The 144,179-nt window shown below is 39.3% G+C and overlaps 1 protein-coding gene across 1 annotated transcript; it reads left to right on the forward strand.

Moving 5' to 3' along the window:
• Positions 1–4,850: 4,850 nt before the first annotated feature.
• Positions 4,851–50,568, forward strand: CAND1 (cullin associated and neddylation dissociated 1). Its single transcript, XM_049883807.1, has 15 exons — positions 4,851–5,326; positions 13,389–13,532; positions 19,260–19,414; positions 25,782–25,905; positions 27,633–27,889; positions 27,977–28,082; positions 29,280–29,425; positions 33,321–33,613; positions 36,442–36,583; positions 36,930–38,423; positions 39,177–39,272; positions 41,695–41,864; positions 42,882–43,046; positions 44,960–45,067; positions 46,042–50,568. Exons 1-15 carry the CDS (start codon positions 5,259–5,261, stop codon positions 46,264–46,266), a joined length of 3,693 nt encoding a protein of 1,230 aa, XP_049739764.1. The 5' UTR covers positions 4,851–5,258; the 3' UTR covers positions 46,267–50,568.
• The last annotated feature ends 93,611 nt before the right edge of the window (positions 50,569–144,179 follow it).

Genomic DNA, 144,179 nt, shown 5'->3' on the forward strand with positions numbered 1-144,179 from the left:
CCCGGACACCCTTTTAGCTCAGTAATGACATCACTCCTGAGGTTCACCCATCAGCCAAGGATCAGATAGGCCCGTAAAACAAAATGAGACTAAAGGGGTACACCAGCCCAGGGGCAAGGACTAGAAGGCAGGAGAGGACAGGAAAGCTGGTAATAGGGAACCCAGTGTCAAGAAGGGAGAATATGGACATGTTGTGGGGTTGGTAACCAATGTCAGAAAACAATACATATACTGACCTTTGGATGAGAAGCTTGTTTGTTCTGTAAACCTTCATCTAAATTACAACAGTAAAAAAAAATAATAATAATTAGAAAGAAAAGAAATTAAATGATGTATTGCATTGGGCAAATTTGCTGCAATAGACCTCTTCAGTGTTAAAAAGCAAAGATGTCACTTTAAGGGCTAAGGTGTGCCTTTCCCGAGCCATGGAGTTTTCCATTGCTTCGTATGCATGTCAAAGGTGGAAATGAATAAGCAAGATGGAAGAAGAATTGATGCCTTGAATTACGGTGTTGGGGAAGAATATTGAATATACCAAAGAATGCCAGGAATGCCAGAAGAACAAACAAATCTGCCTTGGGAGAAATACAGCCAGAATGCTCCTGAGAAATAACAATGGTGAGACTTCGCCTCACATACTTTGGACATGTTATCAGGAGGGACCAATACCTGGAGAAGGACATCATGCGTGGTAAAGTAGAAGGTCAGTGAAAAAGAGGAAGACTCTCAAGGAGATGGATTGACACAGTGGCTTAGACATAACAACAATTGTGAGGATGGTGCGGGACTAGGCAGTGTTAAGTTCTATTGTACATAGGACCACTCTGAATTGGAAGTGAGTCGATGGCAGCTAACGAATGATGATGACAAGGTTGAGGAACATGTTTTGTTCATCTTTGTATCCCCAGTATAGTTCTTGGCACAGTGTAGGCACTCCATAAATGTTCGTGAACATTTGTTGTGTTACTGGTTGTACTACTGTGTGTACAGTTGTACTACTGGTTAATATTGGAAAGGCCTCTCAACAGCTTCGAGAACTCCATTTTTCTGATCCTCTGAAACTTCTAACCTCAACTCTCTATTGTGGCCATTGAATGGGAGGAGAACTCTTTGAGGTTATCCTTATCTGGACTAATTTCCCTTTGCAGCTAAAATTAATTCAGCATTAAAACATACTTAAACAAAAGCTTTTTTCCTCTGTGTTTGGTAATATGCTAAAATACACAAACTAAATCTCCAAGTAGTTGAGAATACAAAATGAAATTAAGTTCTATTGAGTGCTTATCATGAATTTGTTGTTGTTGATGTGTGCTAGCGAGTCAATTCTGACTCATATTGACCCTAAAGGGCAGAGTGGAACTGCCTCGTAGGGTTTCCAAGACTGTAACCCTTATGGGAGCAGACCGCCGCATCTTTCTCACAAGGAACAGCTGGCGGGTTACAACTGCCGAGTTTTCAGTTAGCAGCCAAGTGCTTAACAGTTGTGCCCCCAGGCTCCTTATTGTGAATTTGGCCCTGGTTAAGTACTTAAAACACCACCTATCCATCACTTTGTTGTACTGTGGTGGCTTGCATGTTGCTATTTCAAATACCAGCATAGTCACCCATGGTGAACAGATGTCAGCGGAGCTCCCACAGTAAGAAAGACTAAGGAGAAAGACTTGGTGATCTACCTCTGAAAATTAGCCAATGAAAACCTTATGGATCACAACTGAACATTGTCTGACTCCCTTACTTTGGACACAACATCAAGAGGGATTGATTGTTAGAGGAAGTCATCATGTTTGGTAAAGTAGAGGGCCAATAAGGGCATGAGAGTCCCTCACTGAGATGAATTGGCACAATAGCCACAATGATTGATTCAAATATGCTGATGATTGTGAGGATGATGTAGGACCTGGCAACATTTAGCTGTGATTCATATAAGGTCACCATGAGTCAGAGTTGGTAGCTAACAACAAAGTACTTGAATGAAGCAGCAGTGTTTTAAAGATGGTACATGCTCTTACTGAACTTATACTCTAGTTGGAGGCTAACATACAAACACTATCATTAGTTCAAGACCCTAGAAAGGGGGATTCTAGACTCAAGACTCCAGACCAGGAGAAACATTCTAGTCTAGTGGTTTGGAGTATGGGCTCTGAAGCAAACTGCCTGGGTTTGAATCCTGACTGCACCTTGTTGGTGACTTTTAGCAAGTTACTGAATATCTTTGTATCTCTCGTACTTAAAGCGTGGGTAATACCAATCTCATGGGCTTTTATGAGGATTAAATGAGTTAATACACTGCTGGTCCATAAACAATTATTATTATTATGTACAAAGACTTGGAGTTGGGTCTTTGAGGGATTCAAAAATACATTAGTGGGAGCAATTCCTGTATTAGAACAGTGGAAGAAATGTCAAAAGGTTAGGGTCAGATGAAGGAAATCACTGATTGCCAAAACATTTTGCCTTTATTCTGTAGTAGAGAGTCGATGACCGTTTTAAGCAGGTACTATAAAAACAATGTTTTAGACAACTCTATATTGTCTTCGAGTCGAATTGATGGGTTTGGTTTTTGGTTTTGGTTTATACTCGCTGCGTAGAATGGTTTGGAAATAAAAAAACCAAACCCAGGGCTGTCGAGTTGATTCCGACTCATAGTGACCCTATAGGACAGAGTAGAACTGCCCCACAGAGTTTCCAAGGAGCACCTGGTGGATTTGAACTGCTGACCCTTTGGTTAGCAGCCACAGCACTTAACCACTATGCCACCCGGGTTTCCTGGTTTGGAAATAAGGACAAATAAAAGGCTGAGAGAATATAATAGCTAACTTTCATTAGACACTTTCCTGGACCTTTGTAAGTGTGCAAGAAATATTAGTTATAAGTTTCATTTTTATGTTCCAGGCAATTCGCTAAGCTCTTTATATGAAGTATTTTATTGAAGTCTCAAAACGACCTCTGATGGTCATTGTTTTACCCATGAAGAAACTGAGGCTCAGTGATTAAAGTGGATTGCCTAAGATGGCTAGTAAGGTGCAAAAACACGATTTATATTCAAGCTATCTACCTCCAAATATTATAGTTCAGCTGGAAACTGATAAATGAAAGGATTTATACACACACACAAAAGACAAACATGTCTTGGTGTCTGATTGGATACAGGCTATAGGAAAGGGTTACCACCAGATAACTGGCATTGCAAGCGATGGGGTCCACAAGAAGAAAAAAATGACCTGCTAGGTTGTGTATGTGATGTGTGTGTGTAGTTTGTGTGTGCAGTTTATATTATAAATTGTGGAAAGGCTGTTCAGAGCTGAAGGGAAATGTGGCTGCAGCGATTACGTAAATTTGACGAAATAGGCCCTCATGATGGCCGAATTGGGTGAAATAAGGAAAGAGACATGGCATGAATGGGGAGGAAAATAATATTAAAGTATAACGGTACACGGGAGTAGATAACAGTAATGAGGGAAAATTTAGGTATTGTACTATGATGCCAGATCATGCTTCATCTGTTTTAACATTGTTAAAAAAAAAAAAAAAATTTTTTTTTTTTTTTTAATAACAAACCCAGTGCCCTCGAGTCGATTCAGTGCTTGGCTTTTTAGAAGACATTCAGTATCTGGTGAAAGCATCAAAGAACAGTAAAGAAACGTCAGGTTGGTTTTATCTGGTTTGACGTACATGGAAGTACAAGCCTATTGAAAGGATTTTTTGTTTTGTTTTTAACAGGAGTAGCTGAATGAGATTTTTTTTTCCTCTTCACTGGGCTATTTTCTTTTAGAAAGGTCTGTCAGCTTGCTCTAATCCCACCTACCTCAGACCCACATCAAATTTTTAGGTGTTGACGCCCAGTTGACAAAATTCATGTAAAAATCCCAAATGTTGAGCAGATAAAAACTTGGATAGTAAAACAGAAGATTTCATATCTAACCTTGATGACTGTGTTTGTCCGAATGAACAAGAAAATACACAACTGCAGGATTATGAAGTCAACAAAAATTGACTACAGAAGATGGTCTTTTAGCTGTTCTGAATAGGCTCCGAATACAATTATTTGTAGTTAGCCCATCAGTCTTCTAAGGTCCTGCTTGCCTCAGAAAGGTGGCTCTACGGAGAGAAGGAATGAGGCTACGGTCACACTCGGATTAGTACTAGATGTCGCTACTAGGCCTCTGCCAAGAACTCCGAAGTCCATGGATCCGTAATGCGCCTGCCCAAACCGGAGCAGTTTCGCTCTGCAAACATCCCTTAACAACAAATACGTCCACTACAGGAAATCCCAATCCGCAGCAGAAACACACCCCACGCTAATCCTAAGGTTTTATCCAGCGGTACTGCCTCCCTAGCCTGCAAATCCCAACATTCAGTTCTCCCATGGGAGCCAATAAGGAAGCTACAAGTTCCTGCAGCCAATCACATCCTGAGCCAGTGTGCCTCTCCTACTGAATTCTGGGATTTGTGGTTTTCACGTGGCAACACTACACCACGGTGGTTAAGACAATGTAGGCCGGGCGTCCGATTCGAAAGGAAAGCTTCCTCTAATAATTCTTCTGTTGGTCCTAGGCTAGCCCCTTAATTAGCATTAGTCCCAGGCGTTACAGTCATTAAAAATCGTAAACTTATTCTCTTAATGCTATATAGAAAAAATTCTCAAGTATTTTCAGATTACGGCCCTCTTGTCCCATTCGCCTGCCGTCCTTTAACCGTCGCCTTATAGTCTCGCGAGAACAGCTCCTTTTAGTCGCTGTCATGCCTCCTGAAAGGCCGTTCACGCGAAGACTGACATCGGTATCAGCCAACAGGATTGCTCTTTAACTAGCAGCTCTAAAGCGTGCGTGGGGAGATCTTAGTGAACCTTGACCCCGGCTCTCGGTAGCGTCCCGCGCCTGCCACCCCCGCCCTCGTAGTGAAGGAGGCGGGTTTTGGCCACTTGCCCTAAGGAGCGAGTGCGGAGGGAGTGGGAGCGAGACCGGCCAGAGTGAAAGTGCTTGGCTCATCGGTGAGGCCCTGCTGTACTGCTCTGCAGCCCATGAGCTCGTTCTCCCGCGAGCAGAGCCGTCGTTAGGCCGGCACCGTAGCCTTTGCTTCCCCCGGGACGGGCCCTCGCCTCGCCGGGGAGGGGGCTGCCGGTCGAGGCGCCTCCCTAGTCAGCGTCGGCGTCGCGCTGCGATCCTGGAAGCGGGAGCCGCCGCAAGCGAGAAGAGGAGCCCCAGCAGCGGCGGCGGGCAGCAGCTGCAGCGCCAGCGGGCGGGATCGTGGCCGTCAACATGGCGAGCGCCTCGTACCATATTTCCAATTTGCTGGAGAAAATGACATCCAGCGACAAGGACTTCAGGTGAGGCTGAGATCCTTCCCTAAACCTGCATCTGGACCCCCCCCCCCCCCCGTCTGCGGCCCTGGCCCTCATCGTTGGCCTTGCCCCACCTCTTCGGCCGTAACTGGTTTCCTTGCTTCCCCAAGGTCTCCAGCCCACCTCACAGCTCCCTGATCCCCTCAGGCCCCTTTTCCTCCCCACCTTCCGATCCTCCCATTCTTTTCTTTAGGCCGTTGCCCGCCACCGGCCTTGGGCCCTTCCTTCTGCGTCCCCAAACGCCCCCACCACATTCCCGGCGTCCGGGACGTGATCCTCGCGACCCAGGTAGCGCGAAGGGCGAAAACACCTACGACTGTGGGGAAGGGGGTTGCTCTAGGCCTGGAGACCGGACAGCGGGGCCTACCCGCCGGCCCGCCCGAGGCGCTAGGCCTCTTTTGCTAGCTGGGGCCGAACCTGCTGCCCACTCGGGGATCCACCAGGCGCCTTCTGCGGGGGCGTGAGAGGGCCTGGCTGGCTTCTGCTTAAACTGTTAACTTTTTTGGAGCTTTTCGCGGGTTGGGTTATAGACTTTTTCTTTGTATTATTCTCCTGGTGAAGGTGGGAAGAAGGGGGAGGGGGAGCCAGGATGGAGGAAACTTGGCTGCTACGGTTTTCCCGCCAGCATCTCTGTCAGTTTCGCTTGGCAGGTTAAAGCCAAGCAGGAACTCGGGTTTTCAGTCTCAAGTCCTTGTATCCAAAATCACTGCCAGAGGAGTGAATCGCTGAACGTGAAACGGAAAAGTCAACCGAGCAAATATTCTTGTTGAAAGAAGGGGTTTTCTAACCTGGGACTGGTGGTTAATGAAGCTGTTTCGTAGAGGTTAAGTTCCGGGGGATTTGAACTGTCGGTTCCAAATTCTTGATAACATGAGTATTGAAGAATTATGTTTTCACGAATTGCCTTGGTTTCTTTCTTGCACTACAGTTATTGTTAAGTGTCTGCCTTCCATCTCCTCACAGATAAGCTCTCAATCTAAAAAAGCTTTTCATTTCATTGTACTTAGGTTTTCTTCTCCGAAGTTTTGTAGTGGTCATAATTCGTGTGCATTTTAAAAGCACGAACAAAGTCTCCAATTAAAATTGTGGCCGAAGAGCATACTTTTTTCTGGCAACTGTACACCTGAAACGTGTGAAACCATATTGACCAGGAAGAAACTGCTCAGTTTGTTAATAGAGAGCCATTAGTAAAGTTAATGGTTGTTTTCCTAATTAAATTAACATATTGTTGTCGTTGTTAGGTACCAGCCAGTCGGTTCGGACTCATAGCGACCTTATGCACGACAGAACAAAACACTGCCGGGTTCTGTGCCATATAGTGGTGTATTAAAACTGCCAGTAGAGTTTGGTTCTGTGACTTCAAAACCAAATAAGATTTTTTAAAAAAAAGTTTTGCTATCTAAGGAGTTTTTAAGTATTGTATTTGAAACTTTTAAAACCCAGTTTGGAAATACTAAAGATTTCAGTGTTGGGACTTTGGAAGTGACATGTTTATTTTGCATATTTTAGAATTTCAGATTTGTGTAGTTCTAGGGCCAAGATTAATTGGGAGAAATGAAAGAAAAAAAAGTATTAAAATGCTGTTTGATTCTCTTTGGAGCTTTGCTTGCTTACATTGAGATTTGATATAAATATTTGAATATACATAACTTTAACCTGCATAAGGTGTGTGGTGTGATTTTTCTTTCTGTCTGTTTGGTTCGTCCTGTATCTATGAGTCAGAATTGACTCGATAGCAATTAGCTTTTGATATAAGTGCTAAATTCCATTCTGATTGTGTTCAATTTCAGCGTAAAGGTAGCCCTTTCCCTATAGTGACCCAACCCAAAAACCCACTGTAGTGGTACAATTTTATTCAAATATTCAGAATAGTGTATAGGTAATATGTTTAGGAAGACTAAAGGAAACACTGGATGTGACGATATTGCATATGTGATGATTGACTGTGAAGTTTCCTTAAATAAACTTTATTTTTAAACTTATTGTAGTAAAGGAAAAACACACATTTGTTTTTTTCTATAAACCGGATGTAAGAAATACTATTGCTCTGAAGCTATCTGTAGTCAGTGCTGAACTTTATAAGGATTATCTACCAACTTGGGTTTTAATGAATCAAAACGTTGCTTAGATGATTGGTTATTCCCACAGAGTTATAATATTGATACAGATATTTCTGAGAATGGTGAATATTATAGAAAATATATATAGAAACAGTAAAAGGCCTCTAGTAATTTCGCATCATTAAGGTATTTTTACAAACGTTACTGTAAAGACATATTTGTAGTACACTCTAGCCATCCACTTAACAGCCAGGTCTTCGGACTAAAGTGCAGTGTTTTTTAAATTATAGACATTTAAGGATTAAAAAAAAAAAAAAAGGATTAGTCGAAATGGTGTGCATTTGAAGTCAAGTATATTGAAGATTTTTCCATATATTTTCAGCACAGATATTTATTAAATACATCTTTTTAAGTTTTAATTATTTAGGTGCCAGTAACATGATTTTGTCCCCTGTGAGTGTTAAAATACTTTATGTCTGAAATCTTGATGATGAGGGGTGATTAACATTATGGAGTACCTGACAGGTGCATTGTGCTTGTGCATTGTGCTAACCAAAAGGTTGGAGACTTGAATCCACCCAGAAATGCCTGGCAAGAAAGTCCTGGTGATCTGCTTCTGAAAAATCAGCTACTGAAAGCTCTATAGAGTACAGCTCAACTCGGCCAACTTGGGGTCACCAGAAATCAGAAGTGACTCCACAGCAGCTGGTTAACATGTGCAAAGCACTCTACCTGTACTACGGGGAAGGGAAAAAATGCTGCCCAAAGGAAAACATTTGTGTTCTCCCTGTGGTAGAATCCAAAGAGAATTAGACCTACTAATCACGAGATCTGGGTTTTAGTCATGCATGATTCTTTGTTGTGAATTATCTGAAATCGTGGGCAAGTTACTTGTTTCAGGATTATGTTTTTACTTCTTAGAGACTTGTACAAAAGATCTTATTTCCCTAAAATTTCAAGATAATTACATAGTCCATTAATGCAGAGAAGGTAAAGAAATAGGTGAAAGGTTCAAAATTTTTTAAATTTTAGCTTTTTTTTTTTAAAGGGATCCTTTTGTGGGACTTAAATCATAGAGTCAGTTTATTTAAAAAGGTTACCTAATATCTCGTTTGGAAACCCTGGTGGCGTAGTGGTTAAGCGCTATGGCTACTAACCAAAGGGTCGGCAGTTTGAATCCGCCAGGCAGTCCGTGGAAACTCTCTGGGGCAGTTCTGCTCTGTCCTACAGGGTTGCTATGAGTCGGAATCAACTCAACGGCACTGGGTTTGGGTTTGGGTAATGTCTCGTTTATTTTGTGTTTTAATCTTCTGTATTCTCCCAAAGTGGCATATTAGAGTTTAGGAGAAATGAAGATACATTAGGATGAAAAATGTCAAGACTAGCAACTTTTTGAAAGAGGGAGGGATCATTTGTGTATCTGAGTGTCTAGGATAGTGCCTAAAAATAAAGTGATATTTTCAGTAGGAGATGATTCTGTAGATACTAGAGTGAAATCTTTAATGTGGATAAACCATGTTAAATGGTCCATTTATAAGTATTGAACACTTAGTGTGTTGAGGCAACTAATAACATTCTACTGTTATTTTCACGTGCTTTACCACCAACTGAATTTAAAAATATTTCAAGAAGTCAAGAGTTAAAGAAAATATTTATTATTCTTCTATTTTTCTACATAATGTTGTTGTTAGGTGCCATCGAGTTGGTTTCGACTCATAGCCACCCTGTGTACAATAGAGCGAGACACTGCCCAGTCCTGTGCCATCCTCACAGTTGTTGTTATGCTTGAGCCCATTGGTGCAGCCACTGTGTCAGTCCATCTCGTTGAAGGTTTTCATCCTTTTCACTAACACTCTACATAATAGTCAGTATAAATGCCTGCCGTGGGCTTTATGGGAGCCCTGGTGGCAGCGGTTAAGTGCTCAGTTGCTAACTGAAACGTTGATGGTTCGAACCCTCCATGGGAGAAAGATGGGGCAGTTTGTTTTATAAAGATTACAGCCACGGAAACCCTATGGGGCAGCTCTGCTGTGTCCTATAGGGTCACTATTAGTTGGAATTGACTTGACAGCAATGAGTTTGGTTTCAACAGGTTTATGGGCTTTATACACTTGATTTTATTTATCCTTACAAGTCTAGTGAGTATCAGAAATCCTTATTACATTTTAGGAAACTGAGATTCAGAGAGATTAAGTACTTGACCAAGATCAGTTTAGATTTAAATAACCCAAAAACCCAGTGCTGTGAGTCGATTCCGACTCATAGCGACCCTATAGGACAGAGTAGAACTGCCCCATAGTAGATCTGGGTTTTCCACGTCTTTATTCCAGAGCATGAACTTTTAACTACTATGCTGTGTTGCTTCTCCAAGGTATTGACTAGGGGACATTAAGAGTCAGGCCTTAAATTTCAGTTCCCTCTAAAGTTAGGGTTAGCAAATATTTTGTGCTAAAGGATACTTTCACTAATTGCCTGAGGGGGACTGCAAAAAAAGTTCAAGATCTAATACTTGCCCTCAGTTAATCTGCATATTTCTTGGGTGGTGAAGGCACTGTTGTCAAATGGAAAATGACTCAGGGCAACATGTAGTTGCCGGGCAGTTAAGGAGATAATCTTGATCAGAGCTGGGGGGATTGTGCAGGGAACTCCTTGACTGGAGGGTCTTTCTTACTGAACTTAATTCATTGTATTTAGTGCCTTGGCCATGTGGATTCTCAATAGATGTTGGCATTAATTGAATTGGACTTCAGTTCCAGAGTTAAGGAAAAAATATACAGTAAAACTTGCAAAATTTGGGACACGTGTTAGGTGGAAACCTGTCAGAGAAAGAAAATTCAAATATTTTCCACTAAAATGAGTGATGGAAAAGTGCTGACTGAAGATCCTGTAGATGACAGTGGTCTGATCTACAGCCGGTCATGGGGATGGCACAGGACAAGGCAGCTTTTCGTACATGAGGTCACCATGACTTGGGCCACCTTGATGGCAGCTAACAACGGGGCTAATGTCAGCTCCGAGAGAGAGGGACGCATTTCTGCTTTTATACACAATGTGCAGCATAGTACCTGATAGGTGCATAGTGAATGACTATAGAAGGTCCTTCCCATCCTGACCTTAGCCTTCCTTTCCAACTTCTCGTGAGGTTTGTTTTCTACCTCCCTGTACTCCAGCCACACTGAACTGCTCCTAAGTCCTTTATTCTGAGGTGCTGCCGCCCACTCCCAGCCACTGCCATCGTCAAAAAAAAACAAAAACATGTGAAATCCCAAACCACCTTTCCCAATGCAAATCCCTGTTCATTCTTCAAGGTCCAACCTAACAATCAGTTCTTTGGTGTGATCTTTTCCAGATGCTCTTGAGTGTTGTTTTAAAAATATTTAAGACTGAAATTTGTCCATTAACCTGTCTGCCTGCCCATTAAACAACAAATTTAAGGGACTGCATCTACGTTTATAATCTTACTCCTATCACCATACCTAAAACAAATGCTGAAAGGATGTTCACAAGGTGACTTTTTGAATCTGCTTTCAAAGTGGTTGAAAAACTTTCTATAAGGAGGTTTATAGTATAACTTTTTATATCAGATGAATAGAAGGAAGGAATTATTTCCAGAACTTTCTGGATTCAGGGTCACCATTGAAAAGTACCACTTGGTATAACCTCATAATACCTCGAACTAGTTTTTGTGGTCTTAAATATTGCTAACTTTGCTGGTGCTTATTTCAACTTTTTTATTTTTTAATGCTTAGCCATTAATCGTTGACTTTTTTATTGGAATATAAGCTCTTTGAGGCCTATACAGTTTTTATCGCTCCTTAGTTCTTTGGCTAGGGTCTGTAGTGTCATAGGCAGTAAATAAATAAATCGTGAGTAAAGAAGTGAATCTATACCAACAGAACTCATTCAAAACCATAAAACAGCAACTTTTTACATTGGGATTATGTATCTACTTTTTAACCTAAATTGATGGTCAGTATTTTTTCTTTTCTGTGGAAGCAGATGGCTAGCATTGCAGGGATTTACAGAGGTCATATAGTTCCAGTATTATGTTTAGTCAGTGGATTTTATCTAAGTGAAATGGTTACGATATTTTCAGTGCTATGTGTGTAGATGTGCCCACAGTAATGCGGTGCTGTGCAGTTTACTTCACTTTCCAGAATACATTCCTGAAAATTAATGTGTGATTTAAATTATGTAATGTAGGGTCATCATATTACAAATGGGGGAGGAACTTTCAATTGGGAGAACTATGTCCATTTTAAGGAGCCCTGGTTGTGCAGTGGCTTAAGCACTTGGCTGCTAACCAAAAGATTGGCGGTTTGAGCCCATCAGGGGCTCTATGGGAGAAAGACCTGGCGGTATGTTTCCGTAAAGATTACACCCAGGAAAACCCTGTGGGCCGCTCTGAGTCGGAATCAACTTGATGGCACCCAACAACAACATGATGTCCATTTTTAAAAGTACATGCTTATTTATCTTGCATTATTACCTCAGTTCAAGTATAAGCTTTTCTCTATAAGCAGTTTTACGGAATTGAGTGTGTGTGTAGTTTAAAGCTTTTTCAGATCAGCACTGTATGAACAGACTACTTACTGGAATTGTCCTTAAAATTACTTTATATGTGATGAACTGCTAAATTATTAAGTTGTTCTACCATTCCTTACCACAGTTTATTGCCCGCATCACAAGACTGCGTAACTGTTTAGCATTTTATATCCAATAGTTGTTTTTTAATTGATTTAAACATGAATTTTGACATTTTTGTATACAACATAAAATTTAAAAAACCCGAAATAGTAGATTTTTACTCAATTTTGATTTGATTCATAGTTCAAATAAAAGAAAAAGGCAAAAGTAATTGTCCTTCATGCAGTTGGATTATTTCCATAGGTGAAGGGAGCCCAGAATTATGGGAAAAACTCATTTAGCCTTTAAACATGTTTTAGAACTTTATTTGAACATGATTGTCTCATATTCTGAGAAATTTCTTTTAAAATTAGGAATCGGTGAGATTTGGGGGAAAAAAATCTGTGACTCTGTTTACCTTAATTTCATCCTGTTTAATCTTTTAAAATTGAAATTAGTTGATCACTCTGGTTTTTTGTCAGTGTTAAAAAGGAACCTGGGTGGCGCAAGCTGTTTATGATTCGTTGCTAACCTAAAGGTTGGAGGTTTCGAAAGGCCTGGCTATCTGTTTGCATAAAGATTACAGCCAAGAAAGCTCTGTATGGAAAACCCGGTGCTGTTAAGTCCTATGGGACAGTTAATCCTGTAACACATGGGATCACTATGAGTCAGGGGCAATTCAGCAGCAGCTAACAACAATAAAAAAAAACAACAATACTTAGTATTAAACCTTCTTTGGCTGTGATTCTTAAGGGAATGGGGGGTAGATGTCACATAGAACTACTTTCTGTTCTCTTGACCATTTTGAGAATATACCTAATAGCTTGGGGTGGGGATGAGAATTCACATTTTCAAAATTTTCCAGCAGTTAGTAATATAGAACTCTCCCACCTCCACCCCACAACCCAAAGCATACACTATTACGAAGGGATGGTGTATAATGTTTGTGGTTAAGAGCTTCCTAATTATAGTTCAAATTGCATGCAGAGAAAAAGTAAAGAAGAGCTCATCCCCACCCAGAGCAGTGATAGAATTAATTAGAATAAAAGAACACTGACTCTTGGTCTTGTCAGTAAATCTGAAATCAAGATGAGATTGGAGAATTTTGGATAATAGTACCTTACTTAAAAGTACGTATCAGGACTTCAAAAAAATATGAATATTATGGATATGAATTTTAAGCACAGTTTACCATTGTCTGTAATACTTTTTAGTTTAAATTTCTGAGCACTTAAAAAAAAATGGATGCCAATTTTGTGATATACTCTGTTCCTATTGGATAAATGATAGCATTGAATTTAAAAATGATTTTTTTTATTGATGCTTTTTAAATTACCAACTAATTTCAATTTTTTGGATAGGTTTATGGCTACAAATGATTTGATGACAGAATTGCAGAAAGATTCCATCAAGTTGGATGACGATAGTGAAAGGAAAGTGGTGAAAATGATTTTGAAGTTACTGGAAGATAAAAATGGAGAGGTACAGAATTTAGCTGTCAAATGGTAAGTTGTTTTTTACTTGCTTGTCCCCATTGGTTCAATAACTCAGTGTACCCAGTCGTAGCATTATACCGTGTCATCCTACAGTTTTCTTTAAGAATTTTTAGGTAACTGGTAAATGTTTAGAGCCCTGGCGGCACAGTGGTTAAGAGCTGAGGTTCTAACCAAAGGTCAGCAGTTCAAATCCCCTAGCCATTCCTTGGAAACCATATGAGGCAGTTCTGCTTTTTCCTGTAGCATTGCTGTGAGTTAGAAGTGACTTGATGGCAATGGAAATTCTTTTTTTTTTAAACAGGGGAGAATGTTTAGTGTTCGAATACGTTACATATAATACTTTTCTTTATAGTTTATATATAGACTAAATGTGGCTTTCATTGAATTAATTTCTCTTAATTCTTAAGAAATGTACGTAGGAAACTCCGGAAACAGTAGTTCTTTCACTTAGAGATCACAGCCTGATTTTCTTTTTTTAAAACTAGGTTAAAAGGCCTACCTGCCTCTGTCTGTCTCTGTATTCCAGTGGGAAGAACATTAAGAACCTAATGATTAAAAAAAAAAAAAAAAAGATTAAAGAAAATAAAAACTGATAGTATTTATAAAACTCTTAATAAAGGATAATTGCAGTTAAAACCCAATGATAATAAAGTATCTTTCCTAAAAATCGTGAGAACTCTGTGTGTAAAATGCAGTAGGAGCTTTTTGTTAGGTATGTTGTTGGCATTTGGACTTCTTATTCTTAGTAGGGTCCAACATTTGAGTTCTCAGTAAATTCTGTTAATATACCTGTTTTAATTTGTGAATACCAAATTTTAGAAACCCTTAATAATTTACATACTAAGTTAGTAGTAAATATAACCTTCAATTTCATATAAAAATTGAATTATGTAATTATGTCATTTTGTGTGTCATATCATATTTGGTATCAATTTAAATAAAGGATTGTCTCATTATTACTCCTTTATGGGGTTTCCTGTTATTGTGGTATGTGTGTATATATATATGTTTATGTATGTATTTATATATAGTATGTATAGATTTGCATGTATATGTAAAAATGTATAAAAAACATTTTCCGATTCAACCATTTTTATGTGTACAATTCAGTGATATTATTCTCACCATGTTGTGAAGCTGTCAGCACGGTTTCCAATTTTTTTTCATTACCTTTAACAGAAACTCAGCGCCCCTTAGCAGTTAGTGATTCTCCTTTTCCCTCTCCCACCTTCTGGTAACCACGAATAAACTGTGGGCTCTATGCTTTTGCCTAATCTAGATACTTTATGTAAGTGGATCAGACAATATTGCTAGTCCTTCTGTGTCTGACTTACTTCACTCAGCACAATGTTTGCAAGGTTCATCCACATCGTAGCATGTATCAAAATTTCATTTCTATTTATGGCAGGAAAATAGTCCATTGTGTGTGTATCTGTATATATATCACATTTTGTTTATTCATCTGTCGATGCACTTTTAGGTTGTTTCTACCTTTTGGTTACTGTGAATAGTGCTGCAGTGAACATAGGTGTACAAGTATCAGTTTGTGTTCTTTAAATTCTTGTGGGTGTATACCTAGGAGTGGAATTGCTGATGTCCCTATGGTCATTCTCATCTTCTGCTCTGTGCTAAGGAGCCCTGGTAGTGCAGTGGTTAAATGCTCAGCTGCTAACCAAAAGGTTGGTTGGTGGTTTGAACCTACCAGATACTCTGCAGGAGGGAGATGTGGCAGTCTGCTTCCATGAAGATTGAAGAAAACAGAAAAGTTCAATAAAAAGCAAATGTGGAAACCCTTTGGGGCAGTTCTACTCTGTCCTATAAGGTCACTATGAGTCGGAATCGACTTGATGGCAACGGGTTTAATGACTAAGCATCTTTTTGCATGCTTCTTGGCCATTTATCTTCTTTGGTGAAATGTCTGTTCAAGCCCTTTGCCCATTTTTGAGTGGGTTTGTGGTCTTTTTGTTGGATTTTCTTACAAAATATTTTGATTTGTTAAGGGCTAATGTTGGACGTAACTGCTGTAAGAGCAGGCAAAAAGTTGAGAAACCATCGATAGCGTAGAATTTGTAGATACAGGTACAGCACACCTTTCTTTAATTTGAGACATTCGCAAATTTAAAATAAAATGGGTCTTTAAAAAGTGATAGGTTGTAGAATAATGCAAGTAAGCATATAATCTTTAATTGTTATATTTCACCTTTTAATGCCTAGTAAACAAAATTAAACTTCAAAATATGCTGAACATTTATTAGCCTTTAAAAATGATACTGAAATGTAGTCCTTGCCCCTCTACCCTCCGTTCTCAAACAGAGTTTGGAGGTGTGCATAGCTGTTACTCACTTGAGTATGAATCTTAACTGATTAGGAACCTGAGCCTTTTAATCTTTTGATGACTTCATTTTACACTTAAATTTATAATTTAAGGTGTCTGAGGAGGAAACAACATGTATTCAAGAAAATAAAGGAATTATGATATAGACAGCAAATAATATGTAAATAAAATAAAATCATGATGGATAAACCATTTAAGAGCAGTTTCTGGGAGGAGGGGAAAGCCCCAACTGATAGATAAATTACCAAGTAGCCGTATCAAGAAATTGGTAAAATTGTTAAAGAGCTTGCTAGTAGGAAGAAAGCCAGGTCCAGAAGTCTTTTACAGAAGTCTTTCAAACTTGAAAGAACAGATAATTCTAGTACAGACAATTCTGGTACTGTTCCAGAACACAGAGTAAATATAAAAACTTCCCAGTCTTTTATTTTATTTACGCATATGATAACTTGTCCGGGCTAAAGATAACACCAAGAAAAGAAAACTATGGACCATTTTTATTTGAATGTTCAAAATAAAATCTAGCAATGTTTTAAGTCATAAATGTCGTTACCACGTGGGGTTCATCCCAGGAATATAAGAGCAGATTAGTATTATGTGCTTGGTTAATGTAGTTATTTCAAGCTAAAATCGATTTAAAATCAAAATTAAAAGCTTAACCTCATCAAATTGGAAGAAAATATTTATAAAACATATCTGCCAAAGGAGCTAAGCCGGAATATATAAAGAACTCCTACAACTTGATAATAAAAAAGATAAACAACCTGATTTTAAAAGTTAGAAAAAGTCAATGGGGTCAAAACTATCGTGAATAATACTAAGGTGTCATCTGCCCTGTTGACTCTTAACTTTCTCCTGAGGGCACAGTGTAATTTTCCAGAGGCTGCCTGATGTGTGCTATCACAACAGGTTGAATGGAAAAGCAAATATGAGAAGGCAGCTGTGTTTTAAGTGCAGACATTAAAGAAATTTGCAAAAATGTGAAACAATGCTATTCTGTTTTTTTTTTTTTGGAGAATATATAGTTTTTTAAAAATGTTATTTATGTTAAAATGTAATGGGTTTATTGTTATTTTTAATTTCTGTTGATAAACATTGACAGGTAGAAATTGCACTTTAAATTTATCACAGTGTATTTAGTTAATATTGAACACTTGATGTAAATTATTTAAACCTTGTGTTTACATGATTCCGTTTACCTTCCTAGTGTTGGTGGTGCTGCCGTTGTTTTTATATATTTGTAAGTATGTATGTGTGTTTCAGCAATGTAGTATTATCGATAGTTAGAAGGAAAAAAAAAAAGTCTTTTAAATACACATACACATACTTTTTACGCATCAGCACATGTATCATTTCTGTTGACTTTTAACCCTTTCTGTAGGTCTGAATGACCATCTGGTGAAATTTTCCTTTAGCCTAAAGAATTTCTTGTCGGTGTAGTGACGATGCATTCTGTTTACCTGAAAATTTGTCTTCATTTTGAAGGGTGATTTTGCAGGACATAGAATTCTGGATAGACTTTGTTCTGTTGTGTTCTGGCATTCAATCTTTTTTTTTAGGTATTGTTTTTGAGATTTTACAGTTGTTTTCTGTAGGAGGGGTAGCCCACCAAAGCTACTGTGCCATTACTGGAAGCTGGGACTCTTTACATTTACTTCTGGAACCTCTTTTATCTTCCAGTCTTCAGTGTATCCCATCTGTCCGTATATCTGCCATGTCTGTATTGTCACTGCCATCATTTTGGATTAGGCGGCTCTTGGATTACTCCAGACAATCTTTGTGTATTTTTTTCCCTTTTTCCTCTAATCCCCCAAAGTTCACTGCCCACTACTTCTTCAGTCAGGCAGTTGGTCAGCAGTAGTCAGTGAACAGTTTTTTATTGAGCACCTGTATAGAAGACATTGATCTGAACAGTTATCAAATTAGACTTTCTTCTTTGTATTGCTTATGCTTGAAAAAGCACAGTGACTTCCAGTTTTACCACATTACATTTAAATTCAATGCCCTACCTTTCCTATTGTGTTTTTCATCTCCCTTTTGTGTCAAGCAATTCCTTTTACTCCTTTCTTTCAATATGCATTATACTCATTCTAGTCTCTACATCTTTGCAAGAATTTGTCTTCCATTTAAATACTCTTCTGTCAGACTGTCAAAGCTTGGTACCTAAAAATCTGTTATGTGCAATTTCTTGTCATTTAAATGCTAGCGTTGAATTTTAAAGTTTTTTTTTTTTTTAACCAGAGTAGTGCATACCTTTAGTTTATTTCGTAAGTAGTCTGTGTGATTGTACCTTTATTGGAGATAGGGGCCATATTTCCTTTGTACCTCTTTTTTTTTTCTCTCTCTCTTTTATTGTGGTGAAAATAAAACATACGCCATCTCAACAATTTCTATATGTATAATTCAGAGATTTCGTTCTTCAGGTTGTGTAACCATTCATTGCTATCCTTTTGCAAATCATTCTATCACCATTAACAAAACTCAATGCCCCCTAAGCAAAAAACCTCCCTTTCCCCCTCCCCTCTACCACTGGTAAAAAAACTAATAATCTTTGGTTTCTGTATGTATGTGGGTATTTCATATAGGTCATAGAGTATTTGTCTTTTTTCACCTGACTTATTTCGGTCAGCATGATGTTTTTAAAAGTCTATGCATGTAGTGGCGTGTGTCGGAACTGCATTTCTCTTTATGGCTCAGTAGTATTCCACTGTGTGTATATACCAGATTTTTTTGTCCGTTCATCTGCTGATGGACTTTTGGGTTGTTTCTACGTTTTGGCTATTGGGAAAAAAGTATTGCAGTGAACAGTGGTATACAGGTTTCTGTTTGCATTTCTGCCTTAATTTCTTCTGGGCGTATACCTAGAATTGGGATTGCTGGGTCATATGGTAGTTCAATGCTCAGCTTTTTGAGGAACTGCCAAACTGATTTCCACTGTGGGTTGTACATTCCTACGAGCAGTGGATGAGGGTGTAGCTCTTTGTTCCGTACAGCCTTGAATATCATGATCCTTCAATGAATATTGTGTAGCAAACATTATTCCTGCTGTGTGCTAAATTATATGGGAAGAACTTCCCTCTGCCCTTGCTTAAGACGTCATTCAACTTAGTGGCCATATATCAGACCTTAGTATCAGTATAAAATACTACTAAGAAGACAAGGTGCTTTGGGATCATAGAATAGAACTAATTCTACTCGAAATCAATGGGAAAAAATTGGAAGCCAAATGCAAGGAGCTTATCAATCATAGATTTCTTTTATACCTTTATTTGTATACTATTTATGATACAGGCTTGTTGTGCACTGTCTGTTGACAGTTGCTAGGCAGAAAAGTTAATGTTTCCACTTGTCTATTTTTCTTTGTTTATCTAGATTTAAACATTTTCTTTGTCTTTATATTACAGTCTTGGCCCTCTAGTGAGTAAAGTGAAAGAATACCAAGTAGAGACAATTGTAGATACCCTCTGCACTAACATGCTTTCTGATAAAGAACAACTTCGAGATATTTCAAGTATTGGCCTTAAAACAGTAATTGGAGAACTTCCTCCAGCTTCCAGTGGTAAGCAAGAGTGCTTTTTTTCATCCTCTTTCCTTTTTACCTGGAGATATTTCTCACCTACCTCTTTTTTTCCCTGGCTGGGGGAGGGGGGAAGAGTGTCCTAAAAGATCTTTGTATGCATCCATTTGAACAATTAAGAAAAATTAAAGTCTGAAGTCTTAGTTTTGCTTCAAAATAGATTTAGTTTTCAGTATTAAATGCGTATTATTTTTATTGAATTTAAGTATATCATGTTCTGAAGGAATTTTCTGCATTGGAGATTTTATATTGATATATTTGTGACGACTGTAAAGTTAACACTAATCTATTCAACTAACAAAACATTAGTTCAGAACCATGAGTTGTTTCCGATTATCTCTGTTTTCTGTATTGATTTTGTTTTACATAAGAGTTTACTATGTAAGACTTACACAGTTAAGCCATGATCGTGATTGTGAATAGTTGGGCTTACTAGTAGCTTTAATTAAGGCCAAGTCTTTTAACGCTAAATTTCATATTTAAAAAATTTAAAACTATAATTAATGAATTTGCCAGTTAACTTTTGGCCTCTGACAGAAATGTCTAGGTAATGTGGTAAGTTTTAGAACTGGTCTTGCCTGCTAAGCTATTTGCTTAGTATTAAAAAATATATATATATTATTATTTTTTTAATTTAGCTATTTAAAAAAAAAAATTTTTTTTTTTTTTTAGCTATTAGCAGGATAAAAATTATTGTCTCATCTGCAAATGAGGTGAAATTATCTTTTTTATTGAGTGTGAGGATTTAGATTGGTAGTAGTGTAGTGTGGGCATATTGATTTCATTAATTTACTTAACAAATATTTATCATTCACTATGCATAATTTCCGGTATGCTAATTATTGAGGATCCCTGGTGGTGTGGTGGTTAAGAGCTCAGCTACTAACTGAAGGATTGGCTGTTTGAGCCCACCAGCTGCTGCACGGGAAAAAGATGTGTCATTCTGCTTCCATAAAGATGACAGCTTTGGACCCCTATGGTGCAGTTCTACTCTGATAGGGCTGCCAATAGTCAGAATTGACTTGATGGCAGCAGGGTTTTTTTTTTAATGCTGATTATCGATACTAGTTGCTTCATGTATATTATTTTAGTTGAAGCGTCACCCATATGAGAGATCTTGACATCCCTGGTTTATAGATGAGGAATCTGAAATTTGAGAGGTTAGATTATCTAATTTACCTTAAATTTCAAGTACTTGGTTGGGTGAAGATTCAGATCTATTCTTTTAATCCAGAGCTGATGCCTCTTCCACTCTATTCATACCAATGCTGTTTTACCTTTATTAATTGTTTTAATAAAGTATTATATCATTTATAATTGTAATAGCTGTTTTGGTATTTTCTGATGTATGTTATTTATAATTGTAATACCTATGTTGATATTTTCCTCATTGGAACGTATTTACATTTAGCCAGGTTTTGGATCTAACGAATTCTCTTAACCATTCAGGTTTTTATGTTCACTGTTTCTTGTTCTTGTGTTTCTCCTACTTTCAGTAACAATATGACTTATTTTAAAGTACAGATAGTCCCTGACTTACAATGGGGTTGCTTTCCAACATCTCCATTATAAATTGGTTCTGACGTTATATCGAATACCTCCTGTTTCTTAAGTTTTCATTATTACTGCTTTTTATTATCAGCATCTTTATAAATCTGATCTTTGTCTTTCGCGGCTGGAAACATTACATATAAGCTTGCAGATATGATGATATCAGCAAATTTTGCACTGCAACATTTTATGTAGTACATATTACTAACAATAAGATGTAAAAAAAAAAGGGGGGGGACCGTAATAAGTGCGGTTTGTCGTAACTCGAATTCTTTGTAAGTTGGAGACTACTTGTAGTAATGACCTTGATTTATGAGTCCTTTGGAACAGCAGTTCTACTTTATAATAAATTTAAGGAATTTTTGGATTGGAGAGGACCATATTAGAGTTTATTCTGACTAAATACTCAGCTGGTGCATAATGCTTTGCATAAACTTAGGATAAGAGGTTGCTTGTTTTCAAGCCCAAACTAGACATAAACAAAAGCAAAAGCAGAATGTTTATAAATAAAGTCAGGCAGTGTGATGAATTGTAGTCAGCTATCAGGTTTTTTTTTTTTTTAATTAAGCACTAGAGCTTGAAATACATGTGTGCATGTGTTTATGTATGTGTTGTTGTTGTTGTTGTTTTAATTCATTGATATTTAAAAGAAGTCCCTGAGTGGCACAGAAGGTTAAGTGCTTGGCTACTAACAGAAAGACTGGTGGATTGAACCTACGTAGAAGCGCCTGGAAGAAAGGCCTGGTAGTCTAATTCTCAAAGGTCACAGCCACTGAAAACCCTGTGGAACACAGCTCTACTCTGGAACACACGGGGTCGCCATGAGCCAGAATCGACTGGACAGTAACTGATAAAATAGAGGACTCTAGTAGAAAAAAATTTGTTACTGCTTTCCAACCTAGAGTTGCAAGCACTTAAGCTACTACTGGCTCCTTAGCCTGTGTTCATGGCAGTACATACAAATAGTTGTCCAGTGTAGTCGTCATTAGTTGTTGCTGAGTCCTTTCCTACTCAGAGCAACCCTGTGTACAAAAGAGTCAAACACTGCCCAGTCCTGTGCCGGCCTTGCCGTCGTTGCTGCATTTGAGTCTGTTGTTGCAGCCATTGTGTCAGTCTGTCACGGAGAGCCTTCCTCCTTTTCACTGATCTTTACAAGCATGACATCCTTCTCCAGGAACTGGTCCCTCCTGATAACATATCCAGAGTACTTGAGGCAAAGTCTAGCCATTCTCGCTTCTAAGGAACATTCTGGCTGTACTTCTTCCAAGATAGATTTGTTTGTTCTTTTGGCAGCCTCCATGGTATATTCAATATTCTTTCCAATACCGTGATTCAGAGGCATCAGTTCTTCTTCAGTCTTCCTTATTCATTGTCCAGCTTTCACAAGCATATGAGGCAGTAGAAAATATCCTGGCTTGGGGCAGCAGCAATTTAGTCCTCAAAGTGATGACATCTTTGCTTTTTAGCACTTTAAAGAGCTCTTTTACGACAGATTTGCCCAATGCAATACATCATTTGATATCTTGACTGCTGCTTCCATGGATGTTAATTGTGGATCCAGGTAAAATGAAATCCTTGACAACTTCAGTATTTCCTCTGTTTATCACGATGTTGCTTATTGGTCCGGTTGTGAGGATTTTTGTTTTATGTTGAGGTGTAATCCGTACTGAGGGCTGTGGTCTTTGATCTTCTCCAGTAAGTACTTCAAGTCCCCTTCACTTCCAGCAAGCAAGGTTGTGTCAGATGCCTATCGCAGGTTGTTAATGAGTCTTCCTCCAGTCCTGATGCCCTGTTCTTCTTCATATAGTCCAGCTTCTGGGTGTATTTGTTCAGTATACAGATTGAATAGGTATGGTGAAAGAATACAACCCTACCACACACCTTTCCTGACTTTAAACCATGCAGTATTCTCTTGTTCTGTTAGAACGACTGCCTCTTGATGCATATACAGGTTCCGCATGAGCACAATTAAGTGTTCTGGAATTTCCATTCTTTGCAATGTTGTCCATAATTTGTTATGATCCACACAGTTAAATGCCTTTGCATAGTCAGTAAAACACAGTTAAACATCTTTCTGATATTCTCTGCTTTCAGCCAAGACCCATCTCTGACATCAGCAGTAATATCCCTCGTTCTACGTCCTTTTTTGAATCTGGCTTGAATTTCTGGCAGTTCCCTGTTGATGTACTACTGAAACAGTTTTTGAATTATGTTTAGCTTAATTTTACCTGAGTGTGATATTCATGATATTGTTTGATAATTTATCATTCCCTCGGGTAACCTTTGTTTGGGATGGGCACAAAAAATGGCTTCCTTCTGGTCGGTTGGCCAGGTAACTGTCTTCCAAATTTCTTGGCATAGAGGAATGAGCGCTTCCAACGTTGCATCTGTTTGTTGAAATATCTCAATGGGTATTTCATCAGTTCTTGAGTCTCTTTTTTCACCAATATCTTCAGTGCAGCTTGAACTTCTTCCTTCCATACCATTGGTTTTTGATTATAATGCTGCTTCCTTAAATGGTTGAACATTGCCAAGTTCTTTTTGACACAGAGATTCTGTATATTCCTTCCATCTTCTTTGATGCTTCCTGCATATTCAGTATTTTGCCCATAGAGTCTTTCAGTATTGCAGCTCAAGGCTTAGATTTATTTATTTTTTTTTTCCAATTCTTTCAGCTTGAGAAATGGCGAGCATGTTCTTCCATTTTAGTTTTTCTAACTCCAGATCTTTGTACTTATCGTTATAACACCTTGTCTGCACAAGCCACCTTTTGAAATCTGTTGAGCTCTTGTATTTGATCATTTTTTCCATTTTCTTTAGCTGCTCTGTGTTCAGGAGCAACTTTCAGAGTGTTGTCTGATATCTACTTTGGTCTTTTTTTTCTTTTCTGTCTTTTTAATGACGTTTTATCTTCCTCGTGTACGATGTTCTTAATGTCATCCCACAACTCATCTGGTCTTCAGTCGTTAGTGTTCAATGCGTCAGATGTATTCTTGAGATGGTTTCTAAATTACAGGTGGTATGTACTCAAGTTGTACTTTGGGTCTCTTGAACTTATTTTAGCTTTCTTCAGCTTTGTCTTCAACTTACATATGAACAGTTCATGAGGGGTTCTGCAGTCAGCCCCTGGCCTTGTTCTGACTGATGATACTGAGCTTCTCCGTTGTCTCGTTCCACAGATGTAGTTGATTTGATTCCTGTGTATTTCATTTGGTGATGTCCAATTAAATAGTCGCTGTTTATATTGTTGAAAAAAAGGTATTTGCAATGAATAAGTCATTGGTCTTGGAAAATTCTGTCATGCAGTCTCTGGTGTCATATCTATCACGAAGGTCGTATTTTCCAACTACTGATCTTTTTTCTTTATATCCAACTTTGGCATTCCAATCGCCAGTACTCATCAATGCATCTTGATTGCATGTTTCATCAGTTTCAGACTGTAAAAGTTGGTAAAAATCTTCATTTTCTTCATTGTTGGCCTTAGTGGTTGGTGTGTAAATTTGAATAATAGTCATATTAAATGGTCCTCCTTATAGGCCTGTGGATATTATCCTATCATTGACAGTATAGATCTTGAAATGTTTTTTGACAATAAATATGATGCCATTCCTCTTCAATTTGTCATTCCCAGCACAGTAGACCACATGATTCAAAATGGCCAACCCTAGTCCATTTCAGCTCACTGATGCCTAGGATATCGATCTTTATGCATTCCTTTTCACTTTTGACAACTTCTGTTTTTCCTGGATTCATACTTTATATATTCCATGTTCTGATTATTAATGGATATTTGCAGCTGTTTCTTCTCATTTTGAGTTGTGCCACATCAGCAAATAAAAGTCCTGAAAGCTTGACTCCATCTGCGTCATTAAGGTCGGCTCTACTTTGAGGAGCAGCTCTTCCCCGGTCGAATTTTGAGTGCCTTCCAACCTGAGGAACTCATCTTCTGACATTATATCAGGCAGTGTTCTGCTGCTGTTCATAAGGTTTTTTCTGTCCAGTTTTTTAGGAAGTATATCGTCAGGTCCTTCTTCCTAGTCTTTCTTTGTCTGGAAGCTCTACTGAAACCTGTCCACCATGGTGATCCTGCTGGTATTTGAAAATACCGGTGGTATAGTTTCCAGCATCACAGGAACATGCAAGCATCACAGTCTGACAAACTGACAGACAAGTGGTAGAGTTTTCCAGTAGAGCCTACTAAATCTTTGTCCTCTTACGTATGTCTTTTACCTCTTTTGCAGTTGTATTATCTCTTATTCTTGCTTATGTCTAATTATCTTAGTAAAAAGTGGTCTTTTTGATAGACAGTCTGTGCCGCCTAATGGCCGGTGGGGAACATCTGACTACATATATGTCCGTGGTCCCATAAGGTTATAATAGAAATTCCGATTGGAGAACAGGACTTAGGGGACATAACACTTACGAAATACCGTCAAACCGTGCAGTGTTTTTATGAGGGTCACAAGGTAGTTACTACGAACCATGCACGTATTTAGTTTAAATTTTTAATATCATAGGCTTTATGGCAGTCCATTCTTATGTACGAGTTGTCTGTAAGTTGGACGTTTGTAACCCAGAGACTGCCTGTAGGTAATGTGGAGTTCATACAACTTCCACATCATGTAATGTCCTATTTAACAGAACGTATTGTGGACCTTAAATACTGCATGACTGTACATAGTTTTCTGGCACAGATCTCTTGAGTCTCAGCAGGTTTAGTTGTTGAATATTTGGTAACTCCATGAATATAAAATAGAATTATGTTTATTTTGAAACTGTTACTGATTGATTTATTCAGGCTCTGCATTAGCTGCTAACGTATGTAAAAAGATTACTGGACGTCTTACCAGCGCTATAGCAAAGCAGGAAGATGTCTCTGTTCAGCTAGAAGCCTTGGATATTATGGCTGATATGTTGAGCAGGTACGTGTGGCTTTTATTTGCATTTCTAATAATACAAATATTATGTGCATTTATTAAAAGCCTTCCTCTAAATATAATAAAATTGGTCCAAACTTATTCATGTTTCAAATTGTGGCTGTTTCGTAAATGTGTGTGGTCGAGATTGAGGGGAGAAGTAAGTTCATTATGATTATCGTGTAATACGGCATAGCAAACATGTTTTCACAGTTCTAAAAAGTAATCAAATTTAGGATTTAAATGTTTGAGCACAGTTTTCGTGTTTTATTTTACTCTCATATTTTTGAGTAGAACTATCTGTTTAGATAAGGAGGTGCGCTTGTGGGAGCACAGATCTTCCAGTTAAAGCAGTGCTGTTGAACTTCAGTGACTGTGTTCATACTACATGTTTTGGGGGAGGAAGGAGCTTGTTTTTATACATTTGTTCCTTTTTTACTTTCCTCTGGAAGTCAAACTTTGGAAGATAAACTTAACCAACTCCTAGTGAAAAATACCACAGAGGACCTGTCAATTTCAGTTTATTCCTGATTTTCATGATCATTACAGGTCATAATTATTTGTATATATGTTACTTGTGGCTAATTCAGTTCAACTTGAAAATAATTAAGTACCTTCATGTGGTACCTGTAAACATGTTGTCTAGTCAATTCCGATTCATAGCAACCCTATAGGACAAAGTAAAACTGTCCCATAGCGTTTCTAAGGAGTGGCTTGTAGATTCGAACTGCCGACCTTTTGGTTAGTGGCCAAGCACTTAATAACCACTGCATCACCAGGGCTCTTCATGTGATACATGTGTAGTAAAAGAGAAGCTAGCATCCTGGCATACAAAGAGTTTAGTATAGGACATAAGAACATAGATAGCTGTATTATAAGGTAGAGTGGGACTAAATACTAAGTAGGAGTATAGTGTGTTTTGGGATTTAAAACAGAGGCTCCTACTTGATGATATGGATCAACGAAGTTTTTATGGGAAGAGTGGCATTTGAATTGAGTATTGAAGAATGGGTAGGACTTAACATAGGTGGCTACACCCAGGTATAGGTAGGATACGTCAGTATAAGTAATCTTGGAGTTGGGAAACCTTTTATTCTTTTTCCCAGAATATTGGGATTATGTGGGGGTGGGTTAGGAATTTATACTTAATTTGATAATTAGTGAGAATCCAGCCAGACTTTTGTGCTCTGTGATTTTATCACTAGTACTGTCTTGGCACGTCATATGTATTTGACGACTGTTGACTCAATGAATTGCACATCTGGGTTGGACCAACAGAATGAGTGAAATGTAGCGTATAGATGTATAGAGGAAAGGTAGGGAGAGGAAAGAGTGTAGATGCTAATAATGTTTTGAGCAATGTGACCCTTCCCCCCCAAAATATATATAGTCAATAGAAAAAGTAATTTAGAGATCTGGGAATGGGAAAACTGACAAGATTGCTTTTTTTCTTTTTAAAGCCAGTGGTTTCAAAATATCGTAAAATTGGCAGTATTGGTCTAGAATCCAGTAGGTAGTTGGAATATACAAATTTCAAAGTTGCTTCATTTAGCTTACATTTTTAGTAGCATTTGTAGAGACAGTGAAAATTCAGTGTTCCTTTCATTCTAAATTTGGTGTCATCTAAATTTGTGCTCTTTAAATATTTACATTGAGATCAGAGGCCAGACATTTCAGCACTGTGCAGGCATCTTGAATTCATTTGTTTTCTTTCTTTTTTATTTTATTTTAAGGCAAGGAGGACTTCTTGTTAATTTCCATCCTTCAATTCTGACCTGTCTACTCCCCCAGTTGACCAGCCCTAGACTTGCAGTGAGGAAAAGAACCATTATCGCTCTTGGCCACCTGGTTATGAGCTGTGGAAATATAGTTTTTGTAGATCTCATTGAACATCTGTTGTCAGAGCTGTCCAAAAATGATTCCATGTCAACAACAAGAACTTATATACAATGTATTGCTGCTATTAGTAGGCAAGCTGGTCATAGAATAGGTAAGAAATGTTTAAAACGTTTTGAAGTTTTCTTTAATTTAAAACAAAATACCTGTGTATTTTTAAGAATTTCTATGCTTTTCTTAGGTGAATACCTTGAGAAGATAATTCCTTTGGTGGTAAAATTTTGTAATGTAGATGATGATGAGTTAAGAGAATACTGCATTCAAGCCTTTGAATCATTTGTAAGAAGGTAAGTTTTTAAACTTTCTATAATTAAATTCTTTCCTTAATAATAGAATAGTAACTAAGATCTAGATTAGGTTTGTGAGGAGAAACGGGTTATTCTACTGGCATTTTGGACTTCACACGTATTTTAATTAGTTTCTCATTAAACAGCACAATAACTGATAACCAATACAATAGTCCAAGTGAGTGTCATCTTAACTATTTTAAAGTGCAGTCCTCGCATTTATTCTGAAAGTGTTTCCTTCTCATCATTTTGATTTATTTAAGAATCTTTGGTTTGATTTAGCTTCTTTAGAAGAGAAGAGATGCCAGTACAATAATGTAGTCTCTATCCTAAGAGATGAGGAGGGTAAATTAATTGTCTGGGCAGAAACGTATAGTGAATTTAATGTCTTTTTTCAACCGTTTTTTAAAAGGCCTATATTGCTAAGTCATCCATTTTGCTATGGCACTGGTTCTCAATTTGGAAACCTTGGTTCTAATACTTTTTAAAAAGCTTAATAAAAATTATGCATTTATGTACTAGAAGTCCAGATATTTTACCTTTGGTCAGAACTGATGGTGTAGTATCATAGTGTCCTTGAGACCTCTCTGGCTGTTATCTGCAGTAATCCTTTGCCACTCTTAGCTTTGAGAAATGGCCTTTTATCAAATCATTAAAATCAGAAATTCTTGGATTCATTTCCATCTCTTTAATTAAAAAACACAAATCATTTCTCTATTTGTTGGCTGTGTGGGCATTTGTATATTCTGTGGTCTCAACACTTAAGTAGAAGACCAAACCCAGGTGAATGTGCACTGCCATTTTCACAGATAATACTAGTTGCTGAAAAAACATCTTCATCTGTGCTTGATCTTCTAGCCACACGATGGGAAGATAGAACATAGTTTTCTCTCTATAATATACCTCGTTAACCACGAGATACCATTTGTTGTAAAAATTATCCTGATCTTAATGATGTTAACATGTGAAAAAATAGTTCATCTTATAATTGATTAAGTAAGTATGATTTGAAATGTAAATTTTTAAGATATGAAGTCCATGGGATAGAAAGATCAAGGGTCATTGGTGTTGAAGAGGTTAACAACTACTTTCTTATGTTAAAGGGCAGAAATTCTGGCATTAAAGGAAGATGTGGCAGATACTGAAATTAAGGAGAAAAGCACAGTGATTCAAACGTAGCTTTTGTTTTTTCTTCAGATGTCCTAAGGAAGTGTATCCTCATGTTTCTACCATTATAAATATTTGTCTTAAATATCTTACCTATGACCCGAATTATAATTATGATGATGAAGATGAAGATGAAAATGCTATGGACGCTGATGGTGGTGATGATGATGACCAAGGTATTTCAAATTAAATACAAGGAATTTGTTAAATTTTCATGAGAGATCCAGTGACGTAGATGCAGATGATGATTTTTACCTCAGATATTACCATTTGTTTGTTTATAGTAATGAAAATGGAAATGACTTCAATATTTATCAATAACAAATTAATTAAATAAATTATACTGCATCAGTGTAGTGAACTGTGCTTTGTAACACCTTCAAAATCATGTTTTAAGAGAATATTTAAGGAAGTAAAAAATGCTCTTAAGTTCAGTGAAGAAGTGGGTAATAAAAATTGTGTTCCAATTTTATTTTCTTTTTAATTATGCAGGGAAAAATAATGTTGCTACTATCTCTTGGTTAGCAATTATTTGTGTTTTGTTTTTTTTTTCCTTCAAATTTTCTCAAAGTGTTTTTGTGAGGGAGAAATCAATATTATAAAAAGCAATTGAACCTGTAAAATATACTTATTCAGAGCAGTTTGGTTTTGAAAAACATTAGTTTGCTTATACATGTATGTTACTTTCATATGAGGCACTTAAGATTGATGGTCATAGTGCTGTGACTTGTGATATTTTCCTCTGGAAAGGAACAGTTCCTCAAGAGATGGTGGTTGCATGTGTTTAGTTGTTTCTGCTTATATTGGGAGTATCATAATAAATAAAAAAAAAAAAAATTTTTTTTTTTTTATAATAGAGATGTTTAAATGGGTGTGTGTTAGTAGGTATATGGATATGTGGATTTCCTGTTATTTTTAGTAGTAGTCTTTAGTTTGATTCTTTCGTTGTTGTTGTTGACTATATACACAGCTAAACAAAAAACCAATTCAGTCGTTTCTACGAGTACAATTCGGTAATAATGAGTACATTCTTGGAGTTGTGCAACCATTCTTATCCTTCTTTTCTGAATTTTTCCTCCCCCATTAACATAAACTCACTGACCCCTAAGTTTCCTATTTAGTATTTTGAGTTGCTGTTGACAATTTGATCCCATATAGACAGTTCTTAAAAAAGTACAATGCTTGAGGCAGACATTCGTTACTAGTTAAACTAAACTATTATTTGGTTTTAACAAGGTGCCAAGGGATATTTTTGATTTAAGGGTTAAATATTATCTCAGGGCAGTAGTTTCAGGGGTTCATCCAGCCTCTTTGGCTCCAGAAAGTCTGAGTTCCATGAGAATTTGAAGTTCTTTTCTGCATTTCCTTCCTTTTGATCAGTAATGGTAGCAGTTCTTCTGTCTCACGGCAAAGGAGGCAGTTGTTCATGGAAGCAATTAGTTTGATCCTTTAAGTGAATTTACTTAGTGACTTTTCTGTGAAGTCTGTACCCTTCTTCAAAAAACAAAACAAAAGCAAATACAAAATAACTTCCCCTGACTCCATAGTAGCTACTGTCCAATTTCTTTACAGCAGAACCCCTGAAAAGAGTGATCTCCAGTTTCTTTCTTTCCATCCTCTCTAGAACCCATTCCTCCAGTGATAGACAAGATCACCAGTGACCTCAGATATTTGCTCTACCTATTATTCAGTCTCAGCATTTCTTTGTTTGGCTTCCAGGGTACCGTAGTCTTCTGGGTTTAGCCCTGTCTTTGAGATTACTCCTCAGTCTTTCATGCCCGGCTTTTCTTTTCCTTGACCACTGAACCTTGGAGTATCCCAGGGCTCAGTGCTTGGACTTACCTGTTGTACTCTTATCCCCTAGTTGAGCTCACTAATCTTCTGGCTTTAATATCAGTATGCTGACAACCCAGATTTATCTTCATAGGTCTCTCCTGTGAATTCAGAGTTCATATATCCAACTGATTAATTTATATATTCCTGCTTAAATGTCTAAAATACCTTCTGTGTAGTTCCATCCCTGTGCCCAACTTATTTCTTCCTTAGCTTTTTCCGTTTCTGAATGGCAGCTCCATTCTTAGTTGCTTTGACCAAAAACCTTGACATTTTACCTGATTTACTTTTTCTCACATATACTGCCTCAACCATTCTCCTACCTTAAGGCTTTCCTCTCACATTCCCTTCTTAGCATTTTTTAAGTTCTCAGTTATATGGATTGTGCCTAATATATTTCCTTTCCATCATGGTATTGCTGTAAATCATATAATCAACATAATTTCAGTGATTGGGGCATTTGTTAATTTCTTATAGCCTTGTTTTCAATAAAGCTTGTATTTCTGGAATGCAATTCCCATAGTATATTGACATGAGGAAAATTTTATTTGCTTTTAAGTAGATGATCCATTTTGGTATTACCTTCCAATTTTTATCTAAATAGGTGTTGGCGAATGAATCAAATGCCATAGATTTGGCAATATTTGCCTGAGTGTCCCTGCAGTGTGCTAAGACACAATCAAGTAAATCTTTTGGAGACTGGAAAATTTTATTAAATATACTAGAATTTCCTAAGGCATTGGCTGGCTACATTTAGCTGTTGCTAAGCTAATTGGAGGAGTCCCTGGGTGATCCAAATGGTTTACATACTCGGCTGCTAACCAAAACGTTGAGGGTTCAAGTCTACCAAGAGGCATCTCAAAAGAAAGGCCTGGTGATCTACTTTGGGAAAATGAGCCGTTCACAGTCCCGTGGAGTACAGTTCTGTGCCGGCACACATGAGATCACCATGAGTTGGAATTGATTCGCCAGCAACTGGGAAGGAAAAATGGGGAAAAAAACCTAATTGGCACATAAGTCAATGAGGAGATGACATCTTTTTTCTCTCACTAAGGAATTATTGGTGGTGTAGTGGTTAAGAGCTTGTCCACTGACCAAAAGGTCAGCAGTTTGAATCCACCAGCCTCTCCTTGGAAACCCTATGGAGCAGTTCTACTCTGTCCTGTAGGGTTGCTATGAGTCAGAATTGACTCGACAGCAATGGGTTTGGTTTTGGTTTTCTGGTATAGCCTTAACTAAGAATAACAAAATTGTTAGATAATTGTAGACTTTGTCTGAGAACTGCTGATATTTTTGCCGCCCTCCTGACTGTATGTTACCCAACTCATTCGGCCTGATGGTGTTAGAACCAAATAATTTTTATAGATTCATACACAGAGAAAGTTGTCTACCAAATGTAAATGAGATATAATTCATAATGTTTATACTTGGAATATTGCTTAAGGTTTAATGCAAAGAGTTTGGAGAAGATTATTCTCTGTTTTCAAATGGGCAGGATTTTCTTTTTAAAATTAAGGTGAAATTTGGAAGTTTGAGGATTTGCATATTTGTTCTAACAGCCCAGCAACAAATTTAGTGAAAAGCCTTGCAGTCACAGAGAAATCTGATGGATTCTTTTTTCCCTCTAGAAAATTAGTCCTACAACATGTTTCTTTTATAGTATACTTTCCTTATAATTAATAGCTTATTTATATTAAAACTTCTCTTTAGGGAGTGATGATGAGTACAGTGATAGTGGTATGAGTTGGAAAGGGATTGGTGACCGTTCTTTTTATCACATCATTATACCCACAAACCCACTTCACTGGTTATCTTTAAAACTCCATGAATTGTTTGATTTTCTAGTAGTGTACAATGAGCCTTTTGAAATGGACTTATATTCGTATTGTTTCAAATGCTGGGAAATTTATGTTTTCACAAATATTTATATTCTAAAGCTTAGTGTTAATTATTTTAAAGGTTAAATAAGCAGTGTATTTACCCACAATAAATGAGAAAATGCTTTACAAATTAAAAACATAGTCATCATTTTCTTTAGAGATTAATTTATGTGCAAATTTACATAAGTAACAGACTACATAGATCTGTCACAGTTCAGTTATTTTTTAAACTTGCCTATTGCTGTATATGTTAGTGAAAATTCAGAAAAACTGTTTTAGTTTTGAATAACAATCTACTCTTCATATTAAACAATATACTTATGATCAGTAGCCTACTTATAATAAAACTTCCCTTTAGGGAGTGATGATGAATACAGTGATGATGATGACATGAGTTGGAAAGTGAGACGTGCAGCTGCTAAGTGCTTGGATGCTGTAGTTAGCACAAGACATGAAATGCTTCCAGAATTCTACAAGACTGTCTCTCCTGCACTGATATCCAGATTTAAAGAGCGTGAAGAGAATGTAAAGGCAGATGTTTTCCATGCATACCTTTCTCTTTTGAAGCAAACTCGTCCCGTGCAAAGTTGGCTTTGTGACCCTGATGCAATGGAACAGGGAGAAACACCTTTAACAATGCTTCAGAGTCAGGTTGGTTTAAACTGACAGTTACAAAATCATGATAATAAATGTGATTTTATTTTGAATTATGTTTTTATATATAAATGTGAGTTCCAAAATATCTTTAGAGGAATAGTTAAGTACTACCTGATTAATACTGCTACTAGAAGTGTTAAGCTGATGTGGGAATTGACGCTATCTGGGATATTTTTATAAAGTAGTGCATAAAGTGCATAGTGATACTAAAAACTTTCTCATCTCAGTTGAAGTATTCTTGATTTTACCTGGTAGACTGTTAAAATAGTCTAAGATTTAGTAATCTTTATCTTTGACATTAACAGAAATCTTAGAGCTGTGGAATCAGACTATTTGTATTTATAGCCAATGTCACTCCTATTTAGCCGTGTGATATTGGCAGGTTATTAAGTCATTTTCCTAAACCTCATCTTTCTCATTTGTAGTAAAGATTTACTTAGAAATGCCTACCCCGCAAGGCCGTGAGAGATGTGGTCATATGCACAGAGCATTTAGTGTAGTGCCTACTATGTGGTAAGGGCTTGATATATGCCAGTTCTTATTATTAATAAAATAAACAATTTCCATTTTAGAACATTTTTACCAAGATCCTAAACATTCTAAAAAGCTCCCATTTATTATTTAGTATACGCCTTGTGTTTTCTTATCTTACTCTATTTTCTACAGCAGCCTATGGGTTATATAATGTATGTGAATTTTTATTGATTATAGAACAAATGTTGAGAGGGACTAAACAACTAAACTGCAGGAGGAGAGCATGCACATACTGCACCTATCTTATTTTCAAGTAGTGTACATAAATTGGTGATAAACTTACTCATAATGATGAACATTGAAGATTAATTATAGAAGGAAGTGAGATAAAATGTGTGATGACATAAGCAATTAAGTTAGGGTACAGAAGTTAGCTACTATTTAGAATAGTAAAGTAGTAGTGAAATTTTTTGATCCTATGGCAAAGTAGATCAGTGTTTTCTTTTGTGTCTGGTTTTCAGATCATTGTTCAGTTATGGCAAGCATCTGTGTAGTTTTTAAGTCCTACCTGCTTTGCTACTGAAGGATTTTAGAAGCTCTGTCTATATTCCTGGCAGCCCTAAGAACTTTCAGTAGAAATCCCACTGGGTTTTATTGACTAACAGAATGATAGAAAATTTAGAGCAGATGTCTTCAAATCATACACCTGCTGCTTGTAGCTGCATTTGAAGTGAGATTGATTTCATTGTGTAAAAATGGAATGGCCTGACCTCTCACTCCATAAGAAGAATACAGATCCACAATCCAAGGCTGATTGCTGTGAGACAGAGGTCAGACTTACCTCCTCTCTCCACCATCTTTACCAATTCTGACACTAGCCATTCGTCCCATGGCACTCTCTACTTCTCTGCTGAATTTGATAATTCATTGCAATGCCCACACAGAATTCACAGGCCATACTCAAAGTTAGGGGGTTTATCAGAGAAGTAACAGGTTACAGTTCAGGTTCGGGAATGCTCAGGATATATTGCTTCCATCAGGAGAGCCTCTCCTCAGTCGTGCCCGCAGGCAGGCCTCTTTCTGGCCCATTGACCTCTGCCCTGCTTGGGCAAGTGTTACAGAGCTCTTTTAGCTTTGCTGATAAGTGCCCTGAGGCCCCCCACTCTGCCGGTAAGCCTCGGCTTGAAGGTGCTCAGCAAACCTAGCTCCACCAAGTGCCCAGAGGCACACTACTCTGCCAGCAAGCCTCCTGCCTGAAATCACTCAGCATTCTTGCTTCATAGGCTGGCTGTCTCCTGCTGGTCTCCTGGTTCTTGCCACGGTTTCTCTGCCACTGCTTCTCACCTTCCTCTGGTGTTTTAGCTCCACCTCTCCATCCTGGTTCTGCTGCCTCTGCTGTCTCTTTCTGTATTCCGTGCTACAGGTCCTCTCTCTGTCTCCTGGACTTGGGAGGTTCTCAGCACAGGAATACTGAGTCCAAAGGACGAGCTGGCACTCCTGGCTTTTCTTTCTTGGTGATGTTGAGATCTTCTCTTCCTTGCCTCTGGGATGGCTCATTTTAAGCCTAGTGGGATGACAAAACTGACCAATCCCCTTGTTTTAGTTTTTATACCTTATTTAAGAAACCCTGGTGGCGTAGTGGTTAGAGTTCGGCTGCTAACCAAAAGTTCGGCAGTTCAAATTTACCAGGTGCTCCTTGGAAAACCTATGGGGCAGTTCTGCTCTGTTTTATAGGGTCGCTATGAATTGGAATTGACTCCACGGCAACGACTTTTGTTATACTGCATAGTCTCATACAGTTATTGTGTGTGAGTCACAAAGACTGTGGCCAGATGGGCCGTATTAGGTAATTCATTGTACTGCATGTTACAACAGCAAACTGGGGGGAGAAAAAAAAAGACTTGTTTGGAGGTTGCTTTTCCATAATTTGTCTTTTTTTCTTTGATGTTTATCTGTACTATTTTTGTTCAAAGTACCAATTATAAATTATGCTCCAAAATTTTGGTTGAAAAACATCTTATTTGGTTAGATTTATATTTGGTCTCATGCTTTTCATAATTAAAAATTAATCAGGGAAGACTGTTTTGTTAGTCTGTGGGAAGCTAAATGACAACTTCTCTCCATCTTTTATATATCGATATCAAGCAAATAAATTATAAGGGAGCATGTGATACACGCACCAAACTGTGCTCATATGTAACGTGTTATTAGCAGCAGCAATAACTGAATTATGAAGTTAATTAAAAAAAGTACATTCTTCCCTTTGTCCCTGTCCCCCAAGTTCACGTTAAATGTATTATGGGAAGTAACCAGTGCTGAGCCAACTAACGAGTATGTGATAATTACAGGTCCCCAACATTGTTAAAGCCCTGCACAAACAGATGAAAGAAAAAAGTGTGAAGACCCGGCAGTGTTGTTTTAACATGTTAACTGAACTGGTAAATGTATTACCTGGGGCCCTAACGCAACACATTCCTGTACTTGTACCAGGTATGAGAGTAATAGTAAATCTCATTGAGGACCTTATTATAGATTCTTTATCAAGACTTAGATAAGTTTGAAATAATTGTTTCCTTCAAAAGGAAAATTTGTGACAACTTAATCTGCATAGAACTAACTTCTTAATCTAACCATCTGGGGCACTTGAAATTAGAAATTTGCAAGTAAAAAGTTTAAAGTCTTTGGCTGTAATATTTATCATAGGTTGTGGAATTTCTACTACTTTAGGGGATAATATGATCAGGGAGAAACTAGCAGTATTTTAGGGATTGGTTTCTAATTTTTTCTTAAAAGTGTGTGCCGAAATGATTGGATTTTTTTGCTGTTGGTTTTTTAGGAATCATTTTCTCGCTGAATGATAAATCAAGCTCATCGAATTTGAAGATTGATGCTTTGTCATGTCTATATGTAATTCTCTGTAACCACTCTCCTCAAGTCTTCCATCCTCATGTGCAGGCTTTGGTCCCTCCAGTGGTCGCTTGTGTTGGAGACCCATTTTACAAGATTACATCTGAAGCACTTCTCGTTACTCAACAGCTTGTCAAAGTAATTCGTCCTTTAGATCAGCCTTCCTCGTTTGATGCAACTCCTTATATCAAAGATTTATTTACTTGTACCATTAAGAGGTTAAAAGCAGCTGACATTGATCAAGAGGTCAAGGAAAGGGCTATTTCTTGTATGGGACAAATTATTTGCAACCTTGGAGACAATTTGGGTTCTGACTTGCCTAATACACTTCAGATTTTCTTGGAGAGACTAAAGAATGAAATTACCCGGTTAACTACAGTGAAGGCGCTGACACTGATTGCTGGGTCACCTTTGAAGATAGATTTGAGGCCTGTCCTGGGAGAAGGGGTTCCTATCCTTGCTTCCTTTCTCAGGAAAAACCAGAGAGCTCTGAAACTGGGTACCCTTTCTGCCCTAGATATTCTAATTAAAAACTATAGTGACAGCTTGACGGCAGCCATGATTGATGCAGTTCTAGATGAGCTCCCACCTCTTATCAGTGAAAGTGATATGCATGTTTCTCAGATGGCTATCAGTTTTCTTACTACACTGGCAAAAGTGTATCCCTCCTCCCTTTCAAAGATAAGTGGATCCATTCTCAATGAATTAATTGGACTTGTAAGATCACCTTTGTTGCAGGGAGGAGCTCTTAGTGCCATGCTAGACTTTTTCCAAGCTCTGGTTGTCACTGGAACAAATAATCTAGGATACATGGATTTGCTGCGCATGCTGACAGGTCCAGTTTACTCTCAGAATACAGCTCTTACTCACAAGCAGTCTTACTATTCCATTGCCAAATGTGTAGCTGCCCTTACTCGCGCATGTCCTAAAGAGGGACCAGCTGTGGTAGGTCAGTTCATTCAAGATGTCAAGAACTCAAGGTCTACAGATTCCATTCGTCTCTTAGCTCTGCTTTCTCTTGGAGAAGTTGGGCATCATATTGACTTAAGTGGGCAGCTGGAACTGAAATCTGTAATATTAGAAGCCTTCTCATCTCCTAGTGAAGAAGTCAAATCAGCTGCATCCTATGCATTAGGCAGCATTAGTGTGGGCAACCTTCCTGAATATCTGCCATTTGTCTTACAAGAAATAACCAGTCAGCCCAAGAGGCAGTATCTTTTGCTTCATTCCTTGAAGGAGATCATTAGCTCTGCATCAGTGGTAGGCCTTAAACCGTATGTTGAAAACATCTGGGCTTTATTACTAAAGCACTGTGAGTGTGCAGAAGAAGGAACCAGAAATGTTGTTGCTGAATGCCTCGGCAAACTCACTCTAATTGACCCAGAAACTCTCCTTCCACGGCTTAAAGGTTACTTGATATCGGGTGGGTACCTAGCTTTTCTGATATAAAAAATTTTGTTTTACTGACAGTTGATTGCCTTGAGAGATGCCTAATGAAATTAAAACATGTCTGTATTTTATTACATGTAGAAGCTAAGTATATGATGAACAAGTACTACTTTATGTTATGATATGGAGCCATATTCAAATGACATTTTGTTGTTAAAAAGGATAGAGAATAACCTAGATAATGATTAAGTAAGTCTGTTCTAGTTCCTAAGGTCATTATATTTTAATGTTACTGTTAACGTCTTAAAACATGGAAAAGATAAATCTCTCTTGAGTTAAGAACCTCCTAGTACCAACTATAACACTAAAATTGGTGAAAGTACTTTGTTCACATGAAGGCTCCTAGAAGAGTTTTCAGATCTTTAGTTGGTCTCCTTTAGACAGAAGGTAATAATGGCCATTCATTCTTAGAAATTGCTTTCTGAGTGAAATATTTGAAGATCTTATTATTGCCCTCTTGTTAGGGTTAGATACCTCACCGCAGCTCCCCCAGCCTCCCTTCTTCCCGGAGATTATTTCTTTTGCGATCTAATGGGATTATATTTCATAAGGCTGGCAAACTTTTTTCCTTTAGTGTCCTGAGAGCAATAAGAAATACTCTTCTTGGCCAAAGAGAATTTTAAGGAATTGAAGGCACTGTTGTTATTTGAAGTCGTTTGAAAATGATAAAACTCTCTCGGTTTTTGTGGATTACATACCAATAGACTTCCAATTTATTTTTAATTAGGTTCATCGTATGCCCGAAGCTCAGTGGTTACAGCTGTTAAGTTCACTATTTCTGACCATCCACAACCTATTGATCCACTATTAAAGAACTGCATAGGTAAGTGGAAAAAAAGATAAACATAGTGATCAGCTTTTTTTTTTTTGATAGAGTTATTGTCAAGAAACTCTTAATTTTAGTAACAGAAACTATCAAGTTGTTAATTAAAATGCTTATGAGTCCAATAATTGTTTCATTAAAAAGACAATTGATAGTTATAAATTTAATAAACTACCTTTGCCTATGTTCTGTCATCCCTTACTTTGAAATTGTTACCAGATGATCTTGCAAATAACTAATTACCGAATACATTCAGATGTCTTTAATGAACTCTATATCTTATTTTTGGGACCTACATTCTAGAATCGTCAAGTGATGGAAGGGTCCTTATAGGCCATTTAGTTCAGCCCTTCACCCCATTTGACACTCTGCTATACCTTTTCTTATGATAGGTTGTCTGCCTACTTTAAGTGACCTATCCATTGTGTGACAGTTCTAATTTTTAGGTGATTGTTTTTCTTTATGGGAACATAACTTCTCTGCATATCTTCCCTCTCACTTCCGTTCCATTCTTGTAATTCAGAATTAAATTGCTTTCTTTTTAACATCACAGCTTTTCAACAATTTGGAGATAAGAGTCGTGTTCTATCTTCATCCTCAATCATCCTTTTTTGACCTAAGTGTTCCTGGTTTTCTTATCTGTTCCTCATTTGACATTGTTTCCAAAGCCCTTTCCCCTCATCACCTTCATTCTGAATCCTTATAAGCCCTGGTTTCTCAGTTCTTCATTCTATGTGTGAAATGTACCAAGAACAGGCCTATTTCTAGAGTAGGCCTGTCTCCATTTTGTGAAAACGGATATGTGATCTTACCAACATTGAGGTCCCTTTAGTCTTGGTAGTATAAATTACATTTTTTACTCGTTGTGTAAACTATTGTTAAAAAGCTTTCCAACATCCTATACTTTATATTCTCTTTTTAAAAAATATAAATGCAAATTTTTACATGTATTACCACCCACTGGTGTCAAGTAGAACTCGATATAGGACAGAGTGGAACTGCCCCATAGGGTTTCTAAGCAGCGGCTGGTAGATTCGACCTGCCAACCTTTTGGTTAACAGCTGAGCTCTTAACCACTTGTGCTACCTGGCATGTGGTTATTCTAATCTATTTCACAGTTTTTGACTAAACATCAGCACTATTTAGGCAGGTTTTTAAAAATTGACATTCTGGGACTAATGAATTGAGGACCACTGATCCTAGTCTGTGTCACCATTTTGTCCATAATAAGAGCAATATTTGAGATGCTTTACTGAAAACAGATATATACACTATTCTAATTCTTCTTCTAATCTACCAGCCTAGTGATTCTGTGCAAAGGGGTAAAGAGTATCTCCTAAACGTTGTTTTTTATTTTTTTTTTTTTAAATCTGATCTGAACTTCTGTGGGTGTCAGCACTGAGTTTACGAATCTACAGTGTGCAGTACCTTATTTTCCACTCATTTTTAAAAATTGCTGTTGTGTTACACTCAAGTTTTCTGGCACCTCTCCTTTTTCTACCCAGGTATTCTAAAATGTTGCTGATGGTAGCGTTGAGATCACGTAACAATAAAAAATAGGTACATGTGCATACTTCTGTGTACCAGAAACTGTGTTCAGCAGTATATGCTATTTATTCTATCCAGCAGCCCTAAAGGTTTATAATCCTCATTTAGAGACTGGAAACAGGCTTTTGCTTAAAGCAACTTGCCCCAAATCATACAGTTAAGAACAGTTGGAATGACCATCTGTGTGACTCCAAGGATCTCAGCACTGTAGTATCTTCCCCATCCTTGGGAGAGCATGTAGGCTTAAATCTGTTTGTAAAATAGCTAGATGTGCTCTTTGACTTTTTGTTTTATGTTAGGTTTTCTCTTTCTCCTTTTATATTCTAGTTATGAATTCATGTATTTGTTGTTAAAGGTGGAAGTAAAATAGAACTTTTGGAGAGGCATATTTGCTTCATTATCTGATAAATGATCTGCTTAATAGTATCCTGTCTGTCATCACCTTGTTCATCTTATTTTGAACTTAGTTTTAAAAATTCTTTTTTGTTGTTTTTAGACAACTAATTTTGAATTCTATGGAAAATCATTCAAGTTGTTAGTCTTTTGTATCTACTGACGCTGTCACTTCTCTATGTAACTTATCTCTATAAAGTGTCTAAGTAATACTGGGGAACTTTAGGGGCTTTTGCTCCATGCCCTTTGCATTATGAATGGTGAGAGTAGGTTATCAATGAAAATCTACCCAGCCTCAGAAGTGATAGTTTCCCTACTGCCAAAAGAAAGAAATATCATGGGTTCACTTAGTATTTCATTGGGTTCTTCCATGACTTTCGTTCAAGAAATAAAACACCAACAATAATAAACTATCAATTAAGGAAAAAAAAATGCATATTGTATTTTAAGACTACAGTAATTGTGTTGTTTCTAATTTTAGGTGATTTCCTAAAAACATTGGAAGACCCAGATTTGAATGTGAGAAGAGTAGCCTTGGTCACATTCAATTCAGCAGCGCATAACAAGCCATCGTTAATAAGGGATCTTTTAGATACTGTTCTTCCCCATCTGTACAATGAAACAAAAGTTAGAAAGGAGCTTATAAGAGAGGTAAGTTAGTTAGATTACACTGTTTATCTAAGCATATCTTTTACTTTTTAAAATTTTTATTGTTAAATAAATATTACATAAAAATGCCATGTTAATTACATTCATAATTGTGTAACCATCACCACTCTGTATTTCCAAATCTTTTTCATCACCTCAAAGAGAAACTCTGTACCCATTAAGCAGTCATTCCCCATTCTCTTTTCTCTTAACCCCTGGAAACCTTTATTCTACTTTCTCTATGAATTTGGAAACCCTGGTGGCCTAGTGGTTAAATGCTATGGCTGTTAACCAAGAGGTTGGCAGTTCGAATCCTCCAGGCACTCCTTGGAAACTCTGTGGGGCAGCTCTACTCTGTCCTCTAGGGTCGCTATTAGTCGGAATCCACTCGACAGCAGGGTTTTTTTGTTTTTTTTTTTCCTCTATGAATTTGCCTATTCTGGATATTTCATATAAATGAAATCATATATTTGTCTTTTTGTGTCTGACTTATTTTACTTAGCATAATGTTTTTTTCAAGGTTCTGGCTTATTTTACTTAGCATAATGTTTTTTTCAAGGTTTGTCCATGTTGTAACATGAATGAGAACTTCATTTCTGACGGCTAAATAATCCATTGTATGTATATACCGCATTTTATTTGTTCATTTATCTTTGATGGATACTTGAATTGTTTCTACCCTTTGGCTGTTGTGAATAATGCTGCAGTGAACATTGGTGTACAAGTATCTGTGTCCCTCGTTTCAAGTTTTTGGTATATACCTAGGAGTGGAATTTCTGGGTTATACGGTAGTGGGTTTTTTTATGGTAATTTTATATTTAATTGTTTTCTATAGTAACCAGACCGTTTTACATTCCCACCAGCAATGCTCGAAATTCAGTTCCTCCACATTTTCGCCAACACTTACTTTTTTCTTTTCAAGATTAGCTATCTTAGTGGGTATGAAGTGTTACCTCATTGTGGTCTTGGTTTGCATTTTGTCTTTTAAGTATATACACACGTTCTTTCTTGTTTTAACAGGTAGAAATGGGTCCATTTAAGCATACAGTTGATGACGGCCTAGATATTAGAAAGGCAGCTTTTGAGTGTATGTACACACTTCTAGACAGTTGTCTTGATAGACTAGATATCTTTGAATTTCTAAATCATGTTGAAGATGGTTTGAAGGACCATTATGATATTAAGGTAAGAATTTTGTGTCTATTTATAGAATGTTTTAAAAGAATACTTTGCCTTTCTATAGTGACTTCGACCTCTTAAAGTTTACTTACATGTAAGTGAGAAAAAGCAGTGGTTAAGAGTTTGGCTCCTAACCAAAAGGTCAGCAGTTGAATCTACCAGCCACTCCTTGGAAACCCTACAGAGCAGTTCTGCACTGTCTGTAGGGTCGCTATGAGTAGGAATAAACTTAACGGCAGCAGGTTATCATGATTTTAGTTAAGTATGTTGTAAACTATAATGTTTAAAGGTAATAACCAGTTGCTGTTGAGTCTGTTCCTACTCATGGCAACCCCATATGTGTTAGAGTGGAACTGTGCTCCATAGCACCTTCAATGGCTGTGACCTTTTAGAGTAGATTGCTGGAACGCCAGTCAGGCAGCCTATAAAGGTAATAGTGTAGCAAGGTAACATCAGATGACCTACAGGAAAAATCTAAAATGCTTTTCATCGGAGGAAATCAAGTCTAAGTGGATGGAAAATTCTAAGAAATTCTCTGTGCTGGCTTGATTAGTGAATAGTCCTCTTGCTCCTTCCCCTTAAAGGAAGAGCCCAGATGTTTTTTGCTGTTCAAAGTATAAATTTGTGACCTTTTTGGTCTGTCTCAATAGTGGATCATGGAGACCTGATGGCACAATGGTTAAGAGCTCAGCTGCTAACCAAAGGGTGGGCAATTCTCATCCACGAGCCACTCCTTGGAAACCCTGTGGAGCAGTTCTCCTCCATCTTGTAGGGTCGCTATGAGTTGGAATCGACTCAAGGGCAACAGTTTTTGTTTGTTTGTTTGTTTTTTAATATTGGATTATAGTAACTACGCATGGAGGTTTGTCTTAGTTCCCCAGCATGTCTTGGTAATTCTCTTGGACGGTTTTTGGAGCTAGTCTGATGAATGATAACTACATGTGTGTTATTTACTTAAATAAGTGGTTTTTCTTTTCCAATGCAATCTACTGGGTTTAATATCAAGAGTTTTGTTAAAGGCCAACATGAAGAACTATCTTCAGATATGCACAACAGGCTCTGTAGAAGTGCCTGGAGCAGCAAGTCATACCACTTCCTAGATTTAGAACGTGAACTTTGCTCATAACTGCTTTATTTTTCTGTTTGTTTATGCCCCTTTTAAATGTGAACAGTATGAGGGTGATATGAAAAATAAAAAACAGATACATTGTATCTCTCTCATCTACTCTTCCATTTAGGGCTTTTGGCTGAACAGGGCACAAGTTGTAGTTGAGCGGTAATTCAGCCATACTAGCAAAACTCCAATTCCTATGTTTCCGTATGTAGTGGTGACGTGACCTTCCTAGAATTTAATGAGGAGAGCGCAAAAAGAAGTTAACAGGGTAATTCTATGAATTTATAGTCCAAGAGAAAAATGATTACAGGTTATTGGGTTTTATATGGATTAATCTGAATAACCAGTCATTTCTTTTAGGAAAACCTAAGTCAATAAAAAACTTATTATAAAGCTTTTCTTCTAATTCAGATTTTCAACCCTGATACACATGAGAATTTACACAAGGGGGGTTTTAAAAAATAAACTGTGGCCTTGTCCTGATGGGTTAAATAAAAATCTCTCAGGATGAGGCTAAGGAATAGGTAAGTGTCTGAAGCTCCCCTGGGTGATTCTAATGTATAGCCAAGATTGAGAACCACTTTTCCAGCTCTTTACTCAAGGACCACATTATAGATGAGGTCTCTCTAGCACTTATGCCTCAAGTTCCTTGAATCATCTGTGTGATTCAGAATGGTGATTACATTAAAGTGAAGCTTTAGCATGCATGCTAATCATTTTCCTTCTAAAAGGTTTGTCAGAATTTGGATTTTGTCTTCAGAAAATAATGCAAAGTCTAAATTTTGTCCTTTTTTATTCTTAATAGATGCTAACATTTTTAATGTTGGTAAGACTCTCTACCCTTTGTCCAAGTGCAGTATTGCAGAGATTGGACCGACTTGTTGAGCCATTACGTGCCACGTGTACAACTAAGGTAATTATTGCTAGATCAGCATCAACTTTGGTGTATTCAGGATTCCCAGTGAATCCGTACTGTAGTTTTCCAGGCTTAATCATACTAACACCTTTTGTAGGAGTTGGTTTTAAAAGTTAACCTGTTCACTGTGGATGTTTTATAAAACAGCACTGTTAAATACTGTAACAATATGGCATATATCTTGAAGCACTGATGGGAAATAAAGTGTGATAGAGTCACAAAAGAAGAAGTGTTTAATTCTGGTTAGGGGTGGCAGAATCATAGAAGGCTTTATATGCGGATGATGACATTTGAAATAGACTTTGGAAAAAATTAGAAATTTTTTTTTTTTTTAGACTGCAAAAAGTACAAAGGGCTTTTCGTATAAGAATAATTACACATATATAAAGGTACACAAATGTCAGTGAATGATGTGTTTGAGGAATACTGAATAAACAGGTTGGCTAAAGGAGTCATTTCTTGGTGAGAGCCAAAGTAGGGCTTGTTAAACAGATAAGGCTCTGTGGTCCTACTCTGTGTTTCAACCATGATGAGCTCTAGATTTTTGGTTTTTATTGGAAACCCTGGCGGTGTAGTGGTTAACTGCTACGGCTGCTAACCAAAAGGTCGGCAGTTCAAGTCCACCAGGCGCTTCTTGGAAACTCTATGGGGCAGTTCTGCTCTGCCCTATAGGGTTGCTATGAGTTGGAATCGACTCGACAGCAGTGGGTTTTTATAGGAGAGCTTTGTGTAAAATATTCCTTTAAAAGAAAAAGAAAGCTATTTTTTTTTTAAAAAAAAAAAAAAAGTTTTTTAAAACAACTATCCTTATTTTTTTTTAATTTTTTATCCTTAGGATATAATATGCCTTTTGGACCTACAATAGAGTCGCTTTGCTTTGTGTATGATTCAGAAATTTTTATGTGATTCCGTTTTGTTCTTACAAGAGTTGTCTTTTATAGCATGTAATCTAAATTTACTCAATTTTACAGGTAAAGGCAAACTCAGTAAAGCAGGAGTTTGAAAAGCAAGATGAACTAAAGCGATCTGCCATGAGAGCAGTAGCAGCACTGCTAACCATTCCAGAAGCAGAGAAGAGTCCACTGATGAGTGAATTCCAGTCACAGATCAGTTCTAACCCTGAGCTGGCGGCCATCTTTGAAAGTATCCAAAAAGATTCATCATCCACTAATTTGGAATCGATGGACACCAGTTAAATGTTTGTTGAACATGGGGACCGTTACATTGACCATGTGATGCACTGAATTGACAGGTTAATCATAAGACATGGAAAGAGGAGTGTCTAAAGGCTTCAAAATGTTCTACTTTTTTTTCCCTCATGGAGACAGTTTGACTTTCTTCCATTGTTGCTTTTGTAGCATTTATTTGAGAAATATGTATTTCCATAATCCAGAGGTTGTAAAACCACTAATGTTTTAGTGGTTAGGACATTTAAAATGGAAACTAAAAGTTAAGGTTTATGGAACGTGGAGATAGGGTCCAGTATCAATTTACCCTGTAATGTTTAGGATTAAAATGTTAAAATTTTGTGACCATGAATTTCTTTCTTTTATAAATTTTCTCTTATTTAAAAATCAAACAAAAATTCCACAAGACAAAAACCATGTTTCTTTTTCTTGTATAACTTTTGTTTCGGCAACATAAATTGATTATTAGCTGGCAGGCAAGAATATCCATGTAAGATTTGTTACATTTCAGAGAGTTTGGCAGTTTAAAGAAGATAATAAGGTATCAATTTTAAAGTACAGGATTAATAATTAATATCCCTGTTGCGCACACTAATTTTGCATGAGCAAGTTTATAAATATATATTGTCTGTAAAGCAGCATGTGCGGATTATTCATAATACAAAAGTTAAAATAAGTATTACTGTATTAGTGCAATTTTCAGATATTTATTTTTGCACAGAAAACATATCTGGAGAGAGAAAGAGGAGTAAATTTTTGAAACTTTGGTTTTCTTAATGCCAGTGTGAATTTGCAGATGTTTTCAGCAAATCAAGTCACAATAACAATTTGCCACTTTTTTCTATTACAAATTTTCTTACACATTTAAAATTTGGATATTTAAGTACTCAGTTTTTCTCAGTTACCCATTTGTGTGTGTGTATTTCCACCTAGAAGTTCTTAAAACTAGATTCTTCTTTCATTCTCTTTGGATCTCTTTATTCCTTATCTAAGGATATAAACACTGCGTGTGCTTTTGAATTTTAATTTTAGGAAAATTCTGAAGCCCAGCTGTCACAGGTTTGTTAACTGATAATGGTATTTTCTTTTAGTTGAGTTAGATTTTTCTCGTCTCTTGTAGAGCTAATTTACATACTGTATTTGGTAAGTGTTGACTACTTTTCTTGATTAAGGGATCTGTGCTGGGGGGATTCAAGGCTTTGCAGTACCTTATATTGTAGTTAAAGTTTTATTTTAATATAGCTTTTGGTGAGCTCATTTCACACTGTAGCCTCTTCAAATTTGTGGTGCTCCTGTAACAGTAAGAACTAACTTCTGAAAATAAAAGACATCTAATGCTGTGCAAACAGTTTACATGTACTGAAGGAGGCAGTGGTTAAATGACCAATTTTACGCAATCAGATATTTGAAAACTGCACCTTTATTTTTTGAAACTGTGAATTAGAAATCATTTTCCTGCTGTATTATCTGCTTTAACATTTGGATGTGCAGTAATTTTAATTGATAACGCAATGTGGTTATTAGATTAACAACTTGATTTGGAATGTTCAGACGATGATGCGTAAGGCATTGCTACCAGTAAGGATTTCGGCTAGTACGTTGACATGGAACCTTCCATGAAGTTGGTGCCGTTTCAGAGTGTGGCAGGTGATAATCTTATACCATAATTTGCATAGAGTTGTAATCAAAATTTATTTTGAAATGTTAGTATATATTATGTACTATGCATATAATGTGGTATAGATATTGTGGATATATTTAAGTATTTGGTTACATGGTTTCACAATAAATTACAATACCGCAGGCTCTAGGACCGAATAGGAGATTGACATGCATATGTTGTGTGAATGTCTTAGTTAATTGCCCAAAGTTAAATCCAAATACTTTTCATGTACTGGATTTCTCTTTAGTTTTATTTATTTTTTAACAAGACGCATTTTTTTTTTCTGAGTCTTACAAGCCAGCTTATTTTTCCAATATAGCCGAAATTTTATCTTTTAATATAAAAACAATGTTTTCTAGAAGTGAATATGGTTTTAGCATGTATGTACCCATGTATACACATAAATAGCCAAATTAGTAACAGAAAGGAATGCTCAGATTTTAAATGCTGAGTCTTTCTGATTAACTCATTACTTCTAGTGGTGATATTGCCCTGGGGTGGAAGTAGCCAGTCATTCTGCTTAATGGTATTTTATAGGTATGATTAAGAAGCTCCACTTAGTGATTCTCCACATGTAGGTTCCTCAGATGAGCTAAATTTAACAGTAAAAAAACTAGCTGTTTGCTGATTTTCGTAATGACTTTAAGATAGTTAGATCTACCTTGATTTCTTTTAAAAGAAAGTTCAATATGGGGTTGAGTTTTGAGGTTAGGTTAGTTTATGAAACTAAGGCAGAAAGGAAGTTGGTGTGGCAGGAACTAACCTAAAAATTTATTTGTACTTGAGTATTATAGTACTGAATGATAATTTTTTAAATGATGTTTATGTATTTCATTAATGATATTTGGAAGTGGAACCATCAACCATCAGGAATACGGAAGGTCTTAAAAGATTGGGATATGACAACTTTCTTCAAATGTTTGAGCATTTACATAGTTTTTGTGTAACCATAATTAAACAAATCAGTCATTTTTTTCCCTACTCTTTTGCCAGGCAAGTGGTGAAGAAACAGCATAAGGGCATCTCTACTTAATTCTGGAGCATGTTCTGATATCTTCATATCTAGCCCAGTCTCAGACATTTGAAAGTGATTATATAGTCATGATTAAAGTTTGAAATGATGACGAAATAGGCAGAATCCTCAGGCATTGAAAAATTAAGTTAACTGAAGTTGATGAGTAAGCATTGTAAGCTGTGTTTGGCCACATGACAAGGTATATAATAATACTTAGCAATGAAAAAGTTCAAGTGACGCTTTCTGTTCACATTAAATTTTAGTACAAATCTAAATTGATAAAATTGCCAGTCTCTAGATACTACGCTTAGTAAATATTTTGATATTTATTAAAGAGCTTCAAAAGTTCAAGTAAAATTCGGGTTCTATCTGTATCTTAAATTGAATCCTAAATTTTCAAAACACTGCCTCACCAGATTCATACCTCTTTTTAAAATCTTCTTAAATGGAATGTTGGCAATACAGTAATAGTTCGTTTACTGTTTGGACAAAGAATATTCTGGTCTTAACTGATTTTTCTAGTTAATTAAAATTCCTTCAATATTTTTGTGAAAAAAATGGGACACCGTAGAAGTATTTGGTGGCGGACTGCCAAAAGCTCACCTGATAAAGTAGCTTTTCTTAAGAAAGATGCAAAATGAAATCACATATTTTCCCTCTGCGAAATAGTAAGTTGCTTATTTTTTGATTAATACTAGAAAAGCAAGATTTTTGAACACCTGTACTGTAGTTTAGATTAAGATTTTTCAGCAACACATTTTTGCTTTTTGCCATCCAGAAAGTTAACTTTAAAATGGGGTTTGGTTTTCATAGGGTATCATAAAAGCCAACTTTGATTAAAACTACCGAGGTGGAAATGTCTATAACTTCACTTTGTTTGACCCCGAAATAGCAGTGTGTGTCAGGTTTCAAAATGTTTTTCAGTAGGTGGATTCCTGTTCTTGGAGTCTTGGTAACTTGACCTCCTTATACCTTTTAATTCTGATCCCAAATGATTGTCAGCGATGATTTTGGCAAATTGTTTTGCTGAGGTCTTAGAAGAGGAAAAGCTTTATATTCTTTGAACTGAAATTCTTGCCAGATTAGGGAGTTTTGCAATTATTTAGCAGTTATCAGTAACAAAGATTGATTGATACACATTGAGTGATGTTACCATAGAATGTGCTGCCAAAAAATCTAAAGAATTCTCCTCCAGAACTGGTTAATTGTACACCATGACAGGCCCACATTTTAACAGTCTATACTTTGAACCACTGACCTTTTGGTTCTCAGCCGAGTGCTTTAACCACTGTACCACCAGGGCTCCTATAACTCTGTTACTCTGAACTATTCTGTTTTATAAATACTTCTCTTTAAACTTGATAAACCCAACAGTTTACTTAGCCAAGTGCAGCTAAATGGTGTGTGGCTAGTTTGCTATAATCTTAGTCTAATATTTTAAAAAGACCTGCAAGTGTGTATTTGTTTGGAATCATTACCATTCCTGAACTAAGCTGGACTTTTCTAAAAGGCATGGAAATAAACTCCTGGTTCCATATTTTAGAAATAAAATCCATGATTTCCTCTGGAATTTATACTCTCAATAGGAAAAAATGCACGTTCATCATTTTACATCAGGGTTTCTCAATCTCTACTATTGACATTTTAGACTGGATAGTTCTTTGTTATGAGGGGTTGTCCTGTGCATTGTACAACATTAGCAGCATCCTTGGCCTCTACCCACTAGATATCAGTAGTACCACACACACACACACACCCCCCAGTTGTGACAACCAAAAATGTCTCCAGACATTGGGGCAAGAGGAAGGGCAAAATTGTCCCAGTTGAGAGCCACTGTTTCAGAGAAAGTTTTTTCCTCTTATTTCTAGCAATTTTAACCAACTGAGATTCTATACATGTATTTCTTTGGAGAAAAAAGTAAACAGAAAACTTATTTACAAAGTCAAGAAATTTTCAGCCATTCTTAAGTGTCAAGTTTTCATCTTCCTAATGAAATTTCAGTACTGCTTTTAATCAACCCATTTTCTTAAACCGATTAGAACTTCATGATTTAGTGAAAATAGATTTCCACTGATTTCAATGAATTTAAATCCCATAGCAGTGTTTTTCACCACTATAAAATGTTTTCTGCTTCACAGAAATGTTTGAAGCAGATTGAGTGTTTTGGAATTGATATTCTATATACAAAGGTTAGAGAAGACCGAGTAAATGGGTTTTCAAAACTACTAATTTACATTCTCTTCATAAGAACAGTTTGTCCAGTGATCCACTTTTTTGAACTGCTTGTTTCCCAATATAGGCAATATTCTGTTTAGCTGAGATATTTAAAGATGTGCCAAGTAATGATATTTTGTATATAATTCCCAAACAATATATATTTGAAAACAACTGCAGCAGGTTTTTGCCATTTTAGTAGGATTAGTTCATGATTGGAGACGTGTTTTCCGAGTGAGTCTTGATATCCACCTAGGGAATTTTAAAGACACTGATGGTGGTATGCAAATGTCAGGAGAACAACACAGATTGCCTAGTCTTTGACACAAGACCATTCAGTGGTTTTTCAAGCTTCTGAGCCATTTCTTTCCCGTTTGGCAGAATTGTCATAAGCCAGGGTAAGTTAGTGCCTTTTATATAGCTATTGAACTATTAGTGAGGCTTACTGGTCAGGAATTGAAGTAAACCCTGAATGTTTAGTTTGGGAATATCACGACGTATTCTTAGAAATTTTCTTTGTGGCTGAAAATCATCTGTAGCCTTAGAATCTGTTTAAAAGCTTTAGAAATTTGTTCCAGTGTCGATTTTCCTCTAACATACAATCAAGCAAAAGTTTGAAGACCTGAGTGGCTGCCCAGATGTGAACACCATTGCTTATCTGAGTACTGTCAACAGCCGCTGCTCACAGGTCTCTACAGGTCAAGATGTACAAAAATCTGGCAGAATTGGAACCAAAAGAATTTATTTATTTATTATTATTTTTTTTTTTACCATGCCTACATTCCCATAGTGGACTATCAAAGCAGGGATGAATTATCCAATAGGCAAGGTAAGCTTGGTGCTTAACTTGCTTACCAGATATCTATAGTAAACACTTGGACATTTTTCCACCACGTCCAAGATTGTGCTTCTAGGTATTGCAGGCATCTGTCTCTCCCAACCCCACAGCAATTTCCTACAGAATCGAAGCATCAAACTTAGAATCCCTGATGTGTGGATGACCCAGTAAGGTAAGCACGGGCTTGCTTGTGCCTACTAATAGTGAACAATTTAACATGGGTTTCTGCACATCAAAAACCTGTGTTCACGATTGGAGACATGTTTAATGTGAAATCCATGAGCACTATGGCTGTAGTTTATTGAGAATAGAAAGGGCAGCTTATAGGGGGCCTTGTAAACAGTTTGGATTTAATTTCAGGGATGATGGTAAGCCATATGTGCTATCAAGATGTTTCCGACTCCTAGTGACACTATAGGACAGAGCAGAACTACCCGATAGGGTTACCTCACCATTGTTGTGTAGTCAGTAATGACTCAGTGACCCAATAGGACAGGGTAGAACTGCCCCATAGGGTTTCCAAGGAGTGGCTGGTGGATTTAAACTGCCTATCTTTCAGTTAGCAGCCAAGCACTTAGCCACTGTGCTACCAGGGCTCCACCCTATAGGGTTAGAAAGGCTTAAAAACGGAGTGATGTGATCAGGTTTGTACTTTGGAAAGACGACTCTAGCCACAGTTTAGAGAATGGATTGGAAGGAAGGAAGGCAAGACACTGCTGACGAATTAAGACATTATTGGGATAATACAGGTGACAGAGTGGTAAACTAAGCCAGTGTAGTTTTGGAGTGAAAGGGTGTTTGAGATAAAAATGACCAGACTTAGCAATTGACTGGATGTTGGAAATATATATATATATATCCAATTATACTGCAATTTTTACACCCAGTTCCCAGAATAGGTGGTTTGTAGAATTCCAGCTACAATTTTTTTTTCTTATTCTACACATCCACTGTTAAGTAGCATAGGGAGTCTGCTTCCTGTCTCTGGAGCCCAGGATGACCAAGCCACCATTTGGAATGTTGTCAACTGCTGTGGCAGAGAGAAAGTAGTGAATCACATCTAGCTTTTAGTGCTTTCGCCTGACAGTGACACACGCCACTTCAGATCACATTTTGGTGGCCAAGAAAGTCATGCGGTCATACCAAAGAGCTGAATACTTAGTTACAATGTGTTGGTGAGGATACTAAGCTTGCAGTTGAGCTGGAGAGTGATTCTTTTTTTATCAGGGGTCAGGGGTGGGTAGAGTGGAGGGGTTATGTCACATTGCACACCACCACAAATGACTCGAAATGAGATGTTCCTATTCTCACAAATTCTCTCCAGCCAACCTCCCTACTGCCCCTTCCAAAGTAACAATCAAATTTTGTTCCTTTTTTAAGCTGTGGCACCCAGGCTGTGGGGAATGAATCATCTACCTCAAACACTTTTTTTCTTACTTAGCAATTTTTACATATATTTTTCCAAACAAAAACAGCAATGGCCATAAGAGGAATTTTAGTGCCAGCTGTTTAAATGTTTTCTGATGTACTTAACATAGATGCCTTCAATATTCCAACCCCATGATTCTTGCTTTCATTAAACTTCATCTGCCCTATTTCAGGCAACCACTCTGAAGGCTACAGTTTGGATATTTTCAGCCAGAGCTAAAACTCCAATAACCTACTCTAACCACCGCCTCCTATCCATCAAGTTCTGTCATATCCTTATGCCCTAAACTTTATCTTTGACCTCATAGAGACCTGCAGTCTGTACTTCCCACCCTTTCTGTGTCACCTAGCCTCCCATGTTGACGTCCTGGCTGTTTTTATAAATTATGTTTATTTATACAATTACTTCTTTTACTGTATTTTGGGATGCTCCCTCTCCCATTCCCAACATCTTCCTTTTCTTTAAGCATTACATTTAGCCCTCTCCTCCATACTCAGCAGACTACCATTACCCTCATTTCATCCAAACAATTAGGGCCAGTACTCCGGTTCTTCCACCTAAAACCTTACGCATACCCATTCCTATCCTCACCTCAGAGACAGAGTTGTTGCCTTTCAGCTCAAGGCCAACCTCCTCCCGCAGACACCAGCTCCTAGCCTCTTCTAGAATTTTGTTAGCTTATTTACCTCTTCCCCTTATCTTCAGCACCACCTCCACTGGTTCCATCTCTGCTTGATTCTCAAAAGTAAGCCGAAGTCTCTCTGGGGCTCCCAGGTCTCTAGGCTGTACTCTTTTTTTCTTCAGTTTTCCCCTCCCCCTCTATTCTTCAGCTAGGGTAACTTCTATTGATCTATCTTTAGGTTTGTTGATTGTTTCTTTTGACATTTCACATCTGCTTTAGAGCCTATCTAAAAATATATCCTGGTTATTGTACTCTTCAGCTCTAGAAATTCCAGTATTTATTGAGATTTCCTATTTGTTGAGTCATTGTCATATTTTTATTTGTAATAGTATTTATAACAGCTGTTTTGAAGTTATCTATCTGGTGAATGTAGTACCTTGGCCCATTCAGATACAGTTGCTATTGACTGCTTTTTCCGCACCTCTGAATATGGATCACACTTTTCAGTTTCTTCGCATTCTCCTAATTTTTTGTTGAAAACCGAACTTTTAAAATAATGTAGCAGCTTTTGATTCTGATTTTTTTCCTGAGGGTTGTTGCTGTTTGTTCTTACTGTTTTTAGTAACTTGCTGGGCTTAATCTATAGAATCTGTTAACTACTGGTCTACTCAGTTTTTTAAAAAATATGTTTTTTAAATTAACAGCTCTTTGAGATAATTTACATTCACTCATTTTAAGTGCAAATTCGATTTTTAGTACATTTACAGAGTTGTGCATCCATCACCACAATCTAATTTTAAAACATTTCCATCTCCCCAAAAAGAAATTACGTGCCCGTTAACGGTCATTCCCCACTCCCACCTCCAGCCCTAGGGAACCAGGAATCTACTTTCTTTCTCCACAGATCTGCCTTCTCTGGACATTTTATGTAAGTGAAATACAGTATATGTTCTTTTATGTCTTCTTTCACTGTGCACGTTTTTAAGTTTTATCTATACATACCTTTTCACTGCTGAGTAGTATCCCATCCCGTTGTATGGATGTACCAGTTTTGTTTACCCATTTATTAGTTTATAAACATTTCAGTTTCCACTTTTTTTGTTATTGCGAATAATACTGCTATGAATATTTGCATACAGTCTTTTATGGATTATTTTTTCTTCAATTTGGCTTCCTAGGGATTGGTAAAGTTACATTATGTTTGCATAGTTTAATGGTTAGCCAATGATTGTGTAGAAGTTGTGCACAAACATCTCATGCCATTAAGGCCCTCACCTTCTGTTGAAGGATGAATGTGTGGATTAAGGAACACCTTCAAAATTTGGGCAGTTTTCACATTTACCCCTGCTTTTACTTTCCATTGGTCCCTTTTTGTCTCCCAGACAAACAGATGTGTGGAGAGCTTATATAGTACCTCTGTGGCTCTCTCATTTCCAGAACTCTGTTAAATTTCTGGCTACCATCAGTCTTGTCCCAACTGGGACACCAAACTCAGGCTTGCAGATCTATAGCCTACCTCTGCTCATTTCCTCCCAAGTTTGCTAAGTGTACTGGCAGTCTCTGAGTGTGAGGTTTTTGCCTTCTGCTTCAAGAAAAGTTATTCCTCTGTGGAAGTGAAGCTACTTTTTTTCAAGGCCAATGCCATCCTGGTAGAACTGTGGAGCTTACTGAGGGGAAGAGGGTGATGGGAGCAACCCCCAGGCAGTGGGTTCCCGCTGTTCTTACACGAAATCAAACACTTTTTTTTTTGGAATGGTCTGGAGGATTTGGAAAACTACAAGTAGTTTATATGACTGAAGTATGGGCTAGGTATAATGAAATGAAAAGATACGTGACTGCACATGGAAACTTCCAAAGTATTAGGGGATACATGGAGTTGTTAGCTTTAAGGAGGTATTTAGACATTTTAGGTCACCTTTATCCACCACTTGCTTGGACAAGAGAGCAAGTTAGGCTGAATGACATATCTCCCCAAGGTTTTACCGAGAGCTCTAGCATTCTCTCTTGATCACATAGCAAGTATTCCTAACCCTTCTGCTATGACCACAACACAATTTAAAACTCATGATATATGCTACTATAGCAACTAGGTGTGATTTATGCTCAACAGTCCCAGAAGGATTAGGGAAGAAGGGAACTGGAGTAGTATGTGTTCCATATGTACATTTTGGTAATAAGACTTCCCTATGAATGCTGCTCAGGGGAAAGGAAGGGGTCATATCCAAGGTAGACTGGGTAGGACTTAGGGGGGTGCTGGATAGTGAAAAAAAAAAAAAAAAGGAGAGAAAAGATAATAGGAAAATCCTAATATCTAATCAGGCAAGAAAAATTATATTTTGGGATATTTAAAAAGTGATAACATAAAAATAATTAAATACTACAAATGAATTTACCCTCATAAAACTGGCAAGTAAGAAGAAATGAACCAGAACCTCAAAACACAAAAACTACCAAAACTTAATCAAGATTAGGCAGGGCAATTAGACAAAGAAAAAGAAACAAAAGGCATTCCATATTGGAAAAGAGTTGAAGCTCTGTATTCATAGATAACATATAGAAAATCCTAAGGAATCCACTAAAAATGATTTGACCTAATATGTGAGTTGAGCAAGTTTGCAGGATACAAGACTGTATTTCTTATACACTTGCAATGACATTAAGAAAAGGAAATTAAAACAATTCCATTTACAATAGGATCAAAAAATAAAATATTAAGAATAAATTTAATAGAAGAAGTGCAAAACCTATACTCTGAACCCTATAAAATGTTGTTGAAAGAAATACAAAATGATCTAAACAAATGGAACAACATCTCATGCCCATGGATTACAAGACTTAATATTGCTAAGATGACAATATCCTCCCACCAAATTGGTCTACAGATTTAGCACAATCCACATGAGAATTCCAGGCGACTTCTTTGTAGAAATTGACAAGCTGATTCTAAAATTCGTATGGAATTGCAAGGAACCCAAGATAGCCAAGAATCTCTTGAAAAAGAAGAACAAATTTGGAGGACTCACACTTTCTGATTTCAAAACTTACAAAGAAGTAGTAATCAATACAGCATGGTACTGGCATAAGGGTAAACATACAGAGCAATGGGCTAGAATTGAAAGTCTAGATATAAACTCATGTCCATATTCAACTGATTTTCAACAAGCATGCCAAGCCCATTCAATGGGGAAACGATCTTTTCAACAAATGGTGCTGAGGACAACTGTAAGGCCACAAACAAAAGAATGAAGTTGAACTCTTAGGCCACATCATATACAAAAATTAACTCAAAATGGATCAAAGACCTAAATGTAAGTCCTAAAACTCTTGAAACATAGCAGTAATGACATCCAAAGCACAAACAACAAAATAAATTTGACTTCATCAAAACGAAAACTTTTGTGCTTCAAAGGGCACTATCAAGACAGTAAAAAGAAAATGGACAGAATGGGAGAAAATAGGTACAAATCATATATCTGATAAGCAACTTGTATCTAAGACTGATAATTCTTACAACAGAAAAAATAGGCTAAATATCTGAATAAACATTTCTGTGAAGACATACAAATAAGCGAATAAACACATTAAAATGTGCTCAGCATCATTAGTCATCAAGGAAATGCAAATCAAAGCCACGATGAGATACTACTTCAAAGCCACTTAGATGACTATTACCAAAAAATCAAACATAGCAACAAAACCTAAAAAATTTTAAAAAATAAAAAGGAGAAGCTGCTGATGCTATTTGGGTACAACCAAATACCTCATGGGATTAGTATTTTTGGTTCAAATGCTTAGGACTGTGGTTTTGTGGGACAGCCTAGTCAGTTGGCCTAATATGGTTTTTAGTTTCTGTTCTACCTTCTAGTTTGTTGAGTAGTGCCTGGGGTCTTAAAAGCTTGTGAGTGACCATGGAATATACAGCAATTGGTCTTTGTTTGTGGCAGCAGAGAAGGCGGCCCAGGAATTGGATGAGGAACTGGACTGCAGGTTTAATTGCCTCCATGAACTACTGACTCCTTTGCCATGAGACCAGAAGAACTGGATGGATGGTGCCCAGCTACCATTACTAAACATTTTGATCAAGGACTCAAGATGGATCTTGATCAAAAGGGCAAAAATGAGGACTAGAATTTCAAATTCTTATGGAACCCAGACTTACTGGCCCCATTGAAACTGGAGGAACCTCTGAATCTATTCCCCTCAAATAATCTTTAAACCTTGAAATAAAACTATCTCCTGAAGTCATCTTTAAACCAAAAAAGAGTTTAGCTCAATTAGTAAAGAATGTTTGCCTTGAGCACTAAACTCTTTTAAAGAATTATCTATATGAGATCAAATTGACAATAGTAATTCTAAAGCACAAATGAGAAGTTTAGGGGGCAGTGAGTCTAAGTTAATGGTGATGAAATAATATGGGAAAAGATAGTGAAAACGGTGACACAACATGAAGACTGTAATCAATTTCTAAGATGTAGAAATTGTTGAATGGATGTATGTTTTGTGTATATTTTTCACCAAAAAGCAACAGTCAAACAGAAACAAGTGTTGGCAAGGATGTGGAGAAATTAGAACACTTGGACATTGCTGGTGGTAATGTAAAATGGTGCAGCCACTTTGGAAAACAGTGTGGCAGTTCCTCAAAAGATTAAACATGGAGTTACCATATGACCCAGCAATTCTATCCTTGATACCCAAGAAAATGAAAACATATGTCTACTCAAAAACTTGTATATCAATGTTTATAATAGCATATTTGCAATAGCCAAAATGTGGAAAAAACTCAAATGTCCATAAACTGATGATTGGATAAATAAAATGTGGTATAATGATACAATGGAATATTATTTGACCATAAAATGGAATGGAGTACTAATACATACAAAAATATGGATGAACCTTGAAAATATTATCCTAAGTGAAAGAAGGCAGTAACAAAATACCTCATATGATTTCATTTATATGGAAAGTTCAGAATAGGCTAATCTAGACAGACAGAAAATAGATTAGTGGTTGTTTAGGGCTGGGGTGGTGCAGGAATAGGAGGGTGATGGCTAAAGGGTATGGTGTTTCTTTTTGAGATGATAAAAATGTTATAAAACTGACTGTAGTGATGGTTACACATATTTCTGAATACACTAAAACTGTATTGTTAAATACAATTTGCAATTTGCAAACTGTATTGTTAAATACAATTTACATTGTATAAATTGGTTAAATTACATGGTTTGTGAATTACATATCAATGAAGCTGTTAAAAAATAGCATAACCAAGAAGAAACAGATAATCCGAATAGTCCTATAACCACTAAAGGAACTGAATTCATAATTAAAGAGCTTCCCAAAAACAAATCATCAGACCCAGGTGGTTTTACTGAGGAATTCTACTAAACATTAAAATAATAATAACACCAATTTAACACAGGCTCTTCCAAGAAACAAGAGAACACTTCCCAACTCATCTTGGGAGGTCAGTATCACCTTGATATCAAAAGCTGACAAAGATAGTACAAAAACAAACAAACAAAAACTTGCCAACCAATATTTCTCATGAACTTAGATGCAAAAATTCTCAACAAAATATTAGCAAATTGAATCTAACAATATATAAAAAGTTATATGCATGGGAATAAAATAAAATCCCAACTGGGATTTATTGCATGTATGTGAGGCTGATTAAAAAGTCAGTCAATGTAATCCATCCACCCAACAGGCTAAAGAAGAAAAAGTGATCATATTAATTAATTCAGAGGTATTTCACATAGTCCAACAGCCTCTTATAATAAACATTCACAGCAAGTTAGGAATAAAGGGAAATTATCTCAGTTTGAAAAAGAACATCAACAAGAAACCTACAGCTAACATCATACTTAATGGTGAAAGACTGAATGTATTCCCCCTAAGGTCAGGAACTAAGCAAGTGTATCTGTTCTCATCATTCCTATTCAGCATGGTACTGGAAGTTCTAGCCACTTCAATAAGGCAAGAAAAAGAAAAGATATACAAATTGGAAAGGAAAAAATAAATCTTCTATTTATTGCAAATGACATGATTGTCCATGTAGAAAATCCGAAGGAATCTACAAAACAAACAAACAAATGAACAAACAAAAACCTCCTAGATCTAATAATACCTGAGCTGAGCAAGGTTGCAGGATACAAGATCAGCAAGCAAAAATCAATTATGTTTTTGTATTCAGAACAATCAACATGTAGAAACTGAAACCAAACACATTACTATTTATAACCACTCCAAAGAGAATGAAATAATTAGAAGTCTAACAAAATATGTACAGGAGCTCTATTATGAAGATTATAAAATACTGATGAAAGAAATAAAAGAAGACCTAAGTAAATGGAAAGACATACCATGTTCCCAGACTGGAAAGCTCAACATAACTTTTATATCTTTGGTAGTAGGGGATGGGAGCAGAAATTGAAATTTTTTTATTTTGGTTTTCCCTCTTGTTTTTTTTGCCCCTGTGGGTTTGAGGCCCTTGTTGGAAAAAAAATGATGAGTATTTGTTGTTCACTGAAATACCAGCTATAAAATTCCGGAACCCCTCAGTAGGCATAAATGAATAAATTACAGAAATGAACTTGTCATTTTATTTTGGTGACTTCAATAATACCCTTAGGTGTGCAAATGTAAGATCAAGTAACTGGACAGTTTTAATTAACTGTAGAGGAACTGAAGTGATTTAATGGGCATAGAAAGGAGTTTTCTCTAGAAATAAATATCAAAAATAGCTTATGCCACTCAGTAAGATACTAATCTCTCAGAATTAATTTGCTCTTCATAGTAATGACAGTAAAAATACAATGTTATTAAATAAGTGATATAGCTGATATTTAAAAGTCAAAAGAGAAGAGCACTTTCTAGAAAAAAATTCTAGAACAAGGTAATTTTATGATATTAGTATAATGTTTTCAAAACTTAGAAACTCTGGAGGTGGGGCCAAGATGGCGGACTAGGTGGACGCTACCGCGGATCCCTCTTGCAACAAAGACACGGAAAAACAAGTGAATCGATCACATACATAACAATCTACAAACCCTGAACAACAAACACAGATTTAGAGACAGAGAACGAACAAATACGGGGAGGCAGCAATTGTTTTCAGAGCCTGGAGCCAGCGTACCAGTCAGGTGACCTTCGGCGCCCGATTTGGGGCAGAGCCCAGGGGGGGCAGACGACACAAACAAGGGGTGCAGCCCTAGCCCCCAAACTCATTCCAGGAGGGGGCCCAGCTGGTTCGCGCGGGAGGCGTGGCGGCGCAGCTGGTGGGAAAAGTCCCCGGGAGGCAGTGACTGGTCTTGGAGCAGGGAGAGCAGTGTCCCAGCCAGGGAGCCGTCCCACCGGGATTTTGGTAGGGCGCGGGCGCGGGGAGCTGCTCCACCCCCCTGAACTAACCCCGGGTGGGCGCCGTGGCGACGCAGCCGGTGGGAGAAGTCCCCAGGAGACAGTGACGGGTGTTGGAGCGGGGAGAGTGGCGTCCCAGCCGGGATGCGTGGTCGCGGCGCAGGCACAGGGAGCAGCTCCCCTCGCCTGAGCTGACCCCAGGGGGGAGCCCAGCTGGTTTGCGGAGGCAGCACGGCGACGCGGCAGGCGGTACTGGGAGTTCCCGTGAAGCAGCGACTGATCCTGGAGTCGGGAGTGCACTGTCCCAGGCTGGCAGTGGAGGATCTGACCGTGACTCCAGTGGGCCAGACCCCCCGGGGGCAATCTCCACACAGCCAGCACACATAGGCGACGCGCCCCACGGAAATCTCAGATATAGTAGTCATTCCAAGCAAGACAAGCAACTCCGGCTATATTCTGAGGTGCTACTCTCCTATCTCTCTGGTCCTTCCCCCACCCTCCCCAGGCGGCTTCCTTAACATCCGAATAGCCTGAGCCAGAGGGAGAACTCTGATAGGGATCTGACTGCATTTTTTTTTTTTAGCGGATTTTCGGGAAAAACTAGTTTCCCAGTGATGGCTCGGAGACAGCAGTCCATATCAAACCACATACAGAAGCAGAGCATGACAGCTTCTCCAACCCCCCAAACAAAAGAATCAAAATCTTTCCCAAATGAAGATACAATCCTGGAATTATCAGATACACAATATAAAAAACTAATTTACAGAATGCTTCAAGACATCACAAATGAAATAAGGCAAACTGCAGAAAAAGCCAAGGAACACACCAATAAAACTGTTGAAGAACTCAAAAAGATTATTCAAGAACATAGTGAAAAAATTAATAAGTTGCAAGAATCCATAGAGAGACAGCATGTAGAAATCCAAAAGATCAACAATACAATTACAGAAGTAGACAACGCAATAGGAAGTCAGAGCAGCAGACTCGAGCAATTAGAATGCAGACTGGGACATCTGGAGGACCAGAGAATCAACACCAACATAGCTGAAAAAAAAATCAGATAAAAGAATTAAAAAAAAATGAAGAAACCCTGAGAATCATGTGGGACTCTATCAAGATGGATAACTTGCGGGTGATTGGAGTCCCAGAACAGGGAGGGGGGACAGAAAACACAGAGAAAATAGTTGAAGAACTCCTGACACAAAACTTCCCTGACATCATAAAGGACGAAAGGATATCTATCCAAGATGCTCATCGAACCCCATTCAAGATTGATCCAAAAAGAAAAACACCAAGACATATTATCATCAAACTCACCAAAACCAAAGATAAACAGAAAATTTTAAAAGCAGCCAGGGAGAAAAGAAAGGTTTCCTTCAAGGGAGAATCAATAAGAATAAGTTCAGACTACTCAGCAGAAACCATGCAGGCAAGAAGGGAATGGGACGACATATACAGAGCACTGAAGGAGAAAAACTGCCAGCCAAGGATCATATATCAAGCAAAACTCTCTCTGAAATATGAAGGTGAAATTAAGATATTTACAGATAAACACAAGTTTAGAGAATTTGCAAAAACCAAACCAAAGCTACAAGAAATACTAAAGGATATTGTTTGGTCAGAAAACCAATAATATCAGATACCAGCACAATACAAGGTCACAAAACAGAATGTCCTGATATCAACTCAAATAGGGAAATCACAAAAACAAACAAATTAAGATTAATTAAAATAATAATAATACACAAAACAGGGAATCATGGAAGTCAATAGGTAAACAATCACAATAATCAAAAAGAGGGACTAAATACAGGAGGCATTGAACTGCCAGATGGAGAGTGACACAAGACGATATAGAATGATACAAATTAGGTTTTTACTTAGAAAAATAGGGGTAAATAATAAGGTAACCACGAAGAGGTGTAACAACTCCATAACTCAAGATAAAAGCCAAGAAAAACGTAACGACTCAACTAACATAAAGTCAAACACTATGAAAATGAGGATCTCACAATTTACTAAGAAAAACGTCTCAGCACAAAAAAGTATGTGGAAAAATGAAATGGCCAACAACACACATGAAAAGGCATCAAAATGACAGCACTAAAAACTTATTTATCTATAATTACCCTGAAAGTAAATGGACTAAATGCACCAATAAAGAGACAGAGAGTCACGGACTGGATAAAGAAACATGATCCATCTATATGCTGCCTACAAGAGACACACCTTAGACTTAGAGACACAAACAAACTAAAACTCAAAGGATGGAAAAAAATATATCAAGCAAACAATAAGCAAAAAAGAAGAGGAGTAGCAATATTAATTTCTGACAAAATAGACTTTAGACTTAAATCCACCACAAAGGATAAAGAAGGACACTATATAATGATAAAAGGGACAATTGATCAGGAAGACATAACCATATTAAATATTTATGCACCCAATGACAGGGCTGCAAGATACATAAATTTTAACAGAATTGAAAAGTGAGATAGACACCTCCACAATTATAGTAGAAGACTTCAACACACCACTTTCGGAGAAGGACAGGACATCTAGTAAGAAGCTCAATAGAGACACGGAAGATCTAATTACAACAAACAACCAACTTGACCTCATTGACTTATACAGAACTCTCCACCTAACTGCTGCAAAGTATACTTTTTTTTCTAGCGCACATGGAACATTCTCTAGAATAGACCACATATTAGGTCATAAAACAAACCTTTGCAGAGTCCAAAACATCGAAATATTACAAAGCATCTTCTCAGACCACAAGGCAATAAAACTAGAAATCAATAACAGAAAAACTAGGGAAAAGAAATCAAATACTTGGAAAATGAACAATACCCTCCTGAAAAAAGACTGGGTTATAGAAGACATCAAGGAGGGAATAAGGAAATTCATAGAAAGCAACGAGAATGAAAATACTTCCTATCAAAACGTCTGGGACACAGCAAAAGCAGTGCTCAGAGGCCAATTTATATCGATAAATGCACACATACAAAAAGAAGAAAGAGCCAAAAGCAGAGAACTGTCCCTACAACTTGAACAAATAGAAAGTGAGCAACAAAAGAACCCATCAGGCACCAGAAGAAAACAAATAATAAAAATTAGAGCCGAACTAAATGAATTAGAGAACAGAAAAACAATTGAAAGAATTAACAAAGCCAAAAGCTGGTTCTTTGAAAAAATTAACAAAATTGATAAACCATTAGCTAGACTGACTAAAGAAATACAGGAAAGGAAACAAATAACCCGAATGAGAAATGAGAAGGGCCACATCAGAACAGAACCAAATGAAATTAAAAGAATCATTTCAGATTACTATGCAAAATTGTACTCTAACAAATTTGCAAACCTAGAAGAAATGGATGAATTCTTGGAAAAACACTACCTACCTAAACTAACACATTCAGAAGTAGAACAACTAAATAGACCCATAACAAAAAAAGAGATTGAAACGGTAATCAAAAAACTCCCAACAAAAAAAAGCCCTGGCCCGGACGGCTTCACTGCAGAGTTCTACCAAACTTTCAGAGAAGAGTTAACACCACTACTTCTGAAGGTATTCCAAAGCATAGAAAATGACGGAATACTACCCAACTCATTCTATGAAGCCACCATCTCCCTGATACCAAAACCAGGTAAAGACATTACAAAAAAAGAAAATTATAGACCTATATCCCTCATGAACATAGATGCAAATATCCTCAACAAAATTCTAGCCAATAGAATCCAACAACACATCAAAAAAATAATTCACCATGATCAAGTGGGATTTATACCAGGTTTTATGCAAGGCTGGTTTAATATCAGAAAAACCATTAATGTAATCCATCACATAAATAAAACAAAGATAAAAACCACATGATCTTATCAATTGATGCAGAAAAGGCATTTGACAAAGTCCAACACCCATTTATGATAAAAACTCTTACCAAAATAGGAATCGAAGGAAAATTCCTCAACATAATAAAGGGCATCTATGCAAAGCCAACAGCCAATATCACTTTAAATGGAGAGAACCTGAAAGCATTTCCCTTGAGAACGGGAACCAGACAAGGATGCCCTTTATCACCGCTCTTATTCAACATCGTACTTGAAGTCCTAGCCAGGGCAATTAGGCTAGACAAAGAAATAAAGGGTATCCGGATTGGCAAGGAGGAAGTAAAGTTATCACTATTTGCAGATGACATGATCTTATACACAGAAAACCCTAAGGAATCCTCCAGAAAACTACTGAAACTAATAGAAGAGTTTGGCAGAGTCTCAGGTTATAAAATAAACATACAAAAATCACTTGGATTCCTCTACATCAACAAAAAGAACACCGAAGAGGAAATAACCAAATCAATACCATTCACAGTAGCCCCCAAGAAGATAAAATACTTAGGAATAAATCTTACCAAGGATGTAAAAGACCTATACAAAGAAAACTACAAAGTAGTACTACAAGAAATTCAAAAGGACATGCTTAATTGGAAAAACATACCTTGCTCATGGATAGGAACACTTAACATAGTAAAAGTGTCTATTCTACCAAAAGCCATCTATACATTTAACGCACTTCCGATCCAAATTCCAATGTCATATTTGAAGGGGATAGAGAAACAAATCACCAATTTCATATGGAAGGGAAAGAAGCCCCGGATAAGCAAAGCACTACTGAAAAAGAAGAAGAAAGTGGGAGGCCTCACTCTACCTGATTTTAGAACCTATTATACAGCCATAGTAGTCAAAACAGCCTGGTACTGGTACAACAACAGGCACATAGACCAATGGAACAGAATTGAGAACCCAGATATAAATCCATCCACGTATGAGCAGCTGATACTTGACAAAGGCCCAGTGTCAGTTAATTGGGGAAAAGATAGTCTTTTTAACAAATGGTGCTGGCATAACTGGATATCCATTTGCAAAAGAATGAAACAGGACCCATACTTCACACCATGCACAAAAACTAACTCCAAGTGCATCAAAGACCTAAACATAAAGACTAAAACGATAAAGATCATGGAAGAAAAAATAGGGACAACCCTAGGAGCCCTAATACAAGGCATAAACAGAATACAAAACATTACCAAAAATGATGAAGAGAAACCCGATAACTGGGAGCTCCTAAAAATCAAACACCTATGCTCATCTAAAGACTTCACCAAAAGAGTAAAAAGACCACCTACAGACTGGGAAAGAATATTCAGCTATGACATCTCCAACCAGCGCCTGATCTCTAAAATCTACATGATTCTGTCAAAACTCAACCACAAAAAGACAAACAACCCAATCAAGAAGTGGGCAAAGGATATGAACACACACTTCACTAAAGAAGATATTCAGGCAGCCAACAGATACATGAGAAAATGCTCTCGATCATTAGCCATTAGAGAAATGCAAATTAAAACTACGATGAGATTCCATCTCACTCCAACAAGGCTGGCATTAATCCAAAAAACACAAAATAATAAATGTTGGAGAGGCTGCGGAGAGATTGGAACTCTCATACACTGCTGGTGGGAATGTAAAATGGTACAACCACTTTGGAAATCTATCTGGCGTTATCTTAAACAGTTAGAAATAGAACTACCATACAACCCAGAAATCCCACTCCTCAGAATATACCCTAGAGATACAAGAGCCTTCACACAAACAGATATATGCACACCCATGTTTATTGCAGCTCTGTTTACAATAGCAAAAAGCTGGAAACAACCAAGGTGTCCGTCAACAGATGAATGGGTAAATAAATTGTGGTATATTCACACAATGGAATACTACGCATCGATAAAGAACAGTGACGAATCTCTGAAACATTTCATAACATGGAGGAACCTGGAAGGCATTATGCTGAGCAAAATTAGTCAGAGGCAAAAGGACAAATATTGTATAAGACCACTATTATAAGATCTTGAGAAATAGTAAAAACTGAGAAGAACACATAGTTTTGTGGTTACGAAGGGGGGAGGGAGGGAGGGAGGGAGGGAGAGGGTTTTTTATTGATTAATCAGTAGACAAGAACTGCTTTGGGTGAAGGGAAAGACAACACTCAATACATGGAAGGTCAGCTCAATTGGACTGGACCAAAAGCAAAGAAGTTTCCGGGATAAAATGAATGCTTCAAAGGTCAGCGGAGCAGGGGCGGGGGTCTGGGGAACATGGTTTGAGGGGACTTCTAAGTCAATTGGCAAAATAATTCTGTTATGAAAACGTTCTGCATCCCACTTTGAAATGTGGCATCTGGGGTCTTAAATGCTAACAAGCGGCCATCTAAGATGCATCAATTGGTCTCAACCCACCTGGAGCAAAGGAAAATGAAGAACACCAAGGTCACACGACAACTAGGAGCCCAAGAGACAGAAAGGGCCACATGAACCAGAGACCTACAATATCCTGAGACCAGAACAACTAGTTGGTGCCTGGCCACAACCGATGACTGCCCTGACAGGGAGCACAACAGAGAACCCCTGAGGGAGCAGGAGATCAGTGGGATGCAGACCCCAAATTCTCATAAAAAGACCATACTTAATGGTCTGACTGAGACTAGAGGAATCCCGGCGGCCACGCTCCCCAGACCTTCTGTCAGCACAGGACGGGAGCCATCCCCGAAGACAACTCATCAGACATGAAAGGGACTGGTCAGCGGGTGGGAGAGAGATGCTGATGAAGAGCGAGCTAATTGTATCAGGTGGACACTTGAGAGTGTGTTGGCAACTCTTGTCTGGAGGGGGGATGGGAGGATAGAGAGAGAGGGAAGCTGGCAAAATAGTCACGAAAGGAGAGACTGAAAGGGCTGACTTAATAGGGGGAGAGCAGGTGGGAGTACGGAGTAAGATGTGTGTAAACTTATATGTGACAGACTGATTGGATTTGTAAACGTTCACTTGAAGCTTAATAAAAGTTAATAAAAAAAAAAAACCTTAGAAATGCTGAAGACTATTTCAAAATCTTTATAGACTTCTAAAGTATTTTGTAAATCCCTATATGGATTTTGGAGCCCTGGTGGTGCAGTGGTTAAAGAGCAGGGCTGCTAACCAAAAGGCTGGCAGTTCGAATCCATCAGACACTTCTTGGAAACCCTATGGGGCAGTTCTACTCTGTCCTATAGGGTGGCTATGAGTCAGAGTTGACTTGATGGCAGTGGGTTAACAGGTTGCAATTCAGGTTCAAGAACGCTCAGGATACAGTTCTTCGATCAGGACAGCCTCTTTTCAACTGTGCCCGCAGGCATACCTCTCTCTGGCCTTTGGCCTCTGTCCTACTTAGGCAAGTGTTAAAAAGCTCTCTTAGCTCTGCCAATAAGTGCCCAGAGGCACCCCACTCCGCCAGTAAGCCTCGGCCCAAATGTACTCAGCTCTAGCTCTGTGGGTGGGTAAACCTAGCTACGCCAAGTGCACCCTACTTTTCCAGCAAGCCTCCTGCCTGCAGGCACCCAGCTTTCTTGCTCCCTGGGCTGGGAAGCCCATTGCACTGTCTTCTGCTGGTCTCTCCTGCTGTAGTTTCTCTGCCACCACATCTTCAGTGTTACAGTTCTCTGTCTTCTGGGTCCAAGAGCTTCTCAGTTCAGGGATCCCAGGTCCAGAGGATGAGCTCTCTGCTCCTGGCTGTTCTTCCTTGGTGGTGGTGGGACTCTTTTTCCTGCCTCTGGAATGACTCATTTCAAGCCCAGTGGGATGGCAAAATGGGCTAATCCCTTTGTTGTTGTTGTTGTTAGGTGACATCGGTTGACTCCGACTCATAGCAACCCTGTGTACAGCAGACTGAAGTACTGCTCACTCCTGCGTCATCTCCACAATTGTTGTTATGCTTGAGCTTGTTGTTGCAGCCACTGCCAATCCATGTCCTTGAGGGTCTTCCTCTTTGTCTCTGACCCTCTACTTTACCAAGGGTAATGCCCTTCTCCAGGGACTGATCCCTCCTGATAACATGTTCAAAGTATGTGAGATGTAGTCTCACCATCCTTGCTCCCGAGGAGCATTCTGAGCATACTTCTTCCAAGACAGATTTGTTCGTTCTTTTGGCAGTCCATGGTATATTCAGTATTCTTTGACAAAACCACAATTTAAAGGCATCAATTCATCTTCAGCCTTCCTTATTCATTGCCCAGCTTTCACATGCATATGATGCGATTGAAAATGCCATGGCCTAGGTCAGGCGCACCTTAACCTTCAAGGTGTCATCTTTGCTTTTCAACACTTTAAAAAGGTCTTTTGCAGCAGATTTGCCCAATGCAATGTGCTTTTTGATTTCTTGACTGCTACTTCCACGGCTGTTGATTGTGGATCCAAGTAAAACGAAATCCTTGACAACTTCAATCTTTTCCCCGTTTATCATGATGTTGCTCATTGGTCCAGTTGTGAGGATTTTTGTTTTCTTTATGTTGAATGTAATCCGTACTGAAGGCTGTGGTCTTTGATCTTCATCAGTTAAGTGCTTCAAGTCCACTTTCAGCAAGCAAGGTTGTGTTATCTGCATAGCACAGGTTGTTAATGAGTCTTCCTCCAATCTTGATGCCCCGTTCTTCTTCATATAGTCCAGCTTCTTGGATTATTTGCTCAGCATACAGATTGAATGGTATGATGAAAGGATACCACCCTGACACACACCTTTCCTGACTTTAAAGCACGCAGTATTCCCTCGTTCTGTTCGAATGGCTGTCTTTTGATCTATGTACAGGTTCCTCATGAGCATTTAATTATGCTCTGGAATTCCCATTCTTCACAACATTATCCATAATTTGTTATGATCCACATAGTCAAATGCCTTAGCAGAGTCAATAAAACACTGGTGAACATCTTACTGCTATTCTCTGCTTTCAGCCAGGATCTGACATTAGCAATGATATCCCTCATTCCATGCCCTCTTCTGAATCCAGCTTGAATTTCTGGCAGTTCTGTGTGGATATACTGCTGCAGCCACTTTTGAATGAACGTCAGCAATCCCCTTGGTGGGCCACAATTACCGTATTTGCACAGTACCACCCAATCATTTGAATGGGAGTTACAAGACCATGGTGAGAAAGGCCACACAAAAGCGATCCATCATACTGCAGTCTGCGTATGACAAATAATACTTTAAAATCTAACCGAAACAAAACTTTGTGCAAGAGAGTAATACCCTATTTTATTTGGTTCGTTAAAAAAAAATCAAATGGCATTTGAAAATTATTTCTTATCAGCAACTTTTGATTATTATTGCCATATAAAACAATTGTTTTCATTTGATAACACTATCAAATACACATTAAATATTCTCTAAAATAAAATAACTTTTTTTAATTTTTATATGATTAAACATCATTATTATAATGATGTTCAAAAAACATCTTTTAATGATAAAAGGGGCAAGTGTACATATGATTTTTAAAATAATGTTTTTATTCTGAATATAGTAATGCCATTTTAACAAATGACATTAAATACACATAAAAAGAAAAATAATTATAATTTGATCTCCTAAAATTAAGTTTTTATTGCGGTGAATTTCTCTTCAAGTGTACATCAAAAATGCTGCTGAATTTGGTGTGTAGAAACTACAACTCATGAGCAAAGATTAAATCTTCCATTTTATGATCCACATATCAAATTTTAATATTTGACTTCATTTTGGTGCAGAGAATAAATATTGTATTGCTAGTCCACAAAAAAATTTGCTATTATTGTTTTCTTACATATATGTAAGGAATCTCTTCATTTTTTCTCGAAAATTTTATACTTTCTTTATAAACCTTGATGATTTTTCAAAAGAATATTTTCCCCCCCTGGGTAGTACAGCTAATCCTGTAGCAGAGGTCAAACATTTTTCTCCCTCCTTCAACAGTATTAATTATCACTGAGAGACAGCTGCCGAGTCATGGACTGTATTTTCAGTCTTCATTGCATCTGGTGTGACCATGTGATTTGTTCCTGCCAGGAGAACAAAGCAGAAGTGATGTTTGTCACTTAAGGCCTAGGTTTATAAGAAGAAAGTCTGCCTTCTCCCATCTCTTTGTCTTCCTCCATGGACATCAATATAGCTGCAGATGGGTGCTCATCTAACCCCAATGGGGACACTTTGTGCCACACCTCTTTGCTTAGTGTCCCTTCATCCTGGCTGCAAGAACCTGGGCAGATCCGCTATTTTTTTTCTTTCTCTCTCTTGGGGCCCACGATGATACTCTCACTGATACCCTTGATATCAACGGAACCCTTGTATGCTCACCTGCAGAACTCCTGTGCGTAACGCAGGGTTCATCTCATACATAACACTGAGGCTTTCCAAAATTCTGATGGAAAGCAGAGCCGAGATTCATTTTACTCTCAGGTCTCCAAACTAAAGAGAGAGTCCACCATTTCACCTAGGCAATTGAGTTGACCTTTCAGTCTCTGTTGCTTTCCTATTCAAAACAACTCTCTGTCTCTTTCTCAGCTTTTCTTGGCTGGAGCAGGAAACAGCTGGTGCTCTTGAATTTAGGAAATGAGAATTTCTTGCTCCTTTCTTGGTCTATTTCTAAAACTCTTGCTAGCATATTGGTGACCCTACATTTCACAGTTTGAGTAGGAGATAGTTACAGGGGTAGAGGTGAAGAATACACTAATTAATACATCTGATTAGTACTCTACTTCACTTTTTTTCTTTTACAAAAAGCACTAGACAATAGCTTCTGTTATGTAATGTGTTTTATTTCTTAAAATGTCAAGAACGTCTTGTCGTTTTGATGTATATACACCTATGTTTTCACTTCATATATTTGTTGGACTGCATTCTCTGAATGAAATCCATTATTTTAAAAATACCTACATGTCCTTATTGGGTATTCAGGGTATTTCAAATATTTCTTTATGATAAATAATTCTCTGGACATTCTTGTAGTAAGTCTTTACACACTTTCTCAAATATTTCCTGATAATGAAATGGCTGAAGAAAAGCTTATGTATATATGAAGGCTTTTTGATAATATGGTCAAAACAGCCTTCCACAGAGATCTACAAATTTACACCTGAACTTGTAGTCTATAAAGTGTCCATTTCTCTGCATTCCCACTAACACTGAGTACTTATTATCTTGAATAACTTCTTTGGAGTGCTTGAAACCAACAGGATAATATCATATATAAAAATGGTGAAGAAGGCAAATCCTGCCGCCAGGAGAACAGTTAAGGATATTGTAACCAGGAGTCTCATTCCCTATATGTACAGAAGATTGGTTCTCACTGATTCCAACAGGAAGTTTGTCTTTCCACCAAAAGTACTTTAGATTCTCTCCCGTCAATATAGCACCCAGAGTGCCTGGTCAGATGAAAATCTTGAAATACAATACCCTGACATTGACAGAGAGGCAGTTATTGTCAGCATATGCAGGATTAGAACTCATTTCTGCTACTGTTCTCTATGCCTTCTCCACTGAAAGAACTTGGTATAAGACCAAGTTAGATTTCTCTGATTCCCTATTTCTTGTCATGCTCCTCTGGGGCAAATTATAACTCCATGCAGATGAATGAATCTATGCCAGAACAGCTCCGTACAGGCCTCTAGAAAAAGGTTGCCATGAATCAGAACGCACTAGAAGGCAACTAACAGCATTAACAACAACAGAAGCATCACCCCATCCTTGTCCTCAGAGCCTTGGCAAGATGGTTGAGCAATCAGATTGGGGGAGATCTTGCCTAATTGTGCTGCACATAGTATGTGCTGCATGTTTGCTTGGATTGAAAAAGCAAAGCACAGCACAGCAAAACAAAGCAAAGCAAAGGATGAAGAGGCATATTTCAGAAGGCCTTCCTGTTTCTCTGTTTCTTATCTTCGTTCCTGGCATTGCTATCTACCTGGTCAGATAATCTTGTAGTCTCCTACATATTCTCATGCTTCTATTCTAAATGAATGTGGTCACTATCAATTCTTATTTTTACCTCCTAAAAAAACCTCTCTTGAAACCCTAATTGAGTTTCTGGAGCAGTAGGGAGGATAGATTGGAAGAAGAAATAAATCAATATTGTCCTAAAGTGAAAGACTTGATTAACCACTCAATTAAATTTTTACGGTGGCTCATTGCCTAAAGATATATACAAATCCTTAGGTTTTTGTTTTTTACAAGCTCGCCCTGACCTCCCTCTTCTCTCCCATCTCCTGTCATTTTATCTCCCATTTATTGTAATCTAGATAATTTAAACATTGCCAGCTAGTCTTCACATTTTCAGACTATTATTCCTTTTGGAAGCCCTTGTTGCTATTTCCCACACTTCCGGTGCACTCACATTCATCAAGATCTTTCTGAAGTGCATCTCTTCTATGAAACTTTCCCCAACTTCCCAAAGAGTTAGTTGCTGCTTCTACTATTTTTCTTTAGGCAGCTTTTTTTTTTTTTTCATTCAACACACAATTCCAACCAAAAAACCAAACTGGTTGCTGTCGCGTCAATTCCGACTCATAGTGACCCCTAGGACAGAGTAGAACTGCCCCTTAGGGTTTCCAGTGAGTGGCTGGAGGATTCGAACTGTTGGCCTTTTGGTTAGCAGCTGAGCTCTTAACTCTTGTGCCACCAGGACTCCAACACATGATTATTGACTGCTTAATATGTTTAAGACGTTAAAGTATAAGGATGAGTAAGATATAGCTCCTGCTCAGCGGGCTGGATATAAAAAAAAGAATATAGTGAATAATTGTGTTTGGAGCCCTGGTTAAGCACTCAGCTGCTAACAAAAAGGTCGGTGGTTTGAATCTACCAGCCACTTCTTGGAAACCCTATGAAACAGTTCTACTCTGTCCTATATGGTCGCTATGAGTTGAAATCAACTCAATGGAAATCGGTTTGTTTTTTTGTTGCTATTGTTTTTTTTTGAGCAGGAGTTGCTATGTGGTGCAAATGGTTAAGTATAACAATAGGCTGCTAACTGAAAGGCTGGCTGTTCAAACTCACCCAAAGGTCCTCTGAAGAAAGACTTGGTGATCTGTTTCCAAAAGGTCACAACCATGAAAACCCTATGGAGCACAGTTCTACTCTGCAGCACATGGGATTGTGATGAGTAGGAATCATTCTACCCAACTGGCTTTTTTTTTTTTTTTTATGGTAACAGTATCAGTTTTTGTCTGAGGACTCATTCTATCCACCATTCTTAGTCCATGTGGTTCTCGTGGAAAAATAGATAAGCTCACGGATGACTATGGAGCACATAACTCAGACCTAAGGCAACAAATGCTTTACATTCCCTGGGTGCAGCAATTGGTTTAGGGGTGGCCACATGACTTAAGTGAATCAAAGCTACTTATATGACTGGAAAGAGACATTCCATCATCCTAGCTGAATATACAACTCAAAGAATATGAGGTTGGATTTATCACAGTTATTTGCCACTGCAATGACCCTGAGAATTAAACCAACACATGTCAAAGGGCAAGGATAAGTAGAGAGATGGAGAGAAACCAAGTTCCAATGACAAAATTTGAGTCATGAATTCAGCAATGCTGAAGCCAACCTACCCCTGGAAATTCAGCCCCATAAACCAGTCAATTCCCTTCATATGCTTAAGCTAACTTGAGTTATTTTCCTCTCACTTGCAACCACTAGAATCCTAACTCATACAAGATTTTACCATGTGGATAATATTAGTAAAGAAAGGAGGGAATGGCATATGCAAAGGCATGGAAGACTGGCAGAGACTAGACTACAGGGTGTAGAAAGGATGGATAGGAAAAGGGAAAATTGGAAGAGAGGGAAACAAATCAGGACTCAACTTCAATAGGCCAGGGAAAAATGACAAGAGGCTGAATGGAGGTGGGAGGACATATGGGAGACCTATTAAGGAAGTGGACTTTATGGGACCCTGGTGGCACAGAGGTTAAGCACTCAGCTGCTAACTGAAAGGTTGGCAGTTCGAACCCACCAGCACCTCCGTGGGAGAAAAATGTGGCAGTCTGCTTCCGTAAAGATTTACAGTCTTGGAACTTAGTGGGGGCAGTTCTGCTCTGTCCTATAAGATTGCTATGAGTAAGAATTGACTCAGTGGCAAATTTTGTTGTCGTTGTTAGTGCCTTGCAGGGAAATGGGTGAAAATTGTTTTAGAAGATGGCATAGGCAGTTAGGAATGTGGAGACCAGGAGAGAGGGCCTTGAAAGCCACCATGGAGTTATTTGTAGAGATTGGATTGGGGTGGAGACACTTAGAAACGTAGAGTGACAAGAGGTAGTTGGAAAAATCAGGAAAAAAATGTTTCATAACAAATGTTGGAAGCCCCAACATTTCATGGGCTGGTAGAAGATTTGGTAGTCGGAGATTTCAAAGCCAAACCAGGAAAGAGTGGTGTCACTGAAGCCACGAGAGGAGTGAATTTCATGAATAAATAGCTATTCAACATTTTCAAATAGTCGCAGAGCTGTCAGTAAGAAAAAGTCTGAAAAAATGCTCAAAGGTTTGGCTATGGAGAATAGTTTTAGTTATGGGTGTAAATGTTAAGTGCAACGAGAGGAAAATTGAAATAGCAAGTGTAGACTAAACTAATGAGTCAAAACTAGGCTAAAAAGGGAGAAGAAAGATATTTTTGTTTGCTTTTGTTTTTTTATTGTTGTTGAATACTTAGCAAAACATACACCAATTCAACAATTTCTACACGTACAATTCACTGACATTGATTACGTTCTTCTAGTTGTACAACCATTTTCACCCTCCTTTTCTGAATTGTTCCTCCCCCATTAACATAAACTCGCTGCCCCCTAAGGTTCCTATCTAACTTTTTGAGTTGCTGTTGTCAGTTTGCTCCCATATAGACAGTTGTTCACAAGAGCACTATGTTCAAGGCAAACATTCTTTGCTAAATAAATTAACCTATTGTTTGGTTTAAAGAAGACTTCAGGAGAAATTTTTGTATAAGGTTTAAGATTTAAAGATTATTTCAGGGCAACAGTTTCAGGGGTTCATCCAGCCTTAATAGCTTCAGAAAGTCTGGATTCCATGATAATTTGTAATTCTGCTCTACATTCTCCCCCAGCTCCCACCCCTCCTTCTTGATCAGAATTCTTCTGTAAAATCTTGGATCAAAATGTTCAGTAATGGTAGCTGGCACATCCAGTTCTTCTGGTCTCATGGAAAAGGAGGTAGGGTATTGGAAGATACTAAACGTCAGAAGATTCTGTTTGAGGTAGCCAAGATTTGAGCATCCTTATGTGATAAAGAGAAGAAAAAAGTAGTTACAGAGAATTTCTTAGGAGTTTTAAAAATATATATTAATTTTTGTAACTGTCCCATTAACTGCAACTCTTTATGGTTATTTCATTCAATTAGACTCTGAGTTCTTTGAGAACAAAGCCAATTTCTCATTGATCTTCGTATCCACAGTGCCTAGCACATGGTAGGTAAGCACATTGTAACATGTCTATTATGTTAGTAATAAAGGGAAACACCAACTTTCCCATGGAATAATTTACTTTGAGATGGTCAAGTATAATATGGCGCAAGAGGTGTATGTGTCTGCATATTTTTACTTGATATTGTGTCTTAGTCATCTAGTGCTGCTGTAGCAGAAATACAAGTGGATGGCTTTAACAAAGAAGAATTTATTCTCTCACGGTCTAGTAGGCTATAAGTCCAAATTCAGGGCATTCGGTCCACGGGAAGGCTTTCTCTGTTGACTCTGGAAGAAGGTGCTCGTCATCAGTCTTCCCCTGGTCTAGGAGCTTCTCCCAGCAGGAGCTACAGGAACCGCAAGTCCAAAGACGTACTCTGCGCCTGGAGCTGCTTTCTTGGCGGTATGAAGTCCCCATGTCTTTCTGCTTGTGTCTCTCTTATATCTCAAAAGAGATTGGTTTAAGACAATCTAATCTTGTAGATTGAGTCTCCTCAACATAACTGCCACTAATCCCATCTTATTAACATCATAGAGATAGGATTTATAACACATAGGAAAATCACATCAGATGACAAAATGGTGTATAACCACACAATAGTGGGAATCATGTCCTAACCAAGTTGACAGGTGTTTTTGAGGGACACAATTCAATCCATGACAGTTGGTATTCTTGTATTTCCTTGTTTAATTTTTTTTTCTTTTTGTCTCAAAAACCAAACTCATTGCTGTCAAGCCGAATCCAACTCATAGCAACCCTAAAGAACAGAGTAGAACTGCTGCACAGAGATTCCAAGGAGCACTTGTTGATTCGAACTGCCGACGTTTTGGTTAGCAGCTCTTAACCACCATGCCACCAGGATTTCCTTTTGTCTCAGATATTTTTAATTATATATTTTTTATTAAAGTAATACATGTAAGTAGTTTTTAAAAAGGCAGAGAATATTTCAAGCTTATAATAAAAAATGTCAGCCCTTGGGTCCACTTATGCCAATCCCGGAGGCTCCAGAGGCAATAGCTTTCACCACTTTCTTCTAATATTTACTCCCAGATTTCTAATTAATGTGCTTAAACTGTACATTAATCTCCTGATCATCCAACTGTGGACACTCTCTGTCAACTTCTTATTAGGGAAAATGTGGATTTAGCATTTATAGACCATCCCTCCACTCCCTCCCTCACCCCCATTATCTTCTCAAGACACATCACGACATACTGTTGGATTAATATTTTGTATTTATTTTATTAGGTTATTGTTCACTTTGAAGCCCTGTTGTACTTTTTGATTATACTTGTTTCTTGTACAACTTTGGTTTTTCCTGGATTTAATAATTGTTTAGTTCTTGGTTTTTGCTTAGGTTTTTTTTTTTTTTTGTACTTACCACTTTTAGAACTGAAGAACCACTTTCAAAACAGTCATACATGTCAGGTCAACCATTTCTCCTATTTAGACTTCTACCCTGAGATGTCTCTCTCTGAGGTTCCTAATCCTCCTGGACCAGTTGCAGTCTAGCTTACTCTTTCACAACTATTGTCCTAGAATTCCCCTTGATATCACTCTAGGAAAATCTCTGCCTCTTTCTTATGTTAGATCTATTTCCTTTGCCTAATTTCTTCTTCTTAGTTGGTTTGTGCCCTCATTTTGGTAGAGGACATCCTTAGTTTTTAAGACTTTACATGCTAAAAAACCAATGCCTTTTTTCTACCCTCGTAGCTGATGGATATGGACCCCTGGTGGGGCAATAGTTAAAGACCTGGCAATCTGCTCTCATAAAGATTAGATTACAGCCTAGGAAGCCCTATGGGACAGTTCTACTCTGTCATATAGGGTCGCTATGAGTCAGAATAGACTTAACAGCACACAAAACAACAACATAGTTGATGGATAGATTGGTTAAGTATAGAATTTTAGGACAGAAATATTTTTATTTTCTCAGAATTTTGAAAAATATTGGAGCAGAGGGTAGAAGTGAGATATTTCAATTAAAACAATGTGTAGATTTTAATTTAACTGCTCTGCTATCCTTGAGTCCAGAATCTCTTTGGTTCATTTTATCCAGAGAATTAACCCCAACAGCAGCTGGTGTTGTAGGGATTAGTTGTCTCACTGTATGGGGTAAGGGATGAGACCTAGGAGTGTAACTCTTCTTCATACAAACTTGCAGCCATTTCTCCATTCTTTAGCCTTCCCTTGACACATGCTTTCCAAGATCACTGGAACCTCTGGTCCCTGGATCTTTCTGGGGTTCTGCTGTTTGTTGGCATCTACTCTGCCAGCACTTAGGGTCAACCTTCTCTCTTCCAACAGGTAATTTACCACATCTCTTTCCATTTTCCATCTTCAAAATATTTGTTGACATTTCTTGTCCATGCTTTCCTATTCTCCTTGTCCTGGAGGCTTTAAATTTTTTTTTTTTTTTATACTTTCACTATCATTTAAGTGTGTTTTGGGAGAGAAGAGATAAATGCATGTATTCAATCCACTATTATTATCGTGGAGTATATTTCTTAGTTACTATCTTAATTTACTTTGAAAGGTGAACAATGAATAAGGAAGACTGAAGAAGAATAGATGCTTTTGACTTATGGTGTTGACGAAGAATATTATATATACCATGGACTGCCAGAATAGCAAACAAATCTGCCTTGGAAGAAGTAGAGTCAGAATGCTCCTTAGAAGTCGAGGATGGTGAGATTTCGTCTCACATACTTTGGACATGTTATTGGGGGGATCAGTCCCTGGAGAAGGACATCATGCTTAGTAAAGCAGAGTGTCAAAAAAAAAAGAAGACCCTCAATGAGATGGATTGACACAGTGGCTGCAACAATGCACTCAAGCATAACAACGATTGTGAGGATGGTGCAGGACCGGGCAGTGTTTCATTCTGTTGTACATAGGGTTGCTATGAGTTAGAACCAACTCGATGACACCTAATAACAATATCTTAATTTATAAATAGTGTAATTTTTATACTATCAAAGAATAAGTAAATCTGTGAATTACGTTTTAAAGTTGTAGTATATGGTTTAAGACTGTGGTAGGCAGAATTCTAATAGGGCCCATAAGATTCCTGCTTCCTAGTACACACATCTGTGTAATCCTCTCTTCTTGAGTGTAGATGAGAACTGTGAATATGAGGGATGTCACTGCCATGATTAGATTTTGTTACATGGCAAAAAGGAAGGGATTTTTTTTGAGGTGTAATTAAGGTCCCTATCAGTTGACTTTGATCGAAAGTCCTGGGCTGGTCTGACCTGATCAGGTGAGCTCTTTAAAAGAAGGTCTAGAAGTCAGAGAGGTTTGAAGCAGCAGGGATATTCTCCTGCTGGGCTTGAAGAAGAAAACAATCTTATTGTGAACTGCCTATTGAGGGGCCATGTGGCAAGGAATTAAAAGTGGCCTCTGGTAATCCTCAGCCAACAGCCAACAAGAAAATGCAAAAGCCAACTTCAGTCCTACAATCACAAGTAACTGAATTCTACCAACAACCAATGAGCTTGAAACAGGACCCTAAGCCTCAAATGAGATCACAGTGCCAGCTGACACTGATTTCAGCCTGATGAGAACTTGAGGAGGGTACCCAGATAACCTGTACCTGGGCTCCCAACCCCTGGAAACTGTGAGATAACAAATCTGTGCTGTTTTAGGTCACTAAATGTGTGGCAATTAATTCTGCAGCATTAAGAAAACTAATGCACAGGTCCACCATGCTTCATAGTCTAGTGCATTTCAGTCAGTTGATATTTTTTTTCTCCCCAGGACTTTGGGCTACGATTTTGGAATGGCACGCCATGATGGTATGGTGATTGTTTTATATAGTTATAAAATATGTACTATTTCCCCGTGTAAAACTACACAATTGCTTTAGTTTTATGTGGGTTTCTAAATTATGATACTAGTTTAAAGGACATTATTAAATATTTATCCCTGCCATATTTGCAGGTAATAATTCATTTAGTAATGAAATAATAACACCAACAACGATATCAATCCTTCTTAACACTGACTGAGTACCTGCTGTGTGTCAAGCATTGCATGAAGTGTTTTCTATTTAAGCCTCACAAAAACCCTCTCTGGTAAGAATTATTACTATGATTCCCTTTTTAGAGTTGAGACAACAAAGTCTTAAGGAATTTGGTCAAGACCATTTATCTTGTGAATGATGGATCCAGAATTTTATCCCTGTCTGCCTAACTCCTCAGCCAGTGCATTTAACATGTACCATATTTTTATGCAAATAATGCATGCATTCTACATTGGCTTGCCAACTGTGCCCTCCCCCGTGAGGTATTTTGTACATGCTCCTATGCATGTACAAATAGCAACATGTAAAAAAAACTGGCATAGTGGCGCTTACGAAAATACCTCGCAGGGCACAGTTGGCTAACAAACGTGGAAGGCCCATGTTATTTGCACAAAAATATGATAATACTGCCAGGGTTGGGGGGGATTCTGGCATGATAATACTGCCAGGGTTGGGGGGGGATTCTGGCATGATAATACTGCCAGGGTTGGGGGTGGATTCTGGCATGATAATACTGCCAGGGTTGGGGGGGGATTCTGGCTCAGGGGTAGAATTCTCACCTTCCGTATGGGAGCCCCGGGTTCATTTCCCACCCAATGCACTTCATGTGCAGCTACCACCCATCTGTCAATGGAGGCTTGGGTGTTGCTGTGATGCTGAACAGGTTTCTGTGGAGCTTCCAGACTAAGACGGACTAGGAAGAAAGGGCTGGTGATCTACTTCTGAAAATCAGCCAGTGAAAACTGAGCGGATCACAACTGTTCAATTTGCAACCAATCACGTGGATGGTGCAGGACCAGCAGCACTTTGTTCTGTTGTGTGTGGGCTCACCATGAGTTAGGGGGGACTAGATGGTAGGTAACAACAAAACCAGTACTGCCCACAGAGATCTACAGAATGTCAATGTTATTGAGAACAATAAGTGGATCCTTGGGATTTTTGCATTTCACATGTATTGAGTATTCACAAGCAGCCCTGTATGTTCATGTAATTTTGCTGTAATGAAATTTCATGTAATTTAAATTGGAGGTAGTGGGGCAGCTGGGGAGAGAGCTCAACGGATGGCCAGATTGTTCTCAATCAATGGCAGTGTGTGCACTGTTGCTCATCAAGGAACCCAAGGGATCATTTCAGAGTTTACGTGTGTTTTCTCTTTGACTTTTTTTGGAAATTATATGGTATAATGATAGTAACAGGCAGAGTTTTAATATATTTTGTAAGAGGTTCCCAAGAAAGCCTGAGGGAGATAGACCTAAGGACCAATAAAAAAAGATGAGAAAAAAAGTGCCACTTCATTATTGGGGATACCAGATGGTACCTCAATGGTATAAATGGAGGGACTTTTGGCTTACATTTGAAGGCTAAATGGGACCTCCTAGATGCCTTCAAGGAGCCCTAGTGGCACAACCATTAAGTGCTCAGCAGCTAACCAAAATGTTGGTGATGTGAACCTTCCTAGTAGCTCCACTGGAGAAAGACCTGGCCATCTGTTTTCATAAAGATTGTAGTCAAGAGAACTCTATGGGGCAGCTCTACTCTGTCACATAGAGTAGCCATGAGTTAAAATTGACTGTATGGCACCTGACAACACCAGCTTCCCTCAAGCCTACGCCTGAATTCTGTAATCCTTTCCTGCCTCCGCATGGCCTCATGGTGGAGGGATTTTCATCAGCATCGACAGGCTCGGGCATGTGTTTAGAAACAGCAAGGCTGCCAAGTCCCAGAGGCAGCCCTGACTCTGAATAGTCCTGCTGCAGGGAATGAGCAGGAGCGAAAGATTTGTACAGGGCAAACGGCTATTTAAACACACCATTAACAAACATGCCTGATTGATTATCTTGGATTCCAAACAATCAGATTAATTACTCCTCTTCCCTGGGGGGTATCTAGAAAGGGAATAAACATTCATCCTTTTACAATGGCAGTTACACATTTGGGGTCTGAGGAACCTGGTAGTATCTTCCAAGATGTGAGATTAATCTATTCTGTACTATTAATCTACATTAATCTATTCTATGCTATTATCAGACTAATGTATGTCCAGCAGTGATAAGTAGCTGAAGACCCTTGGTTGAAGTTAAGGACACATTCATTCTTTCCTTTGCTTATGTTTCACTTTGTACCTTCTAAACCGGCGGGCATGGTGATACAAATAGACGGGCTGCTCTCCCTAGCCTGTCTCTCCACATTCTAATTTCTATGGCGGCTGCCTACCTTGTCACCCACAGTCACACTCTATTAGTTCAATTTTAAAGGGAGAAAGGGGAGAGCTTTTGAAAACTCTGAGTAATTTTGTATTCCTTATAAACAGCCAAAGCCTTTTCTCCCTTTGACTACTTTTAAGTGATAGTGCATTAAATATATTTTAACATCTAGTTCCAGATCCAGGCTTAATTGCCCAGCCAGCCTTTTGAGATTAATTATAAATCCGGAGCTGTCATTACCATCTGATGGGCTTCTCCGATCAGGAACTGTCTGCCTCTGAACTAATGCTCTCTGTGTTCTTTACTATCTGGCTTGAGGGTTTTTGAAGTTTTAAAGGAAATTTTTGCTCCCTTACAAGCTCATCTCTTTCTCATTTACCTTTGATGAGGGTTACATGGGGTTTTATGACCACAGAGCCTATTGGATTCATTGTTTGTAAGTAAATGACACTAAAAATACTTTGAGGTGGAATATAACAGTGAAAAAAAAAGCTTAGAACAATTTGTTCAATCGACAAAGATCTATGGAGAACTTCCTATGCCAGGCACTGTTACAGATGCTGAGGATGTGAACCAAGCAACTCCCTGCTCTCAAGGTGCTTATTTTCTAAGGGGGCACGGGAAGAAGATAATCACAAATTGACAATTGTGTAACCTGTCAGGTGGTGATAGCTCTAAGAAGAAAAATAAAGCAGGGGATGTAGATAACATGTTATTTTATATGGGGTGGGGGAAGGCCACTCTGATAAGGTGACATAAGAGCCCATTTCTGAAGGAAGTGAGGGAGCACTCAGGAAGGAAGAGTGTTTTAGGCAGAGGAGGCAGCAAGTGCAAAGGCCCTGAGGTGAGGGTAAGTAAGGGTATTCAAAGAACAGCAAGGAGACCAGTGAGTGGAACAGAGGGAGTGAGGGGAAGAGTGGTGGGAGATAAAGTCAGACACGAAGTGGGAAGTTAGGAGATGTTAGGATAAATTGAGGGCTTCAGATTTTTTTCTGAGTGGGATAGGGGAACTCTGGGGGGATATATTAGTTTTCTGTGGCTGCTATAACCAATTACCACAAACTTAGGGGCTTAGAGAAACACAGATTTATTATGTTACTGTTCTGGAGGTCAGAAACTCAAAATTGGCCTTACAGGGCTAAAATCAAGGCGTTGGCAGGGCTGTGTTCCTTCTGGAGACTCCAGGGGAGAATCCGTTTCTTGACTTTTCCGGCTTCTAGAGGCTGCCCATATCCTTGGCTCATGGCCCTCTTCCAGCAGTGGCATCACTCTGGCCTAGGCTAGTGCCATCACATATCTTTCTCTGACTCTCCTGCCTCGCTCTTAGAAAGAAAAAAACCAAACCCGCTGTGGTCGAGTCAATTCTGACTCATAGTTACACCCTGAAAATCAAGAATAATTTCCCCATCTCAACATCCTTAACTTAATCACACCTGTGAAGTCTCTTTTGTTAGATAAGGTATCATATTCACAGGGATTAGGATGTGGACATCTTTGCGGGGGGGGCCCATTATTCTGCCTACCACAGAGAGTTTTAGGAAGAGGAGAGATATGATCTGTGGTGTATTTTAAAAGAATCACTCTGTCTATTGTGTGGAAAGGAGAAGGATTTGAGGCAGGAGGCCAGTTAAAAGACTGCGGCAATGGTCTTGGTGAGAGATGATGGTAGCCTGGAGCAGGATGGTCATGATGGAGGTGCTGAGAAGTGGTTGAATTCTGGGCATATTGTGAAGCTTGTGGGTTCTGGGTGGAAGTCCCTGAGTATTGCAAAGGTTAACATACCACCTGGCTGCTGACAGAAAGGTTGGAGATACAAATCCATCTAGAGGCACCTCAGGAGAAAAGTCTGGTGACCTACTTCTGAAAAATTAGCCATTGAAAACCCTATGGAATACAGTTCTTTGAAGCACTTGGGGTCGCACGAGTTGGAGTCAACTCAACGGCAACTGTTTTAGTTTTTTTTAAGAGTGAAGATTGAATTACTGATGGAGTGCATGAGAAGAGTGAGATAATGATAAAGAACACCTCATTGTGTCTTTTTCAGAATAACGATAACATTTCTATTGCATATTTAAAAAATGCTCATGATTTTACATTTATTTTCTTGTTAACACACCCCACCTACTTATAATGTATCATCATTTCTCTCCCCCCCTCAGGAAAAAGACAACTGAATTTATTAAACTTTTGCATATAATAAAGATGGCATTTTAAATCATTGAGAAAAATGGATGTTGGACAACAGGCTACCCATTTGGTAAAAAGCATAATCCCTATGTCCCATTCTTTCAGATTCTCCTTGCAACTTTGGGCCCAGCTCCATAATAAAACATGGAGTTATCACCAAGTGACACAATTCTTTTCTTTTTTCTTTCTTTTTTTTTTTTTTTGTGGCACAATTCTAAACAATGGGATTTGGGGGAAGTTGGCTGGTGACATTTGGAAAGGGTTTCAGCTCTCGGTTATCCCTTCCTGCTAGGGATGCTTTTGAGGATTTGTTGACTGGAGCTCTTGTAACCATTTTGTGACCATGAGTAAAAGACCAAGAGAATCATAGAGATACAAGTTTAGCACACTCACAGCTTTAAGCTGCTGATCTAACCCTGCAACTCTCGCCCTAAGACTTTCAAATATGTAAGATACACAAATGCCTTCATTATTTCAGCCTCTATTAGCTGAATTGTCTGTTACTTGCAAAAGAAAGCAATCCTAATAGATACAATAATGTTCATCAGATTTAAGCTATTTCAACCTAAGTAGGCTAACCTGTTGTCGATAAGTCAATTTCGACTCATAGCTATCCTATCATAGGACAAGGTAGAACAGTCCCATAGGGTTTTCAAAGCTGTAATCTTTTTTTTTTTTTAATTGTGCTTTAGATGAGCATTTACAGAGTAAATTAGTTTCTAATTAAACAATTAATACACATATTGTTCTGTGACTTTGGTTGCCAACCCCATGACATGTCAACACTCTCCCCTTCTTCACCTTGGGTTCCCCATTATGAGCTTTCCTGTCCCCTCCTGCTTTCTCATCCTTGCCACTGGGTTGATGTGCCCATTTAGTCTCATTTAGTTTTACGGGCCTTGTCATGGATTGAATTATGTCTCCCCAAAAATATGTGTATCAACTTGGTTAGGCCATGATTCCCGGTATTCTGTGGTTGTCCTCCATTTTGTAATTGTAATTTTATGTTAGGATTAGGGTGGGATTGTAACAACACTTACCAGGTCACATTCCTGATCCAATGTAAAGGGAGTTTCCCTGGGGTGTGGCCTTGTACCACCTTTTATCTCTCAAGAGATGAAAGGGAACCAAGCAGAGATTTGGGGACCTCTTATCACCCATAGGGTAATGCTATTCAGCTATATGCATCCTATCCTAATGTAATCAGCTTTGCTCTTTCCCGAAGCATGCTGGGGATGAATTCAGGATGGGCTCGGACTAAGGTACAAGGATGGGAGTGAAATGACTGGGCCAGCGGCCAAGGCCAAGAATGCCTTAGCAACAAGAAGGAAAACATCTGGGCCTGGACGTGAAGTCCCAGGGAACACTGACTGCCCAAGGACGTGGGAGAAAATGATGAGCCTTGATCCCAGCTGGAATGATATATAAGCTTGGGTCCCTTGCTAGGTGGTTGTGGAAAATACCCCAGTCAGCCACCACTGGAGAGCAGCTGCTTGCCCATGTCAGTAAGTTTTCCTGAATAAACTCATGAATCTGGAAAGGGCTGTGTGTCAGTTCTTTGGATTATCTGCCAGGACGCACAGTGAGGGTCTTTCCTTGCTGGGGCTGTCCCCTGACAAGTGGCGTAGCTGGCAGGATTCCGGGGAGCACACCAGGCCTTCCCAGATGGGTGAGGAAAAGTGGGCTCTGCTGGGGGAAATCCCAGGGTGGCCAGGGATGCATGCTCTGGGACCACTAGCCCAGGCTGTTGATGCCTGGGAACCTGTGCGTGAGTACGGGGACACCACGAAAACGCCACAGGGATTGTTGCAGTTACTAGAGTCTTTGCATGTTGAGAAAGAAAAGAAGGATGTTTGTGTTTTGGTTGTGGGAGTTGTGTGGCCGCTGTTGTGGGCATGGTGATATTCATGGGAGGCCCCAAAGCAAAAGCCAGATTGCTGTGCTGAGGCACCTTGTGTGGCATGGCTTCTACTGGCAGCATTGAGAAGGGTGTCCAATGTGGAGCCAGCCGCTAGGGCCCTAATTAGGAAGCCGGAAGCAGAGCTGCAACTGGAGGATTTGCGGGCAGCATATTCCTCCTTCCCTGAAACATTAGTGCCCCACTTCTGGAAGCAGGAGGCATCCTTGGGGGAAATCCTGGGGTGGCGAGCAACCTCTGCGTGGGGAGGCCTGGCCCGTATGCTTTTCTGTGGGAGAGATCCCAGGTTGGCCAGCGAAGCCCGGCTAACTCAAGTCGGTAGAGCATGGGACTGGAGCTAGTTGGAGGGACTCAACAGGCCCCTGATGCTGAGAACACCCTGTAACAGTGCCAAACAAGAGTTAAAGCAGCAGGGAAAAAAGAAAAAAAGGAGTAAAAAGCCCTTCAAGAGGGCTTATGTTGTTGAGCGACCTTGAAGAGACCTCAGAATTCTCTGATAGCTGCCCTGGCCAAGATAACTGAACAGCAACCTAGCTGCAGCTGCAATGGTAAGGGGAAAACTAAAAGGGTGGCCCACCTCCAGGCTACCAGGCAACTAGGCTGGACCCATGCTTGTACTTGGTGTGGTGGAGGCGTAGCTCCACAAATGAGTGAGGGCTCTGCCAACTTTTCCCAGGTCTTGTTTCAGAAATAATTAAGATTGAGGATTAAGCCTAATTTCTCTGTCACCATTGAGGAGCAAAGGCCTGTGTTACAATTAAAGTCCAAGGAGGCATACTTTGGGTCTGAAGTCACTATCATTGAGATACTTGCCCCAGCCTGACTATGGATAAGACCCTTGGGGCCCCTACAAATCCTTATTGTATGTACTGATGATGTTGATGTATTAATGCACGCCTTTGTAAAATTTTGCCTCCAAGCCCTGACGGGCATTGCTGCAGTTAGGGCTGTTTTCAGAGGCGCACAAGGAAACTGTGACGTGGGCTATAGCTAACGGCCTGGCCATTCAATCTGGCCAGTGACAACCCTCAGACTGACGTATAAAGCAAGCCTCTATAGAGATGAGACATCAGGACAAAAAAAAAAAAAATGAGTAAGTTCTGCTCCTGGTCAGATTTTGTTACTTGTGTGGATAGTCGTTAGAAAAGCCCCTATGCTGAGAGTGGAAAACAGCCAACAAGCAGACCGGTCTTACCAGCTGACTTCAGAGGCTGAAGCATTGTCTACTCCAGAGCAAAGAGATGCCCAATCAACCACCTTCTGGATTTAAGAGGGACCATCCATGGAGATTCACATACCATCCTAGCCAACCTAGTCTGGACCTACATGCGTGGACTGTTACTGCCATCTGAAAATGCTGGATAGCACAGGAAAGCTGGCCTATACCAGACCTTGGCCAAGGCTAAAATCTGTGCTGGGACATATTCCCGAGCCAACAGGCCAGGGTGTTCTCAGCAGGTAAATCGTGTCGGGGCTTTTTATCCTATACAGAGGCTTCCACTGGGTCTTGAGTGAACTCTTCACACTCTTTATCACCCCAAGATATAGGTGGAATTCAGCACTTCAATGGACGGATTTAAATGGCTGATGGGAAGGGACAAGACAACCCCAGCCTGGACCATGCATCTCAAACAAGCAGTCTGGGGCCTCAATGCAGCAGTTCCCTGCAAGGGCATTTCTTATTTGTGCCGTATGTTTGATCAAGCTGTCTGTTCTACAAAATGTGTTTCTTTGGTATAGAATTGTTCGTGACAAAGGATCTGGGTTCCACAAAGGCACTGACCAGAGCCCATGAGGGAAGGCCAAGTCTCCCTCACCCCTCAACTAGGGGTGTGGCCAAAGTGCACTGCAGGTGTAGGAAGCCCTCCACTGGGTGACAGGGGACGGGAGTCCACACATTGAAATGATCATACACTGGACCCCCACTAACAAGCAACGTGTTTTGGCTTTGGTGGACACCAGAGCAGAGCGCACCCTGATGTATGGTAACCCAAACAGGTTTAAAGGGCCACTAACAGCTATCGATGATTACAAGAGTGGGGCCATCAGGGTGCGCCAAATCAAACTAGTGCTGCAGATTGGAAGGCTACCCCCCAAAGGCCTACCAAGTAGACATAGCCCCGATACCGGAATACTTTCTGGGCAGAGATATCTTGTTGGGTCTGGAGCTGCAGGCTTCCAGTGAGTCCTACCTTCAAGTGAGGACCATAAAAACTGTAGTACAAGGTAATGCTAAATGGCCCCCTGTGCAGTGGCACTTCCCAGCTTGAGTCATGGCCCTTAAGCAGTACCGCCTCCCTGGCAGGCACCAAGAAATCACTGAGGCTGTGCAGGAGCTACACCCAGTGGGGATTCTGAGACCAGCCAAGAGCCCCTTCAGTAGTCCTGTCTAGCCAATGCGCAAGCCAGATGGCTCCTGGAGAATGACGGTAGACTACTGGGAATTGAATAAGGTGACTCTCCCCTTGTTTGCAGGTGTACCCAACATCGCGCAGATGATGGGGCAAATACGGGAGGCATTGGACAGTTAACACTTGGCTAATGCTTTCTTTAGCATCCTTCTACACTCAGACAGCCAGAACTAGTTTGCCTTCAGTTGGGAGGTGAAGCAGTGGACTTTTACCATGCTCCCACAAGGGTACCTGCATATAGCCCCACCATATGCCATGGCATGGTTGCCACTGACCTCAAGTGGTGGATTCCCCCTGCTGAGGTGGCCTTATTCCACTATATTGATGATGTCATGCTGACCTCTGACTTGTTTGCTTCTTTACAGGCTACAGCTGGTGAGGTAGTCGTGTACCTCCAGTCGGGGGATGGGCAGTGAATGAGCGAGAAACCCAGGGGCCTGGTTTGTTGGTCAAGTATTTGGGTGTTGTCTGGTCAGGTAAGATGCAAGTGATGACTGAAGCAGTGATGGATAAAATCCAAGCCTACCCATGCCAAGAAACTGTGAAGCAACTACAGGCAATTGTTGGGCTCCTGGGGTACTAGCACCCCTTCGCACCCCATTTAGCCCAAACCCCATGGCCCCTATATAGGTTAGTGGAAAAAAGAAGTGAGACTGAAGGAGAGAGAAACAAAAAGATTGGATGAGAAAGTGATACAGGGGGCTAAAGGGGAGGAGAATGAGTGAGACAAAGATAGGTGAAACTGGGGAGAGTTCTTGGAAACCCTGGTGGCGTAGTGGTTAAGAGCTACGGCTGCTAGCCAAAAGGCCCGCAGTTCAAATCCTCCAGGTGCTCCTTGGAAACTCTATGAGGCAGTTCTACTTTGTCCTATAGGGTTGCTATGAATCGGAACTGACTCGACGGCAGTGGGTTTGGTTTTTGGTTTGGGGGGGAGTTCCAGAAAGTGAGGGTGTGAGGAGACAGAGACAGAGAATATGAAGAAAGTAGCAGTGCGGGACTGAGAGACAAAGGAAGAGGAGGCCTTCCAGCACGCGAAGGTTGCTGTAAAACAAATACAGGCTTTAGGAGTGTTAATACAAGGTCAGTCGTGCGAATGGGACCATAGCCTGTTACCCCGAGGGGTACAGGTAGGACCTGTGGCCACGGCAAAGCAACAAGAAGTGCCATTGGGATTTTGGTCCCAGTTGTGGCAAGGAGCGGAAGAGAGGTACAGCATGTTGGGGAAATAGTCACGCGCAGTGTATAATGCCTGACTGCAAGTGGAAGCAAGTTCTTACAGAAAGCCAAGTTCCCCCCTTCGCTGGGAGTGTTGGAATGGGACTAATACCTCTCGCCCCCTCAGGGGGTTGAGTTGGACCCCTGACAACAGTGTGCTAGAACCCTGCTAGTTGTTGCCAATAGTTGGTTATGGAAGCAAAAGCAAAGCCTATGGGCAGGGGCGCACCTATCGCCCAAGGGGTGGCTTTGGACATGTGGCTTGTGTGGGTGGCTGTAACTGCCCTACAACTGGGTGGGGTACTGCACCTAGGGATGGCTGTACATAAAACAGCTGCTAATAATTTACATCTCCCTCCCCAGCGTTTCCAGCAATTGGCAAACTATAACAGCCCAGCACAGATACCAGCACACATCATGGTGGTTTACCCCTTGTCTCTGTTCCTGCCCCAGGCCACCACTATAGATGTGGAGTGGCAGGTAGAGGCACTAGCCAGACACACACGTGCACTTAACAACACCAGGTGGCCTACACCCTTCTAAATGGGGAGACAACAAATACAGAAAGCCGTCCTTCAGAGTAGGATGGCCCTTGACATCCTGACAACCACCCAGGGTGGCACCTGTGCCATGATAAAAACTGAATGTTGCATGTATAGCCCTGGTGCCTCTAAAAATGTGTTTTTGGCTCTGCAGGACTTGCAACAACACATCACTGCTGGCAAATGTGACGCCGCTGACCCTGTCTCTAGCTGACTACAATCCCTCCCGTCTGTCTGGCGGACAGGCTTCTAGGTGATATTCGGACTCTTATTACTATGTCTTTTCCTGTGTTGCTGGTTATACTGAGTATGTGGTCTGGTTCTGCAATGCTGGTTCTGCAATACCAAGTCTGAGGGCTATCACAGAAGAGGGGGTGGTAAGATTGTAAGGACATTAAAAAAATATACAAAAATAGACTGTAGGGTAATATTATTCAGCTATATGCATCCCCCTCCCTAATGGAGTCAGCTTTGCTCTTCCCCGAAGCATGCTGGGGATGAATTCAGGATGGACTCGGGCTAAGGTACAAGGCCAGGAGTGGCATCACTGGGCCTGCGGCCAAGGCCGAAGAATACCTTAGCAACAAGAAGGAACACATCTGGGCCTGGATGTGAAGTCCCTGGGAACACTGCCTGTCCATGGACATGGGAGAAAACGATGAGCCTTGGTCCCAGCTGGAATGGTATATAAGCTTGGGTCCCTTGCTAGGTGGCTGCAGAAAATGCTCCAACTGACCGCCACTGGCTAGCAGCTGCTTCCCCGTGTCAATAAGTTTCCCTGAATAAACTCATGAATCTGGAAAGGGCTATGTGTCAGTTCTAGGGATTATCTGCCAGGACGCACAGTAAGGGTCTTTCCTTGCTGGGGCTGTACCCCGACACCACCAAGAAAGCAACACCAGGAGCAGAGCGCACCCTTTGGACCCCGGGTCCCTGCAACTGAGAAGCTCCTTTGACCAGAGCTGACAGAGAGAGAAAGCCTTCCCCTGGAGCTGACACCCTGAATTTGGACTTGTAACCTACTAGACTGTGAGAAAATAAATTTCTCTTTGTTAAAGCCATCCACTTGTGGTATTTCTGTTACAGCAGCACCAGATGACTAAGACAGGCCTGTCTAATCTTTAGCTGAAGGGTGAACCTCAGGAGTGCCTTCAGTACTGAATCAAAAGTGTGTCCGGGGAGCATACTCTTGGGGTTTCTCCAGTCTCTGTTAGGCCAGTAAGTCTGGTCTTTTTTTTTGTGAGTTAGAATTTTGTTCTAAGTTTCACTCCAGCTCTGTCTGGGATCCTGAATTGTGATCCCTGTCAGAGCAGTCAGTGGTAGCCAGGCACCATCTAGTTGTTTTGGACTCAGCCTGGTGTAGGCTGTGGTAGTTGTGGTTCATTAGTTGTGGACTAATCTTTTCCTTGTGTCTTTGGTTTTCTTCATTCTCTCTTGCTCCAGATGGGGTAGGACTGGTGGAGTATCTTAGATGCCCACTCACAAGCTTTTAACACCCCAAATGCTACTCACCAAAGTAGAATGTAGAACATTTTCTTTATAACCTATGTTACGCCAATTGAGCTAGATGTCTCTGGAGACCATGGCCCCCCAGGTCTCATCCAGTAATTCAGTCTCTAACAGAGTTTGGATGTGTCTATGAAGCTTCCATGACCTTGCCTTTGTCAAGTTGTGTTGGCTTCCCCAGTATTGTGTACTGTCTTACCCTTCACCAAGGTTAGCACTTATCTATTATCTAGTAAGTAACGTATCATCATTTTAATACCAATTTTTATGTAAGAGAGTTGAGGACCAGAGAGGTGACTTGTTCTAGTGATTTGATTTTGAGTTCATTGGAGCTAAGTTTTTTTTTTAATTAAAAAAATTGTTATGTCAATTGAGCTAGATGTTCCCGGAGACCAGGTTCCCCACAGCCCTCAGCCCAGTCATTCAGTCCCTCAGGAAGTTCGGTTGTGTTTATGGAGCTTACATGACCTTGCCTTGGACAAGTTGTTCTGGCTTCCTCAGTATTGTGTACTGTCTTACCCTTCACCAAAGTTACCACTTATCTCTTGTCTAGGAGCTAAGTTGTTTCTGATATTGGCTTTTCAGTGCTTTGATGGGTGTTAAGCACAGAAATTATTAGTTAGCTTTTGCTGAAGGGAAACAGATGTCATCTATGTTTTATAAACAAGTTTACTGATCCCAAAGGCACAGATCATTTGATATTTAGTTTTGGTGAGGATTAAATGAGTTAATACATGTAAAGAGTTTAGAACATTGCGTGGCACATGTAAGCCCTACATAATGTTAGCTGTCATTATAGTTATTATTTATGACTTATTCCATAATTCCAAAAGATATTTGAAATGAAAATTAAAACAAAACAAAGAAACAAATTAGAGGAAAAACTGTATTACAAGTACTCAGAATAAAGTAGTTGCTACAGTCAAACATTTAATTTAGTTCTGAGCATCCAAGTAGCTATGTCAAAAAAAGGAAATACATTATGCAATATAGTTCTTGTTGGTTTGTAACTGAAATCAGATCAGATTGTATAAAGAAGCAGGACTTTTCATGGAATTCTAATCATAATTTAATGTCTAGACCCTCATACAAGGGGCCTTGGAAATATGAGTTTTTGGTCTTTTGTAAAAGACAGCAGATAGCATGACATTAAATCTCAGGGCAGTAAGGTCCTCTGTGCATGTGCTAAACCCACATAGTCAAGGTATTATTTTTCTTAAGAGTTCATCCTCCCGTCTGTTGACTTTTTTCCCCATTACTTCACAAAACTCCATACTTTATTCTTGCTGTTACCATTAACTAAACTCCACTGGATTTCATTAGGTTTTTCTCTAACGCCCTTTTTCTGTCTTAGGTTCTAGTTCCTAATTTATTAAAAAAAAAATTTTTTTATTGTGTTTTAGGCGAAAGTTTACACAGCGAATTAGGTCCCCATTTAACGACGTTTACACAAGTTGTTCCGTGACATTGGTTACAATTTTCACAATATGTCAGCATTCTAATTATTTCCGTTTTGTTCATTCACTTTCCATTGATCTAGCTTCCCTGCCCCCTCCTTGCCTTCTCATCTTTGCTTTTAGGTAAATGTTGGCCATTTGATCTCATATAGCTGATTGTTTAAGGGAGCATATTATTCACAGGGTAAGGTGGCACAGTGGTTAAGTGCTACGGCTGCTAACCAAAAAGTTGGCAGTTCGAGTCCACCGGGTGCTCCTTGGAAACTCTACGGGCCAGTTCTGCTGTGACCTGTATTTTCGCTATGAGTCAGAATCGACTTGATGGCAATAGGTGTGATTTGGTTTTTACTCTCAGGTGATATTGTTTGTTATAAAAGCCAATCTGTTATTTGGCTGAAAGTTGACCTCTAAAAGTGGCTTCAGTTCCAAGTTCATAGGGTTTCTTAGGGCAATAACCTCAGGGGGTCTTCTAGTTTCTATCAGTCCTGTTAGGAATCTGAATTCTGCTCTTCATTTCTCTCATTTTATTCCCCGTTGACTTTTAAAAATGCAAACCTGATTATGTTACTCCCCTGCTTAAAATTCTTCCCTGTCTCCCCATTGCCCACAGCAATGTTTTCAAGCTTATTTTTAGCCACAGAACCATTTCTTCAAATTAAATCTAACATGGAAATCCAATATGAAAAACATTCGTAAACTGAGCTGCTCTTGAAGATGTGGAGGGGGAGGTTTGACACCCTGTTAGTCCAGCTTCACTTAAGTATCTCCTTGCCTACCCTGCCCCGTCCTCCAGACTGTACAGATGTAATTGGAATGGTGCAGTGGCTATGAGATCGGCTGCTAAGCAAAAGGTCGGCAGTACTAATCCACCAGCCACTCCTGGAAAACCATATGGAGCAGTTCTACTCAGTCCTATAGATTCTCTATGAGTTGGAATTGACTCAATGGCAACAGGTTTGGTTTTTTGGTTTTGGCATGGCCTAAAAAGGCCTCGTCCACCTTCATATGCTGCCACACAATCTGAGCTTACGTAAGCTTAGAAGAGAATCTAATTTATTAATCAAACGGGACATTTTTCAGAGTAGGAAGAGTTGTTAAAAACAGTATCACTTTTGAAATATTTTGTTATTGACCAACCAACCCGTTTTATATTATTGTTGGACCTATAAAACAGTTACTTTAAAGACTATGTTAAAAAAGTCTTTCCAAAAAGCTATTACAGGTAGTATATTGACTATCTGAATATTAGGAAAATAACATAAGCTTGATAATTATTCTTTAAATATATCTCTGTACTTTAGCTTCTTTTTTTTTTTAGCTTCTTAGCTGGATCTGTCTTCAAGATAATGACATCGTTTTTTGCAGGGCTTTGAACCAGTTCTCTCTGGTTTGGCCCCCTGCTGAAAACTTACGTTTCCACCTCAGATAACAACTATTATGAGGATGGCACGCGACCAGGCGGTATTTTGTTCTGTTGTACATAGGGCTGCTGTGAGTTGGAACCAACTCAACAGCACCTAACAACAGCACCCCAGACATACTGAATCAGAATCTACAGTTTAACAAGGTCCCCAGGTGATTCCTGTATATATAAGAATCACCTGGAGATACATAAAAATCACCCAAGGATTTTGTTAACATGTAGATTCTGATTCAGTATGTCTGGGGGAGGAAAAGAAAATTCTCGCCAGGGACTCAAACCGATTTGAGGCCCTGGTTTTTTTTTTTTTTCTTTTTTTCCTTTTGAGTAAAGGATACATTTTTTTCAATATGGCTCTAGGATTTTTCTTAAAATTGACTATAATCTTCAAAATTGCATTTCATGATAAATAAATTGGAAACTGTTGACACCTCCAGATGACTTTTCTCTAAAGACCGTATGTTTTTAGTGAGACTATACTCTTTGTGCAGGTACCGAAATACTTAGTGAGCTCAGAACAAATTCTGCTCAATGGAGGATATTCACAGTTCTCTTTGTTTATATGTTAAAATGGGTAAAGATTTTAGTCCAAATATTTTTGCTTCAGTCCAGAATGCCTTTCTTTGACAAATATTTTTATAAGACAACACTCGTCCAAAAGATTGTCTTCTTTTATGATTGTTTGGAATGTTTCACCAAATTTAGATGCTACAATGGTGTAGATTTCTTAACTCTAATCCATTCTGTTCTAGAACAGAATGTTAATTTAATCAAATAAAAACAGAAGCTCCATGAAAAACTTTTAAACTAAGTCTTGTGTTTGAATTTTGCTGATAAATTTGTTTATTTCCTCCCTTTTGTAGGGAGAAATTTTATTACTTCTGTTTGTAAGTTTGGTTTTCAATAACTTTATTTCCCTAAAAAGTTTCAAAAGCTGAAGGTTTTTGGTTCTCCATTTGTTGACTGCCTTGATTAAAAGTTCTTTTTTTTTTTTTAATTGTACTTTAGATGAAGGTTTACAGAACAAACTAGCTTCTCATTGAACAGTTAGACACATACCGTTTTACAGCGTTGGTAAACAACCCCACGACATGTCAACACTCTCCCTTCTTGACCTTGGGTTCCCTATTACCAGCTTTCCTGTCCCCTCCTGCCTTCTAGTCCTTGCCCCTGAGCTGTTGTGCTCCTTTAGTCTCATTTTGTTTTATGGTCCTGTGTAATCTTTGGCTGAAGGGTGAACCTCAGGAGTAGCTTCATTACTGAGCAGAAGGATGTCCGGGAACCATACTCTGGGGGTTTCTCCAGTCTCTGTCAGGCCAGTAAGTCTCATCTTTTGTGTGTGTTTGAGTTAGAGTTTTGTTCTACATTTTTCTCCAGCTCTGTCCGGGACCTTCTACTGTGATCACTGTCAGGAAAGTCTGGTGGTAGCCGGGCACCATCTCATTTTACTGGACTCAGTCTGGTGGATGATGTGGTAGTTGTGGTCCATTAGTCCTTGGGACTAACCTTTGCCTTGTGTCTTCAGTTTTCTTCATTCTGCCTTGCTCCCGAAGGGGTGAGACCAGTGGAGTATCTTAAGATGGACACATACAGGCTTTTAAGACCCCACACGCTACTCACCAAAGTAGAATGTAGAACATTTTCTTTATAAAATATATTATACCGATTGAGCTAGATGGTCCCCGAGAACATGGTCCCCACAGCCTTCAGCCCAGCAATTCGGTCCCCCGGGGAGTTTGGATGTGTCTATGCAGCTTCCATGACCTTGCCTTGTACAAGTTGTACTGGCTTCCCCAGAATTGTGTAGTATCTTACCCGTCACCAAAGTTACCACTTATCTATTAGTGTTTTTCCATCCTCCTCCCTCCCCTCCCTCATAACTATCAAAGATTGTTTCCTTTTGTGTGTAAACCTTTTCATGAGTTTTACAGTAATGGTCTTATATGATATGTGTCCTTCTGTGATTAACTTATTTCACTCAGCATAATGCCCTCCATATTCATCCATGTTATAAGATGCTTCGCAGATTCGTAATTGTTCTTTATCGTTGCATAATACTCCATTATGTGTATGTACTATAGTTTTTTAAATCCATTCATCTTTTGATGGGCATCTAGGTTGTTTCTATCTTTTTGCTATTGTGAACAATGCTGCAATGAACATGGGTGTGCATATGTCTATTTGTGTGACCACTTTTATTTCTTTAGGATATATTCCTAGGAGTGGAATTGCTGGATCATACGGTATTTCTAGCTTTCTAAGGATGTGCCATGTCATTTTCCAAAATGGTTGTACCATTTTGTGTTCCCACCAGCAGTGCATAAGAGTTTCAGTCTTCACAGAGACTCTCCAAAATTTGTTATTTTCTGTTTTTTTGATTCATGCCGGTAATTTTGGGGTGAGATGTTATCTCATCGTGGTTTTGATTTGCATTTCTCTAATGGCTAGTGATCGCTAGCATTTCCTCATATGTCTGTTAGCGGCTTGAATGTCTTTTTTGGTGAAGTGTCTGTTCATTTACTTTGCCCATTTTGTAATGGGATTATTTGTCTTTTTGTTGTAGAAGTGCTGGATTTTCCTGTAGATTTTAGGGATTAGACCTTCGTCTGCTTTGTAGTAGCCAAAAAACTTTCCCCAATCTGTAGGTTCTCTTTTTACTCTTTTAGTGAAGTCTTTTGTTGAGCATAAGTTAAATTTTTAGAAAATTCCAGTTATCTAGTTTACCTTTTGGGGTTTGTGTGTTGTTGGCTATGGTTTGTATCCTGTTAATGCCATGTATTAGGGTCTCTAGTGTTGATCCTATTTTTCTTCTGTGAACTTTATAGTTTTTGGCTTTATATTTAGGCCTTTGATCCATTTTGAATTAGTTTTTTTGTATGGTGAGGGAATGGGTCATGTTTCATTTTTTTTAATATGGACATCCAGTTTTGCCAGCACCATTTGTTAAAAAGACTGTCTTTTCCCCATTTGAAGGACTTTGGGCACTTGTTGAAGATCAGGTAACCATATGTGGATGGGTTTACCTCTGAGTTCTCAATTCTGTTCCATTGGCCAATGTATCTGTTGTTGTACCAGTACCAGACTGTTTTGACTACCGTAGCTGTATAGGAGGTTCTGAGGTTAGGTAGCGTGAGTTCTCCTACTTTATTCTTCTTCCTCAAAGGTGCTTTACTTATCTGGATCATCTTCCCTTTGCATATAAAGTTAATGATTAGTTTTTCCATTTCTTTAAAGAAAGTTGTTGGTATTTGGGTCTGGATTGCATTGTATTTGTAGATTGCTTTGAGTAGCATTGTCATTTTCACAATGTTGAGTCTACCTATCCATGAGCATGGTATGTTTTTCTATTTATGTAGATCTCTTTTGGTTTCTTGCAGCAGTGTTTTGTAATTTTCTTTGTATAGGTCTTTTACATCCCTGGTTAGATTTGTTTCCAAGTATTTTATTTTTTTAAGGGCTATTATGAATGGTATTGTTTTCCTGATTTCCTTTTCATTGTTCTCTTTTTTGGTGCATAGGAATCCAACTGGAAACCCTGGTGGCATAGTGGTTAAGTACCATGGCTGCTAACCAAAGGTTTGGCAGTTCGAATCTGCCAGGCGCTCCTTGTAAACTCTATGGGGCAGTTCTACTCTGTCCTTTGGAGAATCCAACTGATTTTTGCATGTTTATCTTTTATCGTGCTACTCTGCTGAATCTTTCTATTAGTTCTGGTAGTTTTCTTGTAGAGTCTTTGGGTTTTCTATGTATAGTATCATATCATCCACAAATAGGGACAGTTTTACTTCTTCATCACCAATTCCGATGTCTTTTATTTCTTTTTCTTGCCTATTGCTCTTCTTTTTTTTTTTTTAAATGCTCTAGCTAGGACTTCCAGCACAACGTTAAATAGGAGTGGTGATAAAGCCCATCCATGTCTTGTTCCTGTTCTCAAGGGAAATGTTTTCAGCCTCTCTCCATTAAGAGGAAACCGTGGTGGTGTAGTGGTTAAGTGTTACAGCTGCTAACCAAGAGGTCGGCAGTTCAAATCTGCCAGGTGCTCCTTGGAAACTCTATCGGGCAGTTCTACTCTGTCCTATAGGGTCACTATGAGTCAGAATCGACTCGATAGCAGTGGGTTTGGTTTAGTTGGTTTTCTCCATTAAGAATGATGTTGGCTGTTGGTTTTGCATAGGTGCTGTTTATTATGTTGAGAAATTTCCCTTGTATATCTATTTTATTTAGAGTTTTTATCAGGAATGGGTGCTGGACTTTGTCTGATACCTTTTCTGCATTGATTGAGATGATCATGCGATTCTTTTCTTTCCTTTTATGTGGTTTATTACATTGATTGATTTTCTAAAGTTGAGCCAGCCTTGCATATCTGGTATGAATCCCACTTGGTCATGGTGTTTTTTTTTTTTGTGTGTGATACTGAATTCTATTGGCTAGAATTTTGTTGGGAATTTTTACATCTATGTTTACAAGAGATATTGGTCTGTAATTTTCTTTTTTTGTGACATCGTTGCCTGGTTTTGGTATCAGCGTTATGCTGGCTTCATAGAATGAATTCAGAAGTATCATTTTCTTTTCTATGTTCCAAAATAGTTTGAGTAGTACTAATGTAAGCTCTTCTCTGAATGTTTGGTAGAATTCTCCAGTGAAGCCATCTGAGCCAGGGCTTTTTGTTGTTGTTGTTGTTGAGTTTTTTTTTTTTTTTACCTTTCAATCTCTTCTCTTGTTATGGACCTGCTCAGATTTTCAACATAGTTTTGTGTTAGTTTGAGTAGGTAGTGTGTTTCTAGAAATTTGTCTGTTTCCTCTAGGTTTTCAAATTTGTTGGAGTATAGTTTTTCATAATACTCTGTCATGATTCTTTTTATTTCAGTTGGATCTGTTGTAATGTCCCCCATTTCATTTCTTATTTGCATTATTTGTGTCCTCTCCTGTTTTTCTTTTGTCAGTTTGGCCAGTGGTTTGTCGATTTTGTTGATCCTTTCAAAGAACCTGCTTTTAGTTTTGTTGATCCTTTCTATTGTTTTTCTGTTCTTTATTTCATGTATTTCTGCTCTGATCTTTATTCTTTCCTTTCTTCCAGTGGCTGTGGGCCTCTTTTGCTGTTCTCATTCTATCTGTTCGAGTTCTGTAGCTAATGTTTTGATTTTGTCCCTTTCTTCTTTTTTGAAGTGTGCATCTATTGTTATAAATTGACCTCTGAGGACTGCCTTTGCTCTGTCCCAAAGGTTTCAGTATGATGTGTTTTCATTCTAGGAATTTTTTTATTCCATCTCTGATTTCTTCTATTACCCAGTGGTTTTTAAGCAGGGTGTTATTCAGTTTCCATGTAATTGATTTTTTTCCTTGCTCTTCCTGTTGTTAATTTCTACTTTGATGGCACTGTGATCAAGATACTTTATATTATTTCAATATTTTGGGTTTCGTTGAGGGTTGCTCTATAGCCTAAAATGTGGTCTATTCTGGGGAATGTTCCATGTGTGCTGGAAAAGAATGTGTACTTTGCAGCTTTTGGGTGGAGTGTTCTATATGTCTGTGAGGTCAAGTTGGAAGATTGTGTCCTTTAGCTCTTCTGTATCATTATTGAGTTTCTTTCTTGACGTTCTGTCTTTTACAGAGAGTGGTGTGTTAAATTCTCCTACTATTATTGTTGAATTGTTGGTTTCTCTTTCTAGTGCTGTTAGAGTTTGTTTTATGTATTTTGGAACCCTGTCATTGGGTGCGTAGTTATTATGGTTATGTCTTCACAATGGATCTGCCCTTTAATCATTACATAGTGCCCTTCTTTATCTTTTATGGCAGATGTTGTTTTAAAGTCTATTTTGTCTGAGATTAGTGTTGCCATTCCTGGTTTGTTTTTGTTTTTGTTTTTTTGGTAGCTTTCTTCCTTAGTATTTTATTTTCCATCCTTTGATTTTTAATAAATCTACATCTTTGCGTCTAAGCTGTGTCTCTCATACACAGCATATTGATGGATTCTGTTTTTTTATCCATTCTGTCACTCTCTGTCTCTTATGGGTGCATTTAGGCCATTAACATTCAGTATAATTATCGATAGGTGTGAGTTTATTGTTGTCATTTTGTAGTACTTTTTTTTGTGGTGCTGATGTTTTCTTTGTTCCTCTTACTTTAATGTGATGAATTCCCTTTGTGGATTTCTTTTATTTTATTTATTTATTTTTAATAACTTTTATTAAGCTTCAAGTGAACGTTTACAAATCCAATCAGTCTGTCACATATAAGTTTACATACATCTCACTCCCTACTCCCACTTGCTCTCCCCCTCTTGAGTCAGCCCTTTCAGTCTCTCCTTTCTTGACAATTTTGCCGGCTTCCCTCTCTCTCTATCCTCCCATCCCCCCTCCAGACAAGAGTTGCCAACACAATCTCAAGTGTCCACCTGATATAATTAGCTCACTCTTCATCAGCGTCTCTCTCCCACCCACTGACCAGTCCCTTTCATGTCTGATGAGTTGTCTTCGGGGATGGTTCCTGTCCTGTGCCAACAGAAGGTCTGGGGAGCATGGCCACCCGGATTCCTCTAGTCTCAGTCAGACCATTAAGTTTGGTCTTTTTATGAGAATTTGGGGTCTGCATCCCACTGATCTCCTGCTGCCTCAGGGGTCCTCTGCTGTGCTCCCTGTCAGGGCAGTCATCGATTGTGGCCGGGCACCAACTAGTTCTTCTGGTCTCAGGATGATGTAGGTCTCTGGTTCATGTGGCCCTTTCTGCCTCTTGGGCTCTTAGTTGTCGTGTGGCCTTGGTGTTCTTCATTTTCCTTTGCTCCAGGTGTGTTGAGACCAATTGATGCATCTTAGATGGCCGCTTGTTAGCATTTAAGACCCCAGACGCCACATTTCAAAGTGGGATGCAGAATGATTTCATAATAGAATTATTTTGCCAATTGACTTAGAAGTCCCCTCAAACCATGTTCCCCAGACCCCCGCCCTTGCTCCGCTGACCTTTGAAGCATTCATTTTATCCCGGAAACTTCTCTGCTTTTGGTCCAGTCCAATTGAGCTGACCTTCCATGTATTGAGTGTTGTCTTTCCCTTCACCTAAAGCAGTTCTTATCTACTGATTAATCAATAAAAAAACACTCTCCCACCCTCCCTCCTCCCCCCCTCGTAACCACAAAAGTATGTGTTCTTCTCAGGTTTACTATTTCTCAAGATCTTATAATAGTGGTCTTATAAAATATTTCTCCTTTTGCCTCTGACTAATTTTGCTCAGCATAATGCCTTCCAGGTTCCTCCATGTTATGAAATGTTTCAGAGATTCGTCACTGTTCTTTATCGATGCGTAGTATTCCATTGTGTGAATATACCACAATTTATTTACCCATTCATCCATTGATGGACATCTTGGTTGCTTCCAACTTTTTGCTATTGTAAACAGAGCTCCAATAAACATGGGTGTGCATATATCTGTTTGTATGAAGGCTCTTGTATCTCTAGGGTATATTCCAAGGAGTGGGATTTCTGGGTTGTATGGTAGTTCTATTTCTAACTGTTTAAGATAACGCCAGGTAGATTTCCAAAGTAGTTGTACCATTTTACATTCCCACCAGCAGTGTATGAGAGTTCCAATCTCTCCGCAGCCTCTCCAACATTTATTATTTTGTGTTTTTTGGATTAATGCCAGCCTTGTTGGTGTGAGATGGAATCTCATCGTAGTTTTAATTTGCGTTTCTCTAATGGCTAATGATCGAGAGCATTTTCTCATGTATCTGTTGGCTGCCTGAATATCTTCTTTAGTGAAATGTGTGTTCATATCCTTTGCCCACTTCTTGATTGGGTTGTTTGTCTTTTTGTGGTTGAGTTTTGACAGAATCATGTAGATTTTAGAGATCAGGCGCTGGTCTGAGATGTCATAGCTGAAAATTCTTTCCCAGTCTGTAGGTGGTCTTTTTACTCTTTTGGTGAAGTCTTTAGATGAGCATAGGTGTTTGATTTTTAGGAGCTCCCAGTTATCGGGTTTCTCTTCGTCATTTTTGGTAATGTTTTGTATTCTGTTTATGCCTTGTATTAGGGCTCCTAGGGTTGTCCCAATTTTTTCTTCCATGATCTTTATCGTTTTAGTCTTTATGTTTAGGTCTTTGATCCACTTGGAGTTAGTTTTTGTGCATGGTGTGCGGTATGGGTCCTGTTTCATTTTTTTGCAAATGGATATCCAGTTATGCCAGCACCATTTGTTAAAAAGGCTATCTTTTCCCCAATTAATTGACACTGGTCCTTTGTCAAATATCAGCTGCTCATACGTGGATGGATCTATGTCTGGGTTCTCAATTCTGTTCCATTGGTCTATGTGCCTGTTGTTGTACCGTACCAGGCTGTTTTGACTACTGTGGCTGTGTAATAGGTTCTGAAGTCAGGTAAAGTGAGGCCTCCCACTTTCTTCTTCTTTTTCAGTAGTGCTTTGCTTATCCGGGGCTTCTTTCCCTTCCATATGAAATTGGTGATTTGTTTCTCTATCCCCTTAAAATATGACATTGGAATTTGGATCGGAAGTGCGTTAAATGTATAGATGGCTTTTGGTAGAATAGACAGTTTTAGTATGTTAAGTCTTCCTATCCATGAGCAAGGTATGTTTTTCCACTTAAGTATGTCCTTCTGAATTTCTTGTAGTGGAGCTTTGTAGTTTTCTTTGTATAGGTCTTTTACATCCTTGGTAAGATTTATTCCTAAGTATCTTATCTTCTTGGGGGCTACTGTGAAAGGTATTGATTTGGTTATTTCCTCTTCGGTGTTCTTTTTGTTGATGTAGAGGAATCCAAGTGATTTTTGTATGTTTATTTTATAACCTGAGACTCTGCCAAATTCTTCTATTAGTTTCAGTAGTTTTCTGGAGGATTCCTTAGGGTTTTCTGTGTATATAATCATGTCATCTGCAAATAGTGATAACTTTACTTCTTCCTTGCCAATCCGGATACCTTTTATTTCTTTGTCTAGCCTAATTGCCCTGGCTAGGACTTCTAGCACGATGTTGAATAAGAGCGGTGATAAAGGGCATCCTTGTCTGGTTCCCGTTCTCAAGGGAAATGCTTTCAGGTTCTCTCCATTTAGAGTGATATTGGCTGTTGTTGAGGAATTTTCCTTCAATTCCTATTTTGGTAAGAGTTTTTATCATAAATGGGTGTTGGACTTTGTCAAATGCCTTTTCTGCATCAATTGATAAGATCATGTGGTTTTTGTCTTTTGTTTTATTTATGTGGTGGATTACATTAATGGTTTTTCTGATATTAAACCAGCCTTGCATACCTGGTATAAATCCCACTTGATCAGGGTGAATTATTTTTTTGATGTGTTGTTGGATTCTATTGGCTAGAATTTTGTTGAGGATTTTTGCATCAATGTTCATGAGGGATATAGGTCTATAATTTTCTTTTTTTTGTAATGTCTTTACCTGGTTTTGGTATCAGGGAGATGGTGGCTTCATAGAATGAGTTGGGTAGTATTCCGTCATTTTCTATGCTTTGGAATACCTTCAGAAGTAGTGGTGTTAACTCTTCTCTGAAAGTTTGGTAGAACTCTGCAGTGAAGCCGTCCGGGCCAGGGCTTTTTTTTGTTGGGAGTTTTTTGATTACGGTTTCAATCTCTTTTTTTGTTATGGGTCTATTTAGTTGTTCTACTTCTGAATGTGTTAGTTTAGGTAGGTAGTGTTTTTCCAGGAATTCATCCATTTCTTCTAGGTTTTCCAATTTTTTAGAGTACAATTTTACATAATAATCTGAAATGATTCTTTTAATTTCATTTGGTTCTGTTGTGATGTGGTCCTTCTCGTTTCTTATTCGGGTTATTTGTTTCCTTTCCTGTATTTCTTTAGTCAGTCTAGCCAATGGTTTATCAATTTTGTTAATATTTTCAAAGAACCAGCTTTTGGCTTTGTTAATTCTTTCAATTGTTTTTCTGTTCTCTAATTCATTTAGTTCAGCTCTAATTTTTATTATTTGTTTCCTTCTGGTGCCTGATGGATTCTTTTGTTGCTCACTTTCTATTTGTTCAAGTTGTAGGGACAGTTCTCTGATTTTGGCTCTTTCTTCTTTTTGTATGTGTGCATTTATCGATATAAATTGGCCTCTGAGCACTGCTTTTGCTGTGTCCCAGAGGTTTTGATAGGAAGTATTTTCATTCTCGTTGCTTTCTATGAATTTCCTTATTCCCTCCTTGATGTCTTCTATAACCCAGTCTTTTTTCAGGAGGGTATTGTTCGTTTTCCAAGTATTTGATTTCTTTTCCCTAGTTTTTCTGTTATTGATTTCTAGTTTTATTGCCTTGTGGTCTGAGAAGATGCTTTGTAATATTTCGATGTTTTGGACTCTGCAAAGGTTTGTTTTATGACCTAATATGTGGTCTATTCTAGAGAATGTTCCATGTGCACTAGAAAAAAAAGTATATTTTGCAGCAGTTGGGTGGAGAGTTCTGTATAAGTCAATGAGGTCAAGTTGGTTGTTTGTTGTAATTAGATCTTCCGTGTCTCTATTGAGCTTCTTACTAGATTTCCTGTCCTTCTCCGAAAGTGGTGTGTTGAAGTCTCCTACTAGAATTGTGGAGGTATCCATCTCACTTTTCAATTCTGTTAAAATTTGATTTATGTATCTTGCAGCCCTGTCATTGGGTGCATAAATATTTAATATGGTTATGTCTTCCTGATCAATTGTCCCTTTTATCATTATATAGTGTCCTTCTTTATCCTTTGTGGTGGATTTAAGTCTAAAGTCTATTTTGTCAGAAATTAATATTGCTACTCCTCTTCTTTTTTGCTTATTGTTTGCTCGATATACTTTTTTCCATCCTTTGAGTTTTAGTTTGTTTGTGTCTCTAAGTCTAAGGTGTGTCTCTTGTAGGCAGCATATAGATGGATCGTGTTTCTTTATCCAGTCCGTGACTCTCTGTCTCTTTATTGGTGCATTTAGTCCATTTACATTCAGGGTAATTATAGATAAATAAGTTTTTAGTGCTGTCATTTTGATGCCTTTTTATGTGTGTTGTTGGCAATTTCATTTTTCCGCATACTTTTTTGTGCTGAGGCGTTTTTCTTAGTAAATTGTGAGATCCTCATTTTCATAGTGTTTGACTTTGTGTTAGTTGAGTCGTTACGTTTTTCTTGGCTTTTATCTTGAGTTATAGAGTTGTTATACCTTTTTGTGGTTACCTTATTATTTACCCCTATTTTTCTAAGTAAAAACCTAACTTGTATTGTTCTATATCGCCTTGTATCACTCTCCAACTGGCAGTTCAATGCCTCCTGTATTTAGTCCCTCTTTTTGATTATTGTGACCTTTTACCTGTTGACTTCCATGATTCCCTGTTATGTGTATTTTTTTTTTTAATTAATCTTAATTTGTTTGTTTTTGTGGTTTCCCTATTTGAGTTGATATCAGGACGTTCTGTTTTGTGACCTTGTGTTGTGCTAATATCTGATATTATTGGTTCTCTGACCAAACAATATCCTTTAGTATTTCTTGTAGCTTTGGTTTGGTTTTTGCAGATTCTCTAAACTTGTGTTTGTCTGTAAATATCTTAATTTCGCCTTCATATTTCAGAGAGAGTTTTGCTTGATATATGATCCTTGGCTGGCAGTTTTTCTCCTTCAGTGTTCTGTATATGTCGTCCCATTCCCTTCTTGCCTGCATGGTTTCTGCTGAGTAGTCTGAACTTATTCTTATTGATTCTCCCTTGAAGAAAACCTTTCTTTTCTCCCTGGCTGCTTTTAAAATTTTCTGTTTATCTTTGGTTTTGGTGAGTTTGATGATAATATGTCTTGGTGTTTTTCTTGTTGGATCAATCTTAAATGGGGTTCGATGAGCATCTTGGATAGATATCCTTTCGTCTTTCATGATGTCAGGGAAGTTTTGTGTCAGGAGTTCTTCAACTATTTTCTCTGTGTTTTCTGTCCCCCCTCCCTGTTCTGGGACTCCAATCATCCGCAGGTTATCCTTCTTGATAGAGTCCCACATAATTCTTAGGGTTTCTTCATTTTTTTTAATTCTTTTATCTGATTTTTTTTCAGCTATGTTGGTGTTGATTCCCTGGTCCTCCAGATGTCCCAGTCTGCATTCTAATTGGTCGAGTCTGCTCCTCTGACTTCCTATTGCGTTGTCTAATTCTGTAATTTTATTGTTGATCTTTTGGATTTCTACATGTTGTCTCTCTATGGATTCTTGCAACTTATTAATTTTTTCACTATGTTCTTGAATAATCTTTTTGAGTTCTTCAACAGTTTTATCAGCGTGTTCCTTGGCTTTTTCTGCAGTTATCCTAATTTCATTTGTGATATCTTTAAGCATTCTGTAAATTAGTTTTTTATATTCTGTATCTGATAATTCCAGGATTGTATCTTCATTTGGGAAAGATTTTGATTCTTTTGTTTGAGGGGTTGGAGAAGCTGTCATGGTCTGCTTCTTTATGTGGTTTGATATGGATTGTTGTCTCCGAGCCATCACTGGGAAACTAGTTTTTCCAGAAAATCCGCTAAAAAAAAAAGTGCAGTTAGACCCGTATCAGAGTTCTCCCTCTGGCTCAGGCTATTCGGATGTTAATGAAGCCGCCTGGGGAGGGTGGGGGTGGGAACAGGGAGATAGGAGAGTAGCACCTCAGAATATAGCCGGAGTTGCTTGTCTTGCTTGGAATGACTATTATATCTGAGATTCCCGCGGGCGCGTCGCCTATGTGTGCTGGCTGTGTGGAGATTGCCCCCGGGGGGTCTGGCCTGCTGGAGTCACGGTCAGATCCTCCGCTTCCAGCCCCACGCCCAGCGTCAAGGCTCCCCTACTGGGACGGCGCACTCTCGACTCCAAAATCAGTCGCTGCCTCCTGGGGACTTCTCGTCCCTCCAGCCGCGTGGCCGTGCCACCCCCGCGAACCAGGTGGGCCCCCTCCCGGGGTTAGTTCAGACGGGTGGAGCAGCTCCCCGTGCTTGTGCCGTGACTGAGTGTCCCGGCTGGGACGCTGTTCTCCACGCTCCAATACCAGTCGCTGCCTCCTGGGGACTTCTCCTATCGGCTGCGTCCCACGCCGCCCGCCCGCGCGACCCGGCTGGGCCCCTTCCCGGGGTTAGTTCAGGAGGGTGGAGCAGCTCTCCGTGTTTATGCCGTACCTGCGTCCAGTCCAAATCCCGGCGAGACGGTTCCCCGGCTGGGACGCTGCTCTTCCTGCTCCAAGACCAGTCACTGCCTCCCGGGGACTTCTCCTACCAGCTGCGTCCCATGCCGCCCGCGTAACCGGCTGGTCTCCCTCCCGGGGTTAGTTCAGGGGGGTGGAGCAGCTCTCTATGCTTGTGCCGTACCTGACTGGTACGCTGGCTCCAGGCTCTGGAAACAATCGCTGCTTCCCCGAATTAGTTCGTTCTCCGTCTCTAAATCTGTGTTTGTTGTTCAGGGTTCGTAGATTGTTATGTATGTGATCGATTCACTTGTTTTTCCGTCTTTGTTGTAAGAGGGATCCGAGGTAGCGTCTGCCTAGTCCGCTATCTTGGCTCCGCCCCTGGATTTCTTTTTTATTTCTTTTGTTTTTGTAGATTTTGTTTTTACTGAGACTTTATGTTTTTCTTCTTTATTTTGATGAGTAGGTTTGCTAACTTTCTTTGTGGTACCTTGAAATTTACGCTTAACTTCTAGGTTTGACCCAGTCTATTATTGCTTGCCTTTCTCTCCATTAGAAATTTCTGTACCTACACCGCTTATTCCTTTTTATTGTTCTGATGTTGTTGTCATTTATTGATTAACCTCTCTGGTTCCCTGTTGTAATTCTTTTGGTTTTGGGTAGTTCTTCAGAGTTCATTTCCTAGGTTGGTATCTGGCTGATACGATCTTGTGTCCTAGATTCAGTTTGTGGTCTGATTTTGTTTGTTCTCAAATCAAAGGAATTTGTTTAATAATTCTTGTAAGTTTTGTTTGGTTTTTACATTTCCCCTTAATTGCTGTTTATCTGGAAATGTCCTAATTATACCATTATATTTCAATGCTGGTTTTGTAGGATATATTATTATTGGTTAGCGATTTTTTCCTTTCAAGGTTTTATATGTGTCGTCCCGTTGCCTTCTTGCCTGCATGGTTTCTGTCGAATAATCAGAGTTTAGTCTTATTATTTCCCCTCTCTATGTGACTTTTCGTTTTTCTTGAGCTGCTCTCAGGATTCTTTCTTTGTCTTTGGTTTTAGTGAATGTGATTATAATATGCCTTGGTGATTTTCTTTTGGGGTCTATCCTTATGGGGCTTGTTAAGCTTCTTGGATGGTCAGCTTTTCATCTTTCATGATATTAGAGAAGTTTTCTGTCAGCAGTTCTTCAATGATTCTCTCTGTGTTTTCTGTTTTCTCCCCATGTTCTGGAACTCTGATCACTCAAAAAATTTTGCTTTTGATTGTATCTCACGTAATTCTTAGCATTTTTTCATGTTTCTTCGTTCTTTTTTTCTGATTATTCCTCAAAGTTGTATCCAAATGTTTGCCGTCAATTTCGCTGATCCTGTCTTCCATTGTTTCAAACCTGCTCTTCAGTCCTCTTCTGGCAATGTCCATTTCTGAAATTTTGTCATTTATCTTTTGGATTTCTAATTGTTTTTGTGTGATTTCTAGTTGTGAATTTATTTTGGTATTTTGTTCCCGTATTATTTTCCTGAATTCTTCCATTTTTTTGTCTGTATTTTCCATGACTTTGTCTATTTTTTCCTAATTTTTGTCTGCCTTTTGCTTCAACTCTTAGGTAGGTCTAAATATTAGAGATTTGAATTCCCTATCAGGTAGTTCTAGTGCCTTTTCTTCTGCTGGAAAGTCATCTGGTGTTTTATTTTGGATGCATACTGTCCTTTTTTTTTTATTATTAACTTTTATTAAGCTTCAAGTGAACGTTTACAAATCCAATCAGTCTGTCACATATAAGTTTACATACATCTTACTCCGTACTCCCACCTGCTCTTCCCCTATTGAGTCAGCCCTTTCAGTCTCTCCTTTCGTGACTATTTTGCCAGCTTCCCTCTCTCTCTATCCTCCCATCCCCCCTCCAGACAAGAGCTGCCAACACACTCTCAAGTGTCCACCTGATATAATTAGCTCACTCTTCATCAGCATCTCTCTCCCACCCACTGACCAGTCCCTTTCATGTCTGATGAGTTGTCTTCGGGGATGGTTCCTGTCCTGTGCCAACAGAAGGTCTGGGGAGCATGGCCGCCGGGATTCCTCTAGTCTCAGTCAGACCACTAAGTTTGGTCTTTTTATGAGAATTTGGGGTCTGCATCCCACTGATCTCCTGTTCCCTCAGGAGTTCTCTGTTGTGCTCCCTTTCAGGGCAGTCATCGATTGTGGCCGGGCACCAACTAGTTCTTCTGGTCTCAGGATGATGTAGGTCTCTGGTTCATGTGGCACTTTCTGTCTCTTGGGCTCCTAGTTGTCGTGTGACCTTGGTGTTCTTCATTTTCCTTTGCTCCAGGTGTGTTGAGACCAATTGATGCATCTTAGATGGCTGCTTGTTAGCATTTAAGACCCCAGATGCCACATTTCAAAGTGGGATGCAGAATGTTTTCATAATAGAATTATTTTGCCAATTGACTTAGAAGTCCCCTCAAACCATGTTCCCCAGACCCCCGCCCCTGCTCCACTGACCTTTGAAGCATTCATTTTATCCCGGAAACTTCTTTGCTTTTGGTCCAGTCCAATTGCGCTGACCTTCCATGTATTGAGTGTTGTCTTTCCCTTCACCCAAAGCAGATCTTATCTACTGATTAATCAATAAAAAACCCTCTCCCTCCCTCCCTCCCTCCCTCCCCCCTTCATAACCACAAAACTATGTGTTCTTCTCAGTTTTTACTATTTCTCAAGATCTTATAATAGTGGTCTTATACAATATTTGTCCTTTTGCCTCTGACTAATTTTGCTCAGCATAATGCCTTCCAGGTTCCTCCACGTTATGAAATGTTTCAGAGATTCATCACTGTTCTTTATCGATGCGTAGTATTCCATTGTGTGAATATACCACAATTTATTTACCCATTCATCCGTTGATGGACACCTTGGTTGTTTCCAGCTTTTTGCTATTGTAAACAGAGCTGTAATAAACATGGGTGTGCATATATCTGTGTGAAGGCTCTTGTATCTCTAGGGTGTATTCCGAGGAGTGGGATTTCTGGGTTGTATGGTAGTTCTATTTCTAACTGTTTAAGATAACGCCAGATAGATTTCCAAAGTGGTTGTACCATTTTACATTCCCACAAGCAGTGTATAAGAGTTCCAATCTCTCCGCAGCCTCTCCAACATTTATTATTTTGTGTTTTTTGGATTAATGCCAGCCTTGTTGGAGTGAGATGGAATCTCATCGTAGTTTTAATTTGCATTTCTCTAATGGCTAATGATCGAGAGCATTTTCTCATGTATCCGTTAGCTGCCTGAATATCTTCTTTAGTGAAGTGTGTGTTCATATCCTTTGCCCACTTCTTGATTGGGTTGTTTGTCTTTTTGTGGTTGAGTTTTGACAGAATCATGTAGATTTTAGAGATCAGGCGCTGGTCTGAGATGTCATAGCTGAAAATTCTTTCCCAGTCTGTAGGTGGTCTTTTTACTCTTTTGGTGAAGTCTTTAGATGAGCATAGGTGTTTGATTTTTAGGAGCTCCCAGTTATCGGGTTTCTCTTCATCATTCTTGGTAATGTTTTGTATTCTGTTTATGCCTTGTATTAGGGCTCCTAGGGTTGTCCCTATTTTTTCTTCCATGATCTTTATCGTTTTATTCTTTATCCTTTTTTTAAAAATATGTTTTGGTATTGTCTGTTGTCTTCAGGACATTCAGTAGTTATTTTCTTCATTTATTGGTTGTAGATTTGTTTGTCTCATCTTTTTTTGTTTTATTTGGTTGTGACCAAGCAGGCGGGCTGTGCATTCTTTGTGGTTTGCTTGTCTGTGGGCATGATACTTTTACCCCCTTTTCCAATGTACGGGGCCAGTCACTCAGCTATGGTCCAGCGGGGCAGGTCCACCTGAAGGAATGCGGCTGGCATGGGTTGTTTGTGGCTGGTACTAGGGCCAACAGAATGGGCTGGGAGTCAGTGCAGGGCAGGTTGTGGTAGGTTGTGCCTGTGCTGCCCAGTGGAGGTGAGTAGAAAGAAATGGGGAGGTTGTGATGTGTGGGGCTAAGATGGGTACGGGAAAGAAAATAGATAGGTGAAACAGGAGCAAAAAAAAAAAAAAAAAAGAGTGCTAAGGGAGCTTGTTGTTGGAGTGGAGAGACGAGAAACCAAAACATGGAGTAAAACAAAAAGGCAAAAAGAATAAATAAATAAAAATTAAAAGAAAAGCCCCCAGGGATCCCACCAGTGTGGCTGCATAGACCAAGGGAGCAGGTCCCAAGCTCCACAGTGCAGCCTGGCTACAGGGGCTCCCAAGCCATGGGGGGAAAAAAAGAAAACAAACAAGCAAAACAAAACAACAGAACAAAAGAAATCAAACAAAACAAACAAACAGAAAAAGACCCTGGAGATCCCACCAATATGTTGGTGTGGACCAGGGAAGTAGTTCCCCAGTCAAGCAGTGCTCCACAGACTTTCAAGAAGATGCCAAGATGTCACAAGGAGCCAGGTGTTTGAGAGAAAGAGGGGGAGGAAGTGAGAAGCAGGGAAGAAACCAAAAGAAGCAGAGAAAAGCAATACCAGCAACAAAGAAATGGCACTGTGAGAGCTGGTCAGTGTGGGCTGGGTGAATCCAGGCACCACAGAGCCAAAGCTTCTGCCTCCTGGCTAAGACACTGTCGCCAATGGGAAGCAGTGGAGGCCGAGCTGGGGTGGGGGGAAAGTTACTGGGTGCTCTCTCTCCTGTTGGGAGCTCCGTGGAGCTGCTTTCCTATACTCCGCATCCTCCATTCTTCGATATTGGAAGGGTGAATCCAAGCAGCGGCATGGAGTCTGCAGCTCTTGGCTAGCCCAGTGATTGCCGCCAGCTGGGAAGTAGTAGGAAAGCATATATCGCTAGTTACCGGGTGCTCTGTCTCCTGCTAGGAGCTTCATGAAGTTGCTTTCCAGTGCTCTCTCCAACAGGAGTCCAAGATGGTGAATTCGTGCTGCCTTACCTGATAGGGGACCCCTGTTGGTAGCTCTCCTTGCTCTTTGTTCTGTGTCAGTTTCTTAATCCATTCAGTGCTTGGCTGAGTCCTTTACCCTTTCATTTGATGCTTAGGGTTCCAGGACTGAGGTTTGTCTCTGTTTTACTCAGTTTTTTGGGTCTTTGCTGTGGAGGGACGGTATGGTGCTTCTGTCAATAGTGCCATGTTGGCTCCTCCCCCCAAAGTTCCAAACATTTTTAATAAAATACAATCAGAATTTAGAGAATTTGTTCAGAAATAAGTTGGTACCATTGTAAGTCAGTTAGGTTGATTTAAAAAAGTAATTAATTTAAAGAAGCAAGCATTTCTAAAATTCAACTGATAACAGGTAGGAAACAGAAAATGTAATGCGATGCTGAAATACATTTTTAAATTCATCATCAGCTCCATTTGTAGTTCAGTTATTTTAATTGTGTGTGTATGTGTGTGTGTCTATTAAAAACAACTACAATAACAACTTGTTGCCCTTGAGTCGATTTGGACACATAGTGACCCTATAGGACAGAGTAGAACTGCTCCATAGGGTTTCCAAGGAGCAGCTTGTGAATTCATACTGCCAAGCTTCTGATTAGCAGTCTGAGCTCTTAACCACTGCATCACCAGGACTTGAAATACACACACACACACACACACACACACACACACACACACACACACACACACACATATATGTATGTATATATATCTGTAAGATAGCTCTATTTTGATAGGTAGACTATTGAAGATTATTTTGGATGTATTTCTGCATTATGTGTAAATTATTTTCTCAGCTCCATGGGTTTCTTAACAAACTAATATTTTTATCACAATGTTCAGTATTTGTACTTGTATTATTACTGTAAAAATTATTTTCGGTGTTGAAATTTATAACTGAATTTATAATAGCATTCAAAATAATGTCGGATATTTCATATTTGATAGAATGAACTTCCAAATGATTTACTTTAATTCCCTGAATTGTTTGAAAAAAATCAAAGCGTTACTGAAATTAGCTTAATGGATTTTCTATTTGAAGTCTCTGATGACTGAGACATAAAACTAATATCATTTGAACTGTCTGTGAAATTTTTTTTGATGATGGAGGGAACACATACATTAGCTGCTAATGCTTAACTTTTCATATATGTGTACAAGAAAATGAAAATGAGCAAAATTTCCTTTATAACAATAGTCCTCATACATAAGCGCAAAGTTATGCTTCACAGAGTGCTACGTCAAAGTTTCTTCTGCAACAGTATGTATTCAATTATCTTTGCCCAGCACAGTCTTATTAAAATATATCCACTTCTAAAGGGCACACTGATGTTTCCTCAGCAAAGATGCATCTTCTGATGGTCCTTGTCTAAGGCTGGAGAAGCAAAATCAATGAAATGTATATATATACACATATGGACAGAGAGAGAAAAAAATTTACATGGAGGAAATGACTAACTTGTTGAGGCTGGAAAGTTCCAAGTCCATGGGTTAGGTGTCCACCTGGAGGCTTCTCCCAACTCAAGTAGCTGCAAGGTCAGGTCAGATTTGCAGGTCAAATAGCAGGCTGCTGGCACATGGGCTGCAGAGGCTGACAAATATAAGATTGGCAGGTAAGATGGCAGGCTGCTGGCTCAAGTCCCAAGAATCAGAGGTCAGATGGTGATGAACTACATGCAGAATCCAGAGTACAGCAAAAGCCAGCGAGCTTTGCTGCAAAGTCCATATATTACATACAGGCCACACACCCAAGCAAACTCCTTTTCAACTGGTTGGCTGCTCATAGCAGATTTCATCATGGATGTGATTACATTATATCAGATCTCATCATGGAGGTGATTACACAATTACATAACTGCCAAACTACGTCATAACTGCCAAACCACTGAGAATCATGGCCCAGCCTGGTTGACACACAACCGTCACTATTACAGTCTCCGTAGTAGATGGCAAATGTCAAAAAAAAACCTTTGTGCAAGCTACATGTTCATCATCAACTTTGTTGAGAAATGAAGATTTAGTGTTTAATTCCCCATTAAACATGGACACCTCTACCTCCTTTTGAGTTCATTGTTGCTGCAAGGATTTATTACAAAATAGAAAACCATTATCAAACAATAAAAAGCTGTAGATTTGCCATATATAAAAATGACAAAACCACTGTAGGAAGGGTTCTTTGGAAGGACTGCTCATCTATTTCCCATCCATATTTCATGTCCACCTAACTAAAATTTACCACACTTTCTGCTTATTCTGTCATTTGGTATCCTGGCAGCTGCATGTGTCTTGAAGGGTGCACCAGGAGCCAAGGCACAACTAGCCGATACACCAAGTGGTCAGCAGGGACAGCAATGTACAATACTCCTTCCACCACCACCCACCACCAGAATGCTCTCCTAGCTGTTTAATAAATTCAAGAATCCTTGAAGGGAAGGTGTTGCTTACTTTGTGTCAGGAAAGTGTCAGATGAAGAGAGGTCGGTTACTGCTGGTTGCCTTTCAGATCTAACCGGGTGTTACAGTGAAAACTCTGTTCAGTGCTATTGCCTCTCACTCATGTCTAAGACATGACCACGGCAGAAGCTGAAAGTACAAAGTAGAGGTTTGTTAAACCCATCTTGGTTCAGAAGAATCCAGAAGAAAATGCTAAACCAAATGGGACACCAGGACAGAGGTGTAAACTGGGAATGCTCAAACATAGGATCACCCTACCTAAGCCCCAGTAATACCAAGGTGCTCCTTGGTTGTTTAATGACTTCTTTCTTTTGCAAATGCAGTTCCTCTGGCTAGAAGGTCCTTCCTCTGTAACAACGTATTTCAAACTCCACTCATCCCTCCAGACCCAGCCTTGTGAAAAATATCTTTTTCCCTCAGGCTGATTTAGATGCCAAACATACTTCTATATTAGTCTTCAGTAAGTTGGATGGTGGTCCCCAAAAAGATGTATCCACAGAATCTGTGAATGTGACCTTATTTGAAAGGAGGGAGATGGGTCTTTGTAGATGTAATTAAGTTAAGGATCTTGAGATGAGGAGATTATCCTGGATTGTCTGGGTGAGCCCTAAACCCAATAACAAGTATTCTTATAAGAGAAAGGTAAACAGAGACTTAAAACAAATAGAAGAGGAGGAGGCAGAGACTGGAGTGATGTGGCCGCAACTCAAGGAATGCCGGCAGCCACCAGAAACGAGAAGAGGGTGGGGAATGGAATTACCACTCTAGCCTCTGCAGAGAATATGGCTCTGCCAACACCTTAATTTCAAACTTTTGCCTCCAGAACCGTGAAGTCACAAAGTTTGTGGTAATTTTTCATAGCAGCCTCCGGAACTAATACATCTAATTTTAATGTAGTATTTACCACATGTGAGTTGAAGGCAATGAGTTCATTTGGTTATCACATGTACTAAACCATAAATTTCTTAAGGACCGAGCACACTGTATTTATCTTTATGTCTCTGGCTTTCAACACAGTGCTTGGAACAGATGTTTAATTTTTCGATGAATGAGCAAATGATGTTAATGTATTTGGTTTTAATTTTTATAGAGTAAGGACTCGGGTATAAAAAAGTATAGATTATTTTCATTAAAGTTGTAATCAATTTTGGAGCCCTGGTGATGGAATGGTTAAGAGCAATAGCTGCTAACCAAAAAATCAGCAGTTCAAATCCAACAGCCACTCCTTGGAAACCCTATAGGGCAGTTCTACTCTGTCCTATAGGGTAAATTAGTTGGAATTGGCTAAATGGCAATTAAAAAAAAAAAATTAATTCAATTTAGCTCAAAAGCCTCTATTTACACTAGTTAATGGAAAACTCGATTTCTTCAACTCAGAGTAACTTAGCCTCTTCTGGTTTAAGTCTCAGTGTCTTTAAGAATTCTCTACCCTTCCTCTCGCAGATTGCTTAGATGGCCCAAGTGCCAGCGACTTATGCATCCTTCTGGTATTAGATATCACAGACCATTCTCTGGTCTGAACGGTCTCAACAGAGGTATGACTCCTGTGGTGGATTAATTATCTTTATATATGCCCTTTCTAGCCATGGTCTTGCAACTCTTACCCAGGCGATTGTGTGACAATTGTGGCCTACCAAGGGGATTGGGAAATTTTGCCTTAAAAGACAGCCAATCCCAGGGCAACAAGGAAGAGCCTACCACCACCAAGGAAGCAGAGATCTGACAACAGAGACCCGGCAACAGGGTGATGGTGCAATGGGCTGAGAAACCTGAGTGCCTTTGGGCTGAGACTGAGGGCCAGGGAGAGGCGTGCCTGTGAGCATGGCTGAGAAGAGGCTAGCCTGATGGAAGAACTGTATCTTGAGTGTTCCCAAGCCTGAATTGTAACCTGTTACTTCCCTAATAAACCCTAGAATGGTGAGTATGGTCTGCGAGTTCTGTGTGGCCGTTGCAATGAATTATCGAACCCACCAGAGAAGTAGAGAGTGCTGTGTGAGGGAAGGTTCATGTCAGAATTAGTAAGATGGCAGAGAGAGGAGGCTTGTCTGGCCTCAACCTCATCAGAGTCAGCCTTGTGCTGTTGATCTTGGTTCTCCCTCCCCATCATGGGGTTGGAGGAGGTCCGACACTGCCCCCACACTGGTTTTTACACTCCCTCTGCCTGACCCTTGGGCTTCAGACCTTACAGCCATTCTCTCCCTTGAGTTGACTGCAATACTGCTAAGGCATTTTGTTGTTAATGTCCTCATCCATGCAGTTCCCTCTGTAACTCCCTGGATGCCCTTGGGGGCTACTGGCCTGTTCTCAGCCACTCTGCACCCTTCTCAGGAGTTGTGGGAATGTAGAGTGTGGGCTGGGTGGGACTTCCCTCAGGCCCAACAGCCTAGGCACCTTCCTCATCTACTGCAGCTAGGTAGAATGTGGGGCTTCTCTACAAGACCTGCACCCTAAGTGGACAGTACTCTGAGAAGCTGGACACTTTCTTTCCGCTCCGGGATTGGCTCAGAGTTTCCTGTGTTTTGTTTTTTTTTTTAATCTTAATTCCTATAGTCCTGCCACCCCACTCCACTCAAGAATCAGCCTATGACTATGGTCCCTTGACACACTGTTAACCCAGAACTGAAACCATCCCTGCAGCCCACTCTTCAGACAAAGATTAGACAGGGCTATAAAACAAAAAATAATGCACGTGAGGAATGCGCTTCTTAGTCCAATCAGATACACCAGACCAAATGGGCACCTCCTATCCAAAAGCAGGATGAGAAGGCAGGAAGGGACAGGAACTGGTCAAAGCGACATAGGGACTCGGGGCGAAAAGGGGGAGTGTGATGTCATGTTGTGGGGATTGCAACTAATGTCACAAAACAATGTGTATAAATTTTCGAATGAGAAATTGAGCTGTAAACTTTCACCTAAAGCACATCATCAACAACAACAACAAAAAGACAGCCTATAGAGTGGAGTGCTGGGCCCTTTCACAGGGATCTACGAGCTCATTTATACTGGTTAGAGCCCACCTGGTTCTCCTTTTTCTATTCTCTAGTCAAACTCTTATTTAGGGGTGGGGGTGGGGTAACACAGAAATTCATATCATCACACTGTAGAGTTTATTGTGTAAAGTCTGACTCTAGGTCCTCCAGGATTTGGCTCATGATATGTAAGACCCAGTTTTTGTTTTTGTTTTTTTTTTTTAAGAACAAAATAAAACAAATTCAACTCCCCTTCCAAGACAAAAACAATAAATAAGAAAATCATAACAGCTCAGTTTATTTTGACTGACAGGTTGGAACATGGCGATCTCATTTTGATGAGACACTTCAGGAGCTTTAAAGATAATTGCTGAATTGATAGTATCAAAACCTTGTATATCTAGGTTAAGTGTCTTAGAAACCAAACCAAACTAGTTGCTGTTCAGTCAATTCCAACTTAGGGCCACCTCATGTGTTTCAGAGTATAACTGCACTCCATAGGTTTTTCAATGGCTATGACCTTTCTTCCAAGGTGCCTCTGGGTGGATTTGAACTGCCAACTTCTTGGTTAGTAGCTGAATGCTTAACCATTTGTGCCACGTATGGATTTATGATTTAAAATAAACAATGCAAGTGTTCAGCTGAAAGATAAACAGGAAGGTATCTAAAACTTCTGGAACTTCCAGGGTGAGGGAGGAAGGTGAAAGAAGGGGAAGACTGGATAGACTTTAGAGAGTCTTAAGAGTTTGACTGTGATACTTATGAAAACTGAACTGCTGACCCCAGCTGCGGTTTCAGTGGGAGGTTGAGATGCTGAAATTTTGTTATTTTTGTGTAGGCAGAATTGTTATCTCAAGAAGATCTGTGGCAGCAACAAAGGTTAGCTCTGCTCCTGGCCATCAGCTTTGGAAAGTGTTCTGGTGCAGTGTGGCGCTTGACTCTATCAAATAAGAGTTACTAAGTATCATGTCACATGAGATACATCGTAAATAGGCAGGGCAGAGGGAAGGAGAAAGCTTCACTGCAGACATCAATTTTACTATTTGACTACCAAGATTTTACCTTTCGATTAATGGATAGCTTGGGAAGCCAAATGCAGACAACATAGTGAGTTTTCGGAGATAGGAATTATATCTTTTAGATGTTCCTCACAGTGCTTTTGGCAGGTTAGGCCCTCAAGAAAGGCTGAATAAATGGGGGAAAAAAATCTGATATATTTCAATACTGTGTTCAAGCCTGCTGTCTTCTAAAATGAGGTCATCAGGTATCACCAGCCAATCACTTTTATCACTTATAAAAGAAAGGGCCTTTCCAGAGCCAACATCCTGAATTCTCCATTCCATGCTCTGTATTTTATGAACAGGCATAATCAGTATGCAGAAAGAAAATCAGTGAGCCCAGGCTACTTTGGGACATGGGTAACTTGCATAAGCCAGAAAACTCCCTGGAAGTCAGGACACTAGGGCAGGAGGGGGCACAATGTTTAGAGAAAACAGATGGTTCAAACTGTTCCTGGTGATTAGTGGGAGTTGACCTTGTTTTACTTTTTTTTTTAAATCTTGTGTGAATAGCCTGTGATTGGGGACAACTCATTTAACTTCTGATGGCTTTAGTTTTCCCATCTATAAAGTGATTTGACTGAAATGCTTCCAACTCTAAAGTTTCATTTTTTTTTTATTCATTGTATGAGGATACTAATAAAAAATACTTAAATAATCAAAATAAAAGTGCATTTAAAATAATCAAAATAACTGCAAAACTTCAACAACAAAAAGACAAATAACCCAATTAAAAAATGGGCAAAAGATATGAACAGGCATTTCACCAAAGAAGACATTTAGGTGGCTAACAGATACATGAGGAAATACTCAAAATAATTAGCCGTTAGAGAAGTGTAAATCAAAACTACAATGAGATTCCATCTCACTCCAACAAGGCTGGTGTTAATCCAAAAAACACAAAATAATAAATGTTGAAGAGGTTGTGGAGAGACTGGAACACTTCTACACTGCTGGTGGGAATGTAAAATGTACAATCACTTTGGAAATCAATTTAGCACTTCCTTAAAAAGCTAGAAATAGAAATACTATACAATCCAGCAATCCCACTCCTTGAATATATCCTAGAGAAATTAGAGCCCTCACAAAAATAGATATATGCACACCCATGTTCACTGCAGTACTGTTTACAATAGCAAAAAGATGGAAGCAACCAAGGTGCCCATCAACAGATGAATGGATAAATGAATCATGGTATATTCACACAAAGGAATACTATGCAATGCTAAAGGACAACAATGAATCTGTGAAACATCTCATAACATGGAGGAATCTGGAAGGCATTATGCTGAGTGAAATTAGTTGCAAAAGGACAAATATTGTATGAGACCACTATTATAAGAACTCAAGAAAAGGCTTAAACACAGAAGAAAACATTCTTTGGCGGTTACAAGGGTGGGGAGGGGTATTTACTAGTTAGATAACTCAAAACTCATAGTAGACAAGAATTATTTTAGGTAAAGGGAAGGACAGCACACAATACAGGGGAAGTCAGCACAACTAGACTAATCTAAAGGCCGAGAAGTTTCCTGAATACAGCCAAACACTTCAAGGGAAGAGTAGCAGCAGTGGGGGCCTGGGGACCATGTTTTCAGGGGACATCTAGGTCAATTGGCATAACAAAGTTTATTAAGAAAACGTTCTGCATTCCACTTTGGTGAGTGGCGTCTGGGGTCTTAAAAGCTAGCAAGTGGTTATCTAAGATGCATCAATTGGTCTCAACCCACCTAGAGCAAAGGAGAATGAAGAATACCAAAGACACAAGGAAAATATGAGCCTGAGAGAAAGAAAGGGTCACATAAACCAAAGACTCTATCAGCCTGTACCTGGAAGAGCTAGATGGTGACCGGCTACCAACAATGACTGCCCTGACAGGGAACACAACAGAGAATCCCCGATGGAGCAAGAGAAAAATGAGATGTTGACCTCAAATTCTAGTAAAAAGACCAGACTTAATGGCCTGAGACTGGAGGGACCCCAGAGGTCATGGCCCCTGGACTCTCTGTTAGCCCAAAACTAAAATCATTCTCAAAGCCAACTCTTCAGATAAAGATTAGACTGGACTATAAGACATAAAATGACACTGGTGACGAATGTGCTTCTTAGCTCAAGGAGACACATGAGACTATGTGGGCAGCTTCTGTCTGAAGGTGAGATGAGAAGGCAGAGGGGGACAGGAGCTGGTTGAATGGTCACGGGAAATACAGAGTGGAGAGAAGGAGTGTGCTGTCACATTGTAGGGAGGGCAACTAGGGTCACATAACGATGCGTGTATAAGTTTTTGCATGAGAAACTGACTTGAATTGTAAACTTCCCCTTAAAGCACAATAAAAAAAAAAGTGTATTAAAATAAGTGCTGCACTATGATCCTTTGTGGATATGAAAATCAATCCTTGAGAAACAAAGGTCGATATGGTCTTTTTGCAGAGAAAGTCGAACATTCCAGTTCATTTGTCTTTGTTTGTATTGCATGTGTAAATAACTCCAGCAGGAGCTAATTTGGGAAAGAAGAGTTAATCTGGAAAAACTCCTAGTCTTGTTAATAATGTTTTAAAATCCTTAGAACTCTTTTCCCAAATTCTGAGAATTGAAATGCAAAGATAAGGATACTTGTTTTCTATGCAGAGTGTGGAAATTCTTTCAGAATCTCTCTCTGCTCTGGCAGTGCTATTGACTCTTGTAAAATGGGATCTCCTATCTCCTTACTAATGAGAGCGCAAACCCCTGGGGATTTGGCAACTCTAAAGGCTCATTACTCATACGTTTGATGTTATCTCTTGCACTCAAGTAACTGAGCTGGACTCATGAACATTTGCGTCTTAGCTTTCCTGGTGCCCAACATTATGCTAATTCATCTGGAATGGGATGCAAGTCTGTGTCCTTAGTGGTTGCGGAATACCCTAACCTTTTTTGAGAACTGAACGAAATTATCTTCATTTGAAGCCTGAAATCCTCGCTCCCCTTTTGGTGTTCTTGGTCTTTTCTTCCAGAAGATGGCAATACAACATCATAAATATCAAGTTACAAGCTGCAACTGTTTTGTTCCTCAAGGCTTCCTATTGTAGAGCCAGTAATCAATGTGGATTTGAGCCATGTGTGAGTGATTTCATTGCAGTGTTTAACTTCAAACACTGTCACATGTGAAGAGAAGACATTTTTCAGCTCGGCTGCTCACTTCTTTTTGCACTTACCCTCTCATTTTCTGAGTTTTTGTAGAGTGGAGGAAAAGTTAAATAGAATGGTTTCCAGTTGAAAGGTTCCAGGTTTTACTAGCTGTTAAGGGTGAGGATTTTGAGCCTAGAATGATTACTTTTGCTGTAAACCAATATGACAGCCATGTTGTTTTCTAGAAATATGAAGATAATGCAGACGTTTTCAGATATTAATTTAAAATGTTGCCTGATATTCCTTACTCTTTAGCATTTTTGCATAGTATTCTTCAAGTTGGTATTTGGCAGTTTTCTCCTTTAAAGATAAAGTCATGTAAAAGAAACAAAAGGATATTTGCCAAGGAACAATTTCACAGGCTTTGGTTGAGGAATAGGAATTTGCTGGCCCACCTGCCCGTTAATCTCCGGTGTCCTTATTAGAGGAGAGTGGGATTAGCACCAGGTTTATCATCAACAGCTGGCTGTCTGTGATTAGCTACCTTTCAGGGTGATTTAATTTGAAAATAGCTGTTGTTTGTTTACCTTGGAGATTTTATTAAAATAAAAAGTTTCCAGTTTAGCAAAACCAACTCCAAGCAAAACTGGAATATGTATGTAAAAGGGAACCCAATAGAGAGTAGAACATAAGAAGCGATAAGTGATAAGAAGAAAAATCCATGAGGAGAAAGAATAGAGTGGCTTGGCAGCTAGGAATGAGAGCTTTCCATAGAGTGGCATACAGTGCTTTGTTATTCACAGAATATAACTACACTGCAGTACTCCACAACTGAAAAGTGGAAAAAAAAATCTTAATTCTAGGCCAGTTCTTTCGTAAGTGTTCTCCTCTTTTATCTGACAAGAAGATTTTAATAATGATTGGTTTCTTTAAAGTGCATATAGGTGATCAACAAGTGCTTGTTTAATTCATTCTCATTACAAACATTACTATGTGCTAGGTCCTGTATTCACAGACGTAACACTTGTTGTCGTCAAGTTGATTCCGACTCATAGCGTCGGAGTCGGGTTCTGTATTGGGTACTGGGAATACAGCACCCAGTGTATGGGTATGTCACTATAAAGGGGACACGCTTCTGCTATCTCAGGATACTTGCTGTCTAGTAGAGGGAAATGGACAGGGAAGCAAACACTGCTGAATGCTGCCTTTCTAAGATGAATGCGTTTTTCAGCTTCTAGTAGTCACAGCATGCAAGGGAGTAATCAAGACCAGCTGTATGTAAGACCGTGAGGCTGGGTAAGTACCCTAACAGCAAATTCCTGGTTTTAAATTCCGGCTTTATTACTCACTAATCGTGTGACTGGGCAAATTATTTAAACTCTCTAAACTTCAGTTTCATCCTGTAAAATGAGGATAATAATACTGGTAAGACCGTTGTGGGGATTTAATGAACTAACGTAAGGAAAGCGTCTGACATGGCACTTAGTCCAGCCTCAGTGAGCAGTAGCTACTGTGATGATTTCTCTTGTCCTCTTTCGTTGCTTTCCTCCCACTGCCAATGGCTTGGGTTGGCGCGTTTTCTTACTTGTTGCTGAGAGCCTAGAGGAGCACCCTCCCCAGCAGAGTAGATGCAGGGGCCCTGCCCCTCCAGAAATGCATACTTAGTGTGTTGCTTCCTCTAGGCCTGTCTCTGGGACCGTGGGGCTCTAGTTCTAGAACTTACCTCGGGGTCATCGTCTCTACTAGGCTAAAACAAAAACTAAAAAAGTTGCCATTGAGTTGATTCTGATTCATGGCAACCCCATGGGTGTGAACTGTGCTCCCTAGGGCTTTCAATGGCTGATTGTTTGGAAATAGATTACCAAGCCTTCTTCCAATCTGCTAGGCTAGCCCGTGCCAAAAGGGTCAAGGATAAAGGTCACTTTTTACTTTGCTGAAGGAGGTCTGTGGAGATACCCTGTTAGTGTGTGTCCCCAGGCTTTCTGATTTAACTCCCTAAGGAGTAATGTGTGTTCCCAGGACAAGGGCATTGCTAGTTCTAATGGCTGGACAGTCCGCGTATTCATTGAATTTGTGCACCGAGTGACTCTTCATTTCTGAATATTGCAGGTACAGTGGTGGGCAAAACGGACACTGGTGTCTCATTGAGCTGGGAGTAAAGTGGAGATACAGATGGGCAGAAAAAAATATTTATGAGTTTAAGAAAAGAAGAATGCAGGATCCTATGAGAGAGAAGAACTGAAAATTTGATTTCTATTGAGGGAGTGATCAGGGAGGATCTCTCTGAGGAAGGAAAGATAGGAAGATGTTTTAGGGGTAGGATTTTCTTCTGGAGCCTATCAATACTTGTTACTGCGTTTGGGAGGCTGAAATATGCTCTTCTCCCTCAAAGATACCCATGTCAACTCTCTGGAGCCTATGAATGTTACGAGAACTGTCAGAGGGAAAATCTTGTGTTTCAAGCCACCAAGTTTACGGTGATTTGTTACAGCAGCCACAGGAAGCTAATACACTGAGTAAATGGCTACTCCTCAGCCCCTTGTGGAGCTGTCCCTGCCACTGCAGCTTAAATTGGGAGTGAAAACAGGAAAACTCACATGGGTTGTGCCTGTATGTCTCACCACTCATCTGAGACCACATGTGAAAGAGGAAATTAAATCTCCCACAAGAAATGGACCAAGAGGCTTCTATGCCACCTGGTGGTAGAGTGGTTAAGAGCTACCAAAAACAACAACCAAACAAACAAAAAACCAAACCCGGTGTCATCGAGTCGATTCTGACTCATTGCGACCCTATAGGGCAGAGTAGAAATGCCCCATAGAGTTTCCAAGGAGCACCTGGTGGATTTGAACTGCTGACCTTTTGGTTAGCAGCCATAGCACTTAACCACTACACCACCAGGGTTTCCGGGTTAAGAGCTACAGCTGCTAACAAATGGTTGGCGGTTCAAATCCACCAGCCACTCCTTGGAAACCTGATGGGGCAGTTCTACTCTGCCCTATAGGGTTGCTATGAGTTGAAATCAACTTGATGGTAATGGGTTTGGTTTTCTCGTGTGTGTGTGTGTGCTTTGATATTAACGTGACATTCACTCTAGCTTCGCCTTCCTGATCACAGGGCAGAGAATGAAAATCTAGTGAGTGTGACAGCATTTATATAACCATCTATCATGTGAGGGTGGCAAGCTAGCTTTAGAAATGGAAGAAAGCATCACCTGTATTTTCGTTCATTCGTTCATTCATTTACTTACTCAACCAATGAGCTGGCACTATGCAAGCCAGTGGTAATACTATCAGGTGATATGAATACTTAGCCACCTGTGACTGGCACCAACATCAGCAAACTGGTATGACTACACTGGTGCCAGTGCTCTAGGTACCAGCCACGAATGCAAAGCTCACCAACCAGCCACTGTCCTAGGCCTCAGGAAGCTGACAGCTTAGACCAGCTCTGGCCAATAGAAATATGTATAATCTAAATGTTAATTAAAAGAATTATTGAGATACATTATTTTTTTTCATAAGTGCTCAATAACCCCATGTGTCAATGGTTACTTTATTGGAAGGCCCCGGCCCAGAGGATAAGGGGAGAACAGAGATCTAGCTCTCCATGTCTTCTTCAGGGGGCACAAACCTTTAGTAGAGGGAACAAGTAATGGGAATAATATGTTAAAACATTAAATGAATATGTTTTTCATCCTCCTTCCCCCAACTTGAAATCTTATTTTCCTGCAGCCTCTCTGCTGGTAAGACCCACAGGCAAGAGGTATAAATCACACTTTGGGGAGAGAAAATGATATGGGGCAAGTCCCTGCCAAATAGGAAGAAGAAGTTAAAGGTAGTTTTTGATTTGAGGAGGAGACTGATAAACAGGAGAGAGTATGGGGAATGAAATGCCAATGTCCTTGCTTTATCCTACTCTCTTAGGGTTGAACCACGATGAGAGGTGAGGTATGGGACCCTGTGTAAGCACGAGGGAACATAATGAAATTGGCAGTAGTGGTGCTTTTTCACAAGTGTAGCAGAAGGATTCTAGAAGTCCTGGCCCCGGATCCAAAAAAATAAAAGGGTGATAGAGTAGAACGGGTAGAGTGGGGTGCAGAGAGAGAGAGAGGAAACTGAGTGGCCTAAGAAGGGACACAGGATATCCCAATGTCCCTGTGCTCCCCAAAGAAGGGCCTTGGAGATGCTCAGAAGAGAGAGGACCAGCAGAGTGGTTGGGATCAGAAGGAATAAGTCAACTGAGGCAAATGGTTGGGATTATGGACTGTAGTAGCAGATGTCAGCTCAATGCTCCTAAAGGCCAGAAGGGACACAAGGGACCTCAGAGGACATCGTGGAGTGGCCCAGGGACAAAACCAGACCTCCACTGTTTGGATACCAGCAAAATTCCAGAGAACATTCAAGTAGTTATTGTTGTGCATCCCATGACAGGTAGTTCCACAGAGAGTATTTATTATGGAAACTAGTTAGAAAGGTGTTGGAAGAGTTAGAAACTGGGAAAGGTAAGGCAACCCTGAGATTAACAAAGGTAAGAAGCCACTACCACTCCTAGGGCTTCCTTAGCCTTCTTTAGGGAAGATGTGCAACCCAACTACTCAATGTTTCTCTAAAACATGTAGCAAGGAAAAGAGAATAGAGGTATTCGAGGAATAAAGGAGTTTGATAAAAGAAGTGATGTTAAGGTTTGCCCTGTGGGGACAGTGGTGGTTCAGCAGTAGAACTTTCACCGTCCATGAGGGAGGCCCTGGTTCGAAGTCTAGCCAATGCACCTCATGTGCAGCCACCATTGTCTGTCAGTGGAGGCTTCAGGTTGCTATGATGCTGAACAGGTTTCAGCGGAGCTTTCAAACTAGGACAGACTAGGAAGAAAGGCCTGGCTATTTATTTTGGAAAATCAGCCAATAAAAACTCTATGGATCACAAAGATCCAATTCACAATCGACCATGGGAATAGTGCAGCACCAGGCAGCGTTTAGTTCCGTTGTGCATGGGGTTTCCATGAGTCGAGAGTCTCCAGGGATCGAGGACCGACTAATTGGCCGCTAAAAAACAAAGGTTTGACCTAGTTGTAGTATCTGGGGTGATTGTAGCTACCAGCAGAAACACTGAGAACTGCTGCCAAGGAGCCAAAGAGGTTTTGGAGAGGCTGTTTGGCTTGCTTAGCTGTGGGATGGCTCTGGCCACCTGCCTGAGGTGGTGCTCCACCCCCAGGGTGGTGAAGACTGTGCTTAATCTCAAGTGTGAAGGTTAACCATCTGTGTTTATTCACATTTCCTGGAGACCAAGCTCTCAGGGAGGCCAGCCTTGCCATTCAAACCACCTAGGGGGTCTGGCACCTGCATTTCTGGAGGCACTGTTGATGTTGGCAATTCTCACTCCTCTAAAACACTTTTTCCCAGGGGGCATCAGTAAGGCAGTAATTGAGGTAGGGTGTGAACAGGCTTTGAAGAAAACTTCTTACTGTACTTAAGCCTATTGCTGGTGGAGTCAATTCTGACTCTCTGTGCTTAAGAGGAGTTAATATTTATTTTCTGGGAGTGACATTTCAAGAAGAAACACTGGAGTAAAAGAAAAAGTTTTAGTTTTCCTTGATATCTTCACCCAACTCCATCTAAAGGGGGAACAAGTATGAGCAAAGATCTTCTGGTACATTGTGTGTATGTGTGTGAGAAACTCTCTTTTCATTTTATTTTCTGCTTTGAGTGATAAGAAATAAAAGAAAAATTATTAGAGAATAAAACCAAAGGAAACATATAGGTCAAGAATTTTATTTTAGGGAGAAATGGTAAATTATCCAATAATCGTTCAGTTAATTGCTTATCTAGGTCTTTTGATTTCCTACTTTCTGTATATACAATTTTCCTTCCCACCCACCACCCTTTCCTCATAAGATCTCCGGTTAGGACCATAATGATGCTTGACAACTGCTTGAGGGTTGTATTATTTTCTATTACCTGTCGCTTATTAACATCTTTGATCAAATATTTGGGATGATTTGGCTTTGTTGCATATTAACTGGTTGGCTTTGTTGCTTATTAGCATCTTTGATCAAATACTTTGGGGTGGGCCAAATTGAAAAGATGGCAAAAGGTAAAATCTAGGGATTATTTGTAGATTTCACCATTCTGGGCCTGTCTTGCTCTTCATTGCCTGTAACACCTATGATCATAATGCAAACAAGTCTCAGTTTGTGGAAATTAAATTGCTTTTGCAGTTTGTAATTCAATGATTTCTTACCTGAAAAATAATGCTCTTTTATTACAAATTCCCACTTAAAACAAAAACAACTATGTATCTATTTAATGCTTTATATGAGCTAAAGCTTTGATGTGGTGCTTTCGATGGTGCTGTTTCTTAGGGTCAGAGTGATGGTGCTGGAGGAGGAAAAAGTATAGCCAAAGGGCTCCAGAAGAAAGAGTCTCTAGAGTGTAAAAATCTTTCTCCCTGCAAAGGAAGCCACATTAAGGAGCAACCACTTTGCCCATTATGTCAATAAAGGCTTGATGAGCAGTTACATGTAGTTACTTAAGGGGTCTTGGTCCTAAGCGGGTACCCCTGAGTGGTACAAATGGTTATGCTGACTGAAAGGCTAGCCAGCAGTTAGTCTACCCAGAGATGTCTTGCAAGAAAGGCCTGACAATCTACTCCCAACGAATCAGCCACTGAAAAGTCTACAGAGCACACAGACTTGGGGTCACCATGAGTTGGAATCCACTGGATGGCAACTGGTTTGGGTTTTTTGGTTTGGTCCTAAGCCTCTGCTCTCCCCTAGTTGCCATTCCCATACAAAAGAAGTTCTCACCTTAATGTGCTGTCTGAAATGCTGTCATTTCTCTCTTCTTTTGAATTAATACCTTGGGCTGCTTTTTTTTTTTTCCAAATATTGTGTTTTTGGTGAATGTTTACATAGCAAGTTAGGTTCCCCTTTGACAGTTTCCACACAAATTGGTCAATGACATTAATTACATTTTTCACATTGTGACAACATTCTCATTAATTGTGATCTGGTTGTTCTACTTCCAGTACTCTAGATTCCCAGCCCTCTTATTGTCTCATCTTTGCTTTGTTGGCCTTTTGAACTCATACAGATTTTTCTTCTTTTTTTAGTAGAACACTATTGTAACAGGTAATATCCTTTATTTAGTGTGTCACTCTGTTTTTCTGTTAAAAGGTGGTCTCGGGGTAATTTTTGTTCCAGGTCTGAAGAGTGTCTCAGGGTGTTAGTATCAGGGAATCCTCTGGTCTCAGTGGTCCGGCTAATCTGGCCATTTTTAAGAATTTGAGTTTCGCTGTCCATTTTTCTCCCATTCTAACCAGTATCGTCTTGGGCTTCTTTTAAAATGTAAATATCTCGGGACATGTTAGAGAGTTATTGCCAAATAAGAATTGGTTTAACTAGATTGCTTTGCAGAGAAGCTAAGGCTTCTTGGAGATTATAACACACACCAATGAAGGGCAGCATTTCTGGAGCCTTTATGGGGTGAGAGAAAGAATACCAAGACACATGGAAGCAGCCTGGGGTGGCAAACAACTTCACTTATTTGAAATTTTATTAACTAGTAAAAACATTTTTGGGAGTCCTGTTTTTAATTAATTGAATGAATATTTATTTGGCCACTATTATGGGCTAGATACAGAATAAGGCAGTCTGGCATTTATTGAGCACCTATCACTATATTTTTCAACAAGTAATGGGTGCCTTCTATGTTTTTTTGCCAACCTTGCCCTCCTCCCACCCCAAGGTATTTTCCTAAGTGCTGCTATGCCATTTTTTTTTTTTTTTTTAACATGTTGTTGTTCTCATCAACCCGTTTCGCAGGTGATGAAGCCTAAACCTGGAGAAGTCACTAGGTAGGGAGTGGTGGAACTGGGATTCCACTCTATAGCCGTGTACTTTTACGTACCATGTTCCTGAGTTTTTATTTGGTCTGTGTGTCTTAGAAGAGAGCTAATATTGTGGTGTAATAGAATTACTTTCTGTAGAAAGCGTGGTGCTTAAAAAAAAAAAGTAATTACATGATCGGGTAATATGAAAGGAAATCTGATGCCAGGTCTCTTGTGTCTCCCTAGGGTAAAACTACCTTCTGTAAAAAGGTCAGGAGATTTTTTTTTACATGTGAATCATCTGTGCTTGGAATATGAAAGACTGTGGAACTCACAGCTGAAGTACATACCCACTGCTAGTTAAAAACATCAGAGGCCATTTTGTTAAAATATTGAAGAATGCATTTTTTACAAGCAAATATATTTAATGAAGCTGTAATTCCAATAAGTGGAACTATGAAGAACCCATATTTCAGAATAAGCCTGATGGAAGACTAATTCTTTTGTGTAATTGAAGTAATTTTTTACTTTTTCCATGATAATTTTAGCATGCCAGTGCACAATAGAAATAACCTTATTCCTTGCTAATTGGAATGTGTAATTTTGAAAGAGGCATAGATCATCTTAATTAGAAATAAGGTTTATGATGTTGAAATAATGACCTTTGTTTTAGTAATTTGCAGCAAGTTAATTTAGAATGGGAAATAGAAACTCAACCCAGGGTTGTTTCTCTTGCATCGGGCTCAGGTCTGTTTGCCCACATAGTTTTTTCCCCTTCCAAGAATAAGGCAGTCCTGCATGAGGGAGGGTAAGAGTTTGCCCAAGGCAAGACAGTGAAGAAAGGAGGTAAAGGTCATGTTGTTGAGCTCTACTCTTTCCCTTTTCTGAGCTCTGCTCCCTGCTCTTGATATTCCCTTTCACTACCATTCCAAGTGGCCAGCACACTTAAGTAACTCAAATAATCCATGAGTTTGCTAATCCCTGCCCTTTGGAGCACCCCACACAGAAAATCACCTACTGTCATATCCTCTTCCTCCTCTCTTCCACTCTCCCCAAACTCTCTCTCACGAAGATTGGCTGCTTTCACCTGGTATTGTTGTCTTGTGGTGTTGAGTCGATTCTGACTCATGGAGAGGCCATGTGTTAGAGTAGAACTGCTCTATAGGGTTTTCTTGGCAGTAATCTTTATGGGGAGAACTGGTGGTGCAGTGGTTAAGGGCTACATCTGCTAACCAAAAGGTCAGCAGTTCAAATCCACCATTTGCCCCTTGGAAACCCTGTGGGGCAGTTCTACTCTGTCATATAATCTTTATGGAAACAGATTACCAAGACTTTTCTGTGGTGTATTGGGTGGGTTTGAACTGCCAACCTTTAGGTTTGTAGTCAGGCACAAACCATTTGCCCCATCCAGGGACCTTGCTTCCACCTAGTTTAACCCATACCTGTTGCCGTCAAGGTGCTACCAACTCATAGAAACCCTATAGAACAGGGTTTCCAAGGAGCAGCTGGTGAATTCAGACTGGCGACCTTTTGATTAGCAGCTGAGCTCTTAAGCACTGCACCACTAGCACTCTTCCACCTAGTTACAGGGAAAAAATTGGACTAAATTTCAACCAGCAAGCAAAGCTGGGAAATTTGTATACTGACCTGTATACTGAGTAAGGAGTCCCTGGGTGATGGAGTTAACATGTTTTGCTGCCAAAGGACTGTTTGCTGGCTGGAGTCTACCCACAGATACCTCAGGAAAAAGGCTAGCAAATATTAATTTTTTTTCAATCCAAAATAATTTTTATTAATATTCTAATGTGACTTACTAATTAGGATAATATTAAAGTTTGTAATCTTCATTTGTACATTTCTTTCTTTTTTGAATGTTTTATTGTAGTTTGGGTGAAAGTTTACAGAGCAAATTAGTTTCCCATTCAACAATTTATACACATTTTGTTTCATGACGTTAGTTGCAATCCCCTCAGTTGTGAGAGCACTTTATCCACTTCTTCCCTGGCTTCCTTGTTCCCATTTGCCCATCTTCCCTGCCCCTTCCTGCTTTCTGGACTTTGTTATTGGGCAAATGCTTACCTTTTGGTATCATATGGTTCATTGTTCTGGGGAACATGTTCCTCACGTTAATGATTTTATAGGCCTACTATTGTTTGGCTGAAAGGTAATCTCCAGGAGTGTATTTAGTTCCAGGTTTGAAGGGTGTCTAAGAGCCATAGTCTCAGGGGTTCTACCAGTTTCTACCAGTCCAGTAAATCTGGTCTTTTTTATGAATTTGATTTTTGTTCTAAATTTATTTACCACTCTGTCCAGGGCCTTCTACTGTGATCCCTATCAGAGTGGTTGGTAGTGGTAGCTATGCACCATCTAGTTCTTCTGACCTCAGGAAAGTCGACTATGGTTTGTGTGGTCCATTAGTTCTTTGAACTAATTGTTTCCTTGGGACTCTGATTTTCTTCACTCTTCTTTGCTCTGGATGGCAAGAGATCAACAGTTTTATCTTAGACGGCCACTTGCAAGCTTTTAAGACCCCAGTTGCTACTCACTAAAGTAGGATGTAGAGAATGTTGTCTTTATGGGCTATGTTAGGCCCATTGACCTAAATGTCCCCCAAGACTATGGTTCTAAGCCCTCCAGCCCAGTGATTCAGTTACTCAAGGTGTTTGGTTATGGCTAAGGAGTTTTCATAACTGTGCCCCCGTGTGCTCTATTATATACATAGATATATTTGCAGGACATACAAATGCATATGTAGAAACATCCTCTGTCAAACATATATATGCTTGTAGGTATATTCTCATATGCCATCCCATACCTGTTCAGCCTACATATATCTACCTATGTATCCACTCATAAATTATTGTTTGTTATTACTGTAGGATTGTGGATGTGATAGTATTTACCATCATTGCCTTTTACTCTTGCATACCTTTCAGTGTCTTCCTTTGCCTTGGTCATGTTGTGCTGACTTCTCCAATACTGGGTATTGTCTTTCCCTTCACCCAAGTTAATACATGTCTACTATCTAGTTAGTGATTTTCCCTCCCTCCCTCTCCCATCCCTGGTAACTATAAAAGAATGTTTCTATGTGTAAACCTTTCCTTGACTTTTTATAGTAGTGGTATCATACAGTATTTGTCCTTTTGTGATTGACTTATTTTGCTCAGCATAATGTCCTCCAGGTTCATCCATGTTGGAAATGTTTCACGTATTCATCATTATTCCTTAACATTGTGCAGTATTCCATTGTGTGTATGTACCATGAATTTGTTTATTCATTTACCTGTTGATGGGCACTTCAGTTGTTCCCACCTTTTCATTGTTGTGAACAATGCTGCAATAAGCATGGGTGCGCATATATCCATTTGTGTCACAGCTCTTATTTCTCTAAAATATATACTTAGTAGTGGGATTGTTGGATTATACGGTATTTCTATTCCTAACTTTTTGAAGAAGTGCCATACTGTTTTCCACAGCGTTTGTACCATTTTACATTCCCACCAGCAGTGTATGAAAGTTTCAATCTTCCCACACCCTTGCCAGCATTTGTCATTTTCTTTTTTTTTTTATCATTGCCTTTGTTGCCGGAGTGAGGTGATATCTCATTATTTTGATTTGCATCTCTCTAATGGCTAATGATTGTGAGCATCTCTTCATGTATTTGCTGGCCTCCTGAATGTCTTCTTTGGTGAATTGTCTGCTCATGTCCCTTGCCCCCCCCCCTTTTTTTAATAATTTTTATTGAGCTTTAAGTGAACGTTTACAAATCAAGTCAGTCTGTCACATATAAGCTTATATACACCTTACTACATACTCCCACTTACTCTCCCCCTAATGAGTCAGCCCTTCCAGTCTCTCCTTTCGTGACAATTTTGCCAGTTTCTAACCCTCTCTACCCTCCTATCTCCCCTCCAGACAGGAGATGCCAACACAGCCTCAAGTGTCCACCTGATACAAGTAGCTCACTCTTCATCAGCATCTCTCTCCAACCCATTGTCCAGTCCCTTCCATGTCTGATGAGCTGTCTTTGGGAATGGTTCCTGTCCCGGGCCAACAGAAGGTTTGGGGACCATGACCGCCAGGATTCCTCTAGTCTCAGTCAGACCATTAAGTCTGGTCTTTTTATGAGAATTTGGGGTCTGCATCCCACTGATCTCCTGCTCGCTCAGGGGCTTTCCGTTGTGCTCCCTGTCAGGGCAGTCATTGGTTGTGGCCGGGCACCATCTAGTTCTTCTGGTCTCAGGATGATGTAAGTCTCTGGTTCATGTGGCCCTTTCTGTCTCTTGGGCTCACAGTTATCGTGTGACCTTGGTGTTCTTCATTCTTCTTTGATCCAGGTGGGTTGAGATCAATTGATGCATCTTAGATGGCCGCTTGTTAACATTTAAGACCCCAGACTCCTTTGCCCATTTTTTAACTGGACTGTTTATCTTTTTTGTTGAGGTGTTGAAGTTTTCTATAAAGTTTAAAGATTAGTCCCTTGCCTGATATGTCATTACCAAATTTTTTTTCCCTGTCTGTAGGTTCTCTTTTTACTCTTTTGGAGAAGTCTTTTGATGTGCATAAGTGTTTAATTTTTAGGAAGTCCCAGTTGTCTAGTTTATCTTCTTCTGTTTGTGCATTTTTAGTTACATTTGACAGTCTATTTATGCCATAAATTAGGGCCCAGGTTTGCCCCTATTTTTTCTTCTGTGATCTTTATAGCTTTATGTTTTACATTTAGGTCTTTGATCCATCCAGAGTTAATTTTTCTGTATGGTGTGTGGTATGAATCCTGTTTCACTTTTCTGCAAATGGATATCCAATTTTGCCTGCACCATTTGTTAAAGATACTATTTCTTCTCCATTTAATGTATTTCAGCCCTTTGTCAAAGATCAGCTGTCCATAGGTGGATGTATTTTACTTTTGTGTTCTCAATTCTGTTCCATTGGCCTATGTGCCTTGTCACTGTACCAGTACCAGGCTGTTTTGACTACCATGGTTGTATAGTAGGTTCTGAGATGGGGAAGTGTGAGGCCTCCCACTTGTTCTTCTTCAGTATTGCTTTGCTTACCCAGAGGCTCTTTTCTTTCTTTACAAATTTCGTGATGAGTTTTTCCATTCTGTTAAAGAATATTGGTGGAATCTGGATAGGGATTGCACTGTATCTGTAGATTGCTTTGGGTAGTATTACATTTTCACAGTTTTCAGTCTTCCTATCCATGAGCATGGTATGCTTTTTCCATTTACATAGGCCTCTTTTGGTTCTTGCTATAATGTCTCGTAGTTTTCTTTGTATAAATCTTTTATATTCCTGGTTAGGTTTATTCCTAAAGTATTTTATTTTGGGGGGGCTATTGTAAATGATATTGTTTTCCTGGTTTCCTTTTTGGATTTCTCTTGACTGATTTTTGTATGTTGATATTGTATCTTGCAACTTTGCAGAATCCTTCGATTAGTTTCAGTAGCTTTCTTGTAGAATCTCTGGGCTTTTCTAAGTATGGGATCATATCATCTGCAAATAGGGATAGTTTTTCTTCTTCCTTACTAATTTGGAGGAGCCCTGGTGGTACAGTGGTTAAGAACTCAGCTGCTTACTGAGAGGTCGGCAGTTCAAATCCACCAGCTGCTCCTTGGAAACCGTATGGGGCAGTTCTACTCTGTCTGATAGGGTCGCTTGGAGTAGGAATCAACTCGATGGCAATGGGTTTGGGGCTTGGGATACCAATTTGGATGCCTATTATTTCTCATTTTTTGCCTTATTGCTCTGACTAGGACTTCCAGTACAATGTTGAATAGGAGTGGTGATAAAAGGCATTCTTGTCTGGTTCCTGTTCTGAAGGCAAGTGCTTTCAGCCTGTCTCCTTTGAGAATAATGTTGGCTGTTGGTTTCATATATATGCCCTTAATCGTGTTGAGGAATTTCCTTTCTATTCCTATTTTGCTGAGAGTTTTTATCAGGAATGGGTGTTGGATTTTATCAAATGCCTTTTCTGTACCCGTTGATATGATATTGTGGTTCTTTATTTATGTGGTGAATTACATTGATTGGTTTTCTAATGTTGAACCATCCTTGAATAAACTGAAAACCAAACCCGTTGCTGTCAAATAGATCCCAGCTCACAGCAACCCTGTAGGACAAAGTAGCCCCATAGGGTTTCCAAGGAGTGCCTGGTGGATTTGAACTGCTGACCTTTTGGTTAGCAGCCATAACTCTTAACCACTATGCCACAAGGCTTTCCCATCTTTGTATAGCAGGTATGAATCCCACTTGGTCATGATTTTTTTTTTTTTAAATATATATATATTTTGTTGGATTCTATTGACGTGGAAACCCTGGTGGCATAGTGGTTAAGTGCTACGGCTGCTAGCCAAAGGCATGGCAGTTCGAATATGCCAGGTGCTCCTCGGAAACTCTATGGGGCGGTTCTACTCTGTCCTATAGGGTTGCTATGAGTTGGAATTGACTTGATGGCACTGGGTTTGGTTTGGTTTTTGGATTGACTAGAATTTTGTTGAGAATTTTTACATCTATATTCATGAGGGATATTGGTCTATAATTTTCCAGGTGCCTTTGCCTGGATTTGGTATCAGGATTATGCTTACTTCATAGAATAAATTCTAGAGTATTGCATCCTTTTCTATGTTCTGGAATAGTTTGAATAGAATTGGTATCAGCTCTTCTTTGAATGTTTGGTAGAATTCTCCAGTGAAGCTGTCTGGGCCAGAGTTTTTTTTTGGTAGGAATTTATTTATTTATTTTATGACTGCTTCAATTTCTTCTTTTTTAAGGGTCTCTACAAATTTTCTGCCTGTTTGTGTTAGTTTAGGTAAAGTGGTGTGTTTCTAGAAACTTGTCCATTTCTTCTACATTTTCAAATTTGTTGCAGTGCATGTCTTCATAGTATTCTGTTATGATCCTTCTTATTTCAGTTCGTTCTTTGTAAAGTCAACCATTTTATTTCTTATTTGCATCTTCTCCTTCTTTTCCTTTGTCGATTTGGCCAGTGGTTTGTCAGTTTTATTAATCCTTTCAAAGAACCAACTTCTACTCTTGCTGATTTTTTCTATTTCTTTTTCATTTTTTTTTTCTGCTCTAATCTTTAGTATTTCCTTTCTTCTGGTCACTGTGGGCTTTTTTGCTGCTCTTTATTTGCTGTTGTTATAGGGTTAAGGTGTTCGTTTTGGCAGTTTCTTCTTTTTTTGGTGTCTTATAAATGACCTCTGAGAACTGTTTTTGCAGTGTCTCATAGGTTTGGGAATGGCGTGTTTTCATTCTTGTTTGATCCTAGGAATTTTCTTATTTTGTTTTTTTATTTCTTTTGTTTTCCAGTGGTTTTTAAACAGGGTATTAGTCAGTTTCCACGTACTTGATTTTCTATTTGTTCTACCTGTTATTGATTTCTAATTTTATAGTGTTGCGATCTTAGAAGATACTTTGTATTATTGCAATGTTTTTGAATTTATTGAGGCTTGCTTTGTGGCCTAACGTATGGTCTATTCTGGAGAATGATCCGTGTGCACTGGAAAAGAGTGTATACTGTGCTGTTGTTGGGTGGAGAGTCCTGCGTACGTCTATGAGGTGGTCGATTGTGTTGTTTAGATCTTCTGTATCTCTGTTGTGTCTCTTTCTAGTTGTTCTGTCCTTCATCAAAAGTAGTGTGTTCAAGTCTCCTACTTTTATTGTGGAGTTATCTATTTTTCGTTTTCAATTCTGTTAAAGTTTATTTTATGTATTTTGGAGGTCTTTCATTGGGTGTATAGACATTTACTATGGTTACGTCTTCTTGTTGGATTGACCCTTTAATCATTATGTAATAACCTTCCTTGTCTCTTCTGCTGGTTTTTGCCTTAAAGTCTATTTTATCAGAGATTAACATTGCTCTTTCTTGTTGCTGTTTGCTTGATACATTTTTTCCATCCTTTTATTTTTAGTTTTTATCTTTGTGTCTAAGGTATATATGTCTCTTGTAGGCAACATATTGATGGGTCATGTTTTCTTATCCATTTTGCCACTCTCTGTCTCTTGACTGGTGCATTTAATCCATTTACATTCAGTATAACTACCAGTAGGTACGAATTTACTGCTGTCATTTTATTGTGCTTTTTTTTTGTGGTGTTTATGATTTCTTTGTTCTCTATATTTTTCTGTGCTGAGTTCTTTTTATGGATTTTCTTTTCATTTCCTTTGTTGCAGTTGACTTTGTGTTTACTGATTCTACGATTTTCTCATTTTGGTGAGAAGGCTTATTAGTTTTTTGTGGTTACCCTGAAATATAGTTTATCTTTCTAAGTTTAAAACAGTCTGTTATATCTTGATACTGCCTTGACTTTTCCGTATGGAAGTTCTGTAACTACACCATTTATTCCTCCTTTTTATTTTGAAGCTGTTGTCATTTACAGAGTGATGTATCTGGTTCCCTGTTTTTAGTCTTGTGGCTTTATTTTTGAAAATTGTTTATCTGAGTTGGTATCCAGGTGATGCTGTCATGTGTCTTAATCTCAGGCTGTTGTGTAACATTGCTGATTCTCTGTCTGATGGATTCTTTTTAGTATTTCTTATAAAGTTCGTCTGATTTCCACAAATTCCCTTCATTTCTGTTTATCTGAAAATGTCCTAATTTCATCATTGTATTTGAGAGACAATTTTGCTGGATATATAATTCTTGGTTGGCAGTTTTTTTCTTTCAGGGTTTTATACATGTCATACCATTGCCTTCTTGCCAGCATGGTTTCTGCTAAGAAATCAGAGTTTAGTCTTATTGGTTCTCCTTTGTAGGTAATATTTTATTTTGCCCGAGCTGCTGTCAGGAATCTTTGTCTTTGCTTTTAGAAAGTTTGATTATGATATGTCTTGGTGATTTTCTTTTGGGGGTCTATCCTATGTGGGATTTGATGGGCTTCTTGGATGGATATCTTCTTGTCTTTCATAACATTAGGGAAGTATTCAGCCAGCAAATCTTAAAAAATTTTTCTCTGTGCCTTTTTTTTTTTTTTTGGTCTCTTCATGTTCTGGAATTCTGATCACATGTAAATTATTCCTCTTGATATTGTTCCACATAACTCTTAGGCTTTCTTCATTTTTCTTTATTCTTTTTTTCTGACTGCTTCTCTAACGGATTGGTATCAAGATATTTGTCTGCTATTTCACTGATTCTGTCTTCAATTGATTCAATTCTACTCCTTTGTCCTTCCACTGAGTTATCTATTTCCGAAATTTTAGTGTTAATCTTCTGGATTTCTAGTTGTTGTTTTTGTATGCTTTCTAATTGTCTATTTATTTTATCATTTTGTTCTTGTATTATTTTCCTGAATTCGTCTAGAGTTTTTTCTGTGTTTTCCTTGTTTTTTTCTGTGTTCTCCTTGATCTCTTTGAATTCCTTATCAGATAGTTCAATTACCATTTCTTCCTAAGAAAGGTTTTCTGAGTTTTTGTTTTGATCACTTTCTTCAGCCATCTTGTCCTGTTTCCTTTTATGATTTGATATTGTCTGTTGTCTTCAAGGCATTAAGGTGTTAATGTATTTATTGATTGATTGTATATTTGTTTGCTTCTTTCTGATTTTTTCTTTTGTTATATCCAGGCTGGCAGGGTTTGCATGGTTCACTGGTCTCAAATCTGGCAGCAGTGGGGTGCTTTTATCTGGGGGAGCAGGGCAGTGGCTGGTAGTATGAGTGCAGGTCTCTGTAGTTCATGCTTGACAACTGCAGGCAGTCTGGGTGGGCACTGGCCACTGTCTGTTGTCTGTCCAGTGCCATAGAGGGGGCAGTTGCACTTGTCATGTGGGTAGGGCTGCAGGTATGTCAGGCTAGCAGGGACACAGTCACTGTTGATTGCCAGGTGGGGGCAAGAGGGAGAGTGGAGGGTAGGGGGCATTGGATGGTGGGTAGGTGAGATTGTGGGAATGTGGTCACTTCCAGTTGTACCTTGATATTGTCACAGGGTAGGGGAGGCAAGGAATGTGTAATGTGCAGGAGAGTGCAAAGGTGTGTCATTGTTGCCACTGGCTGGGTGAGAGGGGGTGGGTGATGGGTGAGTGAGCACTCAGGTGTATGGTCCCTGCCATTCAGCTGGTTGGGAGCAGCCAGTGTCATGCCGGAGAAGCCTACCACTGCTCAGAGGGGTCAGCTGGTGGGAGGGGCAGGGCAGGTGGCCTGCGCCATGCTGTAGTGGCTGCTGCCACTCAGCAGGGTTGGTGGGAAGGAAGGATGGGGGACAGCTGGGGCCGTGCTGGAATGATCTGCTGCTGCTCGGTGGGGTCATTGGATGGGGGTGTAATGGGGGGACGAGGGTGGCAGTCGAGGCTGGGTGGGGGGAAAGGGAGGACTTGTACCCTGGTTCCCAGTGGTTGGGGCTGCAGAGATTGGGGATTTGTGCCCCTAATTACCAGGGGGCTGGGGAGAGGGAGACATTCTCTTCTGGTCACTGGGCGAGGGTGCTTGGGCTCTTCCCATTGGCCGCAGCCGGAAATCAGGACCTTATTTTACTCCAGGTATTGTCTTATTGTCTACACAGTTACCCTGTGTCCTCTTGGGAATTCTGTGAAGTTGCTTTCTGTTCTCCTCACCTCGGATTGCTGCTGTCTTTGTCTCAAGATGGCCAGCTGTGCCAGGCTGGTCAGCAGGGCCTCTCTGCTCTCTTTTTATTTGATGTTTTCAGTTAGTTTCTTCTTCCAGTTGATGTTCAATCTAGTTCTTTATCCTCTCAGTTGATGTTCAGGTTTCCAGGATTGTCATCTGTATCTGTTTCACTTGGTTTCTCAGGTCTCTGCTGTAGAGAGATGGCATGGTGTGTCTGACTAAATCACCATATTGGTCAGAAGTCCCCAACATATGAATTTTGGCTGCTGTATTTGATAATGTTAGCCGCTGTAACAAACAAGCTCCAAAATGTACAGGTTTTTTATTTAGAGCCTCAGTTATCGTATATAGACATGTATATGACAATAATAATGAGATATTATTATATCTTTCTACCTGGACTCCTGTAAAGAAATCACATATATTGGTACACCTTGCAAACTAACATGCTAAACAAGTCTTAGTATTAGCAGCAGGCACAGCTGTAGCAGCATCAGTAGTAGCAATAGTTATTATAACTTGTATCAGAATGGTAATATAACACCCTTCCTAATCTCTGAGCCCAGGCCTGTTGTCAGAATGTAAAGGTGAGAAAGGAAATTTGATGATCTTATTTCTGTTCTTAATACAGCTGTGGTTCACTCATTAAAGGGAGTCTGTGATAGAGCAGAAGTAATGGTTTTGTTCAGGGAAATCCTGGGATAATGGGAAAACTTCATTCATTGGCCTTCAGTCGTGGACAGTACCTTTTGGGATACTGGAAATTTATCTTCTTCCTTTGTATTTTTTGCTAGATTTTACCTACTTTTTTTTTTCTTCAGTGGTCTCTGAATTGAGCTATATTTATTTTTTTATAATCCCGCCCCTGCTGCTGATTTTTTTTATAATATGTACCATTTAATAATTTCAAACAATTTGTAGAAATACCTTCGAATTGTCTTTTTAGGTGTTTGATCTCAATCCTACCCCTATGATTCTCAGGGAACTTGTAACAAATTCAGATCCTCAAACCAACCTTCATAAACTTTGTTTCAGTACGTCTGGGATGGAGTTTTAATCAAGTATATTTATTAAATCCTCTGATGGATTAGTCTTTTAATTATATATTCTTACATTAATTTGTAGTTACCATAGAGATTTTGATATGCGTTCCTAACTAATTATACAAAATGCAAAAACTTACAACAGTTTATTTTTGTGAAATTATTGTCTTGTATTTCTTAGTTTTATGTATGTTATAAATCCCACAAGCCATTAAATCAACGCTATTTTAAGTAGTAAGTGCTTTTTTCTAATTCTCCTTCTATTGTTCATTTTTTTCCTATTGTACTAGCTCCTCTTGGGGTTATTTCCTGTTAGCCTGGAAACTTTCTTTAGTATGTCTTGTAGGGCCAGGTGATGAATTCCCTCAGCTTTTATTTGACTGAAAACATCTTTATTTCAACTTTATATCTTGCAGGATATATTCACTCCTTACGGTATTTTAGGTTATCAGTTTTTCATTCCATTCCTCTCCCCCACCCAGCACATTAAAGATGTTATTTCATTTTCTGGCTTCCAGTTTCTGTTGAAAATTCACCTGTCAATATACTTTTTGCTCCTTTGTAAGTAATATATATTTTTTCTTTTTATTTGCTCCCCCCTGCCCCTTCAACTAAAATATGCCAGTGTTAGTTCTCTTTGTTTTTATCTGGCTTGGTGTTTATTGAACTTCTTGAAAGACATAAACTGGCAGATTCATCAGTTTTAGAAAATACACCATCATTATCCCTTCGAATATTGCTCTGCTCTAAATTTTTCTCATCTGTGGTAACTTTTCTGACACTTACTGCTTAAAACCTAAAAGGTTAGAAGGGTTCTGAAGTCCTGCTACCATGGTCTATATTCATATTAAAAATCAAGATCAAGCAAGTTTTGCCTTTCTACTCCATGAGTTTGCTCTTACACTGAGCTGAGCCAGGGATGGGTTACGGTTTTAATAAAGTTCGATCCACTTCTGATTGCTGTTGTTCCTTAGGCGTGACCCACCCAGGCTTTCAATTCAGATTTTGATAGGTCTCTGTCTCCTTAGCCTGAAATTTTTGCCCTTTGAAAATTTTACAGAGTTCTTTAACTTGCTGCCCTATGCAGGTTCAAAATATGTCACGTGTCTTCCAAGGGAGACTAGTTGTATTGTTGCAATCTCTTTCCCTCCAGTGGGAGTTTATCTACTAAGCAACAAGAGTCTGGGGGAAGATTTCACTCTTTCTAGCCCTGATCTTCAGCCTTCCACACTGTCCTTGAACATATCAAATGGCCCACGGTAAAAATCAATCTCGTACTTACGTGTCCTCTAGTTTACAATCTGCCAGACATGTGTGAAAACAAAAAGTCCTTCTAGTTTCATTCTGCTTGGGTCAAGCACAATTCTTAGACTCTGTTATGGATTGAATTGTGTTCCCCTAAAACATGTGTTGGAATCCAAACTCCTACACCTGTGAAAGTAATGCCATTTGGGAATAGGGTTTTCTTTGTTATGTTAATGAGGACATCTCAGTGTAAGGTGTGTCTTAAACCTGATGA

This window comes from Elephas maximus, chromosome 4 (assembly GCF_024166365.1).
Source record: "Elephas maximus indicus isolate mEleMax1 chromosome 4, mEleMax1 primary haplotype, whole genome shotgun sequence".
Classification (NCBI taxonomy): domain Eukaryota; kingdom Metazoa; phylum Chordata; class Mammalia; order Proboscidea; family Elephantidae; genus Elephas; species Elephas maximus.

Bases quoted from the DNA above. Each gene is read 5' to 3' on its own strand.
- CAND1 (XM_049883807.1), top strand. From the start codon at position 5,259: ATGGCGAGCGCCTCGTACCATATTTCCAATTTGCTGGAGAAAATGACA. The intron at 25,906-27,632 runs GTACGTGTGGCT...TTTTATTTTAAG, and splicing joins ATGGCTGATATGTTGAGCAG to GCAAGGAGGACTTCTTGTTA. The intron at 36,584-36,929 runs GTATGAGAGTAA...TTGGTTTTTTAG, and splicing joins CATTCCTGTACTTGTACCAG to GAATCATTTTCTCGCTGAAT.